The 136,742-nt window shown below is 37.0% G+C and overlaps 2 protein-coding genes and 1 pseudogene across 2 annotated transcripts; 1 reads left to right on the top strand and 2 right to left on the bottom strand.

Moving 5' to 3' along the window:
- The first annotated feature begins 4,235 nt into the window (after positions 1 to 4,235).
- On the top strand, positions 4,236 to 42,662 carry LOC121412141 (annotated as a pseudogene).
- LOC121411815 lies at positions 14,966 to 18,347 on the bottom strand. The gene is made up of 2 exons (XM_041604686.1): positions 17,512 to 18,347; positions 14,966 to 17,337 (listed from the first exon to the last, which is right to left on the bottom strand). The coding sequence occupies exons 1-2, from the start codon at positions 17,983 to 17,985 to the stop codon at positions 15,835 to 15,837; spliced, it is 1,977 nt and encodes a 658-aa protein (XP_041460620.1). The 5' UTR covers positions 17,986 to 18,347; the 3' UTR covers positions 14,966 to 15,834.
- A 6,670-nt stretch (positions 42,663 to 49,332) lies between the features above and the next one.
- On the bottom strand, positions 49,333 to 113,172 carry LOC121411816 (GATA-binding factor 2-like). The gene is given in 7 exon segments (XM_041604687.1): positions 49,333 to 52,643; positions 63,279 to 63,401; positions 65,079 to 65,224; positions 71,405 to 71,714; positions 71,716 to 72,041; positions 93,077 to 93,230; positions 112,790 to 113,172. Coding segments are annotated over 7 exon segments (1,755 nt in total). The 5' UTR covers positions 113,105 to 113,172; the 3' UTR covers positions 49,333 to 52,262.
- Positions 113,173 to 136,742: the final 23,570 nt, after the last annotated feature.

Raw genomic sequence — 136,742 nt, forward strand, 5'->3', positions numbered from 1 at the left:
CTAAACGACTATGGCCTGTTTTCTGAACTCTAGTTTAATTGGAACTCTGGTCTAAGGTTTTGGTTTAACCATAGAGCTATTTTGGTTAGCCAAGTGTAACACTAATCTCTCACAGGTCAGGCTTGATTAACAACTCATCTGTCACTCAGATCACTCTTAAATGTTTGGGAGTAATAAATGAAGCATGTTTGATGAAGCATGCACAAGTTAACAGCCAATCAGTTATGTTACAAAGAAAAGCAAGGGTAACTGGAACCAGAAAATAACATTCAATGCTAGTCAAGTCTTTAGTTTAGGCAGATAAAAACATATGATTCTTGATTTGTTAGAATGAACAATCGAGAGTCTAATGAAAATACTCTGTAATATATAAACAATGTCTATATAACAATTAAACAGAAACTAAAAGTACTGGTATTCACCAAAAATCTGACATAGATGATAAAAAAAATCAGTTTTTCAACAGATGTTCAACAACAGCTTTACAAAAACTTGATTTTGATGGTTTCTTCCTGATTTTGATCGGTAGCTTATCCCAAGAAGTTCATGAAATAAACAAACCATTCCAAGCTTGTCCTAATCTTTGGCACATAAAGATGCTCATCTTCCTTTTGCATTGTACTATATCTATGTTGAGTTAGTGAACAATATTGTAGCAGCGTATGTGGCAAATTCTTATTCATTAGATCATACATAAAACTACAGATTGATAATCTATACAGTTGAAAAACGTTTATCCAGGGGATAAAAAAAAAATCAGCTACAATCCCACTTCTGCAGCATTAAGTGTCTTCAAGGAATAATCCTTTCAGGTACTCATTCACCTCACCTGGTGGGTTGAGAGCGGCAAAATGTGGATAAATTTCTTGCTGAAGAAAAATGTGTCATGGTTGGGATTCGAACCCACAACCCTCAGGTTTTAATTAAAGATGAAAGTCAGAACTACTAGACTACAATTCGCATCCACAGATATAGAATGAGAATGATAGGGACAGAGAAAGCCAGGAAGAGAAGGATGTCAAATAATGCATTAGAGGACAAAATTTTAGTATGGGAGTTTTCATTTTAATTAAGTGTTATCATCAAGGTAATACATTTTTTTTATTCGATTATGACATATTCTCTGTGAAAATGATTGTATTTTGTGGATTTATGTATTTTTAAAGTAAATATATGAATAACGTTAATCTATTGACTACTGAAAGTATAATGACTGTGAGTAATATTGAGAGAGCACTAATGAGCAAGGTGTGAAGGATTTTCCACTGGTTTCGTGCTGTATTAGAATTCTTTCTCATTATGCATGCCAATCAGGAATGTCAACTTTGCAAAAGCAGTTTGAGTTGCAATAAACCGTTTATCTCAAAACTTAAGAAAATGAACCACTTGTACTTCAGGGGCCACAGAAAGGTTTTGACAGAGGGGGGGGGGGCGGATCATGCAAAAAATGTGATGGTCATTTGTGGGGGGGGGGAAGAAAAGCAAAATAAAAATGGATAAGGGAAATACGGAAAAAGTTGCAAAATCATGCAAAAAATGTGATGGTCATTTGGGGGGGGAAGAAAAGCGAAATAAAAATGGATAAGGGAAATATGGAAAAAGTTGGTTAATAATAAGTAGTCTAATAATTAAGAATAAAAAAAATAAAACGTATATATTATTGGCTTTACAATCTTTGGTTCCAGTTCGGACTATTAGTCAATTTGTTTCAATGGGGACCAATGGTTTAGTTTGCATGTACTCCAAATTGAAACCAATTGCCAATTTGTATTCAATTTGTATTTAATTGGGTTATTCATGGAAAAGAATTATAATGCAATTCATAGAGAATTTTTTTAAAAAATCTGTGTTTATCTTGGCTGATGAACGCGGCGATGATAAAAGAGCTTGTTATCTGATCGTGCTATTTATTATCATGTAATGGTATTGATTTAAATACTTAACGGCCCACATGAAAGCTGAAAAATGACAGTGTTGTGAACTTCAATATGTAAACATGAAATATATTACCTAATTTGCATACAATGTAGAGTATGCATGAATTACCTCTATAAAAAGCTGGAATATTACCCTAAAAATACATGATTGCTCATCTTTTTATATATCTTGGTTTTGTTTTGAATTTTCATTAAATTGTGTCTTAATATTCTTCAAACCCCATCTCCAATCATTTCCCCCAATTATTCCGGGTGGGTGTTTCTTAAAACTGTTTGCAAGTTTCAAATAACTTTTACAAAACACTGGTGATCCTTTCCTCGGAGCTTGAATTCAACACCAATAAGAATTTGGTGCACGTGATTACTTTAAGATAGGACCACCAGTCAAAACACCCAGGTTTTTTTCTTTTTGGTTACCTTGTTTTTTCTTTGTGAAAAGACATTTTTTTTGCTGTTTTACAATATTTTCATTTTAACTTACAAAACTAAAAAAAAATGCTGTGTACAAAAACAAAATGAAAATATAAAGAGTCTTTCATATCATCGGGTGTTTGATATGTGAAAAATTGATTAATTGATAGTTCTGTTTTAAGAAGATGTTTCTAAAACTTGGAATGGACAGTAAAGTCATGAAATAGATAAAAAAAAAAATGTTCTTTTTCAATTTCAAGTTGTTCCTCTCTCTCCTGCCATCAAAATGGAGGGGAAAGGAGAGATGGACAATATACCTTTTCTCCACCTTTTGCCATATTCCAATATTACAATATGGAAGCATTTTATTTATTCATTTGTCGTTTTATTTTAACAGGGTAGCCCTTTCAGTTACAAGAACTGCTCGACCAAGGGGCCCTGTATCAACAGAAATTAAAAACATGACAAAAAATATCACATAAGAAATCGTCAACAAAATGAACATATATGAGAAAAAAAATGTAATACTTAAAAGTAAAAAAAAAATCAAAATCACTATAAACTTCTAACAGAAACTATGTAAGCATGTAAGTGAGTACTTTTCAATACATTATTTGTCTATATATGCCTCAAATTACTGCAATATTATGGTAATATGAATGATGCAGATGTGGAGGAGGGGGGGGGAGGGGGTAGCCAGAATACATTCAACATTGTACATCATTTTAAAGAAAAGCGACATTCATCAACATCACAAACAAAATAATTGTAACAAAGAACTAGTAGGGGAAGGCGGGGTAAGTCGTGACAGTTTTTGCTTTTTGCATTTTAGAATTGATATGATTAATAATCTTGTCAAAATAAGTACCTTGCCTTGAAGTTGAGTTCTTCTGAAATATTTTCCACCTATATATAACTTTCTATCCCCACACTGAAAGTCATCGTGACCTTCGAAAAAAACGATGTCAAATGGCTCAACTTGCCCCATATATGGGGTAAGTTTGAGCCACCTTCTGGGGTAAGTTGAGCCACAAAAATTATGTACAAAATGTATGGGGGGAGAACCAGCATGTCAATTTTTTGTTTAAAGTCTTTTCACTTGCTAATTCTCTATAAATACTAACATCGTGTAAAAGGAAAAGAGCAGTCATGTAAATTTGCTCCTTTCAGCCTGCATTTCAATCGATTTTATGGTTTTTTTTTTTTTAAGATACATTACCATAGGAATTACCTTGGCTCAACTTGCCCCATGCTGTTTGGCTCAACTTACCCCAGTCCGAACTTAGTGCGATAATTTTTGTATCCACACATTTATTATGCATCCATCATATAATAATAATAATAATAATAGGCATTTATATAGCGCCATCTATCTAGAAATATTCTATTCCAAGGCGCGTTGTTATTATTATTACCCCGGCTTTAGCTCGAGCTGCCTCTCAGCGCTCATGCATTCAAGGAATTAATCCTGCCGGGTACCCATTCACCTCACCTGGGTCGAGTGCAGCACAACATGGATAAATTTCTTGCTGAAGGAAATTACGCCATGGCTGGGATATAAAAGACTATGACAAGAATGAAGATCCATACCTGGACTAATAATGTTGTTATCATGTCTTTATTATATTTAAAGACGTGTGTGTTTATAAAGCACTTATCTATTTCACACTCTTTTTTACTTTTTTGGCTGAAATTCATATTTTTCCCTCTAAAAAACTAGTTTTTGTTTCAAAGTTGGAAACAATGTGGTAGGGTTAGGGGTTATGCTATGGGTCATCAATACATGACACCACCACAATGTCTGACTCATTCATTATTGGCCTGGGGCTGGTGGCTCAACTTGCCCCTATGCTCAACTTACCCGCCTTCCCCTACATATCAACAGCAATGGAGTTGGATACCTCCAACTCCAACGCATCAGTAGATTCAACTGATGTTTTACAGGATCACGGTAGTTAAAGGATACTTTATCTATAGATATTTTGTGACAATATGTATAAACGGTTAAGACAAAATGAATGTTATTGAAAATTTAATTGCAATCGATTGCAAATATCAATCATCAATTTTGGCAAGGTGTTAATCCACACTTTGCCACTCCTCAGGGGCTAAATGGATACCCGGCAGGATGCGAAGGCCTAGTATGTATTATGCCTAGCAATTGAGTCGTGGAACTCTTGTTGGAATACTTCTCAGGGGGTGGAGAAGGTGCATACATAGTGTGCGGGCATGCAAGGATCCGATGACTGGGGTAATAATATGCTGTAAAGCGGTTTGGGCCCTATGGGAAAATCGCTATATAAAAAATAGCTATTATTTGAATGAAACATTTTGTAAATCAAGTCATACTTTCTGATGCGAAAAACAGCTCAGCAATCTACTTAAAATGGATTGCATGTTTCTTGGACCCTCCTCGATTGTGGCTATTTAGGGTTAGAATGAAGGATTTGGGAGGCCACTGCTGTTACAAAGCTTAAATTCTTCATTGTACAGTTCGTTCATGGTAATTTATTGGACATATCGATAAATGCCATCATTTGTAATAATCGTCTGTACAGTCAGTTGTTAAGCTTCAGAGTCGCGCGTGTTTCCCTTAATGTGAAGCCAATTCAATGTGCTAAGTATCAATCAAACCTCTCGACCAGTTCCTTAGAGAGGACTTTAACTGTTTTTGCTGTCTGGTTTCTTTATTAAAGCATCATTTTTCTTTAGCAATCATGTAAAATGAATCCTGAAGTACCATTTTGTGTTATATTGGTGGAAATAAAACAAATCTGATTTTTTTCCCCTCTCTGTTTCTTCTTCTTCACGAGTGCAGCCTCTGAAAACCTTCAAGCCTTGCCGGCTTCTTTCAAGAGCCATCAGAACTTCGCCCTCTTTGCCAAACTCACCGCCTGTCCTCGTCAGAATGAAGAGCTGTCGGACAGCCTCCGGTTTGTCATCATACCCAAAGAAGGAGTGGACGTCGTCATCCTCAATGATCAGGAAGGGGAATTCATGTTCATGTAAGTTTGTAATGTAATATTTCTTCATGTTTTCGGACGGACAGGTGCATAATAAAGGATGCCTGTGTGAATGATAAATTTTCATTGGTCTTCCCCTGTCCCAATTCATAAAAACTTGGTACCAAAGCACATGCACCATTGCTATAACAAGTTTACATCAACCAATCAGATTGGTGGATTTCAGTAGCTTTAAACTGATATTGCAAATTTGTGTACTCAAAAAAAGTATTACGAAATAGGCTCCAGAATGGCCTACTTTCCATTTGAATCATCCCACATCGTCTAAATTACCTAGCTCATCTACTGCACATTGTAATAGTCTAATTTAGCCAATTGACCAATAGTCTTATTTCATTTTAGGCTATTCCCATTTGGTCTAAAATTCTCTTTGTCTATTACGTGTATGCTTCTGTTTATGAATTAGATCATTATTTTGTAAACTAATTTGTAGATGAAGTAAAAAATGAGACAATTTCTGTAATCCTTACCCAGTTAGCCAAACAGTCCCTGAAATAGTAATTCCTGCAGAAGTGGGCAATTCATCTGTTAGAAGAATCATGCATAGCTGTATCATGGACCTACTAGTAGGTCCATGGCTGTATTAAACATTCCCCATTAAACGAACATTTTATATTATTTTGAAAGTTTCCCAATTTCTTTACAGGCCAGCCACTGACTACATTGGAATCGTAACTTTCCGTTACCGTGTTGAAGATGATGAAGGCCGCAGTGAACCGAGTACCGTGACCATCAACGTACAACCAAAGAGCGCCTCGCCTTCAATCAACGTAAACTCGCACGTCATCGGTCTGGAAGACAGCGAGACCGAACTGGACATCCAGATCGATGATGACCAGAATGAGCGGTGGAATGACCTTGCCGTCGCCCTCTGTAGTTGTGCCATTGATGTGACTTGCGACAGGGACGATGGTAAATTTGCTGCTGTGGGGGTGTTGCAATCAATTTCACAAAAACTTTGGGTCAAAAAGTCAGTCACAATTTTTTCTAATGTGCACTGGATTGCTGGTATGCTTTTAGAAAGGAGAAGTTCATATTGATTTGCTATAGTCAAAATTGATCTATCAATTGTAAATTTGCAAGTGAAATTTGCAATTGATTGGAAATATTTTGTCACAATACCCCCTTAGTTGCCTAAAATCTGCAAAACAGTCACTCCAATGATATACTAGAAATGAACTAGTGAGGAGTGGAGAATAGCTGTGGGTTTTTTTTTGTGCATGATAAGATTCTTACTGGTACAAAATTTCAAGTAAAAGTTGTAACTTAAAAAGGGAAGCTATCTAATAAAAGGACAGGCACTATGTCAATTTAGGAAGGGTGGGTCGCGAGGTCTCATGATCACTGCCTAGAACCTTGCCTAGTCCAAGACAAATCTTAATTTCTTGAAACAATTTTTTACTCATTTATCACCCTTCTCTTCACCACAAAAAAATGTTGCTGCATTTCTTCATATGAAGGAGGCATAATATTGATCTCTGAAAATCATTTTTATTTGAAGGTTGTCATTGTCATCTGAGTCTCCCCGATGGTTGGCAGATATTCAGTGGTGATCGTCAGCTGACCCTTGAAGAACTGAAGTCCTTGAGCCCCAACGATGCCAGCAACTTGGTCTTGAAGTAAGTCTAGCTTCTGTCTCGTTTTTTCATTATATATTCATATCCAAGGAGATAAGATGGCTCAGATGGCAGGCAGAGGACTCATAATTAGGTGAGCAAGGTTCAATACCAAGTCAAATACAGTAGTGCCCTTTGGTATAAGGCTTTTATCTTTATTATCAGGTCAGAGATGTCAGTCACATGAAAAAGTTTGTCCACTGAGTAATTTAAACACACTTTGTGAACACTTGACCAACTTACTGTATACATATCTCATGTTGACCTCTAATTTGCCTTTTTTTAAATTTCAGAGTCGCTCCATCGTCTGCTGCCCAGCACTGCCTGGATGTCCATGTCCTTGACCCTAACAACGAAGGCAACCCATCAGTGATCAAGAAGCCGCTCAATATCCACATCCATCCTCTCAGCACCATCATCGCAAAAACGCCCTCTATTGTCTCAGAAGATAGGTGAGAAAATGTGGACTCTTTCGATGCCGTAGAACTTGGAGTTCTTTAGAATTTGTGTGTATAATGGGGTGCCAAACATGTTTTGTTTGGGTATCTTTGAAGTTTAGAGTCCAGATTGGTGCTTTGTAAAGCTGTGCATGAATTACACATGGCTATATCCTTGTACTTTATTTAATGAGATTTACCAAATTTCTTCTTTGAAATAGGTGGTGTGAATTTCCTATAATTCTAGTCAAATTAATGTATGCCTTTTAGAAAATTCATTATTATTATCAAAATTTATAAGTATATACCATTTGCAGTTGTCCCGAAACATGGCTCCTTTGAAGCTATGCTGGGATGCCAAACATTTCAAGTGTGAATGTGGTTTAACCCTATTCTTTTTCCCACTGAATTAAATTTACAGACCCCAGAGACCTTCATCCCAAATCCGGCAGCCTGTTCATGTGAACCTTACCACCAGTCAGGGAAGGCCTGTTGTCTTCCACGATCTCATCGTGAAAGATATTGATGAGGATATCGAGGGCACCTACATGGTGACGGTTCGTCTTGACCAAGGGGGTGTTCTTTGGGTCCGGCAGGATCTGAGACAGGACGTGGTATTTCTTCCTCTAGTGAGTACATACAGTAGATCAATCGGGTTTGAGATTGAGAGTTCAACTTTTTATTTGTTGAGATTTTCAGCTTCATTTCAGCTTATTTAAGATTTCCCCTGGACAAAAGTAAGGGAGCTCTTTAAATTTCGGCTCTTTTCAACACTCTTCAGTTTTTTTCAGCTCTTTTAATAAAATGTTCTCCCACACACTGAATTGCTTAGTCTCGCCTCACACGTTATCGTTCGAGAATAGCATGAAATGCAACTCCTATATCTTTTTGATCGATTGAGATTTTTTCCAACTTGTGGACCTCTATGAGGTTCACAGAAAGTGTAAAAGTATGGACAGAATTTCAAAGGTTTCCTAAATATGTTACTTTTTGAATTTCAGAATTGTTGCCATTGATCATACTTTTCTGTCAAATAATTACCATGGATAAATTTGATAGTATTCTTACGCTCCCCACTCTCAAATCTCGCCAAATCAATCTTCTCCGTGTGCTCCAATGTAGCTCTCACTGAACTCACGTATACGTCAATCACACACCATAGATTCACGCTAAAACAAGAATCCTTCTGTCATCAGTTTTCATTCACATTAACACAATTTATTCAGTAAGTATTCCATAATCCAATCATGAACAATAATAACGGATTATATAGGTCAATTTACCGATTAATCTGGATTACAATTCTTGTATCTCCCCCGATCTTCTATCTGTTTTCCGTTCGTTCTTCTCTTTTTCTCTGCGCCCTCTACGTTAGAACCTTCAGGCGCTACACTACCCTCTTCTTAGAATGAAACGTCCTCGTTTCGAATTAAAACAAAACCAAGGTTCAATATTTGCAAACACATCTAGAGCAAGGTTATATTTACATTAAAAAAAACAACAACAACAAGAACAAAGTTCGCATTACTATATGCTATCCAAGCTTTGGGATCCGGCTAGGCTCAATTCCACTCTTCAGTCTCCACCCTGAACAGCCGGCCATCGGGAAAAACAACGGTCTCGGTTACTCGACGATAATGACGTCCTCTTTTCTTCTCTCTTCGTTGTACAGACAACGCCTTTCTCGCGACCTCGCCCTTGGCCTCGTCTACCACAAAGGGCGCGGAGGGACCAGTGTACTCTCCAGCTGACAGCTCCTGGTCGGACTGTGGATTCAAGGAGAGCGGGGTCTCTGAGCGGGCTCTCTTTTTGTCTTTCTGTTTTCCTTGCTGGGTTCCCTCTGGTGCCGGCACAATCATGCTTTTCACAGCGCGAACTGGTGTAGGTCTTTCGGGGGATGTGTGTCGATCACGTTCCGGCCTTCGACTCTCTCCATGGACATTGCGGAAGTGTCTTTCCACATCATATCTGCGATTGCTGGTATATGAGCATTTCTGGCAGTTGTGCTGTCTTGGAGGGTGTGAACGCTCTGCGTGGTCTTTCAAGTCCTCAACTGTCTTGAACTGACGATGACACTGAGTACATCCCATCCACAGTTCCCTGTTTGTTCCAGGCATGATTATTGATGTCTGTCAACTGCAGAGGGGAGAATGGAGATAAAATTTATAAAAAAAAACTTAATCAAGATATCGAAGTGGCATATATACAGATCTGGCAGGTAAAAGATTTCAATAAAAACGCAATGGCGTTTTTTCGCATGCGTTTACTACGGCGGGGTAGCATCTGGTTGCCGGTTCTCTGCTCCTTTGCAAGAGGTGATTCCTGGTCAAGTGTAGATGTTGCTTTGCTATTGGATGTAGCAGCCACTTCTGAGTAGAGCGCTTCTTCCTCCTTGTTCCCGCCTCTGCAGTTCGATCTGTGTCTGTTGGACAGTCATGCTCTTTGCTAGAAATGTCTACTCTAGCTCCGGTTTCCACAGAACTTTCTTCCTGTGATTGAGCATCTTGTTGTTGTGTCTGCGGGTGTTCCTCTGGGGATGCGTCGACTGTGGCTGAAGATTAAGACTTGTCATCGATCTTCTTCAAAGCCCAGTTCGGCACGAGGGCTCCAACATACGTCTTTAAGCGGTTGAAATGAACAACCTTTGGCTTTGATTTAGATGTTTCCTGAATCCGATAGGTCACATCACTGAGAGCATCAATAACAAAGAATGGGCCGGTCCAACTCCTCTGTAGCTTGGAGAGAAATTCCTTTCTTCCGCCTTTTAGTGTGAAGCCACACCGCATCTCCCCGTTGATAACCTTCCCCTGCCTTGTGAGTGTCGTAAGTACGCTTGTTCCGGTCTGTGTTAACCCTCAAGCGCTCTCTTGTCAACTGGTGGGTGTAATTCATGCAATCCTTCAGGTGCTCTGTGAACTCAGGGTAACTAGATTCTGGAGTCCCAGAGCTTCCAATCAGCAGATCCACTGGAAGAATCATCTGCCTACCCATCATCAGCTCACTAGGAGTGTAACCAGTAGCTTCATGTTGAGACGAGAGGTATGCCATCATGACCAGAGGTAAACATACGTCCCACTCCTTCTGATGATCAGCAACAGCCTTGGCCAATAAATCCTCCAAGGTCCGGTTGAAACGTTCAACCATTCCGTTACTCTGAGGATGAAATGCTGTAGTTCTGGTCTTTGAACATCCCAAGATCTCACAAACACTTTGGAAAAGAGCTGCCTCGAAATTCCGACCTTGATCAGTATGAAGTTCCAATGGCACACCGTATCTGCAGACAAATTCTTCCACAAAGATTCGTGCCACTGTTGCTGCTTCTTGGTTCGGCATTGCAAAAGTCTCAGTCCACTTGGTGAAGTAGTCACTGTCAGATCTTGGGACTGAAATTCCCAGTCTGGTAATAGATTTGGTTCTGCTTGAAACGAAAGTAGTTACCACTTGCAATAATCACACAATCATTCAATATCTATATGTAACATAAATTTAATTCAGAGCGACCAGCTCTATAAATGTACATATAGTTAAAGAAATTGAATAATCAGAATTAAATCATGAATCACATGCATATCAACATAACATCAAACTGTATTCAGCAGTTAACATCAGCATGAATTAACCTATACTGAATATGTTGCAATATGTATCTAATGAGAGTGATTTATTTATATTTAATCAAGGCCTAATTATAATTCGGCATCCAAACATGACAATATTCTTGGTTATTAATTCCACCAATTAAGTTTAATCAAAAGAGGGTTTATACTTGGATGAATACCTACACTGGACCGTAGTATATCTAATCTGGTTATAATTTATATAGTTCAGAATAAGGACCCCTTCGACATCGTCAATGACTATCGTTGGTCCGATGAATATAGTCGTCTAAGAGCGAGCTGCGGTGGCTTCGACGACGCGAAGTAAAGCGAGCGAACTCTCGACGAAAAGCCAGTCCAGATTCGCGGACGAAATGATGGGGGCTGAGAGCCACAAGATTGCTACGATGAATCACAAGTCACGAACTCTGAGTTCAAGGATGAAGTACGAGCCCAGCTCGTCCCTAAAGAGAGTAAATAAATAACCATCTCCTAATAGACAAGGTCCAGTAATAACACTATAAATGTTCACAAGTCAGTTAAGATATACTAGCTTGAATTCACTGAGCTACTTACGGAAAATAATGTAAAAACAAACTACGGTATCTTTTATCCCTAAATAGCAAAAGGAAATCTCTCTTCTCATAGAAGTATAACTTCTCAGTTCAATGAATATTTACATCAACTATATCATATACAACATCAATAAACTGATCCTGGCTATTACTCTTGTTCAGTTCACAAGCCATATATCACATCATAACATAAACTATCAGTTTAAAATATATGGGAATCGTCATTGTCATTGAGCGTATAAACCAACAATTCTTCCATAATAAAATGTCTACTTTAATAACATTTAATTACTTCATCTTTATATCATTACTTCATGTTTAGTTGGTTTCTCCTTGGTTTGATTTCACAAAGTTTTCATTTATGAAATATGATTTACTATACAATACAACAAAGCATTTAATATTCTTTGCACTTTAGTGTTCAATACTCCACCATTAATCATAAGCAAAATAATTACTGAATTTCTGTTTTCTTTGAAAACACTAAGTTTTGCTTTTAATTACAATAATTAATTATACCAATAAAATAGTGAACTTACAGTTCTTTGGAACAGTCGTGCCTGGTGAGATGAGGGCAGATGTGGTGGCTTTACCTGGCCTGTGCTGCCTGGATCCAGCCTGCCAACGATGGGGATTAAGACTCAGCTGTGCCTGCACTACACAGCCTGCAACATTCACCCAAAGTAATGGCCTACGAGAACCACACCCTCACACTCCGAGTTAAGACCAAATGTGGAAGGGTCTTCCTCTCCCGAGAATCAAACGATTTTTGATTTGCTTTTACTCAAACACCACTCCATCTTGACTCTCACAAAGACAAAGTCATTAACATTCTCAATATTCCTCTGCTTTACTCTTCCACGCTGAACATATCCAATTAAAACTACTTAACTATCCAAGCTTTAATTTCACCTATTCAAAACTCCCATCTCAAACATTCTCAACAATCTTTTCCTCTCATACATAAAAACAAACATCTATAGAATTTTAGAGCCCCATTGAACTTAACAAAATATATCAAGTTAAATGACCCAATGCTCATGACCTAAGCTTGTCAAGAAGTCAAAGTAAAATTCTAATCCTTACACCCCAGCGGGTTTGATCACTTACTTAAAGATACAGTTGATTGACTCTGGGACTATGACAAGAGTCAACCACCCAAATTCCTTTTATTATATACAAGCTGAATGGTTACTAGGGGTTAACACTAAATAGACTTACAGTCGCATTGTGACAGTCACAGATTACGAGCACGTATTTGTTGCCTCGATCTGACTGTGGAAGGGGTCCCATGATGTCCATTGATACACGTTCCATTGGAGCACCGACGTTGTATACCTGGAGTGGGGCTCGAGGGCGCCGAGATGGGTTCTTCCTGGACTCACATGTGCGGCAAAGTTTGCACCAAAGTTCAACATCCACACTAAGTTGAGGCCAATAGCAACGCCGTCGAATTCTTTCAATTGTCCGTTTGCTACCCATATGACCTGCAACCTTGGATTCATGGCACTCTGCAAAGACTTTCTTGCGCAATGCAACAGGTAGAACCAATTGAAGAGAGACTTCCTTTCCGTTGAGGGATTCCCATCGACGATACAGGACGTCCTCTTCCAACTGTAGCCTTTCCCACTGACTCCAAAGAGACTTTACTTTGGGGCTAAGGGGTGCTACCTCTCGCCATGAGGGACGTGTCCCCTTTTTCTTCCATTGGATGATTTGATCTAACTCGGGATCCTGGCCCTGTACATCTCTCAAATAGGACTTTGTCCACAAGGCATCTTCCTGTTCATTTGATGGGGCGTCAATGCTACCTTTTGTCAGCTGTACTGCCTCCTGGGTTCCTAAGGTAGCGACGTGGATCATTCCAGCTTCAGGACAATCATATTCGGTATTAGTGCCGACAGATAAGACTTCCTTCAAGATAGATGTTTTTATGGTGACGTTTTCTTCCAGTCTTTGACAATGTGGACAGTCCTGACAGGGTCTCCTCGAAAGCGCATCTGCATTTCCATGAATGCGACCTGCCCTGTGTTGAATGTCCATGTCATAGGTACCAAGAAGCTCCAACCACCGAGCTACCTAACCAACAGGATTGCGGAAGTTTAACAGCCACTTTAATGCTCCATGATCTGACCGCACTGTGAATTTCCTTCCATAGAGGTAGTGATGAAATTGTTTCACTCCTTCCACAACAGCAAGTAATTCCTTCCTTGTGACACAATAACGCCTCTCTGCCTTGGACATAGACTTGCTGTAGTATGCTATGACCTTCTCTGTACCATGTTGCACCTGGGTGAGGACTGCTCCGAGTCCGTTTGCACTTGCATCAGTGTCAAGGATAAATGGGTCGTCAGAAGTAGGGTATGCCAGGACTGGGGAATTAGTCAGCTCGTGTTTTAGTCTCCTGAAAGCTTCCTCACACTCGTCTGTCCAGTGGAATACTCGTCCCTTCTCTGTAAGCTGGTGGAGCGGTCTTGCAATGTCTCCAAAACCCTTCACAAATTTCCTGTAGTAGGAGCATAGTCCAAGGAAACATCTGACATGGTGTACAGTCTGCGGGGTGGGCCATTCCTTGACACTACTGATCTTTTTGGGATCAGCTGAAACTCCTGCTGCTGATACCACGTGACCCAAGAATGCCACTTCTTTCTGTAACAGGACACATTTATTTGGATTAAGTTTTAATCCAAAGCTCTTCAGCCTGTCAAATATGGTGTCCAGTCGGTCGAGCTGCTCCAGTACAGACGAACTGTATACAATGACGTCATCGAGATATACCAGGCAGATGTTGTTAATCAACTCATCCAGGACTTTTGTCATCAGCCGCTCGAATGTTGCAGGGGCATTGCAGAGCCCAAACGGCATCACACGAAACTGATAAAGGCCATACGCTGTGATGAATGCAGTCTTCTCCCGATCTTGTTCTGACATCTCTACTTGCCAGTAACCACTTTGCAGATCGAGAGTTGAGAACCATTTTGATCCAGACAATCTGTCCAATGAATCATCAATACGTGGGAGTGGAAACGCATCTTTGGTGGTCACATCATTCAGCTTCCTGAAGTCAACGCAGAACCGGGTAGAACCGTCCTTCTTCTTGACTAACACGATTGGTGAAGCCCACGGGCTTTCAGACGGTTCAATCACACCACGTCTTGTCATATCCTCAATTTGTGCCGATTCTTCATGTCTTTGATGGACAGGTAATCTCCTCGCTCTCTGTCGAATAGGAGGAAATGTCCCCGTTTCAATCTTGTGGTTCACTACATCCGTTCTCCCCAGGTCCTCTTTACCTCTGGAGAAAACCTCCGAGTGCTTGCAAAGGAGCTTACTCAACTTCACCCTCTCGTCCTTGGTTAATAAGTTGTGCGCTGTGTTTCCATGTGTCTTGCAAATGTTCTGGTATCTTCACTCCATCAACAGTTATGTACGGAGTTTTGTCACTTATAGAAGGGTTGTCTCCGGAGACAGTTTCCTGTGTAACTACCTCAGCTTTCTGACATTGACCAACGGTGGTCCCTTTATAAAACTTGACAGGTTGGTTGGATACATTGATGACTCTCACTGGTATTGTCTTGGCACCCGGCCTCATCACCGCCGCATCGACTAGAACACTTCCTGAGCCAGTCCACTTAGACGAAGGTTCCAGGATTACGTCAGTGAATACCAAATTGTCTTCCATTTGACCCTTGATAACTTGTCCAGTGAGGGGTGGTAGGGTGACGGTATCACTCACGGTGACTCTGCAACAAGCAGGCGACCCTTCAAAGCTATGGCAAGGGACCTTTACACCATCTACCCACATTTCTCGACGACCAAAATCAACTTTGCATTTCCAGTCCTCAAGGGAATCAAGACCAAGGATTCCATCTTCTTTTACGTCTGCAAACCAAACTAGTTTCCTGCGTAACTTCCCTCCTAGACACATGTTTAGTTCTCCTTTACCCTTGAAGGGAATACTGTGCACATCACTCGCAGTAGTCATTTTAACACCTATGTCTCTCTCAAGGAGCTCATCACATCCGATGAGTGAGGCAACACTTGTCTTAATGACAGAAACTGAAGCACCGCAATCTACCAGCATCCGGACTGTGTGGTCACCAATCATGACATCAACAAAAAGACCAATATCTCCTGACCTAGCTGATCTAACAGGCATATATCGAGCTTCCTCGATCCTTGTTCCATTGGGCCTTTTGGGAACTTCTACCGGCTCTCGACCCTTAAAGTCGGTAGGCTCTAGTTTTCCTGTTGCTTGCTGTTTCCTTCTGTCATTGCAGGACAATCAGCCTTAAAGTGTCCTTCGCTCCCGCAATTCCAGCATGTAGCTCCTTTGTTTTTTTCTGCAAAGGATTTGGTTCTTGATTGAGATCCGTAACCTTTCGACCTATCCTTGGACATATCTGCCACATCTTTTCTCAACTGGGTGACAGTCAGCTGCAGTTCTTTCACCAATGTCTCCAGTTGATGTTCAGTTGGCTTTTTTTCTTCCTCGGTCTTGGCATTCAGAGTCCGAACTTGTCTGTAGTTTACTCGCATTGCTTCTGTAGTCTTGAGCTCAGAGATCCTCGCTGCAATAACGAGTGCATCGTCGATCGTTTCACACTGGGCTTTCATAACCTCGAAGCGAACTTCAGCATCCTTCAGAGCGTCAACGAAACTGTCCTTAGCTAGTGTCCTTCTTGTATCCTCAGATGCACCAGGATATACCTTCCTGATCAGACACTTTACACTATGAGCCAATTCTGTCAGGGTTTCTTCCACTCCCTGCCTCCTGTTCTTGAGCTTCAAACGGTTTAACTCTGCTTGACCTCTTGATGCATAACGGGTAGTCAAGGCAGCTACTAGAAACTCATAATTCACTCTCTGCGATGGTGATAGTTCCATTAGAATCTCCTGAGCACCACCACGCAGACTTGCTGTGAGAAATACAGCCTTCTCTCGATTGTTCCATGCGTTAATATCTGCTGCAATTTCAAAATGACTTAAATAGCTCTCAAAAACCTCTTTTCCTGTGAATGTGCCTGGCTCATACACTGGCTTGCTAATTGTCCTGTCAGGTGGGCGCACAGATACAATAGGCCAGCCTATCCTCTGAGGCAAGTATTCATGATCCATGGCCGAGTATTCAGGTTGCCTCCTTTCTTTTCTTGGACACTGTACGTTGTAGTTTAGGTGATCAAATGAACGCAGAATGCGTGCGCGATGCGAATCTAGGGCCTCTCCTTCCCGATAGTTCCAATCGCCTTGTGCGCCTGGGCGTTCGCTGTCTTGAGATCTCAATGAGTGTGCAATGTCTGCTATCAAACCATTGTGACTACTACTAACGCTTCTTGCGTTGCGGTAGTCGTTGTTGAATGTGTGTGCACTGTGCATGGGGCCTGGGGTTGACGCGTCATTGCGTCCTGTCAAAACGCTTCGCGCGTTGCGGCCTTCGTTGCCCAACGAACGCACTGTGTGTGTGTTATCAGGGGTCATGGCCTTACTGCGTGCTCTCAGCACGCATTGTGCGTTGTGGCTTTCGTCGCTCAATGAACGCAACGCGTGCGTTTTGTCCGGGATCAGCTCCTCACTGCGTCCTCTCAAAACGCTTCCTGCGTTGCGGCTTTCGTCGCTCAACGAACGCACCATGTGTGCGTCATCAGAGGTCGTCGCCCTATTGCGTTCTGTTAAAACGCGTTGTGCGTTGTGGCCTTCGTCGCTCAACGAACGCACCGCGTGCGTTTTGTCCGGGATCAGCTCCTCACTGCGTCCTCTCAAAACGCTTACTGCGTTGCGGCTTTCGTCGCTCAACGAACGCACCATGCGTGCGTCATCAGGGGTCGTCGCCCTATTGCGTTCTCTCAAAACGCATTGTATGTTGCCGCCTTCGTCGCTGACCGAACGCACGGCGTGCGTACTGTCAGGAATCAGCTCCTCACCATGCCCAATCACACTGCAACCTGCGTCGTGGCCTTCGTTGCTTAACACGCACGCTTCGTGCGTAGTGTCAGGAAACATCTCTTCGTTTGGTCTGTCCATAACGCCCTGTGCGTCGTAGCTCCTGTTGCCAAACGCCGAACGCAGTGTGTGCGTGTTATTTGAAATCTGCTCCTCCCTGTGTCCGCTCATATCACCTCGTGCGTTATATTCATTGCCCAACGAACGCACATGGCGAGCGTCCTCCACCATTAACGCATCATACAATCTGCTACCGACGCGTCGTGCGTTCCCATAGGCTGCGTGCTGTGGAAAGCTTCGCACGTGGTCTGACATGTGGTATTCATCTACCGTTACAAATGATGCTCCTTCCTCCGGTTGAATTGTTCCAAAACCATAACGGACAGATTCATTAGCATGAATAGGGTGTATTCTCGATTCTGAGATTGATGTGGGTTCTGTAGGTTCCATAATTCGTCTAGAATTATCCCACCGCTGCCACCAATGTAACGCTCCCCACTCTCAAATCTCGCCAAATCAATCTTCTCCGTGTGCTCCAATGTAGCTCTCACTGAACTCACGTATACGTCAAGCACACACCATAGATTCACGCTAAAATAAGAATCCTTCTGTCATCAGTTTTCATCCACATTAACACAATTTATTTAGTAAGTATTCCATAATCCAATCATGAACAATAATAACTGATTATATAGGTCAATTTACCGGTTAATCTGGATTAGAATTCTTGTATCTCCCCCGATCTTCTATCTGTTTTTCGTTCGTTCTTCTCTTTTTCTCTGCGCCCTCTACGTTAGAACCTTCAGGCGCTACAGTATTCTTATCTCTCTCATTGCCATATATCAAAACTAATTTCAGACAAGTGCCAAGTTAATACACTTCCAAAGCATTGCATATTTATTGATAGCATTTTTAGTGGTTTTTTTTTCAATTTTGGGGAAATTCCATAATGTAATAAATTAATTGTGGACGTCCAATCCCCATTTTTCTTCTTTTGTTTTCATTTCACTTCACAAAATGCTTGAGCCATGATAATTTTAATTGCTTTACAATTTTTAATATGAACTAGAATATTGAGAGAAATGTCCCAAGAATGACCCACACATAAGGGGGTCAGACGTACATGTACATATTTTATGGAAGTACCCTTTTGTTGCTTCATACATCACAGACCAAAGAAATTCACTTAGATGACGTACCACGTGATAGAGTGTATGAGCTTCGTGATCGCTTTGCAACATTTGAGTCTAGAGAGAGACCCCTTGATCTGGAGAGTAGGAACAATGGCGTCAAGCTTCTGACAATGATCGGTAATTGGACTCTTAAGATTTTTGTCCACATTGGATACGACCTGGGGAGTGTTTCATCAAAATTTTTACCTGAGAAAACTCTGGTAAAAACTGAAAACTAAAGTTAGTCTGATTTCCGCCATTGACTTTAGCACAAGGCAAAAACTCCAGTAAAAACAACCTGAGTTTTCTCAGGTAAAAAGTTTTATGCAACTGGCCCCTGATGTCTTATTTTTTTTGGTGCAGTTTTGATAAGCTATTTGAATTTGAATTGAATTATTGACTTATTCATTAGAAATGGTCATTGTGGGGAAGCCTGTTGATTGCACATGACACTAAAGCAATAAATTTTTTCAGCAGCATACCAAGATTTTGATGAATCATCGATTAAGGTCAATAAGGAATACTTATGCTGAATTATATTGTTTCATTATATTACCATAGACTTTTGTCAAACTTGCCCCAAAACATGCATTGGGTCATTTGTCATTTACAATATTTTACAATACGAGAGCTGTAAAGGAACTGAAGTAATCACTGAGAATCTTACATGATCATTATGATCATAGAATCTGTTATGTGTTTGTGTGAATTACTTGGCACTATCTCACCAACACATACACTAATTAATCAAGTCCAAGTCGGTATATTTAGTTCCAAATTCCAAGACTTTAATCCGGCATTACCGGTTACTATGGCAGTGTATCGTGCAGACGTCATAATGCTTTTACATCAATGCGCATCATGTATGATCGATAGTGGTAATCGATAATGAACAATACATGACAGAATCGTTACAAGGTAACATTCTTTGATTGTATTTATGTTCACCTAGGAACTTTGGAGGGTGTGAATGAAGTCCTTTCAACTTTGACCTTTGTACCCTGGTGCCCTTCGTGGCCTGCTCCTCCGTCCTGGCCGATACCAGCAAAGTGCTGGATGAATGAACCCATCTCCCCTGTCTCAGATGATCCCCTTCGTCCTACAATCTGGCCAGAGTGGTATGAACATTTAATATCTCGCAGTTTTACGAGTAGTAGTCATACATGTATATATCATTAGAGGTAGAAATAGCAGTAGGGTAGTCGTAGCAGTAATAGCAAAAGCAGTAGAAGCAGTAGTAGCAGCAGTAGCATTACTAGTAGAAGAAGAATTAGCATCAGCAGTAGCAGCAGCAGCAGCAGCAGCAGCAGTAGTAGTAGTAGTAGTAGCAGTAATAGCAGTAGTAGTAGTAGTAGCAGTAGTAGTAGCAGCAGCAGTAGCAGCGGCGGTAGTAGTGGGAGTATTTTTGGTGGTAGTGGAAATGGTAGCAGTAACAATAGCAGTAGTGTTGATGGTGGTAATATTATTAGTAGCTATGCTGTAAAGAGCTGGATGAGTGAATCCTTAATGGGGCTGTGCTTCAGATCAGGGTTTACTTGCATCTTTTACTGGCCGGCAAAGTGCACAAAATATTTTGCCCTCTACGGTTGGAAGCTATATTTTTGGTAGGAAGATACATGTATGGCTGTCACTGTTTATAAAAAAATCAACTCAGTCTGTTTCAGTTTTTGTCTCACCTGCGAAGCAGAGTGAGACTATAGGCGCCGCTTTTCCGACGGCGGCGGCGGCGGCGTCAACATCAAATTTTAACCTGAGGTTAAGTTTTTGAAATGACATCATAACTTAGAAAGTATATGGACCTAGTTCATGAAACTTGGCCATAAGGTTAATCAAGTATTACTGAACATCCTATTAAAGTTTCATGTCACATGACCAAGGTCAAAGGTCATTTAGGGTCAATGAACTTAGACCATGTTGGAGGAATCAACATCGAAATCTTAACCTAAGGTTAAGTTTTTGAAATGTCATCATAACTTAGAAAATATATGGACCTAGTTCATGAAACTTGGACATAAGGTTAATCAAGTATCACTGAACATCCTGCATGAGTTTCATGTCACATGACCAAGTTCAAAGGTCATTTAGGGTCAATGAACTTTGGCCGAATTGGGGATATCTGTTGAATTCCCATCATAACTTTGAAAGTTTATGGATCTGATTCATGAAACTTGGACATAATAGTAATCAAGCATCACTGAATATTTTGTGCAAGTTTCAGGTCTCATGATTAAGGTCAAAGGTCATTTAGGGTCAATGAACTTTGGCCGAATCGGGGGTATCTGTTGAATTACCATCATAACTTTGAAAGTTTATTAGTCTACTTCATTAAACTTGGACATATGAGTAATCAAATATCACTGAACATCCTGTGCGCGTTTCAGGTCACATGACCAAGGTCAAAGGTCAATGAACTTTGGCCGAATTGGGTGTATCAGTTGAATTACCATCAAAACTTTGAAAGTTTATGGATCTGATTCATGAAACTTGTACATAAGAGTAATCAAGTATCACTGAACATCCTGTGCGAGTTTCAGGTCACATGATCAAGGTCAAAGGTCATGTAAGGTCAATGAACTTTGGCCATGTTGGGGTTTTTTGTTGAATAACCATCATATCTCTGTAAGTTTATTGGTCTAGTTCATAAAAAGTGGACATAAGAGTAACCATGTATCACTGAACATCTTGTGCGAGTTAGAGTAGTATTCAAAGTCAGCACTGCTGCTATATTGAACCGCGTGATGCAGGTGAGACGGCCAGAGGCATTCCACTTGTTGATGACTATGATTGGTATACCACAGGTTTATACTATTTAGTATTTACTATCAACTTTTCTCTATGCCACTCCTACCAGGTACCCTCGCTTCTGGTACCCGTTCCTCTCAACCCACTGGTCCTGGTGGCCCCGTGTGTTACCCCCCTGGTGGATGTCTACCCCCTGCTCTAACTGGACCAGTAATGTCACTTTGACGGTCCAGGAGTTCCCACCCCCTCAGACCTGCAACGAGCCTGGTGACAAGGCCGTGTGGTCTGCTAGCATCTCAGTCAACGCCAGCGACAAGATGCCCAAGAGCCTTGCTACATCGTGAGTATCAACAACTTCCATGAATGAAGAATATGTTTTTTACCCCTGAAAAAAATTATTGAAAAAGGAATGAATATACTAAAATGAAAGAGTATAAATGCAATTAAGTCTGCCATGGTCAACCTTTGTCAGTCCAATAACCCCTAAGTTGAAGGAATTATTCAGACCATAAAGCTTAGCAAGTGATGGTGGAGCTGATTTTACAAATGATCATATACAATAACTAATTTAATCAGTTGTAGATGTATTTCCATAATCAATTGCTAAGATTTATGCCATGGGGCCCCAGATAATCCAAAATATATGTTATTCACCTCTTTGTATTCAAATTTTGCCGAAGTCAGACAGATTTCTGTGTACTCCAGGAATTTGACTTTGGCAGATTTAACAGTGTGATAGAAATATCATCTTAGACACCATTCTCATTATACTGTCTAAAACTAGTTTACTGGAAACCGGTTCAGGAAACCAGTTTGAAAGATCGCTCTGCTAGCGTTCCCATTTGATCACCCGAAAGTGGTTTTCAAAAGCACTGAAGCGATCTTGTTGCTATGAAACGCTCACAGTGGGGCGACACGTTTTTCACAAAATTCGAAACGACAGCGTAGTCATTCTACACTCAGTGTGTGGAGTAGCACACTCTAAATGTGCAAAGATCGCTTCCCGAAGAACGGTTGTTTACTCACGGTAGCTAAAACCAGTTTAACAAGACAAAGTGATCTTGAAAACTACATCGTGAGGTGGTCTTATGAACCGGTTCGGAAAATCACTTCCAAGATCGCTTTGACTGTTCTCATTACACGTTAAACTAGTTTCCAGTAATAGTTTTAGGAAGGTAGTGAGAATGGTGTCCTCGGGAACCCCAGATTGTTCAAACTGCTTGTTACAGAAGCCTTTTACTTTTTGTTGTTGCTATAGATTTAAAAGAAGAGAAGATAAACAAGAAGTCCAGAATCGTTTTTTTTGTCTCACCTGCGAAGCAGAGTGAGACTATAGCGCCGCTTTTCCGCGGCGGCGGCGGCGTCAACATCAAATCTTAACCTGAGGTTAAGTTTTTGAAATGACGTCATAACTTAGAAAGTATATGGACCTAGTTATAAAACTTGGCCATAAGGTTAATCAAGTATTACTGGACATCCTATTAGAGTTTCATGTCACATGACCAAGGTCAAAGGTCATTTAGGGTCAATGAACTTAGACCATGTTGGAGGGATCAACATCGAAATCTTAACCTGAGGTTAAGTTTTTGAAATGTCATCATAACTTAGAAAATATATGGACCTAGTTCATGAAACTTGGACATAAGGTTAATCAAGTATCACTGAACATCCTGCACGAGTTTCACATCACATGACCAAGGTCAAAGGTCATTTAGGGTCAATGAACTTTGGCCGAATTGTGGATATCTGTTGAATTCCCATCATAACTTTGAAAGTTTATGGATCTGATTCATGAAACTTGGACATAATAGTAATCAAGCATCACTGAATATTTTGTGCAAGTTTCAGGTCTCATGATTAAGGTCAAAGGTCATTTAGGGTCTATGAACTTTGGCCGAATTGGGGGTATCTGTTGAATTACCATCATAACTTTGAAAGTTTATTGGTCTAGTTCATTAAACTTGGATATTATAGTAATCAAGTATCTCTGAACATCCTGTGCACGTTTCAGGTCACATGACCAAGGTCAAAGGTCAATGAACTTTGGCCGAACTGGGTGTATCTGTTGAATTACCATCATAACTTTGAAAGTTTATGGATCTGATTCATGAAACTTGTACATAAGAGTAATCAAGTATCACTGAACATCCTGTGCGAGTTTCAGGTCACATGATCAAGGTCACAGGTCATGTAAGGTCAATGAACTTTGGCCATGTTGGGGTTTTTTGTTGAATAACCATCATATCTCTGTAAGTTTATTGGTCTAGTTCATAAAAAGTAGACATAAGAGTAACCATGTATCACTGAACATCTTGTGCGAGTTAGAGTAGTATTCAAAGTCAGCACTGCTGCTATATTGAACTGCGTGGTGCAGGTGAGACGGCCAGAGGCATTCCACTTGTTTAATTTAGAACTCAACTTCATTGGGTGTTACAGGATTTGAAGAAAAATGGTTTTGGTACTCTAAGATTGTATCATGTGTATTTTGAATTTGGGAATTTGGTCAAGAATTTCTGATTCATTATTTATATTAGGAAGCCAAATTCATTCAGATTTAAGATTTGAAGATGAGCCATTTAGGTATCCAAATTATTGTTTCTTGTGTATTTTGGATCTGGGAATTTGGCCATGAACCACCAACATCGTTTAAGACTGATGCAGGGGATGAAGCAGAAAGTATTGCTCGTCTCTATGAGAATGATATGAAATTTGAAACAATTCAATGGAGTATGCTCAGAAACCAGAAACTGAGATATCATGACCAAAAAAGAAAACCGATATTGAAGAGAAAATGCAATCAACCTGATACAATGGAAGCAAGAATAGCAAAATTCTGAGGCAATAAAATGAAAATCCTTAGAAATCTGAAGTGATGAAATAAGAATATATCAGAAACCTGAAACGATCAAATGATAATAATCCCAAGAAACATGAAACATTGGAACAAGTTTCATGCATGTTTGTTGATTAAACATCCCTTTTGTTCCCTCTCTTCCAGCAATCACTTCATCTACTTCAAGCCAGCATCCCGAGTTGTTAACATTGATACAATCAACATGAGATCACCTCTGTATAATCTGGGAGAGAACGTCACAGTCAACCTGACTACTGCTGAATCCAATGTAAGAAGTGGGATTGATTTATGATGATAGATAGAGATAAATTGTCATGACATCATCAGGGGGGGCACATCGGGCCCGAAGCGCCCCCCCCCCCTTGAGAGGCAAAAAAAATATTTTTAGCAAAATATTTCATTAATAGGCAAATTAAGACATGGAACAAAATGACATGGATATGGTATTGAAGACCTTCTTTTGTGTGTGTGTGTTTTGTTTTTGTTTTTTGGCTTGTTAAATTTTGTATGCAACAAAATAACATTGATTCTGTAGTGAAGACCTTTTTTGGGGGGTGTTGTAATAATATAGGATATTTATATTGCGCACATTTCCACCTTGTTAGGTGCTCAAGGCGCTCCTATATTACCCGGCTAAGCTAGGCGTTCATAGCGCAAACAGCATCTTAAGGAATTACTTCCTACCGGTACCCATTTACCTCACCTGGGGTGGAGTGCAGCACATCGTGGATCAATTTCTTGCTGAAGGAAATTATGCCATGGCTGGGATTCGAACCCACGACCCTCTGTTTCAAAGTCCGAAGACTAATCCACTGGGCCACAACGCTCCACTCCACTGTTGTCAATATTAACCTTTATAAGAAATACCCTCTTTTGGAAAATCATGGTTTATGATATTGTAATATATAATGACCTGTATTCTGAAGTCAGGTTTAACTTAGACCATGGTCTAACTCTGTGTTAAAATTATAAGAAGCCAAAAGTGTCAACATTTTTATTAAGTTGTATGATTCTTATATTTACTGTGCTCTTTCCTGATTCTTCAATGGTGAAAACAATCATCTATTTATATGTCCTAGACAATTATGAATGATTTGAGAGCCAAATGAGCTGAAATATGATATATCTACTGTTAGTGATTTATGTACATGTAACAATTGGCTCTCCATACTTAAACCACAACTTTAAACCTGAGTTTAAGTTGAACCTGACTTCAGAATACAGGCCAATAAGTTTATCTCTGCACAGGATGGCGCAGTGAAGAGCAGTATACAAGTTATTATTAAGAATCGTGCAGCTCGTATCATCTCAATGGCCGGAAAATATGATTATGTGTCTCCATTGTCCAAAGACCTTCACTGGTTAATACTGGACTGAAAAAAAGAATTACTTATGAAATTGCTTTGTTTGTGTACATGTCCTTAAATAATCTGACACCACAATATATTTCATGCTTATTTTCTCCAGTATTTTCTCCTTATTTTCATTAAAAACTGGCCGATATAATATTTGTTGGTGTTGATTCCATGCTTGATTTGAATGGCTAAAGAGATATTAGTTTAAAGAAATTGTGAAATAGCTTGAATAATCATTTTCCCACAAAAAAAATAAAGAAAAAATACTTTTGAAAACAAAGAATCAGTCAAGTCATTGGAAAATTTAACTAATTTTCCTTAAATCATTCAAATCAAACACAAAATCAAGACCAAAATGTAATATACATGGACAGTTTTTAATGAAACTATTACAGTATTTTACAGTTTTATGCATTTGCAATACATATAAACTTTAAGATGGTCTTAAACTTTTGCAAATAATGGTATTTTAATGCAGTGTCCACTGTGGAAAGGTCAATAGCAAAGTTGATCACATAAGGTTTTGGACCGGTGTGTAGGCTGACTGGTATGGTGCTCAGTTGGTAGAGCATCTCACAATCAGGAATTCAAACCCCGGCTGAAAAGACGTTAAAAGATGGGAGTTGCTGCTACCCTGTATGCTGTTCAACATTACAAGGGATAGAGCTATGTTGATCTGGCACTGCACTGTGGCTGCCTGGCCAATGATTAATTGGGAAATAAAACAAATTTCGGAGGATTTCTATTTCTGATTTCTGTTTCGAACAATAAAATATGGATTTTCAATTTTTAAAAATTTTTAAAATATTTTAAAGAGTATGCGACTGCAGAAAGAGCGTTGGCATAGTCAATCACATGCATTTCTTAATGTGTTTTTCATGCAGTATGCAACTGTTGAATTTGCTTCCGGTCTGAACTCTACTCGTTGTCAGACACTTGAGAAGTGCAATGAACTGCTTGCCAACATCAAGGTGACCTTCAAAGATGGTGTCCAAGATGTCTGCCTTGTTTCTGTGCAGGTAAATCAAGAGAATATATTCAAAATTAGCAGCATAGAACTCTAAATCATTGATTTGAGCATATCTATATTTTGCAAAATCTAATTATATGTTTTAGGCATTCTTTGCTGCATTGCAGGGTGTTGAAAGAAAAGATTTTATTAAAGAATTTCAAATTCCCCTTCAGGCCACTTTTGGAGATGAAGTTGAAGTGGGGGTGCTTTTTTATAATTCTTTCATACTTTAACATTTGTTTTTTTTAATGTTTTGTGTGTCTGATGATTGAAATGCTGAAGAAATCTAATATTATCATCATCATCATTATCATCATCGTTATATATTACAACTGCTATTTCTATTTCTATTTCTACTACTACTACTACTACTACTACTACTACTACTACTACTACTACTACTACTACTACTACTACTACTCTACTACTACTACTACTACTACTACTACTACTACTACTACTACTACTACTACTACTACCAACTACTACTACTACACTACTACTACTACTACTACTACTACTACTACTACTACTACTACTACTACTACTACTACTACTACTACTACTACTACTACTACTACTACTACTACTACTACAACTACTACTACTACTACTACTACTACTACTACTACTACTACTACTACTACTACTACTACTACTACTACTACTACTACTACTACTACACTACTACTACTACTACTACTACTACTACTACTACTACACTACTACTACTACTACTACTACTACTACTACTACTACTACTACTACTACTACTACTACTACTACTACTACTACTACTACTACTATGCATGTACTACACTACTACTACCAATTCTATTATTATTATTGTCATTATTATTATCATTATCCAGGTGAACATGTACAAAGAGAACACCTCACTGCTTCTAGATACCCTCAGTGTCTGGGCCGTCAACACCACACAACAGTGTGCGGACATCAAATCTACTCATCCGACCTTTGAACTGACTCCAAGAAATCTTGACGTGAGACAAGGTTCCACTGATAACCCTCTCAACATCGTCTCCAATCTGGACACAGAGGACATAAGATTGTTGCCTGGTAAGGTGGGGACCGATATCCGGACACTTTTGTTCTGGGTTTTTCTAACAAACTTGCATCACAGAAATATTGCTGAAGCGTTTAAAAACAAGTTACAGATGTCCTCCTGTTGTTCGGAATGTTGGAAATTTCCTGTTGTTTTTTTCCCCCTCTGTTCTGTTTTATTTTTTTCATGTCACATGTACGCCTTTAGAATTTTAGCAGATTTGGCACCCTTTAAATCCTATTTGTCATTTTTTTATTGTAACGTTATTTATTATTTGTTATTAATTGTGATTTTTTTCAGTTGTTCAAGATATTACTTCGAAACAATTTATGAAATATTATTTTTATAATTCCAGAATCACCTAATTATCCTGATTTAGGATTCAATCTAAAAATACCTTGTAAACAAAAGCAATATCTGAAGTCATAATATAGGTGTTACGAAAGAAATGGTAACATTGCTGAGGGGAAGCACACTAAATCTTATTTCACATTTACGACACTTTTATAGGAATTGGATGTTGTAATGATAGCCCAATATATATTTCACATTATTTTAACCAATAATAAGCAGGCTTCATGAGATCCCAAATGCCATTTGTTTCTTTTTTAATTTTAACCATGGTGTTTTCACAATAGGTAGCCAAATGTGACACAGTTGTCCATATTAACTGGGTGATCAAAGTACAGTCGCAGTTTACACTTTAAATAATATTACAAACCATCTTGAAATAATAGATGAAATAGCTCCTATCACGGGGAAGATCCCAGTAAACTCACAAGAAGTAACCAATGTTAAGTTTGTGATGGTGACACCTTTCTATAATTTTAGCGGAGATTTAAACCATGGTCTAAGCTTTTACTGGAGTTTAGAATACCAGCCTGAGAGTCTTTCTGTTATATTCTCCTTCATTCATCTCTTCTCTCAGGGATCCTTCACGTCAAGTTGTACGCAGAACACGGCATCATCACCACGAGGGTTCCCGACGGTCTGCGCATCTACTCCGATCACATGGGACAGCACGGAGGCATCGCTTCCTACCTGTGCATCGCTGGGCCCGTTCCCATGGTGCTCGAAGCATTGGCCGCAGCACGCTTCACCCCATTCAAACCCCTGTACGGAGAGACCGTGGTGACGGTGGACTACAGGATGCCATCGACCGCTTCTCAACTGCTCCATGGGGAAGGTGAGGGTCGCTCTTAGGCATGTTAGTGGTCTGACCAAACACTAAAATGGCTGAAATGTCATTTTTGTCAAACGTTTTACTTCAAATTATATTTTTCTTTCATGAGGATTTAAAACATATACTACCTGGGTTATGTTCAGATTATTGCCTCAGGGGAATGGGTACTTACGAGAAAACCACAAATTCCTGACACTGCTCGGAGAGTATGTTAGGGAGTTTTAGCTGCACTACGAATGAATGACGGATTCAAGAATATAGAAAATGTATTGTCAAATGTCTCTTCATGACAATGGACATGGACAACAATGAAATCTTTGTCGCAAACTGGTGAATCAAAACAGCCTTTTCATCCTAGACTATGGACAAACAACATTTTTGCAGTTTTTCACTCAGCTATGAAATTTAGGACAAAACTGCTGTTTCAGGTCACCAATATTTGACAGAAACCTCCCAGCTGTTCTTTGTCATTTGACAGGCATTTTCATCACATATACTGTGTTCTGGAATCCGTCATGCATCATGGAGCAAAATTCTCACATCATATCAAATATCATATAGGATTGGGCTTACCCTAGGTGAACAGACTTCTGTTTGTGATGTGACTGCATCTGACTAGTCTGCAGGCAGAGACTCATACATGTATTTGACACTTTATACCATGTCTGAGGTTGAGACTAGTCTCCAAACCCTTTGTCTGTGTCCATGGGTGAATCTAGTCTCCTACTTCAGACTCTGCATTATGCTCTATGTGAGAATCAAGGGTTTGTGCTGGCAGACAAACATCTGACAATATATTGTATTACAATAGATTTAGGGTTAGTGTTTCCTTCAGGGGTGTTGTTGCTCAGTGGATAAGTCTCTAGACTTTGAACTACAAGGTCCAGGGTCCAAATCCTACCGCAGCACTCGCTTCCTTTGGCAATCTACATTTGCCAATCTCCACCCAGGTGTAGTAAATGGGTATCCGTTAGGAAGGAATTCCTTGAATGATTGAGCAGAATAGCCATGCTAAAGCCAAGGTAATAGTATGCAGCACTTTAGACGAATGCTGTTTGCATTAATCGGTAAATAAATGTTGCATATTATCATTTTTTGTCCATTTCAACTTCAATAAAATTTATGATGTAAATCAAATTATAAAGATACAGAAATAAAAAAGTGAACCCACTGGAAAGCACAGCTCATTTGTGTGAGTTCCCTGTGATGAATAACTCATTAAAAAGATATAATTTTTCTTCAATGAAATACAAATTTTAATTGACAAGGTTCAGCAGAATAATGAAATAAATTCTAATGAAGTCAAACTCTTTAGGCCTATACACATATATAATTTAGCCGATTTTCTTCACAGTTTAATCCTTCAAATGCTCTCACATTACCATAGAGAGGGGATGAAGGATAATGCCCTACAGTTGTGTAGTCCATAATTTAAGCTTTTAAAACTTTGGCTTGTCAATAGCATTTTTTTTGTAGTGAAAGGGCAACCCAAAAAATTTTACTGAATGTTTCAGTGACTAAAAGATGTACACAGATGTGGAATCTGACATTCTTTGGTTGTTTGTCTTCACAGTTCAACCGTTCCGACGCTCTCACATCACCATCGAGACGTATGGAGGTATAATGCCCTACATGCCGGTGCTCGTTCAGCCCAAAGAGATGTGCGTATCGGAGTCCGATACTCTCTACATCAACCAGACTGCATTCTTGAGAAGATTCGACAAGGATGAATTCTTAGAGATGGCTGTTTCATCAGATATCGGTTCTCTGCACCTTGTTACCAGTCTCAAATCAATGTGTAAGTTACATTTAGCTCTTTGGATACCGTACTAAATTATCATTTGCTCATAGGTTTAATGATAGTCATGATAATAGTAGTTGGTATATCAATATTGTTTTTTCTACAAGATACAGAGGACTTTGACCTTGTCAGCTACTTTCTTATACCAGCTTATTAGAAATTATTTTAATCTGTAATGTGAATGCTTAAGTGGTCTTTCAAACCATTTTGGAAACCTACCTCGCTACTTTTAATTCAAATCGGCTTTGGGGGTTCGTTGGAACATCCATTTTTCATACTGCATTGAAAAAAGTATACTCTTTCGAGAATGATTGAAAAACTGAAATTCTACCATTCTGACAAAAGCTTGTTGATGTCCTCCTACTGGAAATCACACAGCACTCTTGTTTCCTTAGGCCCCTACCAAACTGTGACACATCTTCCAGCAGGAATCCACCTAGCTTCTTCTACAGTAGCATTCCTAACTTCACTATTTTTTCATATATGTTGAGGATTTGCAGTTAAAAAAAAAGTAAGATTCCAGTCAGAAGACATAGAAAACGCAGCCCGAACTGTTGGTAGCATGCCTTAATGGGCCATTCTACTAGCACGATCTGAAAACCTGATCCATCCCTATCATTAGATCAGAGGAGATTGGGACAGGAATCAGTTGAAAATCGGGAGCAGCGTAATAACAATGCCTTGAAGACAGGGTAGACAGCGGGTCTTTTATTCAGATTGAAGTGAGCGGCTGAAAATTTCATGCCGATCTTCACCATCAGAGAAAGTCCATTTTGAATCTTGGGGGAAGCGAGAAAGCATAAATGACATGGTGCAAACTCGTGGGATAGGTGTAATCAGATCTTTTCTGGTGTACTAACAGTGGCACACAAACATAATTAATCCCCAGTTCCTTTGGACAATTTTTATTGCAGCATGCTATTTTCACTGACTCCTAGTAAAATAGTTCAAATTGTAGCAACATCGGCATAGTGGGACAGGGTCATTAGGCCTTATATCATGTAACATTTTTGTTGATATCTTGTAATATGTTTGTTCCAGATGATTGTCCCTCCACCCAAGATGTCTCCTCACAAGATCAAGGAGGTGTTCAGTGCAGAGATCACAGTGATTGTCAAGGCAACCTTCTATGTTGTCCTGGCGATGACATGCATAGTCATAGACTCACCTGTGTGGAAGGGAGAATGAGTAAGTCTATTGGGCCACCTTTATCCTCTTGGATAGTATTTCATAAAGCTGTTCATAATTTATGCACACTTAAACACTTGACTGGTGACCAGGGCAGCATTTCATGAAAGGACTTGACTGCTGCTTTATCTGACAATCCTGTTTTATTCAACAATTACTATAGTAGCATTGCTTCTTAGCCATTCAACATCAAGGAAAGTTGTCAGATCTGACAACTTTTCAGACAAAAATGTTGAAGAAAACCTCCCCTGTTCATGGAGCTGAATCAGGAAGGCATTTCATCAACATTTCATCAACATTGCTGCTTTCCTTGATTTTGATTGGCTAAGTATCTATTTTCCTGTTGGATAAAATGTCTTACAAGTCCTTCCATGACACATTCCCATGATCATCAATTATTTTGAGGCATCAGCTCAAGTTGAAATCTTCTCTTTCAGACCGTTCTGACTACCTTCCTAAAACTATTTAACCGGACACTAGTTCAGTGGAAACTAGTTTAACATGTAATGAGAACGGCTGAAGTGATCTTCCAAACCGGTTCATAAAACCACCTAGCGATGTAGTTTTCAAGATTGCCTTGTTAAACCGGTTTTTAAGTGAGGACACAGCCATTTTGAATTTCACGAAACATGCCACCTGCTGAGAGTGTTCCCACAGCAACAAGATCGCTTTACGTGAAGTCATTTTGAAAACCACTTTCGTGTGATCAGATGGGAATGCTAGCAAAGCGATCTTCCAAACTGGTTTCCTGAAGTACATGTAGTTTTAGAAAGTGTAATGAGAAAGGGATTTTGATAGATTACAATCTTTATTATTAACCAACATCTTAACTCAAAGTTCAACCGACATTTTAATTCAAAGTTTATTATTAGACACAATTGATCATGAGAAATCCATGCCCACCAGGGATTTAGCAGAAGTACAGGTCCTGCATAACATTGTGCATAACAGCTTTATGAAACACCATCCACATCTAATAGCATGTATGGCACCCATACCAAGGCAGATCATCCATATGCCGCCTGGACTAATATTGAGCTTGTATTATGTTCCAATTTCTACAAAGTATTTGAAAATCAGAAAGGATGTATGCACACAGCATATATTTTCACAAATTAATTGGGTTTACCATCCCACCGCTGCCACCATATGTGACCAGTCACTCCCAAACCAACAGTAAATTACCAGGGAAGGTTCTCTATAAATAGCCAATTAATTTGGTATTCAAAAAGCAATGATTAGAAAATTAGAAAGAGTAATTCCTCTTCATACAGTCAAAATTTTAATTGTAAAGTTCAATGAAAGACAGGGTACAAGAGTTTCTTTGACATCATTTCTTCTAGACTGCTTAAAAGTTTCAGAGAGATTGCACAGTATGCAGCTTTTGTGGTTGGGTGAATGCCAAACTTTAAACCTTCTTTTCCCCTATTTCTTGAGGCTCTCACTGAATTTCTTCTGCTTTCAGTCAAGTACTTATGTGGGTTATTGTCGCTTGATTAATTTTGGCCAAAAAATCTATAAAAATATCATTTTGGGTCACTTATTTTTGGGTTTTGAGGTGGATGGTCGTACATTTATTGACTTGAAAATTGATTCCATAGGAATAAGCTTTATATTTTTGCTTGGTCTGCAAACAGTCTCAGATAGTCTAACATGTGCTAAACCCATTTGGTGTACTGTCAATCTGGCGAATTTGCCCCCAAATAGTCCACTGCAAAGAATTGCTCTTCCAGTGCCCATCTGTAAACAATTTTACCAAACGTTGGGCTTACAATTTAGATGCAGTCACACACACGCTTATCTGTTTTCAGTGCAAGTGACATTTAGAATTCAGTCAATATTTTCTTATTTGGGGATTCCTTTGCTTTTCTTCAAACACCAGATTTAGATAAGTTTTATAACAGCCCTATGCAGTTACTTTGAGACGATTTTATCCATTGTTCAAATTCACAACCAGAACTAAATTGCTTTAGGAATGAGACCATTTGATTTTTTGGCAAATTGAAATTCACCCAAGTTGGTAAACAAACAAATGTAAATGTAAAAAAAATCCTGCACATTTAGATTTATGATGTGTTATGTTTCTAAATACCATACAGTTATAAAACATTTTTATGGACAAAGATTTTTATTGTTTTTTATTTGTTTTAATGTAACATTGACAATATTTGAAATGTTTGAACACTTAGATAGAGTAATAAAAATCTTATCTTAGAAATTTCTTAGCAATTTGGCCAAACTGGAAATAGACCAAATCGGTTTGGCAATTGTGATGCTAGACGATCTTGATATTAAACCAAGAAGTTTCAGACAACATGTAGTTCAGGATTTTAAAGGCCATGACTAAACTGGGAATTTATAAATCAGAATGAAATCAGGAAATATTTCTGAATTTATTTTGACTCTACCATGGACAGGTTATGGCTATGTGGTGCAGTTGTTGCTCTGGTTTGCCGTAGATTACAGATGCAAATCCTGCTGGTTCTAAGTTTTTTTTATACTAATTTTTTAGATTGGACATATGACATGTGGTCTTATTCTCTTGCTGCAAGTCAGGAATATCTGTACATTATTCAATGCAGTTCTACCAATTCTTATTCTAACAACCTTTGCAAACTGAAGTGAGAGAGTATTCCAAATTTTTATATCTAGTTTTGTCCCTGTTGATCTGCCTCTCGGGGGTAGCTAAATTTACCCGACACTCACGGCAATCACCCTTACTCCCTTCTTCTACTTAGCATGATTCAGTACACCTTCCACCCTCCATCCTCAACTCTCTACCTGCTTCTTCCATATTTTTCTATAATGACCCCCTCCTCCTCCCTGAAGCACCTTTCTTGTACTAAAAAACTTTTCTAAAACATGCATATCATCCCTCCTCAGCACGCATCCTTTCGTCTTTGCCGACTGGTCCACTGCTTCTTTCAAATCCAATGGCCCTTATTCTGAAGTCGAGTTTAATTTAAATTTTGGTTTTAAGTTGTGGTTTAACTATGGAAAGCCAGTTGTTACATAAATCTTGAACAGTAGAGGTTCAATGTATCAGCTCATTTGACTCCAAAACAGTAATAACTGCCTGGGAAGGATAACTATGACAGTTGCCTTCACCATTAAAGAATTAGTAAAGAGCACAATAAACATGAGAAGCATTCACTGTAGACAAAATTTTGAAACGTTTGGCTTCCCATAATTTTAGCACAGAGCTAGACCATGGTCTAAGCTAAATCTGACTTCAGAATACGGGCCAATGTCTACATCATCGAGTCCACCATATTCTCGTCGATTAATTTCGTGCCACACACAGCTCTTTAAGACAGGTTCGCTGGCTCCTCAAAGTCCCCATCTCATTGTCACTCGGAACGCCACATCTCACTCCCATATCCACGGCATCACCGATCTCCCACACCTACACGATCCTTTTCATCTTCGAAGAAGAGTTGTATTGGATAATATTCTGTGTTTGTAACAGAGGCTAGAGCAAAGATCCTGAAAACAGGAGGAACCTACATGGGAGGGTCAACGGACGGAATCAATAAGATGATTAGTCTGAACGCACTCCGCTATAACCCTGCACCGTGTATTGATGATGAGAGCTATACTGACAACCTCTTCATTCAGGTAAATTCAGAATCAAATTCAGATTATTTTTCATTGATTTTAGTTGTGAATATTGATGATTTTGATATACAGTATGTAAAATCTGAAAAATGTATAAATGCTGTCATTACAAAGTATCATTTTGAAATAATGAGATTATTCACAAAAATTATCAAAATGTGTGGAGGTGTTTTCAAAGTTTTCAATATTCGGGCACTTCCACATTTGAAAATTGATTCCGATAACTTTATTTTTTAGCTCGCGTACCTGTTTTTATTCTTGCCTTTATAATCTTTAGCATTTGGTGCAAGGAAAATATGTCTGTACTAATAAATGAACTCTGATTCTAACAATTTGGTTCTTCCATTTATGATGATGTGGTTTGTAACCATGGTAATAGAATCCCGTAAAATTTAGCCTTCGTACAAAAGGAAAACATCCTAAACTCGACCTGTAATTTACCTTTACTAGCTATCATGACAAGGATCCCTTAATATGTGTAAGCTATTTTATCCAAGAATGTGGGGTTCTGGACTGTTTGTCTGATTTTTTTTTAACTTTAATTTTGAAGTGAAGTGACCTTTGGGCAATTCCATAAAACGATCAACCTTTTCATACGTCCAACCCGCATTTTGTCTAGTCTTACTTCACTTCATAAAGTGACCAAGTCATGATCCTTTGAAAACATTACAGACTGTCAAAAGAACCAGACATTAGAGACAAGAAAATTTCATATAGTTCCCATAAATAGGGGGTTGGACATACATATTTTATGGAATTGCCCCTTTGTTGTTTTTTTGTCTGGACAACATTGCCCATTTCATTTGAATTCGAAATAATGGTGTTGCTGGCTTGCCATAGTCAGGATGGATTTGAATTTGTCACATTCATTGTGGAACATGGCCCAGACAGAACTGTAAATGTAGAGAATCTCTAATTGGTTTACATGTCTTACTATAAATTATCATCTCTTCATATTTTTCCCACTCTTAAGACATAAAATGTGAACCAGTTTTACACTTCATTCTAAGCATCGTGTAATCACTGCCAAGAAGAATGCTGTATGAATGAAGTTTTCAGTACTTTTGAAGCATCAATGGATGTTGAACAGATGTGTCGTAGAGTTTTCATATCTGAGAAATGCACAGATGGATCTTTGAATATTAACATATGTGTGGGGCTGAACTAATCTGGCTTGTCATAACAAACCAGCCTTCTGACAATTCTTCTGGGGATTGGGGAGAGACTGTGTGTTTGTAATTACCAAGTACACAACATGAGCAGGCTAGATATGCACTATACAGACGTTTCTCTAATGAATATGTCATCCCACACCCATGTGGTTGTGACACTAATTGTGAGATTAATGATCGTAATCTACTCTGCATTGGCTAGAACTGACACCTTGGATCAGATAAGAGGGGTATATAGAGACGTCGTGTGCCGCAAAATGTTATGATTTATGATTTCTTGCTAAATGAAGCAATCATGTTTAAGTGAGGGATATGTGATTCTGCATAATTGTACTTAATTTCTATGAGTTAGTTATTCTTAATTTCTAAGGGTTATTCTTAATTTCTACGAGTTAGTTATTCTAATCTAGTTGATACCCTTTGAGAGATATATTGCACTGGCATAAATGTGTTGCATAGAGTTTAACTTCTATGACAATTATCCCTTGCTTCCTGATATCCTTTCCCCAACCTCTTTGACCACCTTAACTCCCCTACATCTACTCATACCCTGTGTACCTGTCCAACCGAAACCAATGACCACACCACCTACCCCTACCAGCACCCCTTTTGATACCCCACCCCTACCCCTATCTATAAACGTATCACATTTTTAATATGCATTTGCTTGTGGATGTTAATGAAAGGATGGGGTAGGGTCGTTCATGTATGACAATAAGGCTGGTTTAGAATGCTACTGCTAAGAGTCAAACAAGGTTTTGATAGTATTAACTGAAGTTCCAACAGATTTTTAGACCATTTCTTTGTCTGCTATAGATTCCATTTGGCATTCTATTTGGAATAATTTCTGAAAAGGCACATCCTTATTACCCCCCCCCCCAAAAAAAAAAAATCAACTTTTTCCCCCGGTAATGCAGAAGCAGATACAATGCCTAGCTTGCAAGTGGGCATTTTTTCAAAGCACTTATTCTGGCTTAGCCAAGAGATGATCTAATTTCAAGCCTTAAACCATTCTGCTACTACTACATGTACGATATTGATAGTTTGCTTCAGAAGGTATTATCTGAAATTTTTTTTTTTTTAATTAATAGGCCCCCCTAGCTCGTAATCCTGAAGGGGAAGATGTGATGGCCAACATTCCTATCCGTGTTCTGTGCAACGAGCAACCCGAACCAGAACCTGCCATGTTCTATAATGAGGATATTGGTAATGATTGTAATGGTGGTGATGATGATGATGGTGATGATGATGATAATGATGATGATGATGATGATGGTGGTGGTGGTGTGGTGATGATGATGATGATGATGGTGGTGGTGATGATGATGATAATGGTGATGATGATGGTGGTGGTGATGATGATGATGATAATGGTGATAATGGTGCTGATGATGATGGTGATTATGATTGTGATAAAAATGATGATGATGAGGGATATTATAATGATGATGTTAATAATGATCATGATAATTGTATTGGTAATGATTATGTTGATGGCGATTGCAAAAGTTGTGGTGGTCAAGGTTCTTGTGAGAATGATAATATGATGATTGTGTTTGTAATAACAATGAAAATGTTGATGAAAATAATAATAGCTGAATTTATATATCTCTTTTTACCAGAAGATGCAAAGCGCGAAAGCGCAGCTTCCCGGCTTTAGCTAGAGATAATGCTAATGATAATCATAATAAGTAATAATATTAATAGTAATGATCATAGTATATGTATATATGTAGTAATATTAAAGTTAATAAAGAAAAAATGATAGTGACATTAGTAATTTTAAAATTATCGAGCACAAATGTTTCAGTGTACATAATTTATCAATGCATCAGCCTATCTTCTAGTGATTTTTTGATAAAACTCTATTATCTTTTTAATCGCGCATCAAAAAAAGCCCCAGTCAAAAATGTTTGGGAAGTCATGTTGGGATATGCACAATCTTGCATTTTATACTACAATACCATTCTTGATTTTTCCTGTGCAGTTGAGAACTGTGAATGGAGTGACTGGACAGCCTGTAACACCGAGGGCGGCGTTTGTGGTCGAGGATCTCAGCAGCGTCGTCAGATCTGCAACTCAGAGGATGTGATTGAGAATAGGCCATGCTTGAATTGCAGTATGTATGAATAAATAAAACTGAGGATTTGACCCCAATAATGGTATTCAAATCAACATGACAGATTCAGAAAAGTAACAATAAAGAAAGACCATTTTCCACTTTAGACTGCAGTTTAAGAATTATATGAACTTTGTATATTAGTAATTTTTTTGTACATAGAGGTATATTAATTGATCCAATAAAAAAATATATTTTCTAGTGTTTTTGTCTCACCTGTGAAGCAAAGTGAGACTATAGGCGCCGCTTTTCCGACGGCGGCGGCGTCAACATCAAATCTTAACCTGAGGTTAAGTTTTTTAAATGACGTCATAACTTAGAAAGTATATGGACCTAGTTAATAAAACTTGGCCATAAGGTTAATCAAGTATTACTGAACATCCTATTAGAGTTTCATGTCACATGACCAAGGTCAAAGGTCATTTAGTGTCAATGAACTTAGACCATGTTGGAGGAATCAACATCGAAATCTTAACCTGAGGTTAAGTTTTTGAAATGTCATCATAACTTAGAAAATATATGGACCTAGTTCATGAAACTTGGACATAAGGTTAATCAAGTATCACTGAACATCCTGCATGAGTTTCACATCACATGACCAAGGTCAAAGGTCATTTAGGGTCAATGAACTTTGGCCGAATTGGGGATATCTGTTGAATTCCCATCATAACTTTGAAAGTTTATGGATCTGATTCATGAAACTTGGACATTAGAGTAATCAAGCATCACTGAAAATTTTGTGCAAGTTTCAGGTCTCATGATTAAGGTCAAAGGTCATTTAGGGTCAATGAACTTTGGCCGAATCGGGGGTATCTGTTGAATTACCATCATAACTTTGAAAGTTTATTGGTCTAGTTCATTAAACTTGGACATTAGATTAATCAAGTATCACTGAACATCCTGTGCACGTTTCAGGTCACATGACCAAGGTCAAAGGTCAACAAACTTTGGCCAAATTGGGTGTATCTGTTGAATTACCATCATAACTTTGAAAGTTTATGGATCTGATTCATGAAACTTGTACATAAGAGTAATCAAGTATCACTGAACATCCTGTTCGAGTTTCAGGTCACATGATCAAGGTCAAAAGTCATGTAAGGTCAATGAACTTTGGCCATGTTGGGGTTTTTTGTTGAATAACCATCATATCTCTGTAAGTTTATTGGTCTAGTTCATAAAAAGTGGACATAAGAGTAACCATGTATCACTGAACATCTTGTGCGAGTTAGATTAGTATTCAAAGTCAGCACTACTGCTATATTGAACTGCGTGATGCAAGTGAGACGGCCAGAGGCATTCCACTTGTTTATTATTTACACAATTGTATAAAGCATCATACATTTATCCATCTGAACATTCACAATATTTGTATTGATGCGTAGGCCTCTTCATTTTTAACATATTCCCCGTACAATTAGCATCACTCTTATGGGGTGTTGCAGAAAGTATTTGCAATCAAAATGATTGCAAGTTTCAATTGTGAATTTATAAGTGATAGAACAATTTTAACTAGAGAAAATGAGTTTACATTTATTGATACAAGAAGCAGACCAGGGCCCCATCTTACAAAGATTTGCGATTGATTTGATCAATCAACTCAATCACAACTATGGACGGCCAGCAATGTCTGTTATGCATGTGTGTTCAAATATTTTCTATTTCTATTCTATTATATTTTTCATTCATTGTTTTCTTGAAAATTCACTGTGTTTTTCTTTGTTTACAAAGGACAAATTTCCTGTAGAAAAAAATTATGACACTGATGGATATCCATATAGGTATGATTGATTGGATCAATCGTAACTCTTTGTAAGACGAGGCCCAGCTATCAATCACAAACATCCAATTAATAGCAAGACTTATGATTGATTGTGAAACCTTAAATTGACTTGCGATCGATTGCAAATTTCTTTCAACACTCCAATGGTATTTAAAGACGGATATCAATGGCACAGACATAGAGATTCATCAGGGTCCCGTCTTACAAAGAGTTATGATTGATCCAATCAATCTCAACTGTATGGAATTCCATCCGTACCATAATTTTTTTTACAGGAAATTTGAAACAACTTCTTATTAAACAAAGTATGAATATATAATTCATCTAGAAAATATTTTGAACAAATGTGCTCTTTTGATGTTGATGTTGCTGGCTGTCCATAGTTGTTGTTGATCGGATCAATCGCAACTCTTTGTAAGATGGGGCCCTGAGCCACCAGCGAGGTTCATTTATTCCTGCTTTATTTATTTCATATTTTTAAGCAGGGTAGCCTAACCATTAGTAAAGTACTATTTTCCTTGGAACCCTGAATAACATAAAACGGAATGTTTATATATTTAATCAAAGCAATGAGGCATGATAACGGGGCATGGTCTGTGAACAAAAGAATTTTAATTTTTCAATATGTCTACCCATCTACCAATGTTTACTCTTTTTTTACTGAATTGAATTGCAACCCTTCTCCGTAGCTTGTGCCCCCGTTCGTACCGTCCTGGTTGACCCCTCCCCCAACATGGAAGGGTGCATCTCGGAGGCTGCGGTCCCAAGTGCCCCGTGGGATGCTCGGTGGGCACCTATCACATGGACACCGTCTCCTTCCAATGCCAGCCGACATCTGGAGAGGAGGAGGAGGAGGAGGGTGGAGACCCTGAGACTGTGGAGACCGATATCAAGATCCATGACTCCTGCGTTTGCAACTACTGCACCTCCCGCCAGTACCAATGAGAAGTTTTGACGTGTCAATCAGTATAGGGTTCCTTCCTGAATTCCTGTGTAAATTTGAGACTGAGGTAATTGTGTTTTACAGTAATTGACATTAACTCTGTTTCAGTTTGTTTATTAACAAGAGCAGGTTTATTTTTAGTTTGAATTTGTTAATAATTTACTCTGAGACTGGTTCATAGAGGGTAATGTGGAAGAGTCGTAATATACTTTGTTTCCAGAAAAGTATGCAATAAAATATTCTCGAAATATCATGTTATTTGCAGGCATAAAAATATCAGATAAATGATTCCAAAGCTTAGCAGAGGACATTTTCATCAAATTATTTTTAATATTAGATTTTAAAAAATAACAGAAAATGGGATTAAGGCAGTCCTGCAGTTATTGTTATGTCATTTTGATGAATGAGTAGAAACTTAATAATTGTTTACGCTTAACCTAATTAATGGTGAAATGAATACAGATATACCTATATAATATGCTATGGAAAGATATCAGTTATACATACGGTTTTGACTCGAATGTTACTGTGTTCAATGAAATCATAACTCTCTGCAATATTTCCAGTATTTTAGATTAAAACATGTATTTCTAGAAATTTGAAGGAAGCATGATTCTCTGCAGTCTTATTGCTCATCATGAGAGTATTCAGACTTAGTGAAATATATTTTTCCAAAGGTTAAAAAATGTTTTATTTTCCTTCATTGCGATATATTGGTAGGAAACATTATTTTGATTAGAGATCTTGTCTTATTTTTAGATCATGATAGCTGATGAAAGAATTGTGTGATTCCAGATGCTGCTGTTAAGTTTTATTCTTACACATCGAATAGCTCTTTGAAAAATAAACATGTATTTTTTGTTAAATTGATATGAAATATTTTTTGTTCTCAATCAATAAATGAATTCTTTTGTTATAAAGACATTTGATCTTACATTGGGATTAAATTGAATATACTTAAAAAACTTATTTCAGAATAATACTCTGAAGTTTAAAAAGAATTCAGTGACATATCTGCAAATATATTCACATGAATTCAATATTTTATCAAATAATATATCAAACAGCGCAATTTTGTAATCTATGCCTTTGAATATTGTGCCAATAAATTTCCAATGTTGGCTTGGAGCTAGCTCACATCCTTATTGCTCTATTTATCCCCCCCCTCGAAAAGACAAGAAAAAAAAAGGATGAGGAGAGGGAGAAAAATGATTAGGAGAAGAAGAAAGAGGTTAATGAGAAAAGAGTATTGCTTAATTTACCCCCCCCCCAAAAAAAAATAAAAAAAGATAAAGATGTAAAAGAAAAAAAAAGAGGAAGAAGAAGAAAATGAAAAAATAAAATGAGATGAAAGAAAAACATAAGAAAAAGGAGAAGAGAAGAAATTAAAAGAAGAATATATTCATGATGATGATGATGTTGATAATAAAAATATTAAGATGTGCTCTGTGTTGAGAAGTGGAGGAGACGGAAAAAAAAGCTAGAGGGTAATGTCGATAATTGAGAGTTTTCGCTATGGCATCAGGAACGGTTTCTACAACATAGTAAATCTGTTGAAAGTGCCCATTGAATGACAATAGACAGCTTAGAGGTCTTTGTCTCAATTTGGTGAACCGGGACAGCATACCAGTGGAGCGTTGTGGCCCAGTGGATTAGTCTCCGGACTCTGAAACAGAGGGTCGTGGGTTCGAATCCCAACCATGGCGTAATTTCCTTCAGCAAGAAATTGATCCACAATGTGCTGCACTCAACCCAGGTGAGGTAAATGGGTACCTGGCAGGAATTTATTCCTTGAAACGCAGCGCGCGTAACAGCTGCACTGCTAAAGCCAGGGTAATTATGCTGCATACTGTAGAGCGCTTAGAGACTTCTGACAAAGTAAGTACTAAGCGCTATATAAGCAAGTATAATTATTATCATCCTAAGAATCTGAGCTAGCAAGAAATTTCAAATATGTCAGTTACCCAGGACGACACTGCTGTTTTGATTCACTGATATTTGACAAAGGCTTCTTTGTCATGAAGGGCTTTTGACAATAGATTTGTAATGTTCCAGAAAGCGTCTGCATGGTGGTTGTGAAAACACCCTATGGATGAGAAGTGCATTGAGATTATTGTCCTGTATCTTAGGAGAGAAGATGAGTGAACATTTGGAAAGAGCATTGGATACCAATGGTGTCGATCCGCAGAAAGTTCACAGCAAAAACTGTGGTGTTAACCGCTGAACATAGAGGACCACACCAGTTATTTTACACCGGTGTTAAATTGCTGGTGTTAGTTTTGCACCTACAGGTGTTATTACAACACCTTTTGTAACATTTACACTTTGGGGTTACGTTTAATCTCTAGGGTGTAATTTTAACACCTCAGGGTGTGGTCTATTAACACCAATTGGTGTCAGTTTTAACACCACAGTTTTTACAGTGTTCTATTCATCTGGGGGGATATTATGTAAATAATAATAATACAAATCGCCATCCCTCCTGATGAATAAAAAGCTTGAGCAGATCGACACCCATGTTGGATACTTCAGTGGTTGCATGAGAGAAAGCTTAAAACCATAGATGTCGATGAAGCATATTTTCAAGAGCGAATGTTAAAAAGGGCCCCGAATAAGAAAAATACACAAGTGAGGAAGAAGAGAATGTTATGGCTCTGAAGTAAACTTATCCTGGTAAATGGGAACACTGTTCAATAGCCTCTTCCGGTTTCGACGGAAGAGATCGTCATACCGACTTCTAACAATGTTTAATGTGGGCCCCGAGGAGACCAATCAAATCGGGTTGGTACTTTTTCATGTAATTTGCGTTTCTTCAAAATATCACCATGTTCATAAGCTGATAAGGTTTTATTATTTACACAGATTGTATAAACCAACAGTCGAACAATCTGTCAACAGTAACAGTTGTACATTTACGGCGGAAGTAGTACGTGAAATTTTGCCAAATCACCCCTGAAAGACCAGAAATTCTTAATCCTGATAGAGGCATATATACCCCCTTCGGAATTTGAAATAATTCAAACAAGTTTTTTGATGTTTCCGACAAACTTACTGATATCTCCTGGATTGTTGATCAAATTTTCTTGTCTCGCGCTATCAGTGAATTGGAGGGAAACCTTCCCGGTGTTTCCCGCAAAGCATCCTATATGACAACTCAACTCCGAGGACTTTTAATCCCAACTTCATCCTTCTTTCAACTAAATTGAATAAACGGGAATCCCCATGGGAATAGGGCATTGTGATTGGTTGATGATTGAGCCAATCATATGACAACTCTTCATAATTCATAGTTGACGTCACAACTTCGGGTAAGCATCCGTTCGGCGTTTGGCTTCTGTGTTATTTTAGTCGGTGGTTTTAAATCGAGTACTAGTAGTCCTTGAGTTCTTGGGGGAGCGTTTCACAAAGAGTTTTGTTAGCGGATTATCCTCGATAGATGTTATAGACTACCGCAATTCCTTGCTTCTGATTGGTTAGGAGCAAATTCGTTTGTAAAACTCATCATCAAACTTCATGAAGTGCGCCCTGATATGTTAAATACGGGGAGATCGATCTACAGCCTTAATTTTCAGCAAAAGATGAGATGATATATAAGTGAACTTGAAGTTGAAAAGTTACTCGTGTAAACGTGATCTGCTACTCTCTTTTATTTTAGCAGGCTTCTTTGGCAATGGTATACCGATTTGAAAAAAAAATGGCTGAGAGATGTCATGAATAGTTGAAAGAAAGAAATATCAAAGGTAGACGAAGAGATGGATATACTCGTTCCCTTTAATACCTCATCAATTGTGTTTGAAACCATAGCAGGTATTTGGAGATTAAAAAAAAAACCCGATAGCATTGCGACATATAAACTTTAAAGGACAAGTCCAACCCAACAAAAAGTTGTTTTGAAAAAAAGAGAAAATTTCAACATTGTTTTCACTGTTTTGTGAAAAATAAACTGTCTTATTTTAGTATGCATAGTATGCAGTGCTTAGAAACATTTGTATTAAGCGCTATATGAAAAATTGCATAATATTATTATTATTTTAGAAAATTATAAAAAAAATAAAGTTATGAAAATAACTGTTATTTTACATCCGATTTTGATGAAATTTTCAGTGTTATGTTAGTTTGATTTTTCTCTATTTATTAAAATAAACATTTTCTGGGATAAACTTGACCTTTATTGAAGATAGCAAAAAATATTTTTTTTAGCTCGGCTTTCCTTCTTTTCAATTATCGTTTATTTGACAGAAATTAACTTTTGTTCCTACTTTTGCGTTTTTGCTTTTACTTTTGTTCAGCTTTCCGGGGCATTTTAAAAAAGTACACACATAAACAACTAATCCAACTTCAGAAGACAAACTAAAATCGGGCCTAAATTTGATTGGTCCATTGGGTATAACTTTATTCATGGAATAAAAAACCTTAAAAGTGTATCATATTATCTTTCATTAATCGATCGATATAGGAATTCGTTTTCCATTATGCCGATAGCTCCCCTTTTGTTTTAACCATGACTTTGTGTTCTGAACCCGTCTCATCCAACTTCACCTAGACCTTGTAAATAAATGAAATTATATCTCGTTATGAGGTTTTTTTTCGAAAATATGAAATGAAGTGAAGCAATCGCTACAATTCGGAAACATTTAATGTTAATATTGGAATAAAGCCCAAAGAGATAATAATGTGGTCTCGGATGTCTAACGTTTGTCGATTTCGAACACCTTTTTACCTCTAAAGCTCGGTTTACTTTACCGCCTTTGGCGGTGTCACCAATACTACCCTTGGGAAGTAATAGAGCAATATGTTTATCGAAATTGATGGTAAGCAGTGTGATCTCTAGTCACTTGTGCGCATGCTCGAGAAGGGGGCTAGTTCCGAGGCCAAGGGCGAAGGGGAATATTTTTAGCTGCATTGATGCCCAAGTGACTGGGTAACTACGTAATTCCTGCGCTCGAAAGGAGGGGGAAAAGAAAATGGCTGCGGTTTGTTTCCACTGCTCTAAAATTTGCATTTTTTGTTTTTTACTCGAGTTGGTTGCCTTCATGGTTTACAAAGTATGAAGAAGTTGATAATGCAAGAAACGTCGAATAGTTGAAATCTAGTATCTGAAAGCTAGTATTGAGGCGAATTTGTTATGATTATAAAGTCGATTGCTGTCATAATGGGTCTTTCTTTGCAATATCAACCGATTTATCGTAGTTGATGACACAATTATTTGTTTCGCGTGGTATAGGATGTATAAGTATTGCATTTCTTAAAGCGGAAATTTTTTTTTGAAAGTTTGTTAAATGGCCTATATACTATGATATTTTTTTTTGTAACAAACGTACTGAAAGCGCTTCTAGATACAAAGAAAATAATAAGCGTTTATTTATAACATTCGAAGTGTCCCGAAATGTGCAATTTTGAAATGATTCTGTAACTGAAAGATTGGTGTCTAGTGCTTTGCGTTAGTACTTTGTATATGAATTTTTGCGAATTGATCTTGTTTGCATTTTGGGGGTGTGCATACAGTTGGCATAAAATCAGGTATGATAAATACAATTCATTTGAAATTATTCCTCGCAATTCATGAAACGTGTTTTTTTTTCAACACCATTTCGACATTCTTATTACACGCACACAGAACGAAATGAAAATGAAAGAGTGTCTTTTTTTGTGTGTAATCACATTTTCTTGCCGGTGAGAACGTGAGGTGTGGAGAAAGAAAGCCGGCTGCATGAGAGCCGGGGGAGTCATTCAAGCCGAGATGGCCGAAACGTGAAGGATATGCGAGGAGAGTTGTGACAGATCATATTTGTTTTGGTTTCCCAAACATCACCCCTTGTCATCATCAAGCCTCGGGAGTGACTGCCCTCGGAATACGAAAGGGGGTACGATCATGGAATGATTGTCGAAAATATCAAGACAGACAGCCGCAGGCATACACGTTGCCATGGCAACGTGCGTACATCAATTTGCCGAGTCCAATGATTCGGGAAGACACCAAAATATCAAACTAGTCTTTTTGGAAATATCGACCATATATAGCGCCAGCTTGTGAAATATTTACACTTAATCTACAAGTCAAAATGATCTGTTTATTCATTTAATTATGCTCAAAGTATATATATTGGTTGATAATATGACTGAATGGAACTGCATGTATGTTGTTTGAATTGTTTGTTAAAGTATATACTAATTGGTTGATGTTTATAAATGAATGAAACTGCCCCGAAACTGCATGTATGATGATTAAATTTGTTATTTTGTTATGTTTTATCTTTACACAGAGTACATTTGGGAGACATTGGTAGAAGGAAATGGTACGTATTATTTGTGATTATTATGCACGAAATTATAAGAATTTTGAGTGGGGAAATATTGTTCTCTATGTGTGTGAACTCTCCAAAAATTGAAAAATATTTCACCACTGTCATATTAACCATCTGATCATCGTTATTACATGTCCAGGGTTCCACTTATCATTATCGCAAACACAGACTTTTTTTTGGGGGGGGCTGTGATTACGAAACTTGAATATCATCGACATCATAAACATTAACATGATGATATTGAATGTTTGTCTTCATTATCACGGTATCGTAATTTTCATCGCTGTCGTCGTCTCTCCAATTCTTTTATTTGCATCATTTTGATTATTTTCATTATTATCACCATCAAAAAAAAAAAAACAATTGCCATGAATTTCGCGACCATTGGTAGACAATTTGTCGACGTCGTGGACTTATTAGTGGCTATCCTCTTCCTTATGGGTCACCGGATAAAATTCTCTACCACCGTGGCCCAATTCAATTAAATTCACGTCTTCTTGTCACCTTAACGGCCAAACCGTCGAAATAGTGATCACTGATCGCGTAGTTCACGGCGAGATCGTTGAAGGCTAGTACACCCAGTGATATTGAAACCACTATATCATCACTATTCATATCACCATTATCATCATCACAACCACCATCCCCCTCCTCCTCATCATCATCACCATCAATATCAGAGGCTGCGGAACCGACGGGGTGTTTCAACATGCTCAGTCACATTTTTCCCCAGTAACCATGTACAAAAACGTTAAATGATCATCAAATTACGATTTATGTTCCACAGTACCTGATTATCATCGTCATCATCATCATCGCCATCATCATTATTCTCATAATCACCATCATATTTGTCTTTCGTTCTTTATTAACATCATTTTATCAACATCTTTATCAAAATTATCATCCTCATCTAGTGTCGTCTTACTCCATCATTATTATTATGACAATCGTCATAATAAGCGATTTTCAGTAATCACCACTAGTATTCCGATTATTATCATCTTAACTGTCATTAATACCATCTGTATCATTACTATCATCATTATCACCGCCACCGCCATCATCATAATACAGCCAACATCACCATCAACATAATGAGTAGCACCACCACCAACACCATCAACATCATCGCCATGATCATGATAATTGCCAGCATCATTATCATCAATACAAGCGAAGCACCGTGGTCATCATCATGGAGCCGACATCACCATCATCCATCAGTATCGCCACCGCCACATTCATCACCACAACCGCCATCATCAACCTCATCATCATGTAGCCAACATGATCATCATTAGCACCACCACATACGAGAGCTACATCATTATTATCATTATCATCATCATTCCAGCTCACGTCTTCTGTCCATTCTTTCATCTTAGTAAATTCCATTCTATCATATATGCATAAAGCATATGGCTCCCACTAACAACAGTTTTCTCAAAAGAAATCCATGAAAAGATTAAAACGGACAAATGATGTATATTTGGAATAGATTTAATCGCTCATTTAAATATATGCGCATTTATTTATACAGAAACACTGTATAGATGATCATGAAACAATAACCTCTATATGGCACACAAACCAATTAATAATACGTTTGTACAATTTCATTTGTTTGGTGACATATTCAACTATCGCAACCATGGTAACAGCCATAGTAACTCCCCAGGAATACAAATACAATTATGAATTAAATTTATGGCGGTTTTCTTTGTTGCTGTTGTTGTTGATCCTTGTCTGTTGATCGTTACTTTAAAAATCTTTATGTAGGCTTAAAAGTAAAATCAATTCGAATATTCAAATTTTAATTGGATGAGAATTATCAAAGAATAAAAATTAATTATTTCCTTTTTCCGGGGGAGGGGGTGATCCTTGTGTTTACGTAAATCATTCCGAAGAACCAATCTTTTGACTCAAAAAAGTAAAATCCATGTACAAACTCGAAATTATCAAAGCATACATTACAATTTGGATAAAATCTAGCAGAGTAACTGTTGATGTAGAAACACATCCACACAAACTCTTTGGTCTGTCACGAAACAATAAGCTATAGCAGTGTTATACTGGCCGTCTGTTCATACTTAAAAGAACCAATGACTGACATTTTCGGAGTTACATACTGAAATACTCACATTGTATGTGTACTTTTGCATTCACCCGATACAGATGGGCATGACAAACCAGGACAAAACATGTTTAAACATCACAGATTTCTACTGTGCACAAAAATCAGAAAATTCATTTATTTAATAATAAAAAGAAAAGATAAAGGCATCAGTTGATAAGATTAGCCCGTTTGAGAAATGCTAACGTTCGAAACTATGACGAGATAATTAGAGATGACAACGGAACATGATATTTACATTAGTTGAAAGGGGGTAGTGAAATAAATAGTTTCATACAAAAATTAAGTTACAGTCCAATATAAAGAGCGATGGTAAATCCACCTTAGGTCTAGAAAAATACAACTTATTTCTAACGAAGAGAAAGAATAAGTGTCAAAACCCGTTTAGTGTTCCTTTCAACAGTGTTCAAGCTGTTGCCGTTGTCATGGTTGTAGCATATCTGTTATACTAAATTTTATAGTTGAAGGGGTCGTTGATTTTCTTTCTTCTGTATTGAATACAGTTCTAATTATTTATATCATTGTTATTGTTGTTGTCCCTGTAGCTAATATTTTAAGTTTTCTCTCTTTTGGTTACTTTATTTAAATGGGTATTGCGAGTGTGAATGTTATTAAGTATGTGTATTTTGTTGGGTTTTTTCTGTTATTTTTTTGTCCTTTCGTGTCCATTTACATATTTTTCAAAATAATTTGTAGTGCCGATTCCTCCGTTGTTATAATGCCTATTTCTCTCTGCTATTTATTGTTCTTTTATACCCGATGTGATCTTGAGGTAATGATTTACACGTAATAACGAAAACAAAAAATTTTATTAAACAAGAGATATTCCACCATTATCTCTGAAGGTGGACACCATTCTGATTAGCTAGGTGGGTATGGTTATATTTCTAAGTACATCATTTGTATTTTAAGTACAACGTAATTCACACGGATAATACGAACAGTTTCTGGGAACATTTTGATATAAATAATACTGATACATTAATTTAAAAAAATAATAAGCAATATTGTGAGAACACCTAATTTTGAATGAGAAATACTCCGGGTATGATAAAAAAATGTAAATAATGTTATTATCGAACTGTGAAAACCAAATGATATTTTAGTTTACAAAACGATGGGTGCAAAAAAATACCCAATAAATTTTAAACATCAATGAAAAAAAAACAGCCATATGATACATATTACTGTGCAAAAGTGATAACTTTTACCGACTCATACCAGAATGACAACATGGCGGCAGCGAACGAAATAGGTATAGACGTGTCATGTACAGATGGTGTATGGCGCAATTGTTCTGATAAATAACAGGATCTTGTGTATATCATAATATCATTCATTTCGTATCTGCAAAGCACATGCTAACCATTCAAAAGTTGTAAATTGTTTAAATATAAATTATGATCATTTACAAACATGCAACAACAACAAAAATCACCTTTGTGATTTGGTTTACTGTAGTCAGTATTACATTATGCTTTGCGTCATTTAACGAATGTTTGCAACGCCCCTTTCCCCCAAGATCCTGTTAGAAATTTTGGGATTAGTGAACTATAAAATGTTAACAGCTTAGCTTCTCCAAAATTCACATGATGTCGGCGAGATTCATGGCGAAGCAAACTCGGAAACGAATACCGCCATCTAGCGACAAATTTCCATCACCTATTCCAAAGAACTGCACTGCTCGTTTTGAACTAACCGCTCATGAAATTAGTATATCTCTTAAAACATAAAGGCAGTGATGGCTGGCTTATAAGAGATGACGATATCAATTTAAATTTGTATCTAAATTATTCGTACATCAAGAAAAAAAAATATAAAAAAACCGTGGCAGGGAAGGCTGTATAAAACAAAATAAATGTAAAATTTCTTGGTATCTTCTTCGCGGCAACGGACTTAACATTGTCTCTCATTCAGTTCATAGCTAGGTAATTTGGCAAGTAAGAATGGGAGCTGAATAAACGAGGAGAAAATGATTCCACACGATGAATACTTGTTTAAAAAATTACTTACACTCTACTTCTACAAATAGGCTTTATACACATTTGTACAGATATCTACATGCAATAAGATAAGATTGTCTTTGGCTGCTGTCTCTAAACAATGGATGTATCAGCGACCATTTCACTTTTCATGTACCGTAATGTTCCATTTTCCTCCCGTCATCTGGTCGACTTTTGCGAAATCAAAGTTGTTAGGAAATGACGGTATTTGTATATCTCCCAGAGTCCAGCTCGCATTAAGTTCTTTAAGTTATAGTCCGTAATGGATTTTGGTCCTTTACGCCAGAGCGCCCACCATGTTGGTCGCCGGTGACGATAACGATAAACTGCACGGTACGCCCGGCACGTGGTGCGTCGTCGTGCCCGGGTAGAGCGAGTTACAGATGCCCGATGTCGGGTATGGTACAGACGGGGCGTGCGAAGCGTAGGCCGACGCCGTCGTCATACCGTAGTCCATGGCCGTTGATGAGTGGTGGTGGGGGTAGTGTGCGGCGCCGAATGCCTGATCGCTGAAGGTAGCAAACCGATGCATGTCTTCGGGGGACAGGGCACGGAGCCCATCAACTCCCAGCTTGCCTTTGTTCTTCTTTGACTTGGATGATAACTTCCTGTTCCGTGTTTGAATGCCTTCCTTCTTCATGGTGAGAGGGCGATTGACCTGGGGTCAAAAAAAAAGAAGAGAGAGGAAAAAAAAAACGTCATTATTATGGCAGAAGTAACTACAAATAACTATTTCCAAGAAAACATTGGGCCTATGTACTATATTACAATTTGCTTTTGTTTAAAACTTGAAGAAGAAGAACAGTGGCGAGACATATATTGACGATTATGTTGATTTCAAAGCCACCATTATCCAAGTTTCAGGGCATACACAAACACACACACATACACATACATTGAGGTGTGTGTGGGTGGTGGGTGCGCGCACGCGCGCGTGTGTATGCTCCTGTCTAAAATCAAACTCATCCAAACTCTCCCATTCTTTCTTTTTCTTGTGCGCCTCGGAATAGAATATTTCTAAATAGATAGCGTCATATAAATGCCTATTTTTATCATTATTATCAAACAAAATAGAAAAAGGGACTAGTCGCGGTATGGACATTCAAGGTCTGTATCATGTTCAAGAACATCTAAATCCTCGGTGACAAAGAAAACTTTAATCGAATCATCACCGGTGTTTGAAATCACTTTGCTCCAAGAAAAAGGCGCTCTGGTAGAAACTTTCAGACCAAATATGGTCAACCACTTGGAACTCTTCAGATCGCAAGGTGGTCGTTGAAATCCAAACGAGACGAGAAAACAGAGGGGGAGAGGGGTGGGGCTGGGGTTGGATCGCGGGGTTGAGAGAGTGTTGTTTTGCCTCCTGGTATATCAATAACCAGCAAATCATATCATAAATCAAACATTGGCTCGTGAGTGGTTGGAGCAGCCGGTGTTTGGGGAGCAAAACGCGATAACAGGTCACGGCTCACGCGACCAGGGAACTAAAATCAATGCCTTGGTGACATCCATCAAAATGTGAAGATGGTGTTGCCAAGTGTGGCATAAAGATATCACAATGAACTCTAGTTCTGGTAGTGGCGATAGTTACAGAGATTCTTCTTTAAATGAAATACATTGTCCGAAATGATACACAAGGCCGTCATCAATTTATGGTCGTATAAAAAATGAGGTAAAACTAATGGGAAATGTAGAGGAACAGTTTCAAACAAAGCTGTCATAATCAAGATTACACAAGAAATCGTCTGTTTCAATGTTGGGAAAACAAGAAAAGCAGAGAGACACGATAATGATGTTTCGAGTAATAACCACCATGGTCAAGAACTCGAGTACTTGCTCGACAAACTGAGTGGTATCCCCCCCCCTCAGGCCCCCAAAAACTCTTTAACAAAACACTCGATGACTCGATTAAAGACTTAATTTCGACATCGTCATCAACGCATGTCTTCAGATGAAGGATTACTTTAACTTCGGCAAATTTGTTTTATGAATTTCAGAATCGAATGCCGGGATCGAATCAGAAAACAAAACATGTAGAATCAACTTGAGGCACGCGTCCGAGTTCCTCGTAAATCAATGGCGTAAAAGCCAAACCGCTCTGATAATCTCCCTGGTTGGACCATATCGGAGGCATATGTAGATACTACTAGACACGGGAGGGGCAAGGAAGATGCGGAAAAGAGGTAAGAGCATATCATAAATTCATCTTTGGTTATGTTGAAGATATAATGTATACAGGGGATATTCTATTTTTTATGCTTTATTGAATCTTCTTATTTAACAACCGTCGATTCCATAAAGAAAGTACTGAGCCTGGTTTTTTTTTTTAATTCCAAAGACATACAAGAATAAAACCTGCCAGAGCTGTGGAATTTGGGACTATCAACCCCCTCCCCCGGTCACACCCTGACGAAATGTATATTGCATTGGCGAGTTAGTTAAACTTGTTAGGCAAATCGCTATTAACGTTCATCACTTTTTTGGTTTTAAAAGAAAAGTATAAACCGACACGAAACGAGCCCCCCTTCAAATAATGGAATGAGTATGAAATATGAAGACTTGAGCCACGTGTAGGTCGCGCGTGTTGCCTGACCCCTGTGACACGAGCTAAAACCGCAGTTAAAACACTGCTCTACCATTTCCGCCTAATAAGGTTATACCTTTCTCTCTCTTTCTCACTTTCTCTCTCTTCGACTTCGTTACAATTTCGTCGATCAAGGCATAGAATTGGTGTCGTATTTCACCCAGGCAAAGCCGTCTCCTAATGCGTGATTTCCGTGTGTTGGTGAAAATGTTACAATTTACACAAAGTCTTTCCACATTCTGTGTGGAAAGAAAGGTGCAATAACTAATTTTTATGAGCAGTTGAGCGCTGGAGAGGCAGTGTGTCAACGACATAACTTTTACCGCAACCATTGTACTGGATAAGAAATGAATATTATTGCATACGAATAAAGATGAAAAAGGTGGGAGTAATGGCACGTAATATAGCAAGGGCCAAACCTAAGTATGGCACAAAGAAAACTAAACCTACTGTGTATGATTTGGTAGTTTCTGATGAACTCCAGGTACCCTTAATTAACAAACTCCCGTTTATAAACCGCCATCTAGAAACAAGGTGAATCAATACACCCCCCTCCATTATCGTACATACCCTCATCTTTTTATGGGTCTTGAACAAGGAGTTAATTGGTTGGACACCACAGTATCGAAACCCAGAACTTCATACTTCGCCCACACCACTCTACCACTACCAACCATCATCCTTGAAATGACCGTCTATTCGTCACCCCTCCACTTTAATAGGTCTTTACCCCTTATCAATGTTTCATCTGCTTTTAGCGAGATAACTGATTAATCGTGAATAAGAACATGACAAGAAGAGCATCGCCCAGGGTAGGGACAGTCCCAGATAAAGCAACATGCCGAGGTTACACGCACCAGGTACGATTTCCAAATTTCTAATTTTAGTTCATTTATGTAAACATGCCACGACTGGGCTCTTTCTCTTTACACTTCGTCCTGGACCAAAATGAGAACGTTCTGAGATCTGTATCGTATTGAAGAATGGGGTCCAACTTAAATCAGATCCTGTGACGATTTTTCACCCATTTGATCCCTCTATAGTTTGCTAACAACAAGCTGCAAAAACAAATGAAAAGAAAAGAAAGCGGAGAGAAAATAGAAGAAAACAAAAAAAAAGTGGAATCCCCGCGAGACCCGGGCTCGTTCGGTTTGCCTTATCCCACTTCAGGAACTCGGTTGTTCAGAACGGAAGTTGATAAGTTGGGTTGAGGATGCTTGATGTGGAGAGATAAGCCATCGATAGGAAAACCCCTCGGTCGCGCTGCGCCACTGGGGGCAGCACAACGCGTGGGTGCTGACGTCATCGCAACATCGACTAGGGATTGGACAAGGGTGACGGTCGAGCAACAGGTGAAATCAAACAGTGGCTTTATTCCTGGTCGCTTTGTTACTTTTTTCTCCCGCAATATATGCAACAATCATTTTACAAAATAATTATCCGATCCTGCTAAAATGTCCTTATTCAAAGACTATAACATTGAGATATCAAACCAATGAATATGAACTGAATAACAAGCACTGGCTTCTGCAGAACTATGTGGAAATGCTATCGCCGACTTCGCAAGAGACTAGGACAAATTACGGCAGTTCCAAGAAAGAACAAGAAAACTTACAAAGACATACATGAACTTCACTCGTCTGAGGTATATTGAGACCACATGTACATCCGCTGGTTTACGGTACGAACTCACACAAGATCATGGGAGCGCAAATAAAGCACAGGGGAAATGCATATATTGGAGTGTAATAGCTTGAAAGATAAGTATCCTCTCATAGAGATTTTAATCTTTGGTCAAATACTTCCTTTCAGGAGTTTAATTGGCTATTGGGAAATCCTTCTCTCCCCAAAAGTTCGAAAATAAGCTACACGGTCCCATGAATTACTTCATTCCCTCCAATCAATTAATTACCATTCAGGCCCCTGCGATGAGGTATCAAGTAATGGAAAGGATCTGAAAACAACCATCGGGTGACGAGACGAAATAAATTGTTCAGGCCTCGATTTTTTTTAGAGCGCCATGCAGCTTCATTTGTTTTCTACACCTTTTTGCATTGCACCAAATACACGTAGACCTTCCACCTTTGGTTCAAGTAACTACCATAGTTACTGAATATAGTTAACCTCGAAGTTCCTGTACATAATTTCCTGTGTAATTTATCCCAGGGTAGATTTATCCATAGTCTTAACTATCTGTATACGAATAGGCCAACAGAAGATGACCAAAGTGTAACACTATTCATGATTACAAGACACCGCTGATTACAACATGGACACATTTACCTCATAACTTTATGTAAATGCAAACCGTAGAAGGAACTTTTAAATCTAAGCTAAACATAGAGATAACAGATGAAAAAGAAACGTAAAAGAGCTTGATATCTTTTGTTTCAATTTTATAGCATACATAGATGCTAAATGAATATTTCGAAAGTGAAATACAGCCAAATGTGAACCAATTGTCTTAAAAAGTGTGCAAATGAAAGAAAACAGGCCATACAAAATATATCCACATCGTAAGACGATGGGAAAAAAAGTAGGTCCATGTTTTAACATACTTGAGCATTGTCGTTTTCGCTTTGTAATCCTTTGTAGTTGCGGTTGCAAAACAAAGTGAAGTTTGAACCATATTAAACGGACAGAAATGTCATGTATAATGTAAACAAGATCAGCTGTTATTAAAAAAAAACTTTTTTGATATAACGTCAACTAACGAATTTCCGTGATTTACTTTTGTTGTCTAGCATGTCTAGTGCATTGTTAACAATATCTGTAAAATATTCTCATCATGCAAATAGCTTAGACGAGTTCGGGATTACCACATATCTATGCTGCCGAACACAGATACTCATTTCGTACAAAGAACATCGACTTTGATATGAGGGTCCAGGATTTTCTTTTGATCTGGACGTTTTCTTATCGTAAGAACATTTGAGGATACTCCAAGTAGTTATGCGTATGCTTATTATCATGTTCGCTATGTCGTTTAATGTTAACCTGGGGATGTGCAGTGCGCCAGGCACGCGTCTCGATCCACTCTCGCTAATCCAAGTGCTAATAGATTCATCAGGATTTCTTTTCTACAACTCGCAGACAAATAAACAAAGCGGTACTTTTTAGCACGAGGGGTCCCGGTTTTGTTTCTGTCATCGTGGCTGGGAGCTAGTCGGTTAATTGAGTTGATTAGTGATGGCGCCATGCCGGGTACAAGCCCATGAGAGACGCCAAGAGACTGCTGCTGAAGCTGCGCGGTGTACGATCGAATGGGTTTTCCAAGTTCGTCCTTTCCCTGAAGATGGAAGTCATGGTTAAGATGATCAAGGAGCAATGCCAAGACCGAACCGAGACCAACATGAAGGAAGAGCTCGGATCGAAGGACTGCCCACCAATAAGACGAATGTGAAAAGAAATTATAGATGAACCCCTTTTAAATCAGAAAAGCAAGCCCAGCTGTCTTCGTACAGAACTGCTACAGAACACCCTAATCCTTGTAATAATGTAACAAGGGGATGTGAAATAACGCGATCGCAACTTTTTGATCTGATTCCGGTCAACGCACCTAACATGTAGTCACAGACAAATTCATGCCAACAGTGAACATGGTGGTTCAACTGTTCCAAAGGTGTATTTTTAATCATTACGATGAGGCAGGCAATTCATGGTGACCAATTCCATCACAAGTTCATTTTCAGATTATACTTGGTAACTGGGTGTTGGCCTTTAACTTTGTATTTCGCCAAAAGTCTAACTTTTTACGAAGTTCAACATCATTTACTTTTCATCTAATGCCATTGTGCTCTTGCGGGTCCGGTGACCCTAGTCAGTCCAAGTAGGGAATTGTTAGTCCAAGTGACGACCATCCTTTTCACAGATGGTCTGGAAAACTAAGTCACTTTGACCGTGATCTCTTCGACCCTTCCACTCCATCATCAACAAGAAGTGGCTCTCTTGATCAGTCACATAAATCCATTGAAAGTATATTAAGGGACCTCACTTGTTACCAAACACAAATCTGGAGAATAAGAGAGTTCCGTTTTTTCTTCTTCAATGAATGCACTCTCGTGGCATTATATGTGACAAGTTGGTAATAATAATGTATTGTTTGCCTCGTTAATTCGTATCTTGTTTCCCTAAATTAGATATACACTAGATCCAGTTCAATTTAAATCGTCGTTGATGAATTGAATTTAAAGTTAGTATCCATTTCAATACCCAACAGTTCATTTGAAGTTAAATATCCATTGCTTTTTTTTCTGTCTGGCGTTTGTCCAAATTGTATGGCCTGTGAAGACATTGCTATTCCTAATAAGGAAACAAACTCCACCTCTGTAATAACTTTTTAATGAGCTTTTCTCAATAAAAGGATTGGTTCGATTCGGAGGGGGGGGGGTGACCACACGGTACATGCGGAATTTTCCTGTCGAAATGGTTTGAAATCAAACGACACTACGCACTAAGCGGTTGACTAGTATTCTAACCAAGTCACTATTTTTGTCTAAAATTGGGATTTCATTTCCTTGAATCCATTGCCAAGTTGCCAACAAGTTTCTCATCTAGTGATTGAAACAAAACCTATTTACCTCCTCTCAAAAATAAAGAAATTCGATGGGTTCTGCAAGTAGCCCCTGAACCAATTTTTTCCAAGGTTAGGGTATCTTATCATATTGCAATATTTGTGAAATACCTGTGTTGATATCTCGATGCTTGCAAGTTGCGACGATGTTTTTCACTTTTTATGGCATATTTCCGCAAAGAACAAATTAAGCCATCTCAATTAAACGAAAGTTAGCGGGATTTTGCTTTCAATGTATTTTCCGTGGCATAATGTGACAAACATTTGAAATGCAAAACTAGGGGATTTTTGAGGTACAGTCATTGTGATTTATCATGGAATGCTATTTATAAACTTCTGTGACATTTAGGCAAAAAATGGTGGCAGTAACGGCGATTTACCCAGATGACTCGTCGTGAATTAAAAGTGTAAATAATGTTTTTCTCTGTCTGTGTGACACATCGATGGGTGACTTTGACTTGGTAAGACTATCAAATCCATACTCGGAGTCCAGGCATCATTCCAAACTCCATAATATGAAGAGGGAGGTGACCTTGGTGGGATGTAGGCAACAAGTCTTTTGCCATAGAACTCGTAGAATTTACTTGCTGGTCCTTGCGTGTGAGTACGCTCAGCATAATTATCTTGGAGAGTAATCCTCCGTTTTTCTTTACGAAATATATCTGGAAGCTCTCTGTTGGGGAACATCAACTCTGAGAATCCGGGGATTACATGTTGACACAAACAAGTTGTCAGTTGATATGTTCTGAAGGAAAATTCAAGATTGGCCCCTGGTATTCTTCGTATGAAACCAACGTTGCCTTCAAAGCTTGAAGGGCATTGGTGATCAGATCCCTTAAGACAAACAGACAAGATCGAAGAGCCAACAGCATTTGTGAGCAGGGAACATCGCTTTTCTCTGTTACACTAGATTTTATTTCTACGATAAAGTGATTCCCCGAAGGATGGCAGAGGAAACACATGTGATCTCTTTACAAAACAATCCTCAATGAAATTTATCAGAGAGGACTCCGCAAGAGAGTCATCCTCGCGATGAGATCTGATAATGTCAGGGCAATTTCTGGGGAGCCGGTGAGAATGGAATTATGAATGGGAAGGGAGAACTTGGGGAAGTTGGGTGATCATGAAGACACTTACGATGAAAAAGAAATGAGATGTAGAGAAAGTTTGAAAGAGAGGGAGAGAAACTGCATATTTTAAAAATCAGTTGGATTATGAAGTAATGAGATAAATGAAATAAGAATTATGAACCAACATATATTCTTTCCTTTTAATATTCAACGCATCTTTTGTTTAAAAAAAGATTTTGCACGATGATTATTTCTTCATAGGAGCACTCATTGCTGAAAGTAAATCAGTTAACTAAGGAGACTAGACTCCTTCATCAATTCATAATTCAAATAATTGTCGAATGCGGAAGTATGATAGAAACAAAGCCGTCTGGTACCCATCCTAAATTACTGATATAGAGTGTGGGTGTGCGTAAGTTATTACTAGTGTGCGAGTGAGGGTGTACGAATGTGTGTGTGTGAGAATGGGGAGAGAGGTTGTTGGCTACGTGTCTTGTAGATGAGGTTAGAATGAGCTTGAGAAACCCTTGTTTCGGGAGGGGGAAGGACAGTAGAAGAAGAAATGAAGATGGCTCGACAGATCCACAAGGGCGGAAATTCGCTGAAATTCGAGTAGGATATGCAGAAGACACTTACAATCGGTGAAGCGGCCCAGTGACGAATGGCAAACATTTGGTGGGAATATGGAAAGCGTGGAAAATTGACGATCTCTAAGGAGGATCGATGATTTCCGCTCAATTCCAAGTCGGAAAAATATTACAAGTCATGAAGATCTTGATTTCTTGAGATAAGAGTGTGTTCACAATGAGAATCTTTTTTGGTACCGGTAATATGAAGGGCATGACCCCTGAGCAGGAATATATCTTATAAGACTGAGGTAAAAGGCAAATCATGCAAATTGCTAAGCTATAGACTCGGTCTTTGAATTTATTAAGAAATTAGTCCCTTCTTAATTGCAATTACTGGCATATGATACTTTTGTTGTTATCATTGATGTTTGTGCATTGTTTCTGCCCACGAAAAATTAATAGAATTAATAGATATAAGAATAAATGAATAAATTTGTACACATAAGTGGTATTTTAAGTATATAAAAGCATATCATTAAGTGATCAAGTTTGCGTTAATATCCGATTTTTTTTTTTTGGGGGGAGGCTTTTTTTTAGCACAAACGTAATTAGAAATTTGGTACACATGTAATTGTTTCAATTTGTTCTATTGTCGGATTTTTGTTTTCTCTTATGATTCGTTTTAACAATACTCTTTTTAAACTTTTTTGTTTTTTTTTTGTAAATGAAATAGTTTGGACACTCTCGCCTTTATTCCTTTCCTAATCATGTGAATCGACAGTGGAAACACATTCGCCGATTATTATGATATACGAATGTTGGGCTGCATCTTGACGGATCATTACATATTTCTACCCTATTTTGCATGACCAATCGAATTTCTAACTGTCCGCCCCTCGTCCTGAAAAGTTCACCACATCACGGGGTCACTCACAATAGTAAAAGAAAATATATAAATGCGCGTCTGCTGATGACGATAAGAACACCGTAGATATGTTTCATGCATAAATGGCGTCCTTGGGGAAAACCAATGGAGGATTAATGTCAAGAACCATCTTAGAAGCAGAGAATACAGGTCTAGATATGGCATGGGTAATGATTGCTTCCATATTTTCTAGTGTCCCCATCCCAGAGGACTCTTGGAAAGATCGTTGTTCATTATCAAGACTCATTTTCGGTAGCCTTCTAACACCTTCAAGTCCAAGTGACATCAGCACTTTTAGGTCGACATAGGAAGGGATGTGTCGGAGTAATTCCGACCAGAAGTTAGCACTTCTTGACCCCAAACCCGTGTGGAGATTACAAACTGGGCGGAGAATTTAGAATAGAGAGATGAGTAACGGATGGTTAGGTGGGTCTTGAGTTAACTTAACGTTACGACAGATGGAGGACATATTATATTGATGTTCCCCCAAGGATGATCCTTTTCACCTGTACTTTTCATCGTCATGTTATTCGTCATAATTGTCCTCAGAAAAGTCTCAACCATTTTCTTCTCTCAAACAGAAGTTGTGCATTTTCTAAGATGAGTCTACAAAATTGACAAGCAATCAGCAGTGTAGAAAGATGCATTTACTTTAAGAAATGCTTCATCAAACCTACTGCAGTGATTATACACAAATACACCCATCGAATACATTTTTCCCCCTTTGGTGTCGTAATTGCTCTAGTTGTTAAAGTTGACTGAGTTGAACAATAACAAATAAGACGTTTATAATGACTATTAACCACATTTTGTTAGCCATAGCTAGCTTGAGCGCGATAGTCTGGCATTCTTTGCTTTATGTTTCATTTCATTTTCATCAGGTACGGTAGCAAACTATAAGGACAATCACGAAATTTCACTGATATTGATGTAATTCCTCCTATAAATTTGAATATCTGGTTGAGCCGCAATCAATAAAGAGATACGGAAGTTCGGGATTGACCTTGTGAATTTCAGTTGAACCATTTTCATTTCATGCACCAAACTAAATCGGAAGTTACAAAGTGTGCGCTTGTCCCATTATACAGAGTTTCGTATTGACAATAAACGGAAGCAAATGAACATGCACTGGCTGCCTATAACAATATGAAACTCTTTCATCTCTGCCATTAAAAATATATAATTCATTTTTCGTTATTGTTCCCTCGTGCTGTTCGTAGTTATTAATTTCATTAAAATATCGACGTTCCATGCTAATCAGTAGTCAGTAAAATTGAATATTAAAGATATTTTTTTGTATGCTATTTACTTTTGATTATGCTCGGGGGGATCATAATCAAATCCCTGAAATATAGTGTGGTAGTGCTTGATTCCTTTAATATATTTAATTTAAAATATAGGAAAAAGTGCGAATAGTTGGAGAAATGCGAAAGACAATTTTTACAAAAAGCGATCTCCATACAGTGGCAAGTTCCGTATGCAACTAACAGTATATCCTATATGTAGCAGCTCACGACAGCACCTCATTCGAAAAAAAAAGAAACCCATCTAATTTACTGAAAAGTTACGTACCCCGTGAAGTTTGTAGTAGAGCCCACATGCATTGCAGACAGGGTCTCCGTTGGGGTTTCTCCTCCACAACGTTGTAGCGGTAGCTTGACAATTTGCACATGATGTCCCCGTTCGTTTAGCAGACTGCAAAGAAAATTAAACACAAAACATTTTGTTTACATTGTAACACAACGATACCCAAAATGAATTTTCATGAAACCTATGAATATTTAATGAGATATTTGCATTATAAGAACGTGAATGTCAATTGTTAGTGTTAAAATAAAATGACAATAAGGATTTGTGGCAATAACGTTAATTATTAAGCTTAACCGGACCATTTAGAAAAAAATGCAATAAATTCGTGGTTAGCCGATACCTAAAAGGCACACAGACTTTTGTTTGGAGTGAAAATACGTGTGTTTTAAAATGTTTACATTCATTTGAATTAAAATTTTACTGTGCTCGAAAGTTTACATACACTTAAGAAAAATGTATTACGGAACGAGTTTATGTACACTTTATCTAAAACAATCATGGGACTAACTTTTAACTCTGTATGACTTTGAATTTGAATAGTTTCTATTTTTTGCAACTGAATGTGTCTTCTCTTAATATGCGTGCTCGTTATAGCTAACACAGAGACTGGTTTCGTTGTATATTAACGATCTATTTTTTAGTGAAATTGAGGAAATGTATATTGCACATTTTTTTACATCTAAACATTCGCGCTCAAATAAACTGTAGAGCAGTTTCCAAATATCAAATAACGATAACACGATTATTCGAAATTGCTTAAGTTTCGATATCTTTAAATTGATTATTTATTATCGATTTAAATGAATTAACACAATATATGAAACTTGACTGTCACCCTGATTACGAACATGAGATTTATATCATAACGTCTAGACATATTGGTATATTTTGAGAATGATGCTTGTGAAAAAAGGATTATGATGACGTCGGAGTTGCGTCAAACACTTTCAGAACAAAACTACAAACCCTCCACAAGTCCCACCATTCTTAAAACAATTTTACAGTTTTTTGTCTCGAACTTTGCTTGACTCCGATTCGGGCGATACATCCCAAATGCTTTAATAAAATTTTGCCTGGCAAATCGAAAGTCAAGCAGAATTCCAAACTCTCCTCCAGGTATTACTTTCAAACTTCCTCTCATTGTCCTATCTGGGTTATAAATCTTTTATAGCTCGATCAAAATCATAACAGAGTTCCTGAAAAACACTCCCTCTGTAATACCTGCCTCGTAATAATTTTCATTATTTAGCACACAAGCGCGTATATCATGTTTCATAGTTTAAAGAGTGTCAGATACTGCCATCATAATGTCATATTTCAAATTCGCATTTCTAAAGTAACTATATGATTATTGACCGTTAGAGAACAATTAAAACTATCAAATTTCCCACGCCCATTAGAAAGTGGAAGAATAAAGAGAAATTGTTCAATGATACTTAACAATATATCGTGCAAAAAATTCCAATAACATCGTTACTGGATCGTGCTTATGAAAATACATCCTTTCATTTAACTCAAACATACAGGATTTTGTCTGTTTTTCATTTCTGCATTAAAGAAGCAAGGCTCGTTTTCACTTTTATATCTTTAAGATGTGCATAAAATACAATCAAATCATAGAATATCCATAAAATAAATGCTCGCTTGGAAGAAACGGAGAACTCTATCTGGTCATTCATGTTATCTTAACTTCCAACATTTGAATTCAGAGTTCACTTAGATTTCCCTAAGAATTAAAGAACTTTATCTTTATCTTTCACTTTTAGTTTTTATTTCACTTACCAATCTCCGTTTTGGTTTGATAAGCGGTCTGTTCTGTCCATTCATTTTGTGGTAGAGACCGCATGCGTTACAAAGATAGTGACCATTACCATCCCGTCTCCACAGCGGTGTTGAGGTGGCGCCGCAGTTTACACATTCTCGGCCCTCTAATAAAACAAATCGAAAACAGTAAGAGAAAATTATGAAATTTTCAGATTCAAAGTTATTCTCGTATGCTTCATAGATTTTTAAAATTTTAAAGCTTGATGTTTCAATGAATAATTGTATCCATCTTTTTAAAGGGATGGTCCGGGCTGAAAATATTTATATCTAAATAAAATTCACAGAGCAAAATGCTGAAATTTTCACTAAAATCGAATAACAAAATAACGAAGTTATTGAATTTTAAAGTTTATGAATATTTTGTGAAAACAGTTATGTGCACATCATCATGAATACTCATTAGGTGGGCTGATGATGTCACATCCCCCACTTTCCTATTTCTTATTGTATTACATGAAATCATATATTTTTCATTTTTACATACATGTGTAAATGGTGTGTCTCCGTTTACGATGAAATATGTTACGCCATGCACTTAATCAGTTGTAAATCCAATTTTTTAGTTCTTGGTAGAAAATTTTTGAATAAACCTATTTTCATATAATAAATACAAAAGAACGATTGGGGATATGACACCATCAGCCCACCTAATGAACATTCATAAAGACATGCCTAGAACTGTTTCACCGGAATAAAATCTTTAGAAGAGAATCTTTAAAATTTAAACTTCGTTATTTGTTATCCGGTTTTGATCAAATTTCAAACATTTTCCTTTGTGCGTTTTACTCCATTTTATTGAGATATATATCTCCAGCCTGGACCATCCCTTAAAGTAAGACGGTAGTGAAATACAATTTATCAAAATTAATATGGTTACTGACATTCGCGCATGAACTTATGAGCACAGTTTATTACTTTCTCTCCTTTCTTGTGAACCCTCAAACATTTTGTTATAATCCTCCTTTTCCTGTGCTACTTATTACATGTACTACGCAAGAACTTAGGACAATGTAAAGTAACTTTATGTCTTTAGAAGATAGCAATCATGCAAACATGTTGCCTTTGTTTATAGCATGAAATGAATAAAACTATATTCATGACGTGAGCATAGAGCTGTTTCGAAATATTTCGTATTGTATGTCTCAATCGGTTGTAGTGGGTATGTTTAAATGGAGATAAAGAGAAGGAAGACGCGTGGCCCATCCGTGGCGCTAACTGGTTGACACTTTATAAATCAACATTACCGGTTTATTTAACAAGCCAGACCTTAACCGAACTGACTTCTTTTTTTCTGATGTAAAGAGCATTTGGTGATGGGTTCGAAAGGGGTCAGCCCAGAAGAGTGAGGGTTGGTTTTCACTCGTAACAGATTGCTTGAAAAAAAAACATTTTATTTGGACACAAAAGTAATGTATGTAATTTTAATCATCAACGGTTAGGGATTCATTGAGAATTGATGAAAACCTATGTAGGATAAATAAAATGAGCAATTTCGAACACAAAAAAAATAATCTATTGGCTAAAATATTTTAAAAGTAGGATTCCTTCCTTGATCTACAAAAATGGTATTTCATATATTTTTCATCTGCTAATCAACATGGCTGCTATTTTATTTTATTCATTATTAATTTCTATTTTTTTTTGGGGGGGGATTCGCAAAATATTCGGCCTTAAACGCGGTTAACACATCCTTGCAAAGAAAAGGCATCGAATCTGGATTTGAGGTCAAAAGTTGAAGAAACGAGACGAACAGTCTACTCGCAGTCCTCTCCTAATTCAAATTTCCTCCCAGTCTTTTTTTAGCAGAGTTGCAGTGCAATTGAGAAGGCGAGGAGAAGTACAGGCGCGCGAAATATGTGTATGTTGAGCTCTTCATTTTCCGATAATTTCCGATTCTCATTAGACGACCATTCTGGCGTTAAGTAACAGGGATCCTCAATAACCTAAGCCGCTATAACCCAGCCGTTATATGACAAAGATCTTGATTCAGTTAATACCTTGATCACATTTGTCTTCATGAATAATGAACAAAAAAATGACAGGCTTTTGTTCGTTAAAGTACATTTGTTTTATAACCATCCACTCCTTCATTCGCCGCATGTTGTGTGTAATTAATTTAATTATCGATTGTGTTTTTCGTAGATGAAGAGTAAACGTCTATTCTGTTAAGCTGTCGGGTTTTAACTATCAAATGTAGCCTATATTATTTTAATTTTAGTCATTCGATGCAGGTTTTTGTAATGATTAATTCATTACTGTTTAATGTTTTATTCTCGCTAAGAATACATTTATAAACGTCAAATACATTTCTTGAACTATAATTTAATAGTCCTTGGTGACATGTTGTCGAGTGATCACAATTCAATCATCGGGTATGGTTGATTGAAGTTTCACCCGAACATTATTCTTATCAGTAAATTGTATGAACCTTATCTTCCACTCTAATTCTTCCAATTTATCAAAGTGATGAACTTTTCTGTTGAAACATCAGGTATAGAGCATAAATAATTTGGACATGTACTTTTGAAACTTGGTTTCAAAGTTAGAATGACAGGAAACCTTCCAATTTGAACCCCCCAAAATGATCGAATACAAATTCTATTTTAGCGTGAGCTATGAAAGAAAAATTATTCACCGTTCTTCTGTTGATTATAATACGAACTTGATATAAAAATAGCAGTATGATCTTGTAGTCATTCTGATTAGGAAACTATTATCAATTTGATTAAATGGTCTAATGTGAAGAAATGCTAAGAACCGATTTGTTGTCGATCGCAACCATGAAATAAATGAGTGGATCCACTGTGCCTTCCTTGAGATTCTGACCTATTTTCATTGAGTATCGCCTTCCATTTCTGTGACGTAATAAAGAGTACCTGTATATAGTTTATGTGGCGATGTTTTGAGCTGATAATTGCCCGTGGCACCACGTTTGCTGGATGACAGCTATATTGCCGAAGGGGGTCGTTCACAGGTTTTGACGTAATCAAAAAAGCTAATTATACCCCTATGAAGGAACTTGAAGGAGGCCTGACCTGAGAATGTGTAACATTATGAGAGGTGCGACTCGAAAGCCAACTTTCAATCTCTCTGCGAAAGACCCATCGGTGTTTGATAAAGTTTTGGTCGTTGTCATGGATAAATGAGAGGTGTACATAATACAGAGAGGTTCGAATAATGATAGCCCCCCCTCCCCTCCCGAAGTGCCACATGAGGGCCCGGGGTGACAATATCGTAAATTTCGTCCAAATACCCTTTTCAACAATCGTTTTATTTTTTCACATTAACTTGTTGATTTGTTTCTTGTTCAATAAGTAAATCTTGCAGAAGATATTACCGGTAATGCTAATTGTGTCACACTGGAAAAATCACTATTCTCTGGGCGGAAATTAGATCGAACATATGCCATATAAAATTACTTGTGACTTTCAAATTTTCAAGAACATCGGTCATTGGACGCTACCGATCACTTGTGTAGATGATGTGATAATTCTTCACCGTGTTGTCTTGATATCGATACCAAACAAAGACAAGTTACAACTCCATGGGTAAGACAAGCGACCTCCGGTAAAACATTGACCCTCTTTCTTTATGTATTTGTACCCCTTTATCTCGATTGGAGCTCATCCAAGACCCATCTTTAGTTAAAGGACCTGTGTCTCGGTATACTAAAATGGTTAAACCAATTAGGGCTTATGACGTAGACAGTGACGTTTGTTTCTTTCTAGTTGACAGAGAAGCCGTGTGGCCGTTTCCGTTTAGGGTTAATGTAATTGTACCTCCCCGAACACAGGTTGTATAGGACTTTCAAAAACATCTCCAAAGTGGTCCAGGTTTATTTATATACAATCCTGCTGTACAGGATATTCCAGTTAATATTTTAGAAAGAAGGTACAATTGCATTAGGACATTTCGGTTGCCACTTCCGGTCGCCATAATGACAGGGGCTGCCTTGCTTCTCACTTTTGTTCTATAACTCCATCAGTTGATGCAAACATGGACCTACTACTCTACGAAAGGATTGAAGTTCATAAAAAAAGTATTTTTAAAAAGTTGCGAAAAAATAGACATCGACGTTTCGTGATTATTTCACTCCTTATTTGCAAAAAAAATGTTTTTTCTGAGTATAACAAAGGTACTTAATGTTTTTATGACTATTACAAAGGTACTTTGCATTACATAGGATTGTGCACATCATATTCAACTGGTGGGTGGGTAATTTCATTTACTTATCTTCGAAAGAAGTCACTTGACCCGTGATGTCTGTTATTTAAATAGAAACGTATTATTTACAATTGGCTGTAAATTTTGGATATGGTTTTTATAAATTACTGTACCTTGATTTCGTATTTGATTGCATGTTTTATGTTACTGTCGAGATTATCGCGATTCCTCCAAAATTGGAGAGGCGTGAGGAAAGACTGGTTATTTGCGAAAAAAAATAATGTTACCTGTTTAGAAAATACAAACGTAGGTAACAAGGAACCAAAAGAATGCCATTACCCAACAGTTATGGCTCTTATTTTTGTCTATGAATGGTGCAACTGATATCACAATATCATTCTATTTTGGCAAGTGTCCTTATCGTGTCGTGGTAAGAAGATCCAGGACTAAACTCTCGATATGAGCCAGCAATAAATGGATACAGGTGGTTTCATGGAACTGTAATCCGATCTTATATGAGGCAGCGAAGAGAGGGCACCGGGGGTCAGCGAGAGACGCGATGGCGGAGGCATAGACGGCATGCTCTCTCCGCTAGAGTCGTGTGCCAGACACGCGAATCATGAGAAATTTCATCATGATGGCCCTGTCCATGTATCCCCCTTCCCAACCCTTACCCACCCTCCCTCAAAAGGACCCCTCTCATCTCTCCGCTGTGCCTTTGGCTCTATCTATTCGTATACTAGTACCTTGTCTTTGTCCAAGATTCCAAGTTCAAACCAAATACCGCTACGTGACGGGTTAGATAAGTGAGCATTTCAAAATAATGAAATAATTTCATAGTATTCGAGTATTGCAACTGGAACCTCTTACTCGGTGCCAATAAATATAGTGGAAGGGCTCTTTTAATCTTAGTGTCTTTGTGATATAGGCCTACTTTTAAACTTACAGAAGAAATATCGAAATTTTATCATCAATAATTACTTTTTAAAACTTCTACACTAAAGTAATGAGAGTGTACTTTTTTAATATGGTAATGATAATAGCAATAGTGGCGCTGAGTAGTAGAAGAGATGAAATCGGACAGTCCATTAGTTTAATAAAGACCAAAATGATACTTGAGAACTTGAGACTACAAATTCTTCAACTTTCGACCAATCGAAATCCATATATCCACTAACATGTTTAATTTTCTTTATGAAATCCTCCCTATCCAGATTTGTTTCATACTTCATTTATTTTTTTTTTTACTTCAGTGACACGCACGGTTTTTACTGGGAGAATGCAACGCAGAGGGGGAAAAGAGCGGGAAAGGGTGCCAACAGATGAGAAAATCACCATGCCTGCCCGGGATAATCGTCTGATTAAGGCGGTATTATATCCAGAGTATTTGAACGGACCAAGTAACGATTGTACCATATCATCACTTGTATTTATTATTAATGCAGGCAACAGGTCATCTGTATGATGCATTATTGGTTTAATGTCATTGATTCAATGTCACACAACTGATCAAACCAATGAGTTAACACGTTTTATTAAAACTGTATACTTATATACGCGAATCTAAGTCAAGGCCTCGTACAATATTAATGATTACATTTGATGGTGATCTAATGAAATGGAGGAAAAAAGTACTCCCCGAACAAGTCATTTTTTTGTTAAGTTATCAAGAAGCATGACTGTGCAATGGTAATAGAAATCCTTTTTAAATAAAAATATATTTATGAAATTCATGTTATTAGAAATAAAAAACATTTGGAGTATTCTTTTTAAACTAATAACATACATTACAAACACAACACATATTTGGTAACCATTACAGCGCAGATTTATGTTTATCTGTGCCATAATCAGTAGGCTCATTTTGGCAAGCAAGGACTATACTGTAGGCCTAACGTAAGTATCTACATTATCAAAGAACATAAACTTCAATGGATAAATGAATTTTGAAGACACATAATGAGAAGAATATGATTGATCTATAAGCAATTTCATTTGCTACAGAGCATGAGATCACATACAAACAGGCACACACACACACCCTCCCTCATGCAATTTCTTACAAACCAAATTATGTACGCAATTATCCATGATTTAAATTTACAGGCCTATTAACCTACCTGTTGTGGATCTGCTTTTGTTTCTTGGTTTGGGTGCTGGAGCTAAACCTCTGTTCCCCATTACTCCTGGATGGTGAAAGTTCAGAGCGCTGTTTGGCAATTCAGACATGAACGACGCATAAGCCGCAGGAACATGGTGAGGTGCCTGAGAATAGGCCGAGTCTAGTGCACTGGAACTCATGGCTGAAGTCGACGCCAAGGAACTCACGCCGTTACTCGTATTACACTGAATGTGTTTGCCCGTTGTCGACGATGTCCCGTTCTTGAGCTCGGTTCCGTAGTCGGTGTTGGCCGAGTGTATGCTCACAGGGGGTAATTATGTTATCTGGGGTGTTGTCCTTTGGTGGGGTCGGAGGGAAGCTGAAGTAGTGTGCTGCTGCGGCAGCCGCTGCGTTGCCCTGATGTGTAGCTGTCGAAGGGACGGATCCTGGGTGACCGTGCGAACTCGGTTGGATTGGCGTCGATGCCGGTAACGTGTAGGAACTTGTAGGACCGGGATGAGTTGCTGAACTTCCAAATGGACCACCACACCAAGCACCAGATCCTTGGACCCCGTGAAGGGACTTTCCGCTGTCCAACCACTGAAACGTTGGCGTGTGGAAATGGGGTCTGCAAACTTGACTGCTTGCTACTCCAGCTAGAAATTTCATGAGAAGAAGAGAAAATAGTTCAGTTTAACTAGCCAAAATATGAAAATAAACAAGATCGCTACAAAACAACGGACTGAAAAAATGACGGAACTGGGCTGCTAATTTGGTTACTGAGAGTCGGGGAATTTGATAAGAGGCTGCCCAGCAAGTGAACTAAATAATAGTGTGTGTTACTACAGGCATCCGAGGGTAGATTTATACCGGAGTCAACGTAAACCAACTACAGGAAGCAACGGAGAGCTTCCGGCTTTAGAGGCAGGCAATAGACCCCTGGGTGCACGTTGAGGCTCGCTGTCTGAGACCTTGACAAACTTTTTGGCGCGTGTGCCGCAGTAATAACCCAGTCACAAGCCACGCGATCAAACAGAGTAAGGTGCTCATAAAACTCACCCCCAATAACCCCCGCCCCTAAAATAGGTTTAGCAGACACTGCAAAATTGGATCGCGAGACCAGTAATCCTTGCTGTTCAAGTTGGATTGGTACTAATAAACACACAAACAGGTCTGTGCCTGCTTTATTTAAAGCAAATTTCGGACCTGTTTAAGCCAAGGCCAATGCAGCATGAATAAGAAGGGGAAAGATGTTTATTTCCTCAATTTCTCCTGAGAAAAACATCTGGTGGCGAGGGATTGCAAATGCTCTTTTTTCCTGGAAGTTGAAGCGTAACTTTTATCAACTTTCAAAATCAGGTGTTCTGGGGGGCTGACGGAAAAAAGAAAAGCCCTTGCATTCGTCCGATCAGCAATTCGATAGTACCGTTTAAATAAGATGAAATTACAAATTGCCTGCGACAAGCGTCGTGCTGTGCTTTAAAACCACAACCATACAGCCCACTGATCGTTGCATGATAACAATATTTATAACCAGCAAGAACCACTTCACTTATTTTTACGACGACAAGTATATTTCGATATTCAAATGGCGCTACAACTCGGGCCACTCATTCCTCCCCGACAGTGGTACACTAATTAAGGACATCTTTTTGGATCAAATCGGTAACAACATCAATGTGTACCGACAAAACAGTGGGACGTGGGTTCAAAGTCAGTTTTATCTCCACTTTTCTTTTCGGCATCAACACGTAAAACGGCGCGCACTTACTTATCAGCGTTCACTACTATGACGATCTAAGTATCTTTGTGAGCTGAGGTGATAAATGACACGAGATATAAAAATGATAAAAATCAGTCAATTTATTATAGAATGCTCATCTTCACACGTCTTTGTATTGCCAGTGCACACCTGCACAGCCATACTTTGATGGTATTTAGCATCCTAAGTGTATCGGTCGTCAAACAAGCTTCAGTAGATATAGACATGAAAGGAACTAGTTACGGTAACAACAAAGACCCGCCAAATTCGGCAGTACGCCGAAATTCGTTTATATCCTACTCAAATGTTTAACTGGCGTAAACTAATTTGGTCTTCTTTTGTTGGTAAAAATTGATAGATCCCTTATCGGACTCTGTGAAAGAACATTACATGTAAGATTTTCTTGTATAAATTTAGATGATTTTTATGATAAAATCTAGAATTACATGTTAACAATGTCGGAAATGTTACATGATTTAAACAGGGAGTTTGAGTAAATCATTCATCTTTGATACTTTTCCTGTTTTGTTCATTACTTTTCAAGTCTTTTAATTTCCACTCTTTTCCTAAGCCATATGCGTGTATGCCGAAAAACCATTTCTTTAATAGGAATCACAGGATTAAGTCAACATCTCTAAGTTAAAAGCCTGTATATGATTAAGGCATATTGGCTCAATAGTACAGCGTCCACCTCATGAATGGAAGGTCATGGATTCGATCTCTGCCTGAGTTATATCAAAGACTTACAAAAATGGGACCTTTTTAAATTTTTCTTGGCACTCATCAGCATTCAAATTGGAGAAAAGTAATCATGACATTATGTTACGCAGGGCCCGCTGGTTGAACATTAGAACTTCATTTCTTAAATCTAACAACAAATTATCAATTTTCAAAGATTTCATCCAGTGACGGATGAATAAATGTGTATTGCAATGAAAGATGAAATCTAAAGTATATTTTTGGCTATTAAACATCTACAATAAAGATGTCTATATTGAAATAGTTGTGTCGCTGACAAATGTGTATTTTTTTGGTAGAAACAACTTCTTAAACATGCAAAGAAAGGCACAACAATTTCAGGATTATAATTATATAGATAAATTATGAAAGGTAAGTGTAAAAATATACATTACAAGTATTGGGCGCCTTATCTGTTTAACGGAAAATATCAAGTCTCTCGCGTATTTTTCACCTTTTCAATCAGGTTTACCCTTTTCTAATTTGTGAATTGTCATATTCTGTAAACAGAACCTAACAAGCCTAAATGTACCATATGACTTTTGTATTCTTTTCTATATAACAATATGTATCCGATTTGTCTGAAAATATGAAGAAAAAAATTGTGAAGATATTTTTTAATAACTTCATTTTTGTGGTAGGCCTACAGGTTTTACGACATTCTGATCGGGAAAATAGAGCGTAACAAAACTTTTTATTGAAACTAACTCTAATAATTTTTTTTAGTGTCCGAAATTTCTGAGTTGCATTCAAACACAAATTATTTGTAAATACGGCACTAGTCATTTTACAATTTCACATTCTTCTTAAAGCAGTAGAATAACTTTGTCCTGGACTTCATTTTTACACCATATCACCTAATGATACCATGTAAGTCCATGTATAGGTCAAATCTATCAACAAAAAATATACATCAGCGCCTCTCATATGATGATGTTGAACTTCCCCTTGAACACAATTAGGTCACTTGCTTTCACTGGTCACCACTGGTCATTGATCGCTGAAAATTAAAAAGAAGTTGGCTGAATTATAAAACGAAGAGGAGAGGGGGGGAAGCACGCTCTCAGATGTGCCGGGGTGATATTTCCTTGAGTCCCTGCACAAGTTCCTTTGCTTGTCAATTACAACCCTCAAATTTCTAGAATGGTCATTCTTCAGCATGGACCTACTATGGACCTCAGGAATAGGGTTTTTCATTTCACAACTGAAATATTTGTTTGTTTAAAAAGGAGAGATGAGATACACGTATCCAATCAGTCTTGGATGTTTGATGTTCAACTTAAAATACACATAACCCACACCCTCACCCACACATTTAATTTTGAACGCGTGTCATCGGTTATTTTACCTGATATCATGATTACCATGTTTTGAGCCTATACGTCGTAATCCTGGGGATTTGAACTATTGTAGCTAATTAATTACCCGATTAAACTGTTTGAATATGGCATTTGTATTCTTAATTATTTCCTTGTCTACGTTGTTTGAAGGTGTCATACTCTCTGACTGAGGAAATAATTTTCTACAACTTGTTTATTCAATAATCAATATTTTCCTGAATCAGCCCGTCGTTCACCTAAGCCGACAATAAATGTAATTCATAGAGCCGTCATTATATTTAGAGCGGTAACTACAAGATACGATAAAATTAGTAAATGTACAAGATATTACAAATAAAATCCAATTTGATGTTTTGCTACATGCTTTTGGTACATGTTGGTCCGAGAGTATTTTGATAGACTTTCGGCGAGGTTGAAACAGATGTCACCTGTATATGCGTAACTGAAAATAACCCGATAATGCAATGACAGGATTCGATTGTAAAAATAGATGTCTGGATTGTGATGTCAATCAAATATGTTTGCGAAAGATCACTCATCATGTCTAACATTCCTATCATACAAGACAAGACAATCATGTGACTGACAATTTGTGTATGTTATGTAATAAAGATTTCGCTGTAGACATATCTTTTGCCAACGTACCGGTGTAGTGATGAAAATGCTGGAAAGCATAATAACCCGTCAGTTATTCTTGCAATATTTATATATGTATAATATCATTTTAATGATAAAAATACTTATGACCAAACCAATCACCTTCTCCGTGGAATATATCAACTTCAAAGTACTATAATGCATTTTGAAAATATGCAGTGCTAAAAACCAGAGTTCCAGAGTATTCTAAAGTGAAATTTGGGATTACAAAAAATAGGGCAGCGCACGTTGTCTTAGACTGAACTGTCGGTCTTTACAAGAGCAATGTACCCAGATAAATCTAGGTTTGATATAGTACATAAATCGTCCTTTTTATATGACGGATAAAAACAAATCAATACTGGCAAAATCCTTGTCTGGGTCCTTTTAAAAGAGGAAGTAGGATTTTGTCAACCGTGTCCTACATACTAATTCAAAGAGGAACACTGTGGCAGCCTGCAGTACTCCATTCCAAGGCTAAATTTTCGTGGTTGCAGTTGAAAACAATCAAATATTTTTGCCAAAAATTGTATGAATTGTATGCAGGCAACAGACATGCAAGTTGCTTTCTTGCAAGATTGAGTTAGTATTATCATGATGATCATAACTTCCCAATGAGTGTGGTTTATAATTTTTTTAATTTTCCGATAAATATACAGAATTAATATTTTAATATTTTACATATCAGGAGATAGAATAGCGGCTTTATTCTTTTTTTTATTCATAAATATAAGAACATGCATCTTATTTTGAGAACGCAGTAAAATTACAGTAACAAGTAGGCGTGTGTGTGCGTTATCCACGTGGGTGTGTGTTAGTGTATATGTGCGAGTTCGGGTGCGTGTTTCTTTGTTAGTTTACAATGCCCTGAACATACATGGACATTTCCTTGAAATAAACATCCGTTGCATGTCGGAAAATGTGTGCTCCCGTCTGTTATGCATACCTTAATCAGTGCTTTTGGTAAACTTTAACTGTAATTTGGATTTGCTTTAACAATCTTACAGCGAAATACATCAATTCATTTATTGTTTTGCATTTTGAACAATACAATTTATAAGAAATTCAAACAAAAAGGTATCATTTCGAATGAAATATGACCTTGGTCAAACCTCAATTAAAGTTGATTAGATTTCCAAGTTATTGTTAAATGTGTAGTAATTATAGATTATTACCAATCTAAAGAAGATGTAAAATAATTTGACAAATACATCAGATATTGACGAAATTTTCATAGTAATGAAATGTGTAGGCAACAGTGAACACTGTTTCAAATGTTATTCTTTCAATCTCCAAAATTGCAAGAATAATATTGTTTCATTCTAATTATTAACTCCATCAAACTGCGAGGCCAGTTTATGATGTTACTGTGTGTTTCAAAGTGATCTTAATCTTGAGACTTTTATCAAGATATACAAATTATAAGTGTATAATTGTTTATATTTCCTTCAAGTTATTCATTTATTTGCCTCGTCCTTTCCTCGTTCTTTATATTATATTTACAAAAAAATCACATTTCCTACCACCATGTGGCGGAAAGAGAAAGCCTAAGGCGGAAGGGTTAAACTTGCCATTAAACCCGAACATAACATTAATAGGGGATTAACTACATAAACAGTTATCGGATCGCAGAACAGCTTTGTTGTTGAAAGCATTGAGTCAACCGAAAAGGTCACGTGACTGATCGATATTTTTTTACCCCCATGGAGCCCGGGAAATAGTCGGTAGCTAGTGCAGGATACAGACGGCGTCTCATGTTTTACTGCTTGTTTAATCAAGCAGCAAAATAAAACAATCATTTCAATACTTTCCTCCATATGACATTTGACCGAAAAAAAAAAATCTCTGCATGAAAGTCAATACACTTGTTTCTGAGTTTAACCACAATGTTCAATGTTTGTGTGAATAAAATACATGACAACTTTTTATAAATTATGGAAACAGTGTTACTGCGTGTTATGATTCCTGCTAATGAATTATGTTATAGATTTATACATTTTCATTCTTTTAAGCTCCAAACATGCCCGAAGATTTTACTCTCCCTGGACATGATGGCCAATATCTAACAATATCATGAAGATATTTAATAGGTGATTACAAATCTCAACTTAATCAAAATTTGAAAATAGATCGCAAATGATAATATCATTTAAAGATATCGATTTAACACCTGTTTAAGATTTTGAGATCTTAATGCCTGATACCATTCAGATGTATCGTATTTGTCGGGATTCTTCAAAGCCAGACTACATTCAATCTGGTATCATCGGAATGCCATGATCTTTATTAATCATTCCCAATTTCATAGACGTGGTTGTAATCTGATTCTAATATCTGATATGAACAGTAAAGGTGTTACGGTGTTTGAACAGTAACGTATGCACTCTTTAACTAAATCAAACAGTTGATCACCTTCATAAGAATGAAAAGACCTTACCGTGAGGTGGGTTAGCCCATTACGAGAAAAAATCAGCCGATTTCAATGACGAAAACCGTCATAAAAACAAGATAAAGGATTTTCCATTTGCAACTGATATACCTGACAAAATTTTATCTTGCATTGAAATCAATGTCGCATTCTCTTACATCTTTTCTCTACCAGCGCATTTTGTCAGCTAAACCAAAAGGGATTTTCGGGAAGAAAGATGTGCCGGTCGATAAGCAATGATGAGATGTGTATTGCGGTCGGGTGGATTGAGGGGGGGGGCCTAAAGGGCCGTCTGCACCATCCCGAGTTTTCAAATTAGCGCGCTATTTCTGATCCGGCAAATTATCCCGATCTGAAAAATCTCGAGATTGTTTGTAATGCAGACGCAATTATCGCGCTAGTTCGTAGGATTAATCTCGAGATTGCAATCCCAAGTCAACTCGGGTTTATTTGCAAAATAGCGCGCTATTTACGAATTATCGCGCTAATTCGTAGGTGCAGACGCACTCGGGTTTGGACTCGGGTTAATTTATTCATGACCTTCAGTCCATAATGCAATTCGCGTTCCATTTCCGCCTTGGTAAAAACATAAACAGCGATTATACCGAACGCATGCGAAAGTCAACTTTATCATAGCGTACATCAATTCCCCAATCAGCAACGATGGTGTCAAGCCCCCCGTGAATGGATTTTGGGAGAGACCAGACCGATGGGGGAGGCGCTCATTATCGACGATGGTCATAGTCAATAACAATACTGACAGCATTGTCGTCTTATTCCTTCGCAAAATGTGAGCAAATAGCATTTTTCTTCCCCCCCCCCCCCCTCTCTCCCCCTCTGTCGTTGCCTCGGAGTCCGCCATCATATTAAACGAAGAATACTTCACTCGCTTATAATTATAGCGCGGCTGAGCTGAGAGGATTGTTGCATAACAACGGTCGAATTCGGCGAAAGAGTACATGTACTTGATTGCATATCGCGGGAAGTTATTCAAAAGCGCGGGCCGTTGAAACTCCAAGATCGAAAGTGCGCATGCTCGGAATATCGGCTTGTTGCCTCGCTCGAGCAAGAATCGCTCTTCGTGCGATGGTGGAGACGGGTTTCTTGAATCTCGAGATTAATCGCGAAGAGGGCTGATCGGGCTAAAATCTCGAGATTGAGCAAACTCGGGATGGTGCAGCACCGCCTTAAGTGTCTTTTTACAAGGGTTTCTAATTTAACGCATGGTTACTATCCATCATTTACAAGAGAGACTATTCGTTAATACTTGTGTTACGTTTCTTTCTGATTTCAGACAAGATATGGGGGCCTTTGCAGAAGGAGTTGCATTGAACATTCAAAATATACACTTTAAATTTATTGAAATAAATCCAAGTGAAGTGTAGTTAAGGACCAATCGAATTTTGGATTTAGTTTTAATCCTAAGGATTGATATTTCAATCTCGAAGGATTTGAATTCAAGCCTTCGAGATTAAAAATAGGTTTTTGATTCAGACTAAATCCAGAAATCGATTGGACCAAAACGACATACAGTCCATCTGGATTAATTTTAAATCCCTGCAATTTAAGGCCACCGCACACACTACGATTGATCTTCGACCCAATATTGGAATAAAACGTAGTAGAATTTGATCCTATAAATATCTAGACATGGAATATCTTACTGTGTAATGTTCGAAATCATCGTAATAATACCTATGTACAAATATGTGACTATGTCCTAATCCCTATCTATATCAAAATAAAAAGTCTATTATTTGTCTAGTAATGACGTCATAGCAATCGTATGATTGACTACGAATTTAAACTAATTTGGCCTTTACTCCAAAATAAAGGCTTGCAATTATCCAAATTTATAGACATCATTTGTAAGCAAAGGGAACACACCAAATTGTGAATAAATCTAAGAATTGTAGATCGTATCTAGAAACCATTTTGAACAAACATGCATTTTAGATGTTGGCGTCTCTGGCTTTCTATAGTCGTGGTTGAATGGATCAATTGTAACTCTTTGTAAGACAGGGCCCTGATCTAATCGGTTTGAGCATCAAGTTCGCTTTGGAGTTGCGTTTGATCGCAACTTTATCTGCAACCGACCCCATGGTATGATTAGTCTACAGGCACAGACCCATGTTTCAACCAATAACAGGTCTAGAGTGAAGACTAGACTCCAAAAGACTCTATCAAACCTAGCCACAGTACGTTGTGAATCTAGTCTCACTAATTCAGACCCTGCAATATGTGCATTGTGAAAACCAAGGGTCTGTGCTTGCAGACTATATTATGATCTTCATTCAAGCCATTCGAAATCCAAGAAAAAATAAAAGAGAAAAAATAGATTATTCCCCCCCCCCCTTTATTTTATTATTTTGTGTGTTCATCACGAGGAATCCCCAAAATATTTCATTGGGTCATGGTGTCAAGTGGAAAGTGCCATCCGAGAAAGAAAATGGAGATACTGATTATGTGAAGGTATCCCAATGTCCAGAGGGAAAAGCTCTGTTTTCAGCATGTTTTTCAGTCGTGGTTGCAGATAAGAACTAGTAGATTTTCCCCGGATGAGATTGGAGTGAGATGGGGTTTAAGAAAATAGTGATGTGGTGCTAAAAAAAATTCAATAACTTCATCACAAATTGAATAACTACGTCATTTCATCAGAGAATTATCCAGTGGGAACGCAAACAGTTTTCACTGTCTTTTTTTCTCAGCTTATAATTCTGTTTTAACTGAAACCTTTTGTCATCTTTTAAATCTAAATCCTAAAATGACTGGGCAATTCAGACGTCTTAGTGAATTAAAACACCGAGGAGGTTGATTCAACCCCAGTACCTCGGATAGCATGTAATGTAATGTACAATAGAATGTTGTATTTTAGATTTTGTATTCTATACATATCATTATGAAAAAAAACTGACATGAAATTTCAATGTATCTCATTTCTTGTTTTATTTTCGTCAAAGTCTTCGTCAGTTTTCAAAATAGGTATCTTCCAGCCTGATTTATGAATTTTAATCGGATTTTTACCCATTTTTAAAATCTAGTTGATCATGCACATATATGTTCACAATCAAAATTTCTCTCGTACTCTATATAAATCTCCTTTTTTTTTCATTTGTAATCTTCCTTTTGTTATTGTTTTATATTGATACAAACCTGTATTGGGTTAGGTGAAAAGCTCCCCACCACCTCCTAGACGATGTTTCTTTACCATATACCCGCATACTTTGCTCTTATATGATGGTATATTTGTGCGGGCTGGTTGGGTGGTATATAGCGGGGCTTTACCAACGTGTTTTTTTTTAATGTCTTAAGCATGTTAAACCTGTCAAATGAAACAAATTGCTTTATTCAGATTTCATTCAGTCATTCAGTATCAGTTTTATCACAATTTATAGAAGAACGAAAATGTTGGAGGATTGAGTTTTATTTGATAAGGAAATGGTGTTGGACCAACAAAAACAGAGATACGGGAGTTGATACCCACAGCAGAATAATTTCTAGGAAAAGAGGATACAAGAAATCTACACACCGTGGTTAGAGGCTGTTTAAAGAAATAATGCTCTCTTCCTGATTCTACATGAATATTTTCTTCGTTTTATACAATAAGGGGTGCCAATTCTAATTGCATGATCCTAAATTCTGATCAGAAAATGTAATGTGGTGAGCGAAAAAAGGTGCACTGTTTGTATTTATGTTATTTCGTTCCGACCATACAAATTAATAATATTTACAAAATTATTGGCAACGAATGAAACGCAGTTTCAATTCTTAACATTGCACTGCAGAAGTATGAAGGCTGCACTGTTTAAAAGGGTACTCCAGGCTGAAAATTGTATGATTTGAACAGATTAAGAAAAATTAGACAAACAACACAATGAAAATTTGATCAAAATCGGACAAGGAATAACAAAGTTATGGCATTTTCAAGATTTGCATTATTCCGGTCAGTTCTAGGCATGTCTTCGTGAATTTTCAATGAGCAAAATCATGATGTAATATCCCCACTTGTTCTTTTGTATTTTACTGTAATACATGAAATTAAGTTTGTTCAATTTTTCCCCTTGAAGAACCCAAAATATTGGAATAACTGATTAAGTGCATTAGATACAGGGATTAGATATTCATTGCTGCAACTTATTTTAGTAGAAGGGAGACATATCATTCACACATGCATGAAAAGAATGAAACAATTATGATTTCATGTAATCATGTAATAAAGGAAAGTTGGAAAGTGACATCATCAGCCCATCTAATGAATATTCATGACGACGTGCATTATAACTGTTTTCACAATATATGCTAAACTTTAAAATTCAATAACGTCGCTATTATCAGATTTTGATGAAATTTTCTTAATTTTGCTCTTTGAATTTCATTCTATTTATATTAGATATAAATATTTTCATCTCGGAGCATCCCTTTAAAGCAAGGAATGTGTAAAATGGTTGTAAATTGTGGTATTCCTTCTTATGTAGCGCGATAACACCTTGCTAAAACAACTAACAATATGATGTTCTTTGAAATGAAGTATGTCTAATGGGAATTAGGCACAGTCTCACCGATGAAACAGACTCCAAACCGACCGATTGTATATAATTGGTAATAACGTTATAACCTTTATCGGGCTATCGTCCGTTTCGCGGGTGTGACATTGACACGATGATATTCCAATGAAATCGAAACAATATGAATGTATTTTTTTGTTTAATTGGGCTCCTGTTCAGTTTAATTCATGTCATTCGACAACATACGTGGGATTTTTTTTTCTGAATAAAGAATGTGAAGTGAATCAATTGTGTATCTGTGATATTTTTTCATTCCCCCCCCCGTTTCAGTTCATCTAATTCGTCAACACATACGGTAATGTTTTTTTTTTGGGGGGGGGTCGAAACAAAGAATAGGCTTATGTATTGATTAAAAAAGAATGTATAATCTGTGATTTTTTTTTCATTTCGCCCACCCCGTAAAATTCATTTAATCCCATTCGTCAACATACACGAAAATGTTTTTTTTTATTGTATGGTACTGTGTCATCATATCGCATTATGTTACGGCTGTGGAATGCGGATAAAAAAAGCCCTTTCTTGCTCTCGTAGGAGAAGAAAGAAAACTTTCTTCTGAAAATGTCAACATAATTAGGCGATAAAGGAAAGAAGCGACGCGACGGCCGTTGGCTCAAAACAGAAGGGGCATGTTTGAGGCTACAAGTTTTCTTATCGCCCCGTTCGGTTTCCGCAAGATAAACCCACGCGCGACTAATTAATCAAACATTCTTATTAATATGCAAATGTCACCCGCTACGTCATTTTGTAGTGGATGTATGCGCATCGTTGACGATGTAACGTATTGGCAATTTCAATTGTGGCTGCTTGTTTGTAGTGTAGACATAGCAATTGCTCCCTTCCTGGTGGATCTGTTCCACAGATAACAAGACTTAATCCTATATAATGTGTGTGGGATAATGATGATTATAATTAAAGGAAACTTTGTCAGTGTTATTCAGGTTATTGGACCCGCTGGTCGTATGACACTACATTGTCAGCAAAAATGAAGTATTTTTTTTCTGATTATCTATCGGCATATCACACCTTTCTCTCAACAAAATTGTACCTTTTCATCATTATGATTCTGGAGATGATCTGTGACATATTTTTTTTCAAATGTTGATAAAACAGATTACTCAATTGTTGAAGTTTTTAGGATTTGCTGTAGGCAAAGTTATTCAGTCGCTTACTTATCAGATCTCAAAGAGAAAAGGAGGGGGTAAATATGGAACTAATTACGCGTCTCGAATTGAGTAATAGCAAGGGTGAGGGTAAAGGCACTTCTGCATAATTCAGGAGGGAGAGTTAATTTCATGCCCCAACAATCCGGAGATCTGCTTCAAATTAGACAACTTTCGCACCGGACTTGCACTTTTATTTGAAATAACTATATAGCTTTCCTTCCTCGTGTTTCCCGCGTAAATCCCGACCCTCTTTTTATTATTTTTAGCTTTGTCTCACCCAATTATTACACCCTCGGTCTTTTAGGACAAAACACACAATCATTTTGACAATACAATATGACACTTTGCTCTCATTAGCTGTCAATATGACATGTATGACGGTGTAGGGTTAGGGTTAGGGAAAATAAGTGTAAATTAAACGGCCAGTGCTTATTGGCAACCAAAAGTACCATAACAGTATACAAAACCTCACATTTCCACCATAAATTAGCCTTAGAAGCGGCATGTAATCTTGATAATTATTATCTTTATGATTATCATTTATTATTATTATTTTACACATATTGATATGTTTGGTTTACCGAATTTATGATAATGATTTTAGTATAAGTATTATCATCATTATAATTATTATCATCATCATCATTTTACTATTACTTATACTGCTATTATCAATATTATCATTTAATATGATGATCATTATGATTGGCGTTGATGGCGGCATTGGCGGCGGAAGCCAAAAATTTTAGGAGGGGACAACCAAAAAATTTTTGACAAGCAGAAAAAAGGTTCTCAACCCAAAAATTTTAGGGGGACGTAGGAAAATAAATTGACAAGCAAAAAAAAAAAAAAAAAAGGTCAACAACAACAAATTTAGGGGGGACACGTCACGTCCCCCCGCCGCCGCCTATGGATGGCGGTGATACAATTCTCTTCCACAAGTTCTGATTTTTACCTACATTCTCTTTGATAATGGACGATGGAGGATACTGACGGCAGAATTAGGCGCGTGCTACATGACCCCATTGCGAACTAAAACATAATCTAATTTGGGAAGATGTGACCCCTAAAGTTCACGGCAGCCCTCTTTTCCCCCATCTTTTTTCTAATACAATCATTACACCATAGATTTTCTAGCCTCATGATTACACCTAGAGCAAAACACAAAGTGTGTCCTCGTCCGCATGTTAGCCCGCTAGTTGGATCTGACAAGGCGCGCGGAACGCACGGCAAGAGACCCGTGATGACATACAGCCGTCAAAACCTAGACCAATCAACAAGTTGATGAATTAAACCTTTAAAATACCCAATAATGACCGTTCAGTACGACCCTTATTGGGCTTGATTGCCTTTTAAGTGGACCCACATTGGGCTACGGCTGGTCTGTGACCACTGCTATTAATTCATACAGAATTTGTACCAAGTAAGGCCGAGTGTTTTGTCCACCGCGAAGCGCGCGCCATGGCCACGCCCGATTTTGACGAAAGACATGCAGAAGTCTGATTCGCAGGGAGGAAACTCACAATGAAATTCAGCATTCAATAAAAATTTATATTAGATAGATTTGTTGTTTCCGGTACCATCTAATTTCGAGCTGATAGGGTAAAAGCTTGCATCGCTGGAGATGACCCTTCAACAAAATTTGAAATCGATTTAATTATACCAAGGAGCTTCAAACAGAGCTCCTTGATTTTACTGAGTTAAAAGTCATATAATCCTATTTTTGTGTCATCACTATCAACAGATCAATAGGCTATTACATGTACCACTGAGTTTGGGGGACAAAACTTTGAAGTTTGAGGAATTCTCAGCATCACCAATGCTTTATCTCTTTGTCTGCTTTTTTATAAACAGGCCTACATGAACATGTAATGATCGCATATTAATAATTGTAATAAAGATATATTAATAAACTTAATATTAGTTCTTCCAATAAGCCCTACATAACATAATGTTATCAATACCCATCACCAATCTAATGAGTCCTTGACATTGTTGGCTTGGGGATTGAAACAAGTTCTCCGATTCTAAATGCATGCGCTTTGCACTGGGTCACCATGTCAGGTTAACCGCATCTCCTCTTTTATAAATTATTGTTAACATGGTTTTTAGCGTCCATCACAAAGAGTTCCATCATCGTGGTATTTAGGAATGTGAGATCATGTGATCACAAGTCTTAAAACTTTCAATGATAATTTATTTTTTAACAGAAAATATTCTATTGCCCTCAATATTCTTAGTGGCCCAAAATATCATAACATTACTTGTTCTACTTTTGTAATACTTGTCAACTTTTGCCCCTCCTTCAAAGTTTTAAGGAAAGAAGGAAGAGAAAGGAAAGTAAGGAGCTCACTCGTCTTTCGACACCGTTGTTTCGAATTTAATAATCTGACGTAAATGAAATCTGTCATTTCGTGACCATGGCAACGCCTTCTTGCGTCATCGTTCAAGTGGGATGGGGAGAGAGAGATAGAGAGAGAGGGAGAACGTGAGGAATCAAACTCAGAGTCAGGTGATAGGGTAATATTCCCTTGTCACAAGGGAGGAAAGCAACACGTTGTGTGTGCCTGGTTTCACTCTGAACGGAAGGGGGCGCCATGAGTATTCGACATTTCCAGGGATGTGTTACGGCTTGACATCACAGGTCATAAATAAGACCCATGTATAAATATGTAGGCCCCTATATATAGAGAGATATTTAAAATTGAATAAATGCCAATCTGTTCAACTCTGAGACGTCCATCTCATCAGATTCATGGTTCATGTTGCTTGGGAAATAATAATGTATGCATTTGTGGGTATGCTACTTAGCAAGGGACGTCACACCCAACTTTCTACGATATTTTAGCTATAAAGTTTGTGCATACCCATGGTAGAGCATCTCCCGAACTCAACTGAAATTTATATGTAGAATTCTTGATTAACAGGGAGGAGGGGGGGGTCTTTGGATCCGATAAAAGCGCCAGAAGAACCATCAAGATCAAGACCGATTAACATGCCCCCTGAAAAAAACCCCATAAAATTCATGATCACTGATGATTAAAAGTGCGTATTAACACCTCACGCGGGCTCCTCAACGTCAAAAAAGGCCAGAGGGTCTATTTTTAGCACGGTGTACTCGGATCGAGATAGCTAAAAAAAGAGTCGAGCAAATCTTGTTACTCCAAGATAGAGCGGGAACCGATAAAAATCAAGATTCCCGACTGAAAATAATTTTTGAGAGTTGGATCTCGGCAACATCAACCTCAGGATGAGTCAATCTCTTCGAAATTTTGGGTGACGGGTTCAGGGCTGTTTACAAAAAAATCTAATTTCTAGGGAGATAAAAAGGAGGGGGAAGAAGGTTTGTGTTTTCTTTGCTCTGTCGTCACCACGATGATTTACAGTTTCAAGGCATTCTATAATCAGCTATGAAAGATGGAGAAAATACGTGCCAGTTAGTCCTCATAAAAAAGAAATACTTATCAGTGTTTCTTAAAATCATTGAAGTTAAAACGTGATTTTATTATAACTATATAGGGCAGGTGAGTAAATGAGTTAGGGTGTAATTTTAGGGGGCTTTGGGAATAGCTTTAGGGGCTCTTATTTGATTACCTAGTATCTATGTCATGAACCCTATATAAAAGACCTGAATATGACTATGTTTTATAAACTTTTTACAAGATTTTCTTGAAATCATGACACGAAACGCACTATTTGTATATTTTGCTATTCCGTGAGAAACACTGAAAGTGGTGTTTGGTCAGAGGCCTTTACACTCGTGGATCGTTGGAGGTTAACGGCAATAAAGCAGAATTTATCATGACCAAGAAATAATTAAATCACAAACACATATCATAAAATTCGAAGGGGAAAATGAAGCTAAGTCTGAGAAAAATAGGAATGAAAATCAAAACGGAACATTATTTCGATAATTCATGTTACCATCGGATTTATAGAAAATAAAATGATAACGGCCATTATAAAACACTTGAATTTTTGAAGAAAAAAAATGGGAATAAGATATGGGATGGGGTAGGCTTTAAAAAATATAGGACATTACTACAGACCAATGCATCAAGAAGCAAAGAAAATCATAACATTGGCGCCTCAACAACAGTCACAGCGCACAGCAAAGTGAAAGCACGCCCCCTATACCAGAATCTTGCCAGTCCTTTCGTAGCTGGGTACGTGCAGTTGGGTCTGTCATTACTCCACGCCCATCTTTTCCCCCTGCCCCTACTCCTCCACCTCAGATCGTTCTCCCAGGGGTACCCCACGTGCAGCCAACCAAGAAGGCACCCCCATCCTCAATGATCAATCCTTGCATTTCACTATAACGATTCTCTTTTCCTCAATTCAGCCTGACTTATCGGCTACCAAAACCGGTGTCGCGACGTTTCCTGCGTGAAAGATCTTTGGAGATTTCAGTGGGGGTACTTAACAAACCGCAAGAATCATTTTTCAGAGCGAATAAAGCAGTGGTGACGGGAAGGAAATGCAAACAAATTAGATATTTCATATACTTTGAGGTCGAAAGCCGGGGCACTAAATCATTTTAAAGACCATTAAATTGTTATCATTGCATTTTGCTCTATCTTTGTGCGTGGACGATTGTACCTGATTAACGGCAATCATTATAGTATGCGTTTGTACATCATTTAGAAATTAATTTTAATATCATAATTTGCAAATGATAAGAAAGTTTCAATTTGACTTATCTGGGATCTAAATAGTTACTTGTTCCATAAGCGAGTCCTTCGTCATTCATAACTCAGTTTTTTTTTTATTTTGTAGAGATCAAGAGACGCTCGTAATAACCGTTCCCTTTGTTTTTTTTTCGATAACTTTGATACGGACACCAATGATTGTATGTATATGATAGTATTCAATCTTTTGAGAATAAATAGCGTGACGAAATTACGAGGTACAATGAAGACTGACCGATATGAATGTTTAAATGATATTTATGGGTATTTTTCCTGTTTATTTTCATTATCAGGATATAATGATTTCCAAGACAAGTTATCACGATCCAGGAGTAAGCGAGGTAAGTTGCAGGAATGTGAACTAATGAACTTTGAATATCAAACCATCAAATGTGATGAAGCTGACACCATGAAGAAAACCCAAAATGAGAACCCTTAAGAAATTATTTCATCACAAAAAGTGGAGTCACCTTGCAGACTGAATAAGCAGGAGACAAAGCCGTGGCTAACTGCAAAAACATAGCATATGTGGAAGCAAGCAAAGCGGCGCCGAAAATTTAGGCCAAATAAAAATGAAATACTAATTTTGTGAGAGATTTTTAACATGAATTAATCTTTCTTTTATTTTCTTTTTTTTTTGGGGGGGGGGGGGGCAGGACCCCGATAGCGCCCTTCTGTGTAACAGAGATAAGAGTTTTATCACCAATGATACCATCATTCAATAAACGACTAAAAATATTGTAAACAGAATGTCCAAAAAATGAGAAATCTACTGCTGAAAATATCTTTACAGGGCAAATAACGAGAATCGAGCATTCTCATGCTCATTGCAATGGACATGTCATGTATTTGTTAATTATATTCAAGTTTAAAATAAATGTGATCAGTTAGTGTTGCTGGTGTGAAACTATTCATGAAACTATCCCTTCTCACAAGAAGTAAAAATATGAACATAACATTGTAGCGATTTGCAGGAGCGCGAAAGGATTATAAAGGTTGATGATGTAAATGAATGAAGTACTTTTTTTGTTTTCATTTCAAGCTTAATAAGCCTCAACTTAAAGCCTGTGTATAGCTTTGGTAAAGGGTCAATAATGTGATTGATAATCGAATATCATCTTATATGACAGTCTAAATGAAGCGTAGAGATAGATATAGATAGATAGAGCGTAGATATTTTTCCAACTGCACTTCTCTGAGAAAATTTTAAATATTCAAATCTTGGATATATAGCGCCCTCTCTCGGCGATGCTTGTTTTAAATAAAAAAAATGGCATTTAAGCACTTATCCCTTATAAATTTAGTGATTAGATATCCAAAAGTTACAGACAAAGAACATATCTTGAAAGTTTCAGCCCATTCCATGATTTGGAATAGGATTTAATTGAAAGACAAAAACACACAGATATTTTAATTTGATCGGTGACCCGATCAAGTTAAATTTCCATGTAATATCGCAAATTTATCCTGTAAAACACATATCATTTCATATCCTCCACATCATAACTGTTATAGGGCATATCCATTCATATTAGCTAGCAATGAATTGGAATAGTGATAGGTGCATTTTGGTGGATTTACCAAAACTATACACAAGCTTTAAGGGGAGAGAATTCAAAAGTAACTGACAAACTGTATGCAAAGTTTACCACGTAGATGATGCGAAGCTTTTCATCGAAATCTAATCTATACGGCAAACGACATTCCAAATAGATTTTCTATTATCTTTTCAGTGTTATTAATAGTTCCACACAATGACTTAGATCATTACTGTATTGTATTTATTTTGGACTTTAGATATTTCAATCAAATAATTTTATCACTTGATTTTTTTGGCATTTATGTTAATTCTGGTATACTAGCGCATTAAATCAAAAGTTTTTAATTTCTTTCGGTATGTTTTTTTTTATATATTTTATATATTTTTATTTATTCATTTTCCAACACATGGGCTGGATAGCCCTCTTCAGCCTATAACGGCTGTTCTTCTGAGGGGTCCAGTATGTTTAAACATGTCATAAAATATAGCATTCATATTTTGCTGTCTAAAAATGGAAAGTAGAAAAAAATACAGTGCAGTCATTTAAAAAAAGAAAATCAAGGTAGGAATTTTCTTCAAGGACACCATAGTGGGACTTCCGGAATAAATATACCTCATACTGATCTTGTTCTAAAAATAAGCACTTTGAAAAGTTTCCCAATATTCCTGAAGTTTTCATTATATTTCATCCTCCTTGGGGGTCGAACTTTATTGATGGTTTGTTGAAATGTTTGGAAAATCACTAAATTTTCATAAAGATCTAACTAATACACATGAATGTTGTTAATTAAACCTACTATGCATATTATTCACGGGTGGTAAAGTTGGTCATGTTGTACTAAACTCCGATGCAGTTTTAGAGCTCAAGAATAAATAGCTTTTCTTCTTTTCTTCTTTTTTTTACTCTCCATAATATACCAAACATACCTAATACTGAAGGAGTACTAAATAATCAAAGGGAGAAATTAGATTATGCGTACTCACGTTCCTTACGATTGTCTAATTAGTAAAGGAAATAATGTTAACTTGAAACGTACACTTCAAACCCACGCAGTTTCTAATGATTAGCGCGCTTGTTGATAATCTCAATCCACAGTGAGAGGAAATGTCATCGGTAATGAATATTAATTCAAATTAATTGACAAGAAATTTTATTCATTAAATTATTCCAACTAAACACGTCCTTTTCCCCTGCCATCTATTCCCGCTGCAAACGTCAACATATATTTAGAATATTAGATTGTCATAGAAAGGTCCGAGATTATGGTTCATATTTGGAATTACTCGAAGAAAAGTGCAGTAGGTTGCCCTGGTTTTGATTAGGGTTTCTCGCAGAATGTGATACTGAGCAGACGTGATAAGACTAATCCTAATTTGATGAACTAATTTGTAATCGAGTTGGCGGGAAACGGTTTCTTTGCGCTCTCTTGCTAAGCAGCGCATGGAACACGGGTAGGCATCCGCGTAAATTAACAAGCATCAGATAATGTCGAACATCGTTTAGGACGGCGCAGACGACACATCGACTTGACGTGGTGGCAAAAGACCGCCAAGTTAAGATATCGATATCAATATAATTCTTACGTGGAAATTCAAGAAGGGAATTGATGAGACATGCTACTTTAATGGAATGCATAACGAGCTAGTGTATCTTGCTTCTGAATGAATAATTCTAAAAGTTTAAAATCGAATAGGCCTAAAAGAAACTATTCAGATTTATGATGAATGAAAAAACATAGATAACTACAGTAGAAAGGGGGTTAGGTAGTTGCCCACTTAAATTTCAGAACCCGCCCTTATTGAAGCATATTTTCATTTATTCTTTTAACGTCAATTAAAAAAAACATGATCTGCCTAATTTCTTTGCTCTATCGCTTGCATTTATGTTTTTAAATGTTTTACTTCGGTAAGAGAATCACTGCGTATGATATTGCAGAGATTTCTAATAGAATTATATACATTTATCACGAACAGGACAAAGTCGTGAAGAACTATTGGAATATTAAGCGACTTCAAATCAATTTCACATGGCCATAGAACGTTGAACGTCTACAATAGTTAAATAAACCAGTATTGACAGATTTCCCTTTATTCTAGGTAACAAATCTCAAGGGAACTGTCAACAATAATGTAAAATGGTGAGGAGACATTTCCTTCATAATTATTTAATGTGAAAAATATATTCATTGAATAATTGATGTCCTTTTAAAAACTATGAGGTATCATATCCAATCTAAGATATCCCCCCCCAAAAAAAATGCCACAAAATAAAATAAACTTTACGCATAAAATTTGATTCGATTCAATATCGAACATAAATCTGAATCATTTTAAAGAAATTAAATTCACAATACTGTAACATTAATTTACCAGACTATAAATTCATTCAGTAAAGATATTTAAAGGTATCAAACACAATCAGATCTCAAACAAGAAATAACAAATCACCCACTGTATAAAGGCCTACTACAAAGCGCGAAAACACAATAACCAGTAAATATTAACGGAATGGTTTAAAATCATTTAGAATAACTGGTTAGGCCTACAAATAAATAATATCTCTCCAAGAGTTAAAAGAAATTATTACATGTCAGTTAAAACATTAGCCCTCATCATTTCATTCACTGCACATCTCACGTTACCAAATCGACTTTCTTTTCGAAATGGTGTAATGATTGTGGTGAACCTGCTAAAATTCTTGCAGAGGGCTGTCATTTTGTTAGGAGCCCTAGAATGGGGTAATTGGTTTGTATACTCGACTGGCATCTAATCTGGATGATCTGATGCTGTTGGCTGGCGGGTAACTTAATGGAGGAAAGATTTCCACTCACCGTGTGAAGGTCTGTAGCCATGCATGGCTGCTGCTCTAGCCGCTGCGGCCGATCCCGAATAATAGCTGGCTGCGGCGTGATGTGCCGCTGAAGCCCCGACGTGGTTCGTGGTGTTGCCGTCTAAACCACCGGTGTGGTGATAGTATACATCCACCTGTCAAATTGGCGTGTCGGGAGGAGGTGTGGGTTGGTGGGAGGGAGACAAAAAAGAGAGGGTGAGTTGTAGATTATCAGATCAGCACTATTAGTACAACCAGCCAGAGATGAGTAGATGTTAATTGCATGTACACAACATGTATGCTGGTAGTATACAGACCAATCCGGGAATGAGAGATGAACTCGGGTCTACTCTTAAAAGAATGCCTAGGCTACCTTCACCTCCAGCTCACTACTTAACAATACAATCATCATCTCTTGGCTTGCCAATTCTTGACATCTTACCTATTTTTGTTTACAGTTTCCTCCCCGTTCTCCTCTCTTCGGCGATCTCTCTTCCCGTATCCCGTCCCTCTCAAGTCTCTCTTGCACCAACCGAAAATTCGGGGGAGGGTTTTTTGTGTGTTTAGGAAAAAGTTTACATCAGAAGGGAATAAAAAAAAAACGTGCCTGGGACGAGATTATAGTGAGGTTTATCTAAATTGTGAGGCCTTCCTGTTTCACAACAAAAATGGCAGCCTCGCGTTGCTTTGTACGTCATAGAGTGCGTAAGAGGCAAACCGCCTGGCTCCCTCTCCCAGCGACTTCTCTCCTTTGGCCTTTGCAGATGACGCATCCCTCCACGGGGACACAAAAGATGCTCGATTAAGGGTTGGATGCCGAGGAGCTTGCTGCAAACCTCCTTGGAGGAAGGGGAAGCAGGACCCCACACAACCCCAGGAGACCGACCATTCAGGGTCAACCGTACAGGAGGGGGAGGGGAGGGGGTTTTAGGGATTTACCCTAACCCTTAATGAAGGAAAGCGGAGAGAGCGTTGTTGGCTCTTGATCAGGTCAGGAACCGCTCTCCTGTAAGTGAACTCGACGTCTTCTGATGGAATGGCCCTGAGACTACCTGGCCAATGTATGATTAAAACACAATCTCTCAAGGTTTCAGCCTGAGAAGGGGGAGAAGTAGAAGGGAGTGGCCAGGAGTTGACAGGTACTCTCGGGAGGAAACCCATGGATTACCGGTTTGTAACGGGAACTCATAATACACAAGGGCATCAACAGTCATCATACGGGTAAAATATACATTTAGCGCGGGAGTTGGGTAACATTATGGCAAGTGGGTCACCGGGGAATGCAAAACGTTCCACCTCAGAAACGGAACGAATCCAAACCAAAAGTTCGATCGAGGAGGGGGAAAAATGGAGCTCGTTCCTCCACCAAAATGTCAAATAATCTGTTGTCGAAATATGATCAAGATTCAAGAGTGTTATCTTCCCTTCCTTTCCTGTGTCTGATTGAATTGTTGTAAGTTGGTGCAGATGTTGAACAGGTTTGGTGAGGACGATCCCGCGGCAGGTGAGCAGATGCTTCGGTGCACCTGTCCAATTCATTCACTCTGTAAAAGTTGGCGCCAAAACAAAGCATAGTATTCGTAAGCTCGCCGATCGCTGACGTATAGGGGAAGTAATAAATCAGGAACAAATGAAGTGTAAAAATAGAGACCGATGTGCAAATTATATAGAAAGATAATTTGTGAGGTATCTATCCACTCTAAGAATGTATTCACAACCAAATCAATAAGAATACTTGAAGGTCAGTTGCGATAAGATATGCAAGGCTGATGGGGTTATTCAGAGCGTAAATCCTTTGTAGGTGATATCAGATTCAATTATTCTTTTAATACTTTTATTTTCTCAGATTTTCATGGTTTTAAAATTTTATTTCATTTCATATATTTATTTTTACTCCACATACACTGAAATGTGGCAAGAAAAATATGTTTCTATACGTCGTTCCATAGCATCAGATAAAAAATGTATATATGAATATAAAAATCTATAAGTGCTGGTCAATATCTCTAAAACTATTGTTCATCAATAAACGATAAAATGTTGGGAAAATTATATTGTTATTATCATTTTGAAATAGAATTATTGCATATATACTCTCACACATTTTTATAAAAACGGAAAAGAAAAAAAATGACCTCTCATTTTGCATTCATTCTCCAGTGTTGTTCACCATGTTTATTATAAACGTTGATTAAGATGATAATTATCGTTACGGTTATAACTAATAACTTTGACAAAGATTTTAATGATAAGGATGATAAAAATGTTATTAATAATGATTTAATAGTTTGGATGATAATAAGTATATTGATGACGATGGTAATAAGAGTAGCAAAAATTAATACCACAACTATATTGATAAATATATTGATATATTGACTGGTCATAATAAGTTGATCATAACACTATTTACAGTGATAATAATTATGTCCGTTTTTCTCTTTCTATATCCATTCCTCTGAAAATATAACGAAATACTATATCAATAACGATGATGATTATTGATGATAATGATGCTAATATTATAGTTAGGGTATTACTTAATGTTTTTAACCCCCCCCCTCTCTCTCACTCTCTCCCTTTCGTGTTTTCACACAATTCTCTTTTCTTGTTTAAGAATCCAATCTACAGCCGTGCCCTGGTCAAAATCGATCTCAAATGTGCCGACATGATATAGAACATAAATGATACTTTTAATGAACTTTTGTGTCTCCTCTTAAACTTCATGTGGAAGAGTCTAAAAATTCATGAAAAGCGGATAGGTTAATGTGAGAAAGCAGAAATAGAGAGGAAACTAAAAGCAACACATGCCGAGGGCAAAAAGTTGAGGGGGATTTAAAATCTCCGTCACGTGACCACTAAATAAATAGTAAGTAGAAGTGGGAAAGGAAGCCGAATTAAGCAACAAATCGCAATTCCACAGTTGAGTCATTTTTATTGGCCTTTGAACGTGTGAAGTTCACGGTCACATGTCAGCAACTAATGTAAAACTAAACATTCAATAATTTTCGAGATGTTGATCTTGGATGGGAGTCGAGCGTGATTCATTCTATTGTTACGTCACAGATCTGACAGGACGAAATGGATAGACGACGTTTTGGGAAAGTGAGAATTAGGTCGAGGATAATCTGACTAATTAGGCAGTTGTAATTGTCGATCTTTGAGGATGCATTGACTTTGAATATCAATTGCTCCTCGGTCTTTTGGTTTGAAATAATTTCACTAATTTGTATTATTCTTCAAGGTAATGCGGGAGAAACAATGTCGAAATTATAAAAATCCATTTTAATCCAACTGTCACATTTTGATGACTTTGAAAATTACTTTAACAAAGAAATCCGACGAAGAGCAGTTACTAATAGGTGCTCTCTATACTTATCATTAATATAATCTATCCAGGGGCAGCCACAATATGAAATGTGCCTCAAAATATTACCTGTGCTCATTTCACAACTTAACATTATTATTAAAGACACATTGCCCTTCCTCTCGCTCACCCCACACTCTAACGAAGTTTGTTTGCGATCGAAATGATTATCAAATGTCACAATCTCACTACCTTTTCGCGATTAAATCAGGATCATAGAAACTATATATAAAGACCGTGCTCATACATCGCACGGTTAAAAATACACCGCGCTGAAAACCGATGGAATTGTTCCAGTATGTCGGACACATCCAAGGAATTCATTGGAGACACTGGAACGCATCCGAACTCCTTTGTGGTGTTTTCCTCCCAATAATTGAGGAGGGAAACCTACGCAAGTGACACAACACTCCCAATATCCTGGCTCCTACCTTGAGGACTACACTCTTAAACTTGACAGCCTGGGAATGACAAGCAACAATATACAGACCAAAATGACAAAGAATGTACATCTTCCCGATTGCGACCGTGTCTCTTCAAGGGTGATTGAGGGGGTAAATAGTAGATTATTTGTTTTCTATACCTGTGTTAGGGGAGGCAAAGTTAGACAAACGCCCTTTCTACTTGAAGTATAGAAGCCAAAAAGCTTTTATCCCAACTCAGGATCTCTTGATTGGGCGTAAAAAAGGAACTCACATTGACTGTTTCCCACAACATCACAACCCCTCCCACACACCCACAAACACGCGTATCACCCTCACCCACACCCTATATAACCGCTCTATATTACACGTTGCATCTCTAATCTCCAATTTATAAAGTCGACGGTTAATCATGTTTATTGATTATTTGTATTATTGAAATAATTGCTTGCAATTACGGTTGGTCTTATTTGGAATGTTCATCTTCTTTAATTGAAGTTTGTTTGTAATTCGAAGAGTCACAATTCCTCTTTCAAGATAGTCATTGATGTGAAAAAATTCTATTCATTTCAATTTGTTACATTTCTTAAGGGGAGTGGGGTGACAAGTAAAATGGGGGTTTCTCATTGACTTTGCGCCAAAAATAGCTAGTCTTAATAAATACATTTTGAGATAACTATTACGAATACAGAAATAAACTAGCCTTTATTATGTGTATAGAGAAACTAAACATGACCAGATTTGAGCAATGAGGATTTGAGTTGGTGCTATGGAGGTAATTGGTCATCATCTATACTTTGATTTTAATTTGTATCGTGCCTGCAAGTATACTGTTTGGTGTATATTGATTTTCGATTTTGTTTGATATTTCCAATGCCCCCAAATAAAGCCCAGTATGATAAATGCTGATTGCACAGGTTCCTTTCTTCAACCACATGGAATATATAGGTCAGTCAATATATATACATTACAAATGTTCTTATTATTATCATTATATATTTAAATAAAGGATTCAATGAACGTATAAACTAAGTTGGAAAATTTATTAAAGATGAAAAGTAAAAATCAAGAAAAGAAAAGAATAATTGAATGAAAATAATGATAAGGTAATGAAATATATGAATCATTTATGATTAATTAATGAGACAATTACCTAGAAATTGATTGAAGAAAGATGTGTTACGAACCTTAAACTTAAAAATTAAGATTTAAAAAAAGAATGCAGCACGAGATTAAAGTATTAACTTTCGTTACTGTTTTGTGTTGTCTCTCTATATCTCCTTTGAATTTTGTTGTGATTTGTATTTTATCGTTTGAAAAACTTAAAGCATTATAATATTGAAAAATATTTGAATGTATATTGTTTAAATATGAGACGGTTTATATACTAGTAATACTATAAATACATTGGAATAAATTGCAAAACATATTTACAAAACGAGAAAAAGTGCATAAAATATGAAAATATAATATGGACCGACAAAATTAGAATATTCAGTTACTGAAGAACTTCAAATAATTTAGATGTGTTGTGTTTATACCACATATGACCGAATGAATAATTAAGGTACAAATTGAAAGTATGTTTCATTATTTTTATATAGTCCGAAATGAAAGAACACCATTGTATGTTCATTTCTTAGTTTGTTAAAAACATTCATTTTGTTTGCGGAATACGTCTTTAAAAATGGCAAAAAAGTCTTTTCTTGACGAAAACAATACATATTTCCAATCAATTGTTCTTTCTTTGAGTCATCAATTTGCTAATTAGTGATTCCTGGAGCACAAAAGGAGATCAAATATGACATTGAATTTAAACAGATGTTGCCTTATCGCTCAAATGGAATTCGATATTTCAAATTGAGCGATCTACTATCAAAATAACAAGAAAACACCAATACACTCGTTTCCTTCTTTTGAATTATCTAAAGCCTCTAGAATTATTTGTTATGTGCAGTTTTTAAAGCACTTTCATGAGAAGATTTTTTTTAATCAAATGAACTTCGTAGCATTGTCAAGATTTTTTAAGGAATGAAAATTATATTCATTACATTTAAGACATATTATTTACCTCCAGATCTATCGTTTTGGTTATGAATATCCATTATATTTTGTACTTTTATCAAATATATCCCTTAACCTTAATTTATTCAGTTTTGAAAAAAGTATTCCTGCCTATATAAAAGGAAAACTTTACTGTAAACGGTAAAATGTCTTTCTTGAAATAATTTGATATCAACCGGGGAAATATGATACTTTTTCATTGGTTAATTTCAATTTAATTGAGCTAATTCCACAAAATTAGTATTAATAACTCGAAATGATTTTAACTAAAAAACTTTATTAATTAACATATTGTTTGAGGAGGCGTTAACAATTTATTCTCAGGGTTTCATCTCATGTTTAAATCATAAAACATTTGTTCTGTCATATATGTCAACACGACAATCTGATAAATTAAGGGCCGTGGATTGTTGTTTTTTTTTATAAGGGGGCATGAATCTGAGGGATTAAATACGAGAGGAAGAGTTTTTTTTATGAAGTGAAAGGAAAAAATAGCGTCCCCCGCTCGTAATCTTCAGCGCTTAGTACAGAGTCAATGCACATCATAACAGCTGAATCCATTCGCCTTCAATCCATTCACTGACTAAATTCATTTCCTCGACTAACTTCTATATTTTCGTTAATCTCGCCGCTTATTCTGCAAGATCGCAGGTCTTTGGGAAGGGATTTGAGCCGAATTACAAATGTAATTCTACCCCGCCATTTACACTTGAAATGAGTTTATTTTCTCTCAATGTGCGCGTGTCAGAAGTTCAGATTTATTTCCACAGTGATCATATACTGCATTTAATGAAATAAGGACAAAATTTTTCAGATTATCCTTAAGCCTATTGAATTAAAAATAAATTACTTTGGTCTGTGCTCTAAAATCACGAAATTATGATGATGTATGTCTACACTTTAAAAACACTGATTAAATTTTACCCAATATTGGGTAGAAAGTGAACAAGAATGTCTGCTGGGTATTTTTGGACCCCATATTGGGCTATTTCAACGCAACATTGCGTAAAATTTACAAAAAATTTTTACCCAACCAACATGCATGCATGTTTACATTTTACCCAATATTGCCTAATGTACGGAAAGAAATCAATCCGTTGGTGAATGTATTTATGTACGACCGAAAATATGTTCAAAATCAAGCAAAACTTTTTTATTAAATTTTTAACCAATAATTTGGTTGGTCTAACTTTTCATTCCGACGGACATAATTTTATAATCATCAATACATCAGTTATTTCAAGGAGATATCTATCTCCTTGGTTATTTTGACCAATCTATTGTCAGAGTGTATTGTAGCTACATAGATTTGATTGTGAATCTTCTCTTTGAATATATCCATTCTTAAATCAGTTCATTATATACAAATTTTCATTGCGGCACCTCGTGGTCTAGTATTTCTGACTCTCGCCTTTCAAACAGAGGGTCGCGGGTTCAAATCCGAGCCATGGCGTGTTTCCTTCAGCAAGAAATTTATCCGTAATGTGCTGCACTCGACCCAGGTGAGGTGAATGGGTACCTGGCAGGATTAATTCCTTGCATGCACTGAGCGCCGGTGATGGAAGCTCGAGCTAAAGCCGGGGTAATAATAGCAGCGCTTTGTATCCTCAGGCAAAAGGCGCTTTATAAATACCGCTATTATTATTATTATTATTATTCTCTACATCTAGAGGAATACCCGTGAAGTTTAGAAACCTTGCAAAATATAATAACATTTCAGAACATTTTTTTTCTTCTTCTGAAAATCGGCAAACTTGGCGGACACAGCATTAATATATAAATGCTGTATGAACTGCAAAACTGAGAATCTCAATCTTGGCGAAGGGGGGGGGCTCCTCATCCCCTCCCCATACAAAAATGAAAATTCATATTTTTGGTCCGAAATAGAAATCTGAGAATAGAAATATTCCAAAATTAATTTTGCCCAATTGATCGTGGGCTCGATAGCCACTGTGCAGCGCCAGAAAAATACATATACATGATATATGTAAATTTCTCTGTGATATAGTTATCATACCACTGTGCCGCCGTCCGAGCCATGCAAATGACAAAATCAATCAATGATTAAGTATCATTTTTTAAATTAATTTTGATTAGTTTAGTTTTAGAAATGCAAATTTCTTTCGAATCTGTATTTTTAAGCGCCAAGGTTCGTTTGTATAATGTATGTGTGGCCATCTGTGCTTAAGTAATCTCAAGTGTGTGCCGAGATTTATTTTGTAAGCCTGTTCTATATCGTATATTGGTGTGTGTGTGTGAATGTTTTTACTTTTTATCTGTTAGCACACTGACAAAGCGTTTAGAAGAGTATTCTTCGATAGTAAAAGAGATATACACCCTATTTCAGAATATCGATAAATACAAATAAATATCTATAATGGTGTCAAAACCCCTTTAAATAATCAATCTGAATGAATAAAAAAAAGACTACTGAAAGTAGAGAAAATAATAAATATATCCTTGACCATGTATTATGTAGGTTTCTATATAAATGACCTTGTATCTACATCACCTGAAATAGTAGAACCCATCGCAGTGACTTTGATATGCTAATTGCGCTGCTTTTATGAATATTTCACTCAGGTATTCCTAATTAAAGTGACAATTAGGGCAAGATATCCAGAGAAGCGTGATATTAATATAACCATCCCTAAACGCAATTACATGTCAATTGAAATGCATCCTCTGTCAACTTATTCAAAACCAAACTGAAATCCCACCTCTTTCAAGAGAGTTTTTAATAAAGAAGTCACTTTTTCATGTTTTTGGTTATGTATTTTGTAGAAATAATTAATCTTTACTTATTTTTCTTCGATTAATTTAGCGAACTTAATTTTACTTTTAAAATTTTTGCGTATCCTGTTAATAATTGTTTTTTCTGCTTATCTGTTATGTATTGTAATGCGCAGTTGACTATATCCAAATAGAAATTGCGCAATATAAATTTACAATTATCATTATTATTATTATTAATTCAAAAATTGAATTTGAATGCAGTGAGAAACTAACACGTAAAATTACAAGGGTGTGCCTCCGCTCTTAGAAGAGTTTTGATGGGTTCATAATGTCATTTTGTTTGTAATAAGACATAAGGAAATTACTGAAATGAAAGACAAGACAAATGCGTAAATGTTGAAAGTTTAAACTTTACGCAATACTTAAATGATTATTGAAATTCATATCTTGAAATTTTGATTGCGTAAAAGTCATTGTAAGATGCTTTAGAATTATCCAAGGCAACTTGAAAAACCTACCAGAGTATATTACTTTAAAATCGAATCTAAACCACAAAACTAAACTTAAATTCTCACAAAATCTTATTCTTAGGTGTGTATTGTTTTGTTTCTTGTTTATATTCCACATGTAACATTCACATTCCATTTTCCGTTTTTGCGTCTATTCATGACAAGTTATTGTTTACCAATTTCATTTGTATTTAGGCCTGTACTATATGTCGTTTCTTTTATTTCTTATATAAATTTGTAATGCGCAAAAACATACCCAGAGTATAAGGGTGCTCAAGGCGCTCACAATGAAATCAACATAAACTTAACTGACAATTGACAGTTTGGCCATTAGATAAGTTTTACAAATATATCACCAAAATAGACCATTACAGTCACGAAAGTTTACGATATATATATGTATATATATATATGTGTGGTGTGTTGGTGTGTGTGTTGTGTGAGGATGTGCGTGTGTTTGTGGTGTTTTGTATATCAGATTCAAGAATTGTACTGTTTTATTTCCTACACATGTCATTACAAATGCTAAAACGACTTAGACTTCCTTTGAAAAAAGCGAAGTGCTTCTAAATTATTTTAACGCTAGAGTAATTTAGACATATTCGAATTGGCTTATGATTGACAGCCTTAGCTAATAATGCGCATTTGAGGCAACAAAGACGTTTTTCTCCTTAAGCTTTTCAGTTTTGATTCAGTTACCTGCGTGGAGGCTTTATCTTGGAATCAGAGACGAGTTTTATCTGATCTTCTTGTCACTGAATTTGAAAAAGAAGAAGCACAGAACGCAAGAGCGCCGCGTGGATAAAAGTGGAGTGAAAGTATAGTGTCCCGTTCTACACCGGGCTTGAAATATTAGTAAGGCACTCACTTTAAAATTTGATAGTGGCAGCAACGCGGCTCGGGAAGAATAAAAGTGATCAAAAGAAGGTTTGTTTCAAGCTCATTGAAGTTCATCTAGATTCAAAGTACGAGGGCCCCCAAAACATCCACACCCCCAAATAGGCCATTACAGTCATTGAAGTTACGATGAGAGATGATTTTAATACATAAGCTTACTTTCTGTTTGGTTATAGTAAAAGACGCTAAATCGTTCTATAAAATTATGCGCAATATGGTCAAGATTGATTTATTTCATTTAATATAGCTTGTTATTGAGCCAAAAAAGAACGAATAAAAAGTTCCACTAAAGCACATTTTAACGTCGTTGACTGGAATACTTAATTTAACCAAATCCGTCGCCAGTATACTAGTTCACACTCAGTGCACTTAAATATCTAGTTTCTGCGCGTTAAGTTAAAATTTTGTTATTTTCTGAGATATTTTGGATAATATCAGTCATGAATCATCTCACTCCTTCTCTCTCTCTCCCTCTCTGATGAATCACAACGATTGGACGTTTCAGACCTCGATGAGTTAACCTAGAAATCTCGACCAGCGGAATGACAAATCATCGCGTCTCGTGTCGTAACGAAGACGACGACGCTTTCCCGTCCTAGCACCAAAATCGATGATGACGCAGATAGGATATTCTATTACTTTACAAATATCAGATAGAGTTCCAAACTTGACTCTATAAAAGTTTGCTCACACTATTACCTTGGCTCGATGGTAATGGATAGGGGGCTAAAAATACCTTGGCATGATTGATAGATGGAAATGAGAAAGATGGAAAGAAAAGGGGAGAGAGAGAGACTACGAGAGAACGAAATATGTCATCAAAGAAAGAATAAAGAAATAGAGAAAGAGTAATACTATAATCGGGATCCATTGCAAATTAGCTTTTCTTTCAATTTAGTTTTACAAAAAATTTGTTGCCTATTGTTGTAGATGACTTTGTAAGATATGGATTATTTGTTTCGAATATCCATTAACGGTGTGACTTGTTGAACGCTAAATCATAACTGACTTCAAAGTAGAAAATATTGATAATTGGTCTCAAACGAAATGGAAAAACAAATGCATTGGCAAGGGACCTCTACTCTAATACTATGGACATATATCAGAGCTTTCAAGATTATAAAAAAAAAAAATAAATTGACTCTGTATCATTATCACAAGCAATAGGGAAAGGGGACCAACAAACTTGCAGAGGATGAATCTTTCATCAACGGACAAGCTTTCTGTTACTCACGAACGTCCTCCAAAGACCATGTAACAGTCAGCTGACCGCTGTGACGTCACAACAAACATTCGACCAACCACATGTGCGCTATTGTTGCCAAGCAACGATGCTGGTGTCGCGAAAGTTTGGCACGGGACAGTGTTAGTTTTACGTATGGCGAACTATATTTACAATACAAGCGTGGGTGATAGAATTTTTCTTTTTTTTTTGGGGGGGGATAAATAGAATTTGAAAGATGCACTAATGACATGAGATTTGAAGAATCTATGGAAATTAAATAACTTCGTTTTCCAATTTTTTTTTCTACAAAGTGATACATTGGGTAAAATGCTAAAGAAACGATTGGATATAAGCGCATGCCTATAAAATCTTATATATTTTCAATGTTTCATTCAAAGACACCGTAGCATATGTTTTCATAATGTATATCGTCGTATTGGTGAAGATTTGTTTATATGCCATTTTGATTAGAGTTACGGCAAACTATACCATAATTATCCCTTTTTCATATTAGAAGGATGCACGTGAAAAATATTTCACATATGTATACATTATTATTGGTAATAATTTTATTATGTGAGAAGTGAGATTTTTATTAATAGAGTAAATGGCGACAATAGTCAAATATGACTAATCGTCACTCAAACCAATATAAGAAGAAGAAGAAGTCTGACATATTTAGCTGTTCAAATATCGTTCGCGCTTTCTGCTCAACCAACACTGTGGATATTTGAAATGCATACAAGAAAATTTCCCGTTCCAATTGGCGCGATCCTGCCATGGTAGTAAAAAGAAGGAAAAGATCAAATTACTAAATATTGTTGGTTTGATATCTGATGAGGCAATTAAAGACATCCGTTATAGCAACTTTGTAGAAGTATGCTATTTGACGGCGAGCGGAAATATTTCGCGTCTTACTCGAATGTATACAAGACTATCGAATTAACACCCGGTAAACATGACAGGCCACACTAATTGGTGTTAAAGATTCTTTTAGTGTTGATGATAATAAAAACTATTACATATGTTCCGAATGACATCAGAGGTATAGCTTAGCACAAGGATGTGGGTCAGTGCTAAGATATTTAAAAATATAGACCTAAGTAATAATTTTCACTCGAAATTTATTCCTCATCATGAAATCAATAAAGACCTAGATATGAATTTAAAATTTTATATATGATAAAATGAGAAGCGTTTCAGTACAAAGCGTTGTTTTTATTCTAGAGTTTATTTGAAGAGGTTATCCACGTTGATGTATCAATCATTATATCAGCGCTATATGCATGAATGTACTTCCTCATACAGTATATATTTTTAGAAAGTGAAAAGCAATTTTACATTAATGCACATTTTTTCTTATAGAGATCAAAGTATAAAAGCGCGAAGCGCGGGATGGGAATTTGTTTTAGATTTAGACCATGCAATATGATATATGGGGCATCAGTAAGTGGTATTTGAATGTTAAATTGTTGGTGAGGGGAGGGGTCATCGCCCATCGCCGTAATTGTCATGGATCTTTTAAAAGAGTTTTCCAGGCTGAATGGTGATACACATATATGTTTTATATTTTTTGAATTATTCTGTTCGCAGGCACTTTTGAGGGGTTAAAGAAACACGAAATCAATCATTCACTATGTTTAGAGAACAAAGAATATTCTTCTATAGCCTATCTCGAATGTTTACAAAACAATTCTATTTCGTATTACTTTTAATTCGGGTCAAGCCAGCTTAGTTGGTCTGACTCTTTGGTGAGACATTGGATCTCACTCTTCAAACAAGCAGTTTCACGACTAGGTGGCAGCATGATGTCGAGGCGGGGCCCCAGCTGAGCCGTCAGCCGGGAGTTCTGGCCGAGGGAAACCTCAGCAGGAACCCTTGTCTCACAACAATTTCCGCTGCCTTATTACAACCGCTGAACGATCGGGGGCAGATTGGACGGACAGATATAACCGGCCGATGACAAACAAATTGAGGGGAACAACAAAACATCCATTTAATATCTATCCCTATTGCCCAGGAAGCAGTGTATAATTATCATCAAATCGTAATACTAGGAGACAACATCCCCAGGGAAGACAAGTTTGTTTTCCGGTTGAACAAAATAAATTCAAATAATATGGATATATCTTTTAGATGTCTGAGATATTTCATAAATTGATTTCGTTGCCCCAATTTCTTTGTTATATCACCTGTATCAACCGTCCCGAATACGTGCTTGCCTGGAATTGAAGTATTACATGCACTCTAAAACAATCCACTTACTTTTAATAGTGAGAACCCAGAACAATAGTTCAATAAAGCAAAACAACAAAAACATAATTATCTTGTCATTAAAATTCAACGAATAGAATGTATAAATTTTAACAAGAATCTTCTTTGTGCCACTTTAATATGAAATGTGTCTTTTCAAATTCGAATACATCGTTTTAGAGTGTGCTATCCAACTTCCCCAAACCTCTCTCTCTAAAAAAAAGGTGTAACGTTTTTTTTTCACATGGGAGAAATATATTTTCACCTATATTACACAGCCTATTTACATGATTCAACCAATTTATGTCAGCTCTATACAAAACATGATTTATTTATTCTCAATGAACATTTATTCCAAGTAATTCTCGACAAATTCCATATTTGACGCACAACAATGTATCGATCTTAACTACTTTTTGAGCTTGTACCTAATAATACGTAATAAATGGACGTTAGATCTATTATAGGTAGCAAATCATATGTCATCTTAATGAGACTATATTCATTCGCGATGTGAGGAGATCACTTGGGGCGATTTAACATTAACGATGCGAATAATTTATCTACTTTAAAATCATGTTATACGACAATCACGCCATTTAATCTTTAGGCATCTGTCCTTGCATTTCTCTATCGGGTTATTGGACAACAAATTTATCGGGGATATAGAATATGATTTACGTAGGCCCTATGGCTGTGGCGCTTTCGATATAGGAGTTTGGAATGAGAAGAATTATTTGAAGAATAAAGAGAAAATAAGGGGAAAGAAAACAAGTGATTGTTGTTGACTTTGAGGAGCGATGAGAAACGATGATGTATTCTGGTGTAACCCCACACCGGCGCAGCAGCCGACTCTCAACGGTTGACTTGCTTGTACTCCAGACGTCAATGACACGTAATGATTGGGGTCATAAATCGCATCAATTATAACTTGTCATTGTTTTAAACTCGAAGGGCACCTTCCAAATAACCCCTTCCAATAATATTGAGAGGTGGATTCAGGCGTGGTCATGCAGATAAATAGGGCGAGGGTTGAGGTAAATGATTGTAAGTAGGCTATTAAAGCATTAATACTATTTATAGTCAATATCAATGTTTTTCTCATACCATCGTCTATTCAATAATCTTTACTTCTCATTCTAATTGTGTATTCATAAAGACCAATTAGAAATTAGATTCGAGTAGATATTTATTGATGATTAGATTTTTTCGACGGTTTCCAATTTAAGGAATGTAAAGCGCCAAATGGCCATCGTTAGACACTGAAAACGCCGAGTAAAATTTTACCCAATATTGGGTAGAAAGGGAACATGCATGTTTGCTAGGTATTGTTTTTAACCCCATATATGGGCTATTTCAACGCAACATTGCGTAAAATTTATAAATATTGGGTATCCTTTTACCCAACCAACATTCATGTTCCCGTTTTACCCAATATTGGGCAAACTTTTTTAGAGTGCATGTATTATAATAGGACTACATGTATACAGGACTATCACAAAGCAACATATTTTTTTCTATTATGTTTCTTTTTGTCATAATTCTACAATAAAACATCGATTCTATTTTCCCATGTATTTATGGATATCTTAAAGCCACGTTATCGATTTGACGCTTCGTAATAATCTCATTTATTTAATTTAATTGAACTCTCCGTTAGATTAATATTCGATGTTTTAATAATCAATGTTTATTTTTATTTTTTATTCTTAATGAGTAATAATCGTGTGTTCATCTGTATTGTTTTAGGATAATTATTAAGGGCCTTTTTGATTTTATTTAGGAATAAAATTGTATATCTGTTCTTATCACCTGTCTGGCTACTATAATTGCACATTTCAATATCTTTGGAAAATACCTGACAATCAAGCAGTATATGAAATTTGAAATCAAAATATCGCAACAGTCAGAATTTATTCTTTTTTAAGCGTAAAAAAGATTGAAAATGCAGTTTAGACCAACGCCAAGGAGGTGAAATAACGCATGCATATACAATGTATTACCCTACCTAAAAAAAACATGAACAATTGTTATAGGGAATATAAAGGCATTTCTGTCAATAACTTACACCCGTTGACATGGTTGAGATCGCAGTGATTTGGTCACGATTTACTCAATTATTTTCAAATTCCCTTGCTGATTGTCCACTACCATAGAATGGTCGACTGCAAATTGTCGGTCAAACTTGGTATACTGTGACAGTGATGCACTACTATCAACATTTTAATATACTGATTTTCTGGAACATTCAGTTGGTTTTCGGAGGTTCTTGTAGTTAGTGAGCAAAGTTTCTTTTTATTTTTCAAAATTATTTATTTATTGGTCCACTATAACTGGTTCATGCATCTATATACTGTAGTTAGTGTTAATAAAATGAAAGTGAAAGTCATTCTATCTTTGTTGGAAACAACTTTAAAAAATAAATCCAATCAATAAGCAATTAATCAATAGTTTACAAAAAAAAAGAATCCGCATAAAACATTTAGCGAGGAGGGACGTAATCCCAAATTAGAAAATTGCCACAAAAAAAATCCCTATTGTCATTTTACTGAAATGGTTATAATATGGTGCATGTACATTTTTTAAAACGTATTTGCGCGTTCAATTTCTGGGAGAAAATATTCAGTACTTTAAAGATGGTTATGTAAAAGATACTTTATACAAAAATTCTTTCACTTCCAAGATTATTCACTGATTGTGAGGATCGTTACTCTCAACAACAAGAAAAGAATTCAATATTACAGGTAGGCATATGCAAACTTGAATACCTATTATTCATACTACATTTTACTCGCCAATCGTGAACTTAAAACACTTAAATGCCGATAACCTGATGAAATTTTCTAATATTCTATTCCATCATTGTGTAAAGCGCTGTGAAACGATGATATATTGTAAGAGCGCTATATAAATGAACATAATATAAACAGTGTATATTGCCATCAAGTTACGATAAAGATGGTGGTACAAAGAAAACATATGTCATCGTTTCTTTAGACTCCCTAACCTTTTCCTTTAAGATATGGAATTTCTTGCAATGTTTCTAAATATGACTTTTCCATTAATATTCATTTCAAATAAAACCCCAAAACATCTGCACAGTAAATTAATATGCACACCGTACATACTCGAAAGATTCTTTGGCATTGACAAATGCAATACGAAACCACAGAGGTTTGAAAATAGCAAGATTACACCGGATTTCCAACAGGTGTAGTGGTCAAAGTAATAAGCCTGTCTGATTTGTCGGTCAGATGCGGCGGAAAATATTGGCAACTTCGTGTTTACACAGGTTTGTCACTATCTGTTGCCAATTTACGGAGTGGTAGAGTGGATCAACCGAGATAGGATGCCCATTAAATATTATTATTTCTTCAGGTAAATCCATGATTTCGTTGTCACATTAGGTGATTAATCGATGAGTCCCATTAAATCAATCGACACAATTTCGTCACCCTTTGGTCCACCTGAAGGGGAATCGTTTTGGCGCCATTCATCTAGATGCAATTGGCAATGAACTTACCATCTACTTTTTCATGTCTGTGTAAACAAATTTGAGCAACCGGTGTAAAACTATGTAGGGACGACAATGTTGGATTAAATAAACAATGAAAAATTAGGGCAGAGATCGGTTATCTCTTGGTCGTCACAGCACAGAAATTCGAGAAAAAAAATCTCGTCACAGCACATAGATTTTCTAGACAGTACAAATAAAACTGCAGAAATCATTCAAACAAGGCATAGACCTACATACTTTCGACTCTATCTGTTGACTGGATGCAGTAGTTTTGTGGGATTTCTACTTATATTCCAAACCTTTTTAGGTCCAACCTTGCTATATTAATTTTACAGTCATGTCTTTAAGTTGCGTTCTTAAAAATAATATAATAAACATAGGGTAAATATTGGGACATTAATGCTATTCTCTAAAAATAACAAACAAAACATATCTAGAAATAGCTAATGCACCTATGTAGAGCAAAAAAAAAAGATGAAAAGATTTCTCTTACCACAGTAAATGGTACTCCAAATTGAATGGCGCTCAAGAAGTCAAATAAAAATTATATTTTTCACAGAGAATTCGAATGAGGTTCAGAATCTAAATTTATGCGCCGATGCCCTTTGGGAAGGTATTTTCCGTAGATGACATAAAGTCGTTTGTCCTCTAATTCGCCACAAGAGCATATGTTTTTTAGCAGTCAGGTGAAATGAGCAAAGTGCACCCCCCCCCCCCTTCTCATCCTGTAACGCTATCTCACTATATCGCATCGTTATGTCAATCTACCCATCCATATCTCTCTTCCTTTCTCTCTATTTCTCTCTTTTCTTTTATCAATTTTAAACCAGCTTCTCTCCATTGTATATAACGTCAAAGACGAACACATGTTTCTTATATACATGATAATCATTATAAACATTATCCATGAACTGCAGCATATTATTAACGTTTCCTTCGGCATATCATTTAGCCTAACCACCGCATTGCGTCACAATGGCAAAAGAGACTCATTAATGAGACGCTCAAGTTCAGCATTTGTCATCATTTCATATAACCCACTCATAACACTCCACTATTTTTACGAAATTTGTCACGCGAACACTCCTATTTTGCAAAGATGTAGATCCAATATGACCTTGCTCATAATCGCTATGCGATACCACCCACATTTCACAACTCATGAGTGTCATTTTGTAGGTAACGAAGTTGAGAAATTAGGTTAGTAAAGTAATATGTGATTTTGTGGGTAATGAAATTCCAAATATCTATATACACATGATTCCTATCCTTTTTAGAATATTACAATAATTATCTATTACATCTGCATATCGGTGCAAGGATTGAAGAATTAAACCATGTAGAAGATTTTCTCACGATCCTCTCTTTCGTTATTACACACCCATTGAAATATAGTTTCCAATATCGCGAGTTTCGTGAAAATAAAAAAACCAAGAAACTATATAATATTAATAATAATATCTGTATATCCATGAAGGCTCACAATTCCCTGCAATTCATATGACATTACTTTTACTAACAGTTTGTTACTTGTATAAAATTCGATGTGTCCATTCACATTCAAAAATAAATAGGCCCACTTGCATTCACCGGTAGGGAGCATTTTTTCGAGCATTTTTTCCCCATTTGGATTTTCCCTTATCCTCATTATTGGTACTGACTGTTGCGTTATTTGGGGGAAGTTGTTGAGGTAATTTCATCAAACAGCTTCCCGATACATGTCAGAAGATGCTACTTTCTTCTAACTTAAAGCTCAAGTGGGGTTCTGATCAACTATTTTGACAAAGATGCTGCCTCAAAATCGAAATTTAAAACAAGTTTTTAGGAAGTAAATTGAAATTAATAAATATGTTGTAGGCCTATATGCTAGGTATTGGATTCACGAAATTCATGAAATTGTTCGGAAATTGAGCAATTCTCATTTAAGAGGAATCTGCTCAGAATTGAGCACTGTATGTGGGACTATATTACCTGAAACTCCAAATTTACATCTATTAATGGTAGAGATTTATTGGAATTAAACCTATGTTAAAAAACACACATATGGCGTCCAACCCCCAGGGAGATACATTTTCAAATCAGTCAATGTCATTAGGCACAATCGTAAAAAAAAATAGAAAAGCAGTAGAAAGCAAAAAGGGTGGAAAAGGTTCATTTTAAAATTATAATTCAGTTTTTAAGGACGAGAATCCAAATGTCATTCACCGAGCTAACTGAGAAAATTGTTGTAATTCCTTTATAGTGCTTCATCAATGCGGTCAGCATCATTACACTCATTACAACTGTTGAAATTTAAAGGGTATGAGTACAATTCACAGCAGCCATGGGTAAGTCATTCTATTTTAATTATTGTCTGTTTGAGTAGCAATATCATGTATCTTAAAACCTGTATTTATGTTAAAACATGTCAAGATAACTTCAGAGACGAATTTCAAAGTAAAGAGCGCGCAATGATAAGTGACCAATGATCGAGACACTTACAAAATATCAAGTGACAGCTTTTACAAATCAAAGCTGGAATGTATTTACTCAAATTTTCAAACAACCACAGCTTACATTGTTGAATGTCGCGAATAAGTTAAATGGAATTTGACAGAAGCCCTTTTAAGTCAGTCTTTAAAGTTTATCTATTATCATTTTAATAACTTTGGTAGGCACATTAATACATCCATCATTAAACCAAGATGAATAGTTTTTGTTACCGTATATATCAAAGATCCTTACCTCATCATGATGCGAGACACCAAATTGTGCGGAGTCGCCTAGATGAAGAGGAGCTACGGATGATGAGGAGTGAGCGGACGGGATGCGATCCCCCGAAACTCCGGCGGTGGTGCCCGACAGAGAACCGTGATGGTGAGCGAGGCTGCCGTAGTGGCCACTGGTATCTGTTGCAGAGCCAGTTCCACCACTACCACCACCACCACCGCTACCGACACCAGAACCCCCATTGGGATGCTGGCCACTACCGTTCCCATTCACACCACCACCGGTGCCATTGACCACCATCCAACGAGATGAGTCACCTCCAACATCCATCGCCAAGAAAATTAGAAATGATGACGACGATCCACGGTCACAACGAGATGCAGGGTATCAAAATTCACCTACAAGAAAAGAAAACAAGAAACAAAACATTGGTTAAAAAAATAGAGAATGTTGCGAAGCGATTGTAAAAGATTCAAAGGGATTAATCCACATCCCACCGTGAAGAGGATTTGTTTGCCCCTCATGTTGCTATCTAAAAATAAACAATGTTTCATGACATTAGTGAAAGGGGAAAATCTTTAAAATCTTACTATTTACAAAAGAACTTTTTTTGTGAGCCGCCTCCCTCTTCGTGCATTCCGTGCACGACTCAACGCAAGTGGGCCCACCACATAGCTTAGAAAAGATTTCTCTAGGATTCGAAGATCTGTTTCGAAAATCTCCCCTTTCAGCTGCCGAATTAGGAGAAACTCGTCTCTGTTCGCGAGGGAGGAAGACAAACGAAGTGACACAAATCAATATAATAAAAGCTCAAAAAACATAAATCGCAACGGCAAATTGGGAGGATATAAAATGTGTCAATTTCGAGTAACCTACAGAAATTGGGATTGCGTCAGCTGTATTGATGCGCCTTGCAACAGCTGAGTCGTGGATGGGAGGCAAACTGGAGATTCGCATCGTCAGCCAAGGTTACAATTAAGTCCCTCCAAGTGTCAATATGATCGAGGAGAGAGAAGGGGAGATAGAGAGAGAGAGACATTGAGAGAGGGGAAGAGAGATAGGGGTGAAGGAAAGTGGAAGCTGAGGGGCCAATCTTACCATCCCCTACTCTAAAATAATTTTCATTTTTTTTGCAGAACGTTCTCCTCTCCTTTCCTGACACTTTCTCAATTGTATTTTTTTCATTCGAACATTCATCCAAATCATGACCAAAAGAAAGACAGAGATAATTTTTTCCTGTCGAATCCTTGTCATGGCATATTGAATGTTTCACTCGACCTCGTGATAAAACCCAGTCAGGAAAAACAGGCCTAGCCTACGCAGCAACGAGACATTGGAGAGAGATTTGCATAAATCTGATTTTCGGGGTAGATTTTCAACAAATTTCTTTTTTACAATTTCCGGAAAACAGAGTGCCCTAAGAATACGGTCGATAAGGCGTCAAGTAATATCACTGTTTGCCCAGCTCTCTCTGCAAGCAATGGCAATTGTACAGATATGCAATGCAGTATTTTTTTACACAGACCTACCGAATTTAACACAACTGAAACGCCGGCATGACCTTGAACAAGATAACAAGTGACAGTCGCAGCTCCCTCGGAATTCTGGATGAACGTCGGAAAAGGGCAATCGCGATATATTTTCTTGATGGTGGCGACCACTCCAGTAACGATCCGATATCCACGAGAGACAGGAATGGTGTAAAATCTGAAAGGATTGGTGAAGATGTCGACCAATTGAAGATGAATAATAATTGAAACAAGGGTCCAGGTTGGAAGCCAGAGTAACCCCAGCCGTCGGAGCGAGAAATCAAGACTCGACTCCAGAGACTCGAAACGAAACCGGAGATTACTCTTTTAAAACAAAACTTGGTTGCTACTCTTTATAAATGAGGAAAAGGTCCGTATTTATAGATCTATCCTCAAAATTTAAATTATTTCCAACTTCTCAGTGATGTAGAGGGAGAGAGAAAGAGAGGAAAAGGGTAGAGTAAAAGAGAGGGTGTTGCATATTGAGGATCCCTTGTGACTCTCATACGGCCTTGGATAAGCTGGATTTGCGGGGCGCGTTTGAGAGCCTCTGGTTTCCGCTCCCTGTCATAATGTTTACAGAGCTCGCTTGAGAACGTCGTTCATTTTACCGAGATGACGATGAAATCACTGCCGATGTCCAACGCAATCAGAGACTCATGTCTCATGATTCGAATTCTACGACTGCTTCCAGAAAATTTCCCAATCCACTATTTTTTCATGTTTATCTTCAGGGGAGTTGCTTGCTGCTTGTGCCCTCCCTCGGCTGTGTTTATATTTATCTCGCTCTTATCTAGAGGCGGGCAATTACAGACGATTTGCTTGTCTTTATGTCCGCTCTGCGCGCGAAGACGACACAGAGAATGGCGGAAGATGGCTACAACTAATGAGCTTTTGTAGCTTCTTTCCGTTTGGAGGATACACGTGCGAGTATGTTTGAGGTGAGATTAGTTTGCTGTGCCTCTCCAAATCATGGAACATCCAGAGAATCTCAGGTCTTCCGCGGATCTTCCCTGTTCGATTATGAAAGAGAGAGGAAAGAGGCGGGAAACCCAAGTGTCAAACATGAAATGATGGCGTACAGAGCGCGGAGCGGAAACATTTGGAGTAGGGTGCCACAGGTTTAATCAACTCCGACAATGACATTGTAGATACATCTTACATGCCGGTTATATGAACTGTGACTTCAATTAGTAAGGATGTTCATCGACATTGATGAAAGGAAATGAGAAAATGAAACAGAAACCCGCCCTTTATGTTCCTTCGAGTGCTGTAGTATTTTCCCCCATTTGTCAGATAGAATAAATAAATATACACTGCAGATGATAATTCTTGAACCCTAGGACGATTCTAATTGAGCTTTATAATAAAGCAAAATATGAGTGAAAGGGTCTAACCATTACCTCATTTTGAAAACCGAATGTCGAGAGGGTTGGCATCTTCGACGATTAGGGCAATTAACTTAAAGAAAGGAAATGAAAAAAAAATGAATGATATACATGAAGTGATTCTTGTCGCTTCGATTTATCCTTTATTTCACTAACTTCTACGGATGGACAATTTTCCCGTTCGTGCTCTCTAATTTGAAATGAAGTATGAAAACAAAATAATGTCCCACAAACAGAGAAGTTGACTGACTTCTACCATGTTTTCATACTGAGCTGGAGAGAGTTAAAGAAAAAATATATCTTTTCAATTGGTCTTTTGTGATTTTTTCACTGTATATTTTAAGCTCCTTTTTTCTTTAAAAGGCAAAAACAAAAGAAATCTTAAACTTTCTCCTAATCAAATTATGCAATTAGAAAAGTCTTGTATGTAATTTTCGAACTACAGCTACTGAGAAACACTGTTCAATGTGTTCTCATTCTGAATACATTTCCCGCGTTGCCGATTTGACAGCTGGTTAAAGACAGGCTGTCTATGGACATTTAATGATGCTAATTACGGTAAAATGTCCCCTTTCCACCCTCCCATCCTCCAGGTATTTTAATTCGATGATCTTCTTACTATTATTACCGAGTTAGGGGTTCTCTCGCGGTAAATTACCGACTGATTGCTGATGAGATGGGCCGCCACGTGCCTATTAATTTGTGCGGCACGTCACCCTAATGATTTATCTTGGGTAAATTGGGTTAGGGGCGATGCGTTGACTCGTTATCACACCTTGACTGCCAGTTATAAATGTTACATACGGTGGAATGGGTTAAAGGGCTAGTGTAATTAACTCAACCAGAACTGAATTACTATTCCTGTTCAATATATTTTTATACGTTTTGCGAGTTCATTCACCTTCAACGTGAGCATCAGTACAGCAATCGAGTAAGAATTTTTACTGTTGAATATTTCTAAATTTTAAAGAGATTCGTAATGGTTACCATGGTAGTTACCTTTGGATGGCAAAGTTGTCATAATTATGATAACTCGTATGCAACGGGACCGTTTGCCTCCCCCCTTTCAAAGCGATAAAAACAAAAAACTTAGCAATGCCCTGAAAGGGATGGTCCAGGCTGGTGATATTTTTATTTCAATGAATAGAGTAAAATTCGCAGAACAAAATGCTGAAAATTTGATCAAAATCGGATAACAAATAATGAGGTTATTGAATTTTAAATATTTGCATTATTCCGGTGAAACAATTCTCATTATTCATTAGTTGGACTGATGATGTCATATCCCCACTCGTTCTTTTGTATGTTATTATATGAAATTAGGTTTATTCAAAAATTATCTACCAAGAACTAAAACAATTGGATTGACAACTGATTAAGTGCATTATATTTATTACCGAAACTTATTTCATCATAATGGTGACACATCATTTACACATGTATGAAATAATGAACATTTATGATTTCATGTAATAACATAAGAAAAAGGAAAATGGGGATGTGACATCATCAGCCCACCTAATGAATATTCATGACGATGTGCATATAACTGTTTTCACAATATATTGATAAACGTTGAAATTCATTAATACTTCGTTATTAGTTATCCGATTTAGATATGAATATTTTCAGCTCGGACCATCCCTTTAATCGTTAAATTAATGCTTATGTTTTTACTACAAATATTTCGCCAAATGTACAATAAAAATTTATCAGTTTACAAGTTTCAGTACAACTGCAAAGTACTTGCAAGACAGTGGTTTTAAACAATCCCCTTAAACATGTAACCCATCTTGAAAAGATATATGATATTGCGTACATATAGTGTGATATTATGAAAAAAACATCGTTACAATGACAATATACATTCTAGTTTCCCCGCGGGTGTTACTACTGGATCTACGCTTTAATAAGGGGCTGACAAGTGACAACCCATAGCATCACAACAAGTTGGTCCGTGTGGACCCGAGACTAGACCAGTCATCCCCTACCCCGCCCGGGACCAGTCAGCCAGCCCTGGGTCTAAACTTGGCGCCGATGAGCTCCAATCCGCAGACTTGAGTAAAGTTAAAGTTATGGAAAGCCTTGCTAATGACCAATCGAATGCCCCATTATGGATCGCCAATTGACAGCCAGTCCGGGGAGATACCCGGTGTGACACGACGAGAAATCCCACCACTTCCAAATATTTCACGCCCACGACAAATCCCCCTAAATTCAGCCCAGTTCGGTTGAGCCCCGATGACGTACATGCGCCCATTTGTCAACCCTTACCCCATCTGAGACTCCCAAAATTGTTTTCAGCGCGACGCCCGATTGTTTTAACTCTCTTGTTCAAGTAAAAAAATTCAGCGGGAACCTGAGTATTCTGCGGAGTGAATGAAAAATTGCATCACCATGGCGACAGTGGGCACTTCTCGCCAGAGACTTTCGGTTGTACGCCAGCTGTCAGATCTCGTACGCCCTCAGCTCCACAAAGATTTTCCTCTTCTTTTGATTTTTTTCTTTTTTATGAACGCCAAAACATGGATGCCGGACTATCGAATGTATAAGGGTTACCCATCGGTCTCTACTTTCCAATAAAAAGTGACTTTTCAACAGGCTTGAATTTTGACAGCTAATGTAAAACTTCATTAAACCTCGCTAGTCTACATTCGTTTGACTTTGAATGAAAGATGGGGAGAAAAAAAAGACGAGTTGAGGGGGTGGCATCCATATTTTTGGTGAAAGTATAAGTATCATGAAATCATTGACTAATCCGACTCATTTGGGGCTGATCTGGTATACCGTCATCCCTTGGTGTAGGGAGAGAAAGAGCAAGAAAGCTCGTATAGCGGGGAGGTGTCGCCTCGGGGCGTACGGGGTGTCGGGTGGCCCGGGGGAACATCTTCCACCAGCCCCTTTAGCTTTGTAGCTTCGATTTTTATTGAATTCATTCCCCCTTCCCTCTTCCCGATCCGCCTAATTACAAAGCCCACAACAAAATCATATTTCGCGCTCCGCACGTGCTTCTCATTTTCCATCTCTTTTCGCGTCGTGTTTCTCTCTTTCCTTTCGCACTCTTCTAAGCTCGCCTGGTTTTACACACCTCAAGATGCAGGAGACAATAGAACACCAGTTGCAATCTGGAACACTGGAACATGAGAACACTTTGGTTTGGGGATGGGGGGATTGTGGTCTTATAAACACTCAAGTACCATGAAATTAGGAGGATTTCTCTTGCTACAATTCGCATTATGACTTCTGTCCACCCGTTTTGGAGATGTTAGACTGGTAGGTATGAATAAAACATGACCACCATGCCGTGTGTTAACCGCGCAGACTGTTCATTCAGTATTAGGAAAAAAAGGTAAAAAAAAAGAATGAAAAGAATCATCAAAATTAAGATTTGGCTGGTGGAAGAGAAAAATGTCATGTTTGGTCAATGTCTTCATGTTCGTTGCGGTTGTAATTGCCGTATCAATGGGCAATATGGCGCCACATTTTAAATATATAATGTTTCATCACGGCATCTTGAAGCTAATCTTCCCAAAATGTAAACGCAATGTAATATTATAGTATGAGTGACATTTTGAGTCATGTCTGGGAACCAACCGTCTCCGAGTTTTCATATCTGTATATCTCAAATTCATATCATTAGTTCCATAATAATGTTTTATATTCATTGGCTCATCTTTCCCCTGTCTTCCTCTCTTCTGCTCTTTCTCTGTTTTATCCAGGTCTACCTTTCGCAACTATTTTTCAACCTTTTATCAAGCACTACCGCATTTTTCTTAATGTCTTCTCTTTCTGTGCAAAACAATTAGAATTCTCTCAACTTCAACATCATAAGCACAAATAAATTGGGCAAAATCATATAATTTACATTGAGTTATAATTTTCCTTCTCATGTTTAATAGTCAAAACTGTTTCTGATTCTAGTCAGACACCGGACTGGCACGTATTATATAATTATGAAACTAAAACCCACTGATGCAGAAATTTCTGAAACCGGTAAAGGTTGGAATATAAACAAGAATTCATATTTATATGTGAATGTAAAATATATAGTCCTTTTTAAAAAAAAGATGATTTCAGTCATGAATCCTTTTCTTTTTTCGAGAAAGTGGTCAAGTTTCAAGATTAACCACAAAATTGTTAACCGTACAAAATCTTCTTGGACTTACTCTCGAGCTGTGATACTCCATCACCCTAGAAGTAGGTCAATCGCGAAACTCATTTTCCCGCCATTTCAAACAGCATCCCTGCCCATTGTTTACGTCACAATAATTTGCCGAGGCTCGATGACATGATTATCCAATATTGGTATCACTCGCGACATTATATGGATGTTATGTCATGTTGAAGAAGAGATGATGTGCGCTGAAATGATGTGAATAACCTTGCGTTCAATGACCCGTAGCCCAGTCTTAATCGGAACGGGCTCCCCGCTGGAACCCCTTCCCCGGGGGAAAGCATATTTCTCCTCTATTTCGAAGGAATACGAAAACAAAATAATAACAACGGGGGACCGTGTACGTAGTGGGTTATATGAATTATGTTTACGTCTTGTTTTGACGATTTCATTTTATTTCGGAAGGTATTTTGTTATGAAATCTATTTTGGTCAGGTATTATCCATCACGAGGACCCTTATTTCATGTGTCGTTCTGTTCTAATTCATATGCATGATGAACTTTATACACGCATGCAGTTTTGTGAGGTATTTATTTTAAAAATATCTAACTTACACAGTGACATCTTATTTGTGCTTCATTTGGTTTGCAGTTGAGATTAACTTACTGTATTTCTTGTAAAAAAATGGCTTTTGGTTGGAACTTACATACATGTACCTCTCACTACAATGTTATTAGTTTGGTCATTAAAAATAATGTTTAAATGAAGAGAATAGACGTTAATGGTTCAGTGAAAATAAGACATTCTAGGCACCGAGGAATAATACTACCGTTTGTGCTTATTTTCAAGGATTGAATCGACTGGTGTGTGTTTTTTTCAGATTTAATGACGTCAATTCAATATACACACAGATATGAGATATGAATGAACCAAATCGCACATACAGTACGATGAAGAACTGCAATGGAGATATTTCACAATGAAGCAGGGTAATCGAGAGATATTGTAATAGCCCCCTCTTCGTCAACACTTCGTTAAGTTGAATATATGTAGATTAAAACATTGGAAAATGTGACTTTTCTATTGCTGATATCGATTTGGGGGCTTTTTTAATCTCAGGCACATGCAAAGACACTCCTCTAATTCCAACCGGGTTAAACTTTACGTTTTCCGTTTGTTTTAGAGAAAGCCAGAAGATGAATAAAATATGAAGTTGTTTTCCATAATGAAACCTTGAATGCCCTTTAACAATAAAAAATACCATCTTGTCTTAATGATTATTAACTTTATGAGCGAGTAAATCGCCTATTTTAATACTTTGAATATCAAATTTCATATTTCGTGAGAATGACTCGGTATAGTTTTTGAAGAGACAGAAGAAAGGAAAAATCTGAAATTGACGTACAAGGTATAACGTCATCCAGAGTGTCGTTAAAAGCTTTATATGTCACGCGAAGAATAGGAAGATCATTCCAAGCGATAACTACCCATGTTTCTTCATTACATATTCCATAATCTTGCATGACACACTTGTTTGTTGTACATGTAATTAAAAGGCGAAACTTAGCCGAGCAGGCAAACTCTATTTGCACTCATGAATTTTACATCCACTTAACGAGACAAATCCATAATTTTTGCAGCCGAGTATTTCTAATCTGATGACAACGAAGATTTTTATCACTATTTCTAAATAAATTTTGAAGGGTTGGTATAGGACAATCTATACGTCAGTAATTAGAAATGTAGATTTATTGTTTATGATATATCTCGCATGCATGGGCTTCATTTTTTGATTTTGCAATTCAAATTATTTCAGGACAAAAACATCACACACGAGGACGCACTTTGCTTATTAATGTCTTTTGGATTTTTTAAAAATGATATCATGGATATCGCAAATACCAAGATCTGTGGGCCCGTTTCATGAAACTTGTTATAATAACAATTTTGAAATAACAGTTTAAAGCTAATGAAATCCTTCAAACTGATTGGCTGATAATAAAATTGTTATAGAAACTTTTCGTTTGTTATCACAACAAGTTTTTGTGAAACGGGCCCCCAGATAATATCATGTATATTTCACAAGCAGACTGACAAGGTGTGTGGAAACAGGGGTTGTTTCACCCCTTCTTAGTTAAATATTCTAATTGTGTGGGTTTTTTTCGAATGGTCAGCCCCCACCCTTCCTCTCAAACCGTTCCACGGCCCCTGCTTGAGGTCGTATGGTTATACATTCCGTTCATTGAACTGAGTAGAAGATGGACATATTTCCCATGTTAACTCGACCTAAAACATGTCATATTATCCAACTGAACCTTATTTCTACACTGTCATAACAGCCAACCGTACAAATCAGGAAAATCAAGAAAGGCAAACTGACACTAAAACCTTTACAACTGGTATAAGATTTTGAGAAAAACTTTGAGCTCTTTCACTTACAATCTTCTGCAGAAAGAACAGCCGGTCCCAGTAAGATTATGAGTTGACGATAACAGAAAGCGAAATTATTTGTTTTATTTTTTTTCAGATCAAGACACTCACTAAAGACATCGATTTTGGCCGTCCAGATTGTAGCAGTCCTAATTACTGTACAGCCATCCATACAACCACTTATTCAAGTTCTGGTAAAAGCTTATTGTGAAAGAAATAATAAATAATCATTCGAAGGCTCATCATTAACAAAAACGACCGGAGATGATGTTCAGGTATGTTTACTTTGTAATTGTTCATTAATTAGATCTTTAACTAATCATTGTTCATTACTACATGACCGTTATGTTTACTGAGTCCGAAACGTTAAACTGACCACCAATGGACGGCGGCCGAGAGAGGAGCGCGAGATCGAGATTATAGAAGGAGTGATTCATGACCCTATAGGACTTTTATAAAATACAAATGAGTTAAAAATAAAATTAATTGAGATGATGTTCATCAAGTGTATGTTAAGACTAAAGACAATGTCCGACTAAGAGTGATTTTTTTTTCTTTTTACAATCACCGTCACGACGCGACGCCTAAAATATGAGGAACCTTACATAATCATTAATAAAAAGACAGAAAGATATAAAACTGAAGGTAAATTATAAGTAGAGTATAGAGTAATTCGAATCAATATTAAGAAGATGTCGAATGTGACTGGTTTCCAAACAATGAAAGAAGAAGAAATAAAAAGAAAAAGAAGAAGAAAACCTTAAAATGAATAGCATGACCAGGGCCGTTACACAAAAAACCTAGCAATGATCGCAGAACATTTTCTACGATTGAATCCATTGACTACATTGTACAATCAATCGTAGAAATCAAGCGTACGATTAATCGCTTAACTTTGTGTAACGGGACCCAGGTCACGCATTTCATGAAACAAATAGTCAGTAATTTTCACCGACTTTTGTTATAAGCTACCGAAATCCTTGCATCTGATTGGTTCAGAGCAAATGTGTCAGTAATAATCACCGGCTAATTGTGTCATCAAACTGTCGCCAGGTGACATTTTAAATTGCGTACGCATGTTAAGTATTCAAAATACGATAAGGTGTAGGAAATACTAAGTCGTACAATACAAAGGAAAAATAAATAGGAAATTGCAGGTTCAAACTAATATGTCTCTTCAAACCAACTCAATATACTTAAAATACAAAAAAAAATCTTGATTGAAACGTGATTGTAGTCACTTGTAATAATTGCCTATGCGATTACAACGTCATTACCAGGGATGATTAATGTCAATAGAATTTAGGAACGCAAGAAGCTTAGCGATAACTCATCCAAATCGTCTCGTGGATGAGGGAACTAAATCAAGCACGCTTGGATCGTCCACGCGAGATGATTATGCAAATCCAAAAATATAGAAGAAAGTATGCAGCAGAGGCTGAGAAATTGAAATTGAAGGTTTTAGCGACTCCCGGATTGACCCCCCCCCCCCCCACCTCACCTTTTTATCGTCGACTTTCAAGGACCAATTTGATAATTTCAAAGTAATGTAAATATCTAGTTTTGGACTCCTTATCTTTATAACTTTGTTTAATAGAATGCACTGTAACATCTCCAATATTTGTAGTTATTGTTATTTTTGTACAACCATCTTACACTTTGTAGATATTAAAATAAATAAATAAATGATAAGCGACAGGTATGGATTGTACCAAATTATATTATTCGATATGTACATGAATACAGATAGAACCGATTTTCTTCATTAATTTATATAACTTATTCAGGACTTTTTCTTCGTTTATTGTGTATCTATTCATCAATATTTTCATTTTTTATACATAAATGTTACCATCGCAACCTTGGTAAGTCAAATCGTGATTATTCTGGGTCGAATCTTAACGCTACCTTATTATCTTTATCATTATTATTTTCGTGTACTCCTTTTTCCCACCTCTCCCGCTCCCATCTTCTTTTTTTTTTCTTTTAGCTCTCTTGCATCTTCACATTCCCTGCTATCTTCTCCCGCGCTCAAGACTCCTCTATATCTCTCCATCATCTCTACCATCCCTTCTTCCATTTTACCTCGCTTTTTCGTGATTCCCACTCCAGCTATCTCTGTTTTAATCTCCCTTTTCTGCATGTAATTTTCCCCTTGCCCAATGCCTCTTCAGCATTATGCATGCAACAGCGAAGTTTTGCCGTCAGCGGAAATATCGCCAAAAGTACATTAAAGGAGCAAATTTGTCGAGTTTTAGGGGGAAAGGGGGCAATAAAAATCGTTTTCCATTTATCAACCTATTGACGGAGTCTTTTACCTGACTAAAGTCTTATTTAGAGTAGGCTCATACCAGTACGCTGCATGATTATGAATATTATCTAATCTAGTTAAATTTTGTTAAACATAATAATTGACGAAATTCCTTAAAGGGTTAAAACAATGGAAAAAATGACATCAACTTGTTGTTAAAGTGTATCGCTATAAGGTCATTTCATATATCAATAACCAATTTCACATGGCACATAACTAGTGAATGGATACCTATTTCTTAAAAAACTTACGAATAAACAAGAGTTGAACAAATCTTGTTTAAAAAAAAGATAATAGAGAATTCCGAAAACGGTATGTACCTGTCCCTATAAAACAGATATTAAATCATTTTTTTTAGTGATCAAAATCTTAATATTCGAATTAGCACTGTCTTTAATTCCCTTTCATGATCTATAATTATCATTATGTATGGCTAGTTTAGGGGGGAAATCACCAGATACCATTGGGTTAGCACGATAAGGCCTACGTCGATAAGAAACAATTGCTGTACTAATTTCTTCTCGCTTTATTAGTAAACGTTTTGTTTACGATTAATAATAAACAGTTTTAAAGTGAAAAAACCTAGGATGTTATTTTCGTTGAAAATTTACTTGCCTTTTTCAAGTCTCGGCGACTCGTACCTATTTTGCCCCTTCGCCTCTGCAATGATTATGTCGTGAATGGCAGCCACTATAGCAGCTCGCCATGAATAAAGAAAGGTCTCCGGATCACACGATTAATCTCTGATAGCCAAATGGGGCTTTCCACGATCTCTTTTCAATTCAAAGCTTCCAGGTCTTGATAAATCCTCTGATATTCCAACTCGGTATCGAACCAGAAGACTCCTTGTGGCTTGAGATGGCGAGGGGAAAGGCCATCCATTGCTTTCGTTTGCATAGATTTGATTTGGTCCTGAGATCTTTGCGCCCGAATGAAATACCCCGTTTAGGCTATCGCCTTCTTTATCGACAAAACAATTACAGATAAGATAAGTATGTTAGCCTACCTCAAGTATACTTCAACAGCCTCCATGCGTAAGTGCAAAAAAAAACGAAATATTGGCATATTTCTCATTCTATTCCTTTAAAGACATTTCCTTCGATTAAACTATCTTTCCTAGCATGCCTTAGACTACTTGATTGTGCAGTTTTCGTTAAAATGCTTAAAATGCTCTAAATATCAAATTCGTCTTAATCTCTACTTGAGAATGTAAAGGAAATTAAAACATCCGAATTATTTTTTTTTCTTCAAAAGATCTGTCATTCAAATTGGTGAACTGAAGTAACGAAAGAGAGAAATTCGTTAATTTTTAAAATCCAGGTCAAAGTAAAGGGAAACTATATGATTATTATGCTAGGGCAGGTGTCATATTTAATATACTTTACAATACTTATCTATAAGATTTTTTTTTCTAATTATCAACTTATTTTGTGTTTAAATGCTTCATAATAATTCTCAAAGTCTGTTTATAGTGACAAATTACGCAAGTGAATGTACAACAAAGCACTCGCCTTCTCACAGTTTGAAAGGTCATTATGACTCTTCTTTATACGTGGCGTATTTTCTTATTTAACCTATCTGTTAATATTGAGTTATAATTTCCTCCACCCACTCTATGTCGCATCTATGATATTACAAGTCACTGATTTTGTTTCTTCTTATTCTTCCAATTGACACGACACCAGTTGTTATCAAATTGAATCGTGATAAGAACGCGATAAGACATACTAACATCTGATTAATGATTACTTCGAGATTGGACAAGTCATTGTGGTCGAACTGGTATTCATTCCACGCCGTAGAGTACGCTCAGACATGGAACCGGTTTCCTCGCGTCAATGACAATAATTGATCTTACTAAATAGTTGTCAAGAAAAAGTCCGTTTTGAAGTGTACCACTATGATTTCAATTACATCGTTGTGTAATTCTGTGTTTCACACGAGTTGAATAATAAAACGAAGTCCGAAACGACAAATTAGATTTGTTTTTACATGTGTAGTTTTCATCTGATTCTAGTTTGTATACTTATGGCATATGAGCTTTATGCAAAGTACAATTTTGCGATATATCAATGTTGGAAATCAGAAAAACAACACTTGTAGTATTTTTTTCTCCAAAATTGCATTTCATTTTCCATGATTCATATTCGCTAAAGAAGCCTTTTCACATCTTAGGGTTACATATAGAATGAAACAAAAGAAACAGCGAAAAAGAGATAATATTTCGTATTAGATTTCAAAAGGGAAAATAGGGTATCAATATGATAAAATTTATGGTTCGTTGCCTTTTATTAGCAATCGTATTTGTTCACATTTTTTTTTCTTGCGGGGGGGGTAACGTTATCATGTTATGTTTATGTTGTTAACTTTGAATAAAGAAGTCTAAAAATAAAATGTATTTATGCACACGATTAGATTAATTCCGTCACTTCAATTTTCAAAATATGTATTTTTCAAATAATCCTTTTCTCTATCTCCACAGCGTGATTTATCCAGCTGCTTAGCTAACGGATATATTTCACCAAGCTATCATTCATATTTTAATCCCCCTTTTTCCTTTTCTTTCTGATCTGAACACACAAAAAACGGTAACCATGCGGTAGGTAATAGTTTACTTTTGCCTTCGTGGTGTCGGCATCTTTTAATATTAGCATTTAATTTCATCTTTTGTGGTCTTATTCATGCAGCCCAATGTGTGATCGCGATTTCACTGATATGCTTTAGTTCCGACGGTCCTTTTAAAGTCACACCGTATATTCACACGTTAAGTGACTTCGCGAAGAAAGAAATCATCTACAATTGACGGAGGGGCTTTTTCTGTCCCAGAAAATTCAACAAAAACATCATCTATGATAACATCTACCGCACTGGTTTTGTGTGTGCGGCCCCCAAAGTGAAGACGAGGGAGAATAAAAAAAATAATGAAATATATTACTTGTGATAGGGGTATATAATATTATGCCAGTAAAGAACTCAAGAGTATTCAAAGTAGATTGACTGTATTTGATTCAATAACTTATGCTTTGTAAATCATCGACTGGGGAGGAGCAAAAAAGAACTCATCTCATATTTTATTCCCCTTCTTAATCATGTCAATGACCCTAATATTCCCATTCGTTTTTGGGTTCCCCTTTATTTTCTCTACCTTTTATGATCCTGTGATTTGAAGCCTTATAATAAAAGCCAAAAGGATTATTGGCCATATTGAGAGAACAAGTTCATGTTTTTCATATTTTCATGCCTTATTTGGTCCGTTTACGACGGTTTGTAGAAAGAATGTGTATTTTTTCATATCAAACATGATAAATAGAATAAAAAAGTTATTTTAACATTCAAAGGCGCGGCAGCCTGTATATTTCCAATGATTTCTTAATTGTCATATGCAGAGTCTGCTCTAACATCAGTGCATCATGATAAAGTGAATATAATGAAACAGAGTATTTGTATTATATCCATAGTGTTGTTTTACCTAGGAATTTACTACAAAATAAATCCAAGTCTGGTAAGCACTTAACCTAATTAAACATTAAAATATATGAATCACCAGCTTCTATAGTATTCAATTATTTCTTGAAAAATCAAACACACCTCTAATTTCAGCCTATCGTCAGCGTGCGCACTTCGCATGTACGTTTAATGTCATGTATTTCGTTTCAATGTAACTCTTTATTGCAATGGGTCTCTTATCATCGATCACACACATACACAGAAAAAAGATAGTATGACCAGATTCTTGCAAACATGACTCAAATTTGCTAGACTTTACTACAGTTATTTAGAAAATGATTTGTCATTGATAAAGAGACCAATTATAACACCTTTGAGTTGACGTGCGCGTCCGTCTTACGATAATCCAACCCTTTACTTTCTTCAGATGACAGTAATTGTGCTGGTACTTGTGATAATTCTACCCCTAAATCGTTCTTTTCTTCTTCTTCTTTATTTGATGGTATTGTGTTTATTTTCATTTTATAATTTTGGTCCTTAAAGAGTTCATATTCACTTGTCAAAAGGAAAATTAAAATAGTTCATTCACTATATTTCCCTTCAATATGGATCTCAGGCTTGGGCCCCTACCTTATTTGACACTGAATTCTGGAAATTATTAATTGATATATCAAAAATGTTTGTTAACAGCCCCATATAATAGCTCCTTAAATTCGCAGTTGCCTGTGGTATTACATTCAATTCAAATTTATTTCTACATCTGATTAAAAAGACAAATACAAATTCATATGTAGATAGATATATACAATAAAAACATTAAAATGTAACATATTCAGTTCGAAATCATAATGTGGTTGGAATTGCCAAGGACAAAGGCCTATCAGAGTTATTCCCAAAGGTAATAAAATTTAAATAAAAGGGTTTCTTAAGTATATACCTAATAACATGTTTAAAATACAAAACAATAAAACTTAAAAAAAAACAGTACCTCATTGGTTAGTTCATACTCAGGGGACCAGTGCTACCGCATATTTGCCAATTTAGGAAATATTTGCACAATTTGCGATTTAATAACCATGACTGAAAGACCTAGTCCATCCCCAAAGAGAAGTTAATTTGAACAACAAAAGTAACAATCAGACAAGCTTAACAATGAAACTTTCATAAAAATCGGATGTAAAATAAGAAAGATATGGTATTTTCAATTTTCGTATAGATTTTATGATAATTATAGAGGGGAAAATACAGCCTTGATCTCAAGTAGAAAAAATACATCGTGTGCAGGTAAGCCAGACTATAAAAGAAATCTTTAGAAATGTCCCAATATCATGATTATCAACATTTCTTTTGTTACTGTTATTATAATTATTATCATCATTATTATTACTATTGTTTTTTATAATCATTTTATTTGTTCAGTTGTCGTAATTATTATTTTTCATTATCGTTATTATCATATTTCAATTATTGTCATTATTGTCTTTTTATCATCATCATCATTATGAAGAAAAATTACTGTTAACATAGAAAATGGGAGAGTTGAAACCCAATTTTGTTTTCTCTCCGAGATGGAATAATATTGACAAGTGAAACAACTCACCGGTATGACCAGGTGGTGATTTATTATTACCCCCATTTCATCCCAGATGATTCTTTTGATCTATTTAACGATCTCTATGACAATCAGATAATTAATGGTCGTTATACCCAGATTAAAACGGTCATTACAATCCTAAGCCAAGGTGAATAACCATCATCAAAATAATAAATAAACCTAACCGTACGACTTTTTTCTTACATCTGGCTTGCGAAGCATGAAATTAATAGATTTTTGATCGGTTTAGTAAGATATAAGATCTCGTTTTCTATGCCACTTTTATTTGAGAGAGAGGGTGGGGCGGGGGGTGCTGGGGCATCTTCGTGGATAATAAACGATCTAAACAAAACGAGGAAGCTAGTAATTAGTTCTGATTCATTTATTAGGACACCACAAGAACCGCTTAACTGGTCCCTTTTTTGGTAGTGTGGTCCATGATTACACGCAATGCAGCCTCTGACCGCTGTGTTTGTTTTAATCCATAGGACTTACTACGAGGAACCAGGGAAGGGTTTCTGAAATTTTGATATCCACAAAACGGTATTAAGCTGTAAAAGCAGATACTGCAAAGTCTTAAATGTAGACTGTAAAGTACTTTAATGCACGCAGGTACACTAGTAATATTTATGCAAATCCCTTCTAATTCACTGACATAAGTATTAAATACATTTTTTTAGATTAAAAAAATAGTATCTTAGGGAGACAAGGAAAGGGAGAGCCCAAGGGTTTATTCATAATGAAACCACCCTCCATTTTCATTCAAGATGAGATTAAAAGGGGTGGGAAACGTTTGATATACAAGCCAACCACGACTACCTTTTAAGTATCAATTATTCTTTGATTTATCGTCATCTATTATTATCCACAGATATTGTTTCCTAGTGCGAAAGAAAATAGGACAGGGATCAATAAAGCACCTCTGGATGTCATTGTTATTGGTGTTTATAGCCACATCCATTTGATTTTTTTTTCATTTCAATAATTTGTGGTTTTCACAAGGCAGAGAGTGGAGTTCCGCTGAGATCGACCCGAGTTCAATGAAACATACAGACGCATCCCACCACCCCCAATCACACACACACACGCTCACACGCACACACACCCTAACAAACACTGTCACAAAACCGCATTATACACAGAGATACACACTAATACACCCTCCTCAGCGAACCCTCAGTGACCCAATGGCGATGGATAGATAAATGACAATAGCGGGTGAATCCCTTTTCATCGCTTGGCTGAATGAAAAATTAAATATCATGACAAGGGAATTGAATATGTGTTTTGAAAGATGCCGCGCCAACGCTCGCAGGTGAGGTCTGCGAACGGTAAATGTTGCAAAATGATATGATTAACCCCACAAAGGCTGAAGAACGCACAGGTGTGCTTTTGGGGGAATCAAATTAGGGATCTATTATCACTAAGATTCTATTCATCAAGCAGAGGACATTAAACCTGCAGAGGAAAGTCATGGGCGATTGGCAACAATTTGCATGTACTTTAGAAAAGAAACCTTCCATAAATGAGAAAAATGATTCAGATGATATATCAATTGAAGCCTACGGCTAATACTCTCTTTACAATCGTCATAATCCCTACATTTTTCTCCAACTGCGATCACTGTATTACTCGCATTTTAGTGCCACAGTTATTTCTTAAGTCAAATCAAAGCTTTGATTACCAATGGCTGTTAAAACCACAATGGCGAGGGACTTTATTATCTTTTATGCATGTATTTTATGTAGAATCAAGCTTGCTAACTTCTGACTATTACAATCGCGGTAGTAATAATAGTATTATGAAGTTGTTAAACTTTCAAACACAACATGGCGCTGAGTTTGATTGAAATAAGATGTTAGGATTACGAGGAAAGATTGTGTCGTTTTACAGTATCCTACGGACTCTAATTAGTTTCAGTTATATACACTAGAATGGGGAAATTGATATCAATGATGGTGAAGCAACGTTGAACGCATCCTAGGTGAGAAGTTGGGGGAAAGAGAGAAAGAAAGAGGGTTAGAATGATGTGTTGATTTGATAGGTCTATTATCATGATTAATTTTCAGCAAAACAGACTTCGCCTTTTGATTGAAAAAGCCTATTACTTCAATTCAGACAAAATCAACACGAGAAAACAGCAAAATATGAAAATGCATGTTTTTTTATATACCATTCTTCTCATTATTGATTATAAGAAGTATCTCCATTACCATTATTTGTGGTATTGATTTTACTGTTATGAATCTATTCCTAATAATCATGGTCATTAGAATTAGTTTCATTATCTTAATCATAGCCATGGTTATTTCTAGGTTTGCTATTACTCTCTATTTCTGTAAATTTTTTTTATTGTTTTGCGTGTACTCGTGACTTAGCACAAAAGGAATTTCCTCTTCTAAGTTGTAAGTTTACCATGAAGAAAATTCGTGCAATTCACATTTTGGTTAATAATCTAAAGGTAAAACTCCTTAATGAAAAAAAATATGAACGGCTTAAATGCTATCTATTCGGAACTAGTAAAACTCTAGAACTTTATTTTCGTAATGATAATAATTTCATCAAAGTGTGCACTTTATACTATAACAAAAAACAGTTCGTTGCAATTAGAGGAAAGAGAAAAACTCTGAAGCGAAATGATTTTTTCATACAACGATAATAGAAGCTTGTATGGCAAAATATAAAATGATAAATCCTAAATTAACGAATTGTGTATGGACTACATATTTCACATAATTGTGAATCAAAATAAAAGCAAACAAACTTTACAATGCTATTTTAAACAATTTTGTACATTGTGAGATTATGAACATTTCTCTTCCTGAGTAGTAGCAGTGATATATACTAGTAGTGTTCTAGGACAATGTATACAGCGAAAGCAGTGTTTGTCATTCATATTTCAAGTGACTTGAACAACGAACAGAGATTCTTTGATCAAACTATATTCGTGGTTCGATTTACCTTTGTATTTCCCGGCGGTACATAAACCGATGGCTCAGTCAGGTCATTTATTTACAGTAGTAATAAATAGTAACAGATACTCTGCAAAATAAAATGCGACGACATTTTAAAAGTGATGAAAGTTTTGAGTGCGATATAGTTTTTGTAATAGGATCGAGAGGTACATCATTCGGTTCGACAGTAAATTGATTAGTTTAAATGAAACTAATTTTTTAAATGTTGCAAAATTATTTTTACATCATCAATGTTAAAAATAATTTCAAGAAGCTTGGAGAAAACATGTCATGAGTTTTAAAATACACAATTAAAAAAATGCACGATACATGTCTCTAAGTAGACATGATGTCCTGCTTTATACGACATCATATCATCCTCGTTCAAAGATTACAACCAACTTTTATAAAAAAAATAAAAATAAATAAATGTCTTGGGAATCAATGACCTGTAAGAGCACTCTATATGCTTTTAGTATTTAAATCCTTTACAAAAATACGACAGGCTGGACATATGTGTTTTCTGCTGGCAGGAATAATCATAATAAAAAAAACAGAGGAAAGAAGGAAAACGTGCAAGAGCAGGTCAGCAAATTGGGATGGATGGGAACATTTGACATGACCGCCCGGGGCGCTATGGCTACGGTTGCTCAGAGCAGTCCCATCACGCCATTATCGCTGCAGATTTTCACCACTGAGCTACTCAAAACAAGCCTTGCTCACATCCACTTCTTTCTAACCCTCTTATTTCTCTCCATCAAAATGCGCTCTTGGGCGAAGACAAGACGATGGGGAGGATGACAGAAAGGGGGCGGGAAACGCTCGTGGGATTTCAGGAATGAAAATTGAATAGTGAGATAGGTATTATGAAACAACACGTTTTCTGCAAATTACGCCACACTGTTTCCGCACAAAGGCAACGCGACCAGCGTAAATAATTATGAAAACATCGCGCCCGAGACGGGGGCTGCCAAACGCGAACCAAATGAGCAAAGAATGATGCCGTGAAGAAAACAGTATTCACAAAATGTTTTTATTCCCTCTTGACAATTCTTGACGGTTTTAGCCGTAAAATATACAGTATCATTACGCCATTATGAAGCCTTTAGAAGGAGCCAATACCAGTTACATCAGACGTAAATGCCAACGAATCCTTGCGGTTACTAGCTCACTCCGTCGCCTGCTCGATGCGATGGTGCGAGCAAGGTTCGGGAGCTGAAATGGTTCTGAACTCCCTGGAGACGATGCACTGGTTGCGCCTTTAGACGAAGCTTGTAGCTAAGGATGAAGGCTTGGTGGATACTCCCAGTCTTAATCTGTACCCTGCTGTGGGACAGAACTGACTTGCACTTATCTTTTCTTCCATCGCCTGTCAAATACCTTTTTAACGACCTCTCTACATCCATCAGGCACAATACCCGATTCGTCTTTTAATTTCCATTCCACTCACGACATATTTTTTTTCTTAGGATCAAAGCTTAAAAAAATATATAAAGACTTGGAGATATTTTGGAAATGGTTGCCTGATGGATGGTTCAATGTTGATAATTTTCTTTCTAAGTAAAAAAAAAAGTTTTCATACGGACTGAAAAGGAACTTCGTACGAAGCAGAAGTCCCTTAATTACCCTAGTAAGCAATTCCATGTGACAAATGGTTGAAATCGCCATATTATAAATAGTTTAGAAAGTACATCTATAAATAAACCCCAAAATAATAATCTAAAAGAAACAAACTTCGTTGTTATAGAAATAACCAGAGCAAGTATACTAAGTGTACTTTTTCAACTCATCTAAACCGTTGGAAATGAAATATTAATAGAGGCCACCGGCGTCTGAGGCACCGTGTGTCTCCAGAGACAATTCCTTGACTTAATTTTAACGACAAAAGATGGTCAATCAATGCTTCATTGTACACGTATAATCCCATTTTAATGGTATCCTTTAAATTTCAATAAAATATGCTGAATGTGGGAGAAAAAATGTAATATTGATGTTATTCATAGTTAATCGGATTAATATTACCACTAATCGGATCTGCAATTGATGGCGAGTTTGATTGAAAGGGTCATCGCTGTCGCAGGAATATTATCAGGGGAAGATCTCAAATCAGTGCCATTGTACATGATTGTCTGAACGCTCCCATATTCGCTTGATTATCTAAACATAATTGAAACTGACAAAACTTGATAAAAAGGAATTATCAAATCATTATTTTCCGGCTATATTGCTATTGATGATCAGCCGCATTGAAAATGTGTGTATATTCATCAAAGAAAAAACCTTTTGGGGAATATCATTTCTAGATTTGGAAATATGTCAAAAAGTTAGATTGCAAACAAGACAAGTATAAATTGCATACATTCTGCAAATAGGAAGTTTAGCCTGAAATTGAAACCTTATATGATCTTTAGAGGAAAGAGGTAATCTAAAACAAAGAAAATCCAAGAAGTTATAATAAGTTTCCTTTAAAATTTCAATTAATTGAAGTGATTACTTTCATTAATATTACGAGGAAGAAGTTTGAGTATATTCATTTAAAAAAGCATAGGAAAACGCATTACTAGAGTTTATTAATTTCATAAACTATTTTATAAGCGATATTTGAATTTTCAAAATAATCAAAATTATGTGTAGATATTTTTTAAATTATAAAAACTTATGATTACAAAAAGTGTTTAGATATTATTGAGTATGAAACCAAAATTTCTTAAATGATATATATTATACACTTTATTTTCTTTTTACACAGAGCTGAAACTACCTGTTATTAGATGACTTTGGTCGACAGAATAGTGTTCATTTCATTATTTAATAGTTGATACCAATAATTTTACAACTTATAGATTTTGGGGCAAATTGTCTGGTCTAATACTAAAAGTCGATAATATTCTCTCAGTATAAGTGATTTTTTTTAAATGTATATTTTTCTTCTGAATGACATAATTCATGACACAAATTATTAATAAAAGAAATATTACTTACAGTCTATCTTTTCAGTATTTTTTCCTAAATTGATTTTCTGTGTCTATTGTTGAGAGAAAATTTAAATTTACTTCGATAAGCGACTGCATTCACAATATTTTAATACCGAAGTCTAGAAATAGAAATTTAATGCGCCAAGAGTACAAATGTTAAAATCCTATTTTCATTGCATCAAGATTACTCTCTCCAAGTTATACCAGGTTTATGATTAGATCTGAAAATTTCTATGATTTTTATGAATATGGATAACTTTATGTAGTACAGCTCAGCTAAAATCAAAATGTATAAATTAGAACATTGGGAGAAAGGGTGCATAACGGAAATGTGGTATGAGCGGTTACATTTAAATTGACAAAATTATTTCTAAATTAAAGGTTTGTAAAAACCTTTAATTGGAAATTTTCCTGAAAGATAAATTAAATGTGGTTATCATTTTAACACACTTTGTGGGTTAATCGTAATCTTTTTAACTTTACCAATCTACCTGCCACAAAAATCAATTATAGAGAAATGATGAATGGCTACGCATGTATTCATGCAGAATTTTGAAGATATCATTGTGATATTATGATGTTTTGAAAAGGGTTTTTTAAATTATTATATTTACATGAGCCTCGATTAGGCTTAACAGGACCTTTTTGGTCTGTTGTTGCAGCCGCAAGCAAACTTAACACGTTTAAAATAAATCAATCTAAGTCGAATAACGCAGGGATTTTCGTGACCTATGTTCTTTTTTGTGAGTTTTATATCAATTCTACAGAGTGTATGGGAAAACTTGGTGGAGCAAGCCACAACAACGATGGTTTCTGTGTAAAATCGAAACGAAATATTGTATTCAACCAACTTATAACTGAGCACAGGAAATTCATCACTGTCCGAATAAAACGGTTTTACATTCTCTAAATCGAGCAATTTCCCCATGCTTAGCGCCACAATCAAACCACAAGCCCGTCCAAAGCCCTACGCTCAAAGACAGAAATATGGCGTACATTTACATCGGATCTTCGCGTCTAATTCAGGTTATGGTTGAAAAGAATGAAGCTAAATGGATGCCAGTTCGGGGAAGGTGAGCGAACCATACTTGAAAAGAAAAACTAAGACTTGGTGAAGAAATCTGGAGAAGGTTTTTTTTTGTTAGTTTTGATCAAGCTAACGATTGATGGTAGCGGGCCTCGACACCTGGTCATGGTGGTCTATAATGATGGGAGTTAGATGAAT

The sequence above is a fragment of the Lytechinus variegatus genome, chromosome 3 (genome assembly GCF_018143015.1).
Source record: "Lytechinus variegatus isolate NC3 chromosome 3, Lvar_3.0, whole genome shotgun sequence".
NCBI lineage: Eukaryota > Metazoa > Echinodermata > Echinoidea > Temnopleuroida > Toxopneustidae > Lytechinus > Lytechinus variegatus.

Coding starts and splice junctions, on each gene's coding strand:
- LOC121411815 (XM_041604686.1), bottom strand. CDS start 17,985: ATGGAACCTACAGAACCCACATCAATCTCAGAATCGAGAATACACCCT. Junction 17,338..17,511: donor GTGTGATTGGGCATGGTGAG/GAGCTGATTCCT, acceptor GGACGCAGTGAG/GAGCTGATCCCGGACAAAAC.